Here is a 142,502-nt window from a genome sequence, read left to right as displayed (position 1 = left end):
CAGAAACATGAACGGTAAAAGCAGAAATATCCAGGTCTGTGGTTGAATCATGGTTTAAAAAGCACAAAACTTCTGATAAAGAGGAGAAAATAAACTGTTGAGACTGAAGTCACAGAGTGCGCGAGGACTGTTGATGTGTCGGTCACGAACGAGTCGGTTCATTGAGCCGGCTCTTTTAAGTGAACGACAAGAGCCGGCTCCCGTCCGAGAGCCGTTTTTTTTTTTTTTTTCTTTACTTAATTCAAGGCAGAATGATAGGACGATCTTCTCCGCGCCACGGGCACTCCATGCACTGACTGTGACTGAATGTTGTGTCCACAGGCTCCGTCCTTTCCACGCTTCCCATTCATTGTCTATGTAAGCAGCCGTGCAGTAATGCATTCTGGTAGCGTGGCGGCGCGATTCGAGAAACGGAGCGTCACAACGCCCGCTCCTCATTTGCATTAAGTTAAGGGCTAGTCTACTTTATGCAGATCAAGGGGCGTCCGACGCGACTCGCCGCCTCTCGAAACTCCCGAGAATCTTTTAAAATAAACGTTGTCGATCCAAAATAAAGACAGATTCAGCAACTGCACGGCTTATTTCTTGCCAGAAAATGTTTTCAGAAACATATTTCGGTGAACTATTTTCGTGAAATAAAAGAAGAAAGTTTCCAAACGAGCCTTCATACTATTTCCGGTTTGAAAGCTGGGAGCAGCTTTCAAACCGAATTATAAAAGGTAGAAGTGGTAAAACAAAGAGCCGTTTGGGAGCCGAAAAAAGACGGCTTTTCTTGATGAGCTGAGCCAAATGATCTGGATCACTAAAAAGAGATGAAATTCCCATCACTAGCGAGGACTACTGCTCTGCCAGAATCATCCAATCAGATAATTCAGACCGGGTTGACTCATTTGTTACTGGGCAGACTACATCACAACAGGTTGTCAGACAGCTCACTGTCATGTTAAGAAGGGAACCACAAGTTGGGGGGAAATTCTCGCGAGATGATTCAAGTTGGGCGTTGATCTCGATTAGGATACAGGGCGTCGGGGAGCAAGTCTCGCGAGAGTTTTGGCAAGTTTTTGCAGATCTCAGATTATTTATTTATTTATTTCTTCAAGGTGTAAAAGTACTAATAATACTTAAGTAAATGTATTTATTTAAATTGCACCATTGTTTATTGTCAATACTGTATATACTGCTCCTATTTTTATACTTCTATTTAAATGGTTCATATTTTGTTACACTTTGTTTAGCTCTGTTTTTTACTGTGTTAGCTGATGCATCTTGTTTTTTTGCACTATCCCCTTTGCTGCTCTACACTGCAAATTCCCCACTGCGGGACTAATAAAGGAATATCTTATCTTAGTCTGATGACACTGAACAGTGAATGAACAACTCTTTATTCATTGGCAACAAATTAACACACAACTCATACTTCCATCATAGCCTATCTATCTATGTATATATCTATATCTATGTACATATATTATTATTATTACACTATTAGACTTTGGATTTGACAGAAATACTTTTACATTTACATTCACTTTTTGCAGAGCAGCTGTAACATTTATGTCCTCTCTCTCTGTCTTTCTGTACATCCGGTCACTAAAGAAGAAGTGGGAGACATGCATTCACTTTTTGCAGTGTTGAATCCACATTCTACCATTTACATTTGTGTTTTATTCTTTTTGATGGAAATAAAATCTGTTTATTTTCTTCCTCCTTTTCTGTTGAATATTTCCTCAAACTAAAGTGCAACCTGCCTTAAAGGTCCCATATTATGCTCATTTTCAGGTTCCTACTTGTATTTTGTGTTTCTACTAGAACATGTTTACATGCTTTAATGTTAAAAAAAAAAAATTATTTTCCTCATACTGTCTGCCTGAATATGCCTGTGTTTGCCCTCTGTCTGAAACGCTCCGTTTTAGCGCATTTTGACGGAATTGCGACAGAATTGCATTGCTAGGCAACAGCTTGGGTCCATGTTTACTTCCTGTCAGCTGATGTTATTTACATACTCTGCAACAGGAAATAAACTGGGACACATTTAGAATGTTTACATTTAAAATTATGTCAAGGGTCTAAATATGGTATATTTGTGACATCACGAATGGGCAGAAATCCTGACGGCTTGTTTCAAATGCAGAGTTTCTGAATATGGGCTGTGTAGTATTTCCCTGTGGATTCAGTGTTTCGATACTTTCACAGTATTTATATAGGACTTAAACCTGCTTTATAATAAAAAACATGAAAATCTCACTTTTTTATAATATGGGACCTTTAAACCTTCTTATTTTTCAAGGCAGTGATGCACTGGGCAACGTCTCCGGTAACATTTAGTTGCCATGAATCATTTAAAGACATTTTTTGACTCTGCTGGAGGCCGTCTTCGTTGCCTAGAAAATTGCTGAGTGTATCACCACCTCATATGGAAAGAAGCCTGAATCATCTCGTCTTTCCTTCCCATTAAAAACCCTCATCAGTTCTCCTCTGTGCCCCCCCACCCCTTAATCCAACCATCCCCTCTCAGTCCATCTTTTCCTCCCAAAGCGGAAACCGAATCCTCCTTTCTCCCGGCTGACGGCTTGGAGGCCTCCGGCGATGGATTTCAGAGCTTCGTTCCTCTTTCCCCCGTCCTCGCCTTCTCCTCCATCCTGATAGTTCCTGCTCTCTAGAGCGTGACCTCTGGGGAAAGGTGACAGCGCCCGGGCTACCACGCCTCCTCTCTGGGCTCTCAGCAGCGCCTCTTCCTCCCAGGACCCGCCCTCCTCCTCCTCCTCCTCCTCCTCCTCTTCCCGGGGGTCTCGAAGCCACTTGGCCCAGGCGTCAGGCCGAACCAACCAGTCGCCCCTGGAGTCGCCCAGAGCAGCCTGGAGGTGCAGCAGGGTGGACTCCAGCTCAGCTCCGTCCGCCGTGGGCAGGATGGCGGTGGGGTACGATGTGACGGTCCGTGGGACGGGGAAGAGGAGGGCGAGGGAGAGGAGGGTGAGCTTTGAGGCGCCGAGATGGAAAGAAGGTCTCATCTGGAAATAAGAAAGAGTCACAACTAAATTAATAGCAGCTCATAAACATGATGACATGATTACAGTAAGAAAATCAAATACACATAAATTACTTTCATCACAGAATTAATGAAAGTAAAATTTCGTTTAGGTAAATGTTTGTTTCTAAAAATTTCAGTAGGCCATATTGCAATAAGCAGCAAATTTCTGATCTATAAGTCTTATAACTTTTCAGTTACACTAGAGGCCTGTGTGTATATATTTCATAGGTTTATTTTAGGGCTGTCAAAGTTAACGCAATAATAACGCAAATTTGTTTTAACGCCACAAATTATTTTAACGCGTTAACGCAACTTGTGATTTTTAGGTTGTAGCGGGCTCAGTTTTAAAGCTAGTATGAAGATACTGGCATCATATGAAACTACAAAGAACCTTAAGAATCCATCGGTACCAACCATGTCATACTATCTTGTCATGAAGGAGGTTAAATAACGCCCCAAACTTACGCTAAATTTTGGCAAGGAAAAACTGTCATTGCCATTTTCAAAGGGGTCCTTTGACCTCTGACCTCCAGATATATGAATGTAAATGGGTTCTATGGGTACCCACGAGTCTCCCCTTTACAGACATGCCCACTTTATGATAATCACATGCAGTTTGGGGCAAGTCATAGTCAAGTCAGCACACTGACACACTGACAGCTGTTGTTGCCTGTTGGGCTGCAGTTTGCCATGTTATGATTGGAGCATATTGTTTTATGCTAAATGCAGTACCTGTGAGGGTTTCTGGATCAATATCTGTCATTGTTTTTCGTTGTTAATTGATTTACAATAATAAATATATACATACATTTTGCATAAAGCAGCATATTTGTCCACTCCCATGTTGATGAGAGTATTAAAAACTTGACAAATCTGTTAAAACACAAACGCGTTGTTGAAGTAAAATTCTCATAAATATAGTTAAACATGTTAATCAGTAATAAAGAATATTGGTCATATAATCATTTTGAATAAAGAAGGTAATGATAAGTAATCACTGTTGATGTTCACTGCATGTTCATGTTACCTTTAAGACTAACAGATACTCCTGCTGGTTTACAAAGCACTAAATGGTTTAGGGCCAAAATACATGTCTGATCTTCTGCTGTGTTCTGAACCATCCAGACCTCTCAGGTCATCTGGATCAGGTCTGCTTAGTGTCCCCAGAGTCACAACTAAACATGCAGAAGCAGCGTTCAGTTTTTATGCTCCAAATATCTGGAACAAGCTCCCAGAAACCTGCAGGACCAGCTCCAACTCTGAGTTCTTTTAAATCAAAACTTAAAACGTTCCTGTTTGCTGCTGCCTTTTATTATTTTATTTTAGCTTCTATCCTAGCTTTTATTTTTAGTTTGTTTTTATTTTCTAATCTTTAACGTTTTTATTTTTTTATAACTGTTTTAATTATGTCTTAATGTTCTTTTGCACTTTGTTCTTGAACGTTTATGTAAAGCACTTTGAATTGCCCTGTTGCTGAAATGTGCTCCACAAATAAAGCTGCCTTGCCTAACAGATATGTAGTTATTTTAGGGTAGTATGTAAATCCTTTAGCCATCTCACCCACTATGAGTTGTTTCGAAATGAGCTCAGTATGTGGGGGAGTTGGGACTTATCTTCCCTCACAGATGGTGATATGTCTCAGCCCCATGTAGCGGAGTGGAAAGTCCATAAGATACCGGACGCAGACAGGAAGAAGCCTGAATCACGTGACTGTCTAGCATCCTTTCACCTCAGCTACAATCACTGAATTAAAGACCAGGACTAAATACCAAAATAGCAATTTGATATTTTTCTTTCTTTCTCTAACCTTCCTTAAGAAAAAATATTATTCTCAAACACTCAAAACTTAGAATCAAGTGAGAAATATCACCAAACCTTTCTCAGAAATAACAGACATCTGAGAGCCAGGCCGCGCAAATTCTCGAATTATTGGTTAAAACACATCAAATATGCAAAAAAGAAGACGTCCAATGCAACTAAATTCTTCTGCTACTAGACCTTTATCAGGTTAAATACGTCTGTTGAATAAGAATAATAAATAAGTCTTGCAGCAGCATTTTGACAAATTAAACCCGGTGCAGCTCCTCGCGTCGACGCCGGCAAAATTGCATAGCTGAGAAACATTCTGGCTGTTTCAGACATAAATATGTTGCAAGAAACATTTTGTCAAAAGTGTGAAATATCCGTAAAAAACCTGGAGAAATAAATCATTCATACGTGTCGGCATCAACGAAGAAGAAGAAGACAAACAAGAAAATTCCCATTTCTTACCTTGTGTCGCGCTCTAACTTGTTGTATCTGATCTAACGTTCGTCGCCTCGGACCTTTTTAAAAACTGCCCGCCCTCCCTCCGCCCCCTCTGCCCTCGGGTCACAGGCCGCCGTCACCCCATTGGCCCCTCGCCCCTCTGACGCACACAAAGCCAGCGTCCACAGTCGTAACCTTCATTCTTTCAGCTGAGAAACCTCGGTCCACTTCAGCGACAAGGCCCAGAGCGTCGCCGCAATTATCGGCGCCTGATTGAGGAGCCAATTCACAAAGAAGGAAGCAGCCAATTCATTAAGATGCTTGTGAGGAGAGAAAGTCTCCGGGAGAGGGGGGATGGAGGACACGTTGGTGGCTTCTTCTGTCGCCATGGTCGCCATGAAGGTCGTCTCGCTGGGAAAACAACAAACACACCTGAAAGAATGTCATTCAAGCAGTTTGGCTCCGAGGAATCACTTCATTGACAAAACATCAGTCATAACCTCAAACCGAACGACGCTGAATTAATTTACCACCAATTATACGACAAATGATCTGCAGAGTGTTGATTCTGTGACGATTTCTGTTTTTAGATTGATGCTTTTTGTTCAAAGTTCAGTGGAGGAGGAAGTATTTATTCATTTACTTTAACACTACAGTATAAAATACTTTATTACGAGTAAAAGTCCTGCATTCAAAATTTCACTGAAGTAAAAGTACAGACGTATTAGCAACAAAAAGTACTTATTATCAAAAGTATTATATTTATTTTACATTATTGGATCATTATTATTGATGTATTAATATGTACTTTAATGTTGTTGTTGGTGGAGCTGACCAGGGCTGTGGATAATGATTATTTTTATTGTTGATTAATCGGTCGATTATTTTCTTGTTTAATTGTTTGGTCTGTAAAATGGTGAAAAATGTGGATTATTGTTTTCCCAAAGCTCAAGATGACGTCCTCAAATGTCTTGTTTTGTCCACAACTCAAAGATAATCAGTTTACATTCATAGTGGAGTAAATAAACTAAAAAATATTCACATTTAAGAAACTGAAATTAGAGAATATAGACTTCTTTTTACTTAAAAAATTACTCAAACTGACTGAAACTGCAGCTCCAGAGCTTTTAATCTGTAACAATTAGGGCTGTCAATCAATTCAAATATTTAATTGCAATTAATCACACGATTGTCCATAGTTAATCACTATTAATCTCAAATTAATCATGTTGGCACCTGTGAGGGTTTCTGGACAATATCTGTCATTGTTAACTGATTTCCGATAATAAATATATAAATACATTTTGCATAAAGCAGCATATTTGTCCACTCTCATGTTGATAAGAGTATTAAATACTTGACAAATCTGTTAAAAGACAAACGCGTTGTGGAAGTAAAATTCTCAGAAATATAGTTAAACATGTTAATCGGTGATAAAGAATATTGATCATATAATCATTTTGAATAAAGAAGTAATGTAATGTAATGTTGATTGCAGTTAATCACACGATTGTCCACAGTTAATCACTATTAATCTCAAATTAATCATGCATTTTTTTAATCTGCTCAAAATGTACCATAAAAGGGAGATTTATGAAGTATTTAATACTCTTATCAACATGGGAAGTGGACAAGTATGCTGCTTCATGCAAATAAGGTTGAGACTTCTCGTCTGCACAAATCACGTGAATAACTGGGACTCTCGGGGGGTTTCCGACACGGATAGTAAACTCACACCTATGTAACCACAAAATATAACAAAAAGAGATCATATAAGAGTTGATTGTGCATGAATGATTATGTAAAGTGTAAACCATTGATTGTTTTACTGTAAGAGAGAAAGTACAAGAAGCAGCCAAAGTTAAACAAGAGATGAGGCCAGTGAAGGAAAGTATGAGGAAGTGAGCCTTTCTGCAGAGAGCTGCAGAAGAACAATCCCGCCTAAACTCTTACTAACGCGGAAAGAGAAGGGCGGGCGAAGTGGGTGAGAGTGAGACACAGAGAGAAGTATTAAAGAAGAGGTTTGGAGGGATTGTGTGTTCTTCTTCCCAGCGCTGGATCTCAGAGAGCAACTGGATTATTCTCTATTAGGAAGTTTACCGCTCTGAACTAACAGGAATTTAGTTTCTGCTCACTCTCGGAAGACAGCCGGCTGAGGAGAGGACTTTGACGGAGGAATTTGGAAAACAGGAGATCACAGCATTCAGGAGGATTAACCCCGCTCCCCAGTTGTAGATCATAATTTGGAGGATCATTAAAAGGACTTTGTGGAGTTTGGATAAGATCACACGGTTGGCAGTCAAGGAAGGATCGCACAGGCCAAGCAGCCATTTCCCGTTCTCTCCCCCGAACAAAATGGACTAATCGGACTTCAATCATTTAAATCAGGTTTTTAACATCTTACAAAATTATATTCTTAATCGATAATCAATTATATACAATATCTTATGATTGAGTTTTGTTTGAATTACATTTGAGCTGTATGCTTTGCCCTGCCTAATTATACAGTACATTTCTAAGCTGCATTTAAAGTTTAAATTGTGGCTTTGTATCACTTCTTAAGAGTTGTGTATAGTGTGCTTTAACGTCTTACCTGGTTCCTAAAGGTTACCCGTGTCAAAAATTAATATAAAACAGACCCTTGGAACTTGCTGTAGAAGTTTCTTAATTTTATCCTAGCACGATACCAAACACAGTACGGGCTGAAGCAGGGTAAGCGTACGGACGTCGGCGCTTAGAAGCTAGGCGTGTCTCCTCGCCACCAGCTTAGACAGCTTTCAGCTAAAATTACTGATCGAGTAATACCGACAGAGCTGACTACCGGACCCTTTAAACGGAGAACTGGATTAAAAACACTTCCTGAACAGGAGTAGGAAATAGCGGATCTAACAAGGGACACAACGAAAGGATTTGTCGTGCAAAGATTCAACGGACCTCAGCGAAGTGACCAGCCGCTGTACGTGTGCAACGAACCGAGAGAAGGACGTGCAGCAGAGAGGATTTCTGCCCGAGCGTCGGAGAGGCATCCTGCAAAGGAAGCAGTGTTGCCAGGCGGCCAGCCAAACGACGCAGACGCCTGAACCGCAGAGATAGCCAGTGGCAAGCGGTAAGAAGAGCTGCCTTAAGGGGGACAGAGCCGCTGTGCCCGAAGGACGGAGCTGAGTAACCCGAACGAGCCTGAAACTCATCCTTACTCAACGCGCTACGAGAGGCTTTGAGGAGCAGACGACTAGAAACGATAAAGACAAAGACAAAGACAAAGTAAGGAATACAGCAGCGGTGATACCTCCTGAAGCACCGAGCAAATAATGGAACATACCTATTCTGTGGGGAACAAAATGTACACAGAAGTGGATGGAGTTCGTTACCTGGTAGACACGAGGGCAGAGGTGTCAATGACCTGCGAAAGCTTTCAAATACAGGGACACCTAAAAGTACAGTTCGGCAACGGGATAGTGGCCAGAATGCCATTTGGAATATGGGGAGGGATCGTATGGGTAAAAGGGCCATACAACCTGATCACTCCTAGAGATTTGAAAGAACTGCACATGCCCAGGAATCGCCAAAGCTCGCTGCGACGACGACTGGAAAAGCTTCAAGCAAGATTGGTGCGGATTAAAGGAGAACTGCCGGCAGAATATTGGTATGAGCCGGTAGACATCCCAGACACAATCGAACAAAAACTCCAGAAGAGCGACTTTTCCCTCTTCGGAAAGGAAGAGTTGAAGAGGATTATAGAAAATGCAAATGTGGCCCGATTCAAAAATGACTGCGGGGAACTGGAAGCCAAATACACCCACACCATTGAAGGGGGTGTACACCGGCCAGTTAGAGAAAGACGACTGAACCCCAGAGCGGTTGCTGAAATTGATATTACCGTGAAAGAACTCGAAGCGTTGGGAATTATAAGAGAAGAGCCAAACCCCTTTACCAACAGTCCGATTCTGGCGGTGGAAAATACGGAATCGTCCGGAGGGGGTTGGAAGCTTGTCATCGATTTCAGTGCTCTCAATGAACAGACTATAGCTACCAGAGCCAGCCTGATCAGCTCACAAGGAACTCTTAAAACTTTGCAAGTCGGGAAATACAAATCTTGTATTAACCTGGCGAATGGATTCTTTTCCTTGGGGCTGTCCGAAGATTCCCAATGGAAAACCGCCTTCAAACGCAAGGGAAAAGCCTACGTTTGGCAACGTTTACCACTCGGGTACAAAAATTCGCCTAAAGTCTTCCAGTCAGCGGTAATGGATATTCTGGGTGACTTGGAAGTGACCATCGACGCCGGCAATGTGTTCATAGCCGACGACACAGAGGAGAAACACCTGGACAAGCTACGAAAGGTAATAGAGAGGATTAGTGCAGCAGGGTTGAAGCTCAACCTGAAGAAGTGTCAGTTTGGACAGTTTAAAGTGAACTACGTGGGATTCCAGGTCTCTGCAGACCGGGGACTTTTGGAGGCTTGTCGAGAGGAGCTGAACCAGATCAGCCCACCAACTTCGAAGAAAGAGCTGCAGAAAATCCTTGGGCGATGTAACTTCGTGAGAGATCATGTCCTTAATTACCAGAAATATGCCAAGCCTCTATATGCCCATTTGAATAACAAACAGTATGACTACAGAAACTGGACTTGGAGGACGACAGACCAGCTCAACTTGGATAAGTTGAAAGAAGCCATCAAGGAAGCTGTTAGCCTGCAGCAAAGGAGCCGTACCACCAGACTGGTGGCTGAGGTAATCTGCGAGGACGATGACGCTGTGGTAAAAGTCAGCAATGAAGACGGGGGAATAGTTACTTTGTTGAGCTGCACGCTGTCTTCCGTGGAAAACAAATATCCACCCGAGGAGAAGGAACTAGCAGTCCTGGCCAAATATTGGGACCGCCTAAAGGAGCTCGCACAACGCCAGGGGATCAGAGTCATCACCCAGAGTCAAGTGCATCGTTCCCTGAAGAAAGGGATGATAGAAGGCACCAAAGCTACAAATGCAAGGTGGAGAAAGTGGGAGGACATCCTGCTAGACCCTAAGCTCGAAATTGGCCCGACACAGGATTTGTGGTTTTAAGACCAGCAAGAAGAGCCGAGGTGGAGACAGTGAGATGAAAAACATTCTCCCAGTCCTAAAGTCCCATTCCACGTCGGACAGAAGCTAGAGGAAACCAAGAACCAAACATGGCTGCCATTATGGACTGAGGATCATTAAAAGGACTTTGTGGATTTTGGATAGGCCAAACGACCATTTCCTTCTCTCTTCCCCAAACAAAATGGACTAATTCAATCATTTAAATCAGGTTTTTAACATCTTACAAAATTATATTCTTAATCGATAATCAATTATATACAATTTATTATGATTAATATATTTGTTTGAATTACATTTCAGCTGTATGCTTTGTCCTGCCTAATTATACAATAAATTTCTAAGCTGCATTTAAAGCCTAAATTGTGGACATTGGCTTTGTATCACTTCTTAAGAGTTGTGTATTGTGTGCTTTAACGTCTTGCCTGGTTCCTAAAGGTTACCCTTGTCAAAAATTAATATATTAAGATGTGTTAATGCGTTACTAAGAAATTAGTGGCATTAAAACAATTTTGCATTAATGCGTTATCATTGCGTTAACTTTGACAGCCCTAGTAACAATTAATATATATATTTTTTAAAACTGATCACGTTTTGTTTATTAAATATTAATTTGAAAAGTAAATATAGCTCTTGAATAAATGTTTAAAGGATTACCTCAAAATTGTGCTTAAGTACAGTACATGAGTAAACATACTTAAATACACTCCACCGATGATAAAGTTTAGACTAGGCTTAATTCCACAAACTCATTTTTACTTTTAAAGGAAAATTCTGGTGCATTACTCTTATTCTGGTAGTTTTCTCCATCATTTCTACTTATTACTCTTATTTTGGTAGTTTTGTCCATCATTTCTTGTTATTACTCTTATTTTGGTAGTTTTGTCCATCACTTCTATTTATTAATCTTATTTTGGTAGTTTTGTCCGTCACTTCTCATTATTACTCTTAGTTTGGTCATTTCTACTTATTACTCTCATTTTGGTAGTTTTGTCCATCATTTCTACTTATTACTCTCATTTTGGTAGTTTTCTCCATCATTTCTACTTATTACTCTCATTTTGGTAGTTTTGTCCATCATTTCTACTTATTACTCTTATTTTGGTAGTTTTGTCCATCACTTCTATTTATTAATCTTATTTTGGTAGTTTTGTCCATCACTTCTCATTATTACTCTTAGTTTGGTCATTTCTACTTATTAATCTTATTTTGGTAGTTTTGTCCGTCACTTCTCATTATTACTCTTAGTTTGGTCATTTCTACTTATTACTCTTATTTTGGTAGTTTTGTCCATCATTTCTTGTTATTACTCTTATTTTGGTAGTTTTGTCCATCACTTCTATTTATTAATCTTATTTTGGTAGTTTTGTCCGTCACTTCTCATTATTACTCTTAGTTTGGTCATTTCTACTTATTAATCTTATTTTGGTAGTTTTGTCCGTCACTTCTATTTATTAATCTTATTTTGGTAGTTTTGTCCGTCACTTCTCATTATTACTCTTAGTTTGGTCACTTTTATTTATTAATCTTATTTTGGTAGTTTTTTCCGTCACTTCTATTTATTAATCTCATTTTGGTAGTTTTGTCCATCATTTCTTCTTATTACTCTTATTTTGGTAGTTTTGTCCATCATTTCTACTTATTAATCTCATTTTGGTAGTTTTGTCCATCATTTCTTCTTATTACTCTTATTTTGGTAGTTTTGTCCATCATTTCTTCTTATTACTCTTATTTTGGTAGTTTTGTCCGTCACTTCTCATTATTACTCTTAGTTTGGTCATTTCTACTTATTTACTCTTATTTTGGTAGTTTTGTTCTTCATTTCTACCAGTAATAGAAACATCGTACTCACCGAGTAAACAGCCGAGATCTGGGAACACGTTGAAACACGAGCAGTGAGACGATCACACAAACTCATTTACAAGTTTGTAGAGCAGAGAAATGTGATTACTGATACACATAAACTGTAGTTTTAGAGGAACTGAAGAAGAACAAGAATAGGAATAAGAAGAAGAAGAAGAAGAAGAAGAAGAAGAAGAAAACTGAATATAAACTTTGTCTGTTTACAAGAAAACTTTTACTCTCAGAATTGTTTGACCTATAAAATGTCATAAAAATTGTGAAAAATGTCCATCACAATATCTTAAAGCCCATCAACAAAAATATTGCAGAAAATTCTCACTCCTGAGAGGCTGGAAGTGCTTAAAAAATGATTTATATGATTGATTATCAAAATAGTTGCCATTACATTTTTTGCTGATCAACTAGCTAATCAATTAATCAGCTAATTGTTTTAACTCTACGTGTCATGGATGAGCCTCAACTTGATGTGCACAAAGAGGAAACTTGGAAGAAAAAGTAGTGAGAAAACCGTTGATGGTTTATTCAGTGAACACAGACAGAGAGCTTTATCAAACAGGAAGCAGAGACGAAGACACGATGCACGACTGGTTCAACACGGGTTTGTTGTTGATGGTGGAAAAAAAATATATAAATCTACAAAACCAGTTTGAAATATTCAGTTCATGGACCAGCTTCACACGGCGGTCAGACAGCTATATAGCTTTAGTGAAGTGGTCCAAACATTTGACTTGTGTACTCCTAAAAGTGTTGAAACAATCATTATGCAGAATGACCCCTTTCAAAGTGTCATATTATTATATATAGAAAATTATATTTTTATCACTGACAAATAAAAGTATTTTTAAGTTGTAGTTCATCAATGTGGAGCCAATCTTGAATACTTTGTATACTACTGGGTCATCATAATATATAATGTTTTATTTAAAAAGTAATTAGTAACTTTAAGTGTCAAATAAACACAGTGCAGTAGAAAGTAAAATATTTCCCTTTAAGTAGAAGTACTCAAGTAAAGTACAAGTACAAGACAAATTTGTACTAAAGAACAGCAATTGAGTAAATGCACTTAGTTAAATTCCACTACTGGCATTAGCTATTAAAGGATTTATGTACGTAACTACCTCTCTATACAGTAGTTTTCATTCTTAGTGGCGGAGTCCGCCACGTTGTCTTCTCACACAGGAAACGATGCAGCAAATAATCCAACTTTACTGTTTGTAATTTGATTGATTGATATATCTCTGTTATGAGAGCTGGATTAAGTGACAAAAAACATGTCTTTCTGTTTTCCTGTTGTTTCACATTAAAAGCGTTTAACTAAAATCTCAAGAATTATAACTTTCACTACTCTCTTATTTTGAAAATCTGTTTCTGGGAGTTACTCACAGTGTGGAGGTCGTTTAGGGACCCTGGACTAGCAGTAATGTGGTCTAAAAGAATCATCCGGATCAGCTTCTCCCTCTGCTCCTCCTCCTCCTCCTGCCTCCCCAAAGTCCTCGTAGGCCTCCAGAGAGGAGACGCACCCAGGTGCACTCTGGGAGTCGTAGTCCAGGAAGAAGGCGGGGTTTTGCAGCTGATGCGAGTGGCTGACGGCCGGACTCCCCGGCGGCTCGCTGAGCGGGGCGGTGAGCAGGGAGAGCTGCAGCTGGTCGATGGTGCTGGTGGAGGAGAAGGGCTGTGATTGGTCGGGCGGGGAGCAGGATGGCGGCGGAGGAGAGCCGGTCGCCATGGTTACGCCTCTCTGGGGAGTGGAGGGCGAGTTGACCTGAGAGTCGTCTGCGGTGAGGGAGCGTCTCAGTTTGGCCCGAGCGTTTTGAAACCACACCTGAGAGAGAGTGAGTTTTTACTTTAATTATTTTAGTTTTTGAATATATATTTATATATACAGTATATTTTGAATTGCACCTTTAACCTGTTTACACTTAGGGCATTATGTACATTTGGTTTTGCACCTTACTGATAATCTTTATATTTTGTTCTATTTGCACGCTTTCCCACTTTGTACTGGAACTGCTGCACAACAACGTCCCTCAGGATAAATAAAGTTTGATCTTATTGTATTCCTACCATGTAATCTCTAGAACAGGTATTCTCAACCACTGGGCCGCGGCCCAATAGTGGGTCCCAGAGCACCACCTAGTGGGCCGCGGAGGTACTGACAACTGGTTAAATTAACCTCTTCAAAATCCAACGGCCGCTGTTCTGTTTTTCAGTGGTTGTAGCAGGCGGGTTTTAAAGCTAGAGGAAGGATACTGGAATGATATGAAACTAAAACACCTAAGGAATCCATCGGTACCAACCATGTCACACTAGCTTTTCGGGAAGGAGGCTAAATAGCACTTCAAAGTTACACTAAATTTTGGCGAGGAAAAACTGTCATGGTCATTTTCAAAGGTTCCCCTTGACCTCTGACCTCAAGATATGTAAATGTAAATGGGTTCTATGGGTAACCACGAATTTCCCTTTTACAGACATACTGTATATGTCTGGGATGCAGTGACACAACATAGAGCATGTTTTGAAACGCAAAGTGATGTTGGAGACAACCCTGCACCAGTAAAAGCTCCAAAGCATGTCATGAGGAAATATGACCCTGAATAGTTTGGCATTTATTTGGGAAAGTGGTCCTTGGAATAATTTTACCAATCAGACGTGGGCCTCTAGTTACAAAAGGTTGAGAACCCCTGACCTAGAATGTCCGTACACTAGACTGGATTGGAAGGGAGAACACCAGTGTGAACGCATCAGTTTTATATCTGATCCAGTACATCACTATTTAATATCACTATTTGTTTACATAATCTTCAGAGCCGAAACAATAAAAAAAACACACGTCTTAATACTTTGACTTTACGTGTTTGGTACCTGCAGGACTCTCTTGGGCAGGCCGGTCTTGTGTGCGAGGCAGTTCCAGTCTTTACCGTCAGGGTTGTGCTTCTGGGCGAAGTACGACTCCAGCGCTCTGAGCTGCTCGCTGCGGAAACACGTCCTGATCCGCTTTGTCCGCCTGCGGGTCCGCCCACCCGACACCCTGTCGTCCAATCGTGGCTCAGGACTGCTGACGGACTCCTCCCCTTCACCTGAGACCTGATTTTGAGCTGTTTCTCACACACACACACACACACACACACACACACACACACACACACACACACACATACGGGAGTGTTTTGTTAGATTAAAATCTGAAAAAAACTTAATGCTTTTTAGCCTCTTTAAGCTCCTAGTTTTGGTTTTGCAGCACATTTCAGTCTCAGTGTTTCCAGCAGCAGACAGACACAGTTAGCTGTTTGCTAACATGTTAGCCAAAACAAATTTATAAGGTGATAAGATGTCAGACGTGTGTGATTCAGCATGTTGTAGAGTTCTTTCACCCTCTAACAGCCAAAAATAAACAATACATTTATTGTTTATTTATTTATTCTTTAAAGCATTTAAGTATGCATTCATTTATTTTGTATTTATTTCTGTATTTACTTATACATTTATTTATTTTGTATTTATTTCAGCATTTATTTCAGTATATATTTATACATTGATTCATTTCTGTATTCATTTATTTTATATATATTTCAGCATTTATTTATACATTTATTTTCGTATTTATATATGCATTTCTTTATGCTTTATTTATTTCAGTATTTATTTCTTCTGTATTTCTTCCAGCATTTATTTATTTATGTATTCATGTATTTTGTATTTTAGAATTTATTTATTTACATATTCATTTATTTATGCTTTTATTCATGCATTTATTTATTTTTGTATTTATTTCAGCATTTATTTATACATTTCTTTATGCTTTTTTTATTTATGCATTTAATTATTCTGTATTTATTTCAGCATTTATTTATGTATTCATTTATTTTGTATTTATTTTTTTATTTATTCATTTATTTATGCTTTTATTCATGCATTTATTTATTTTTGTATTTATTTAAGCATTTCTCTCTCTCTGTATTTATTTATACATTTATTTATGCTTGATTTATTTATGCATTTATTTATTTTTGTATTTATTTCAGCATCTCTTTCTCTTTGTATTTATTTATACATTTATTTATGCATTTAATTATGTACATGTATTATGTATGTTTATATACAGTTAAAATGTTTTAACTTTTGACTTTGTCACTTCAGCAGAGGAGGAGGAGGAGGAAGAGGAGGAAGAGGAGGTAGAGGAGAGGAGGGAATGGTGTATTTTACTAAAAAATGCAAAGGAATCAAACCCACGCAGCTCTCACCGTCTTTCAGATTGGGTTTGGGCTGGAGGTCGTGTGACAGCGGGACATTCCCGCCATCGTCATGGTAATGGGACTGACAGTAGAGGTTCTGGCCCTGCATGCAGTACAGGTTCCCTGGGATTAACGTCACATCACACTCCTGCAAAACATGTTCATCAATATAAAAATATCTGCATTTAATATAAGATAAAGATGGAACTTTATTTAACCCCGAGGGATATTAATAACAAAGTAGGAAAGAGTGCAAATACTAATAAACAGACAATCCAAAATATACCATATATATATGCCAAAAATATAAACGAGGTCAACAGTAAGTCATAAATTGCTCGTATTTTATCATTATGTCCCATAATTCAGAAAGTTTAAAGGATTGTGATGTCATCCAATCCAATCTATTTAAACTACCTGGCAGGAGAAGCAGTGAGGATGGAAGGTCAGCTCGCCAGACCTCATGACCAAAGCGGAGGCTGGGATTGGCTGGAAGCAGCGAGCGCACTGACCGCCTCCAAACATCCTGAGCAGAAGGAGAAGTCAAAAGAGGTGTCAGGAGATATTAACAGACGCTACGAAGGTTCAACTGAACTGAACCTGAAGAGCACAAAGTGTTTGTCTGTTAAAGGACCTGTTTGGGAAAAAAACTCCTTCATTTCTCTGACCTGCAGTAGTCTTGTTGGCAGTAGATGTTTCCGTCTCTCCAGTAAAGCGAGGGCTGTGTCTGCAGCTCGCAGTGACACTGGCTACAGCGGAGGCAGACGCCGTGCCACACGCTGCCCGCAGCCAACAGGAAGAAGCGGTCGCACACCTGCTCGCCGCAGCCGGCACACGTCATTGGCTCCTGGATTGACACGGTTGTCGGAGTCTGGGACAGATTTATTTTATATTAAATGATTTAATCACGATTAATCGCATGATTGTCCGTAGTTAATCGCAAATTAATCACAAATTAATCACTAATTAATCACTAATTTTTGTATCTGTTCAAAATGTACCTTAAAGGGAGATTTGTCAAGCATTATTAACATTAGAGTCGACAAATATGCTGCTTTATGCAAATGTATGCATATATTTATTATTAGAAATCAATTAACAACACAAAACAATGACAGATATTGATCCAGAAACCCTCACAGGTACTGCATTTAGCATAAAACAATATGCTCCAATCATAACATGGCAAACTGCAACCTAACAGGCAACAACAGCTGTCAGTGTGTCAGTGTGCTGACTTGACTATAACTTGCCCCCAAACTGCATGTGATTATCATAAAGTGGGCATGTCTGTAAAGGGGAGACTCGTGGGTACCCATAGAACCCATTTACATTCACTGATCTGCAGGTCAGAGGTCAAGGGACCCCTTTGGAAATGGTCATGACAGTTTTTCTTTGCCAAAATGTAGCGTAAGTTTGGAGAGTTATAGTGTGACATGGTTGGTACTGATGGTACCGATGAACGCGTTATTATCACGTTAACTTTGACAGCCCTAGTTTAAATAAATAACGTGATGTGATCAAACTGATGTGAGATTCATTTTCAGACACCAAAAAATCGAATTTGAATGGTCTGAAAAATGTTGCATCATTGTTCAAAATGATTGCAGCTTTAATAATCTCTTATTGTCTTCATACTCCAGCGGTGGAATGTAACTAAGTACATTTACTCAAGTACTATACTGTATAAATTCGACTTATACTTGTACTTTACTTAATGCAGTATAGATATTAATGCAGCCGTAATATTCATCCAGAAACATCACTGCTCTATCAGTACTGTTTTTCATGCTCACATTGTCAGCAGCAGTACTTTCCTCCGTCCCCGCTGGGCCTCCGCTCAGCTCCTCCCCGTCCGCCTCGTCACCAAGGTCACTGCCGTACAACAGGTCCTCCAGGGCTCGGTCGTCTGGCGACATCATGATTGTCCTGAGAAGGTAGAGGTGGTAATAATCAGTCCACTTGATAATCACAGCCCTCATTAGAGAACTAAAAACAGACTCGCTTAATATCTCTATTAATAAACAACACGAACATCCAGACTCAAACTGTATCACAACACACGCGACACACAGCTCTTCTCTTTCTGTGACATGTTATTAATTCTGTTATTTTTGTCATCTGTAGTTACATACAGCAATGCATGTATTTATGCATTTATTTATGTATTCTCTTAAAGCAGCAGTAGGCGAGATTGGAGCAGATATGATTAAAAAAAGTAATTTTTATAAAACGGTCGCTATATCGTGACAGTAGTGCATGAAACAGGTAACCTGAAAAAATCATGTTCCTCTGTGTCCTCCGGTGCTCCTAAATATGAATCAATATTCTGTTACGTTAATGTCTATTTCTCTCCTCAAATGTTTTCAGAATCATCTTGTAGTGCACGGTTTAGCTGTAAAATGAAACAGTTTGTGACGCTGCCGCCATTGTGAAATCCGGTGAAAGTTCTGATCACATGACTGGAGCACGGCCAATAGGAACGCTCTCTCAATGAAATGACCTGTGATTGGTCAAAGTCTCCCGTCAGGGACTAGATTTTCTAAAGCCTGAAAACAGAGCCATGAGGAGATGCAGAAGTCTAGTTTTCTCTCAGAACACTTGAATTACAATATGCTGAAAGGTTATTATGGAATTTCTGCCCAATGATGCCAAAACAATATACTGCCTACTGCCACTTTAATGCATTTATTTCAGCAGTTATTTATTCTTTTATATATTTCCGTATTTATTTCTGTATTTATTTATATATTTATTTATTTATGCATTTATTTAATCATATATATATATTTCCCTATTCATTTTTATATTTCTTTATGCATTTATTTCTTTATGTATTTATTTATATGTTTATTTATGCATTTATTTATTATTTCATTATTTAGGCATTCATTTATTTAGTATTTATTCATGCATTTATTTCTGTATGTATATATACATTTATGTATACATTTATTTATTTATTTCAGTATTTATTTATTCTTTTATATATTTCCGTATTTATTCATGCATTTATTTATTCTTTTATTTATTTATGTATTTACTTATATATTTATTTATGCATTTATTTATTTACGTGTTTAATCATGCATTTATTTATTCTTTTATTTATTCAGTTTTATTCAGTTCTTATCATGATTAGTTTTTCTAAAAATGTGTGAGAAAGTATTTTTTTTTAACTTATTTATTTTAATAGATTTTTAGTTTTGACAGAGAAACTAATATGTAAAACAAAAACAGGAGGTACAAGTACAGTTCATTACATAGGGGTTGTGTAGTGTTTTTACGTGTTATTAAAAAAGAGTGTTTAAAAAGAAAACCATTAGTTAGTGTCTGTTTCCTGTGAGAAACTTTAACTCTGAAATAAATCAATGACTTTCTATATTATTCATTAATTTTCAACAATGATGAAAGTATTATTTCTTATCCCTTTTTTATTATTAATTTTGAAAACTAGATTTTTATTTACAAAGTATTTTCAAGTCTGTTTTTAAAATGCTGTTATTAATGTGTTGAGATTGAACAAGATGTCAATCGCTCAAAAGATCTATGTTAGAAAAATAGAAATTAACATTTTTTAGCCACTGTCAAAAATAAAATAAAACCAAAGAGGACTTAAATAGTGAGAATAAGATTCAAAGGTTTTGATCCTGTACTAAAAAGACTAGTGTGCAATAAAGAATAATAATTAAGAATAAGAGTAAAAGTAAGAATATAAAGGGCACAAATTCAAAGATAACAAATCATAAATGTGTAATATAAGTATTAAAATGCAGTGTGTATACTGTGCAATTTTTCAGTACATAAAAATGTAAAATGTAAAACAAATGATATTACAGCCGCAATGATTTTTTCAACCGACAATTAGCAATAATTTTGATAATTGATTAATCGGTTTGAGTCTTTTTTGAAGAAGAAATGTCAAAATGTTCTGGTATCAGCTTCTATAATGTAAATTTGTTCTATTAAAAATGTTTTATTATTATAAACTGTTTATTGTTGGGTTTTGGACTGTTGGTCAAACAAAGTAAGACATTTGAAGATGGAAATTTTCCCATTTTTAAAGTCAATAAAGAGTCACCTTTTGTATCCAGGTAGACTGAGGAGGAGATGAATAAGATCTTACCTTGTCTCCTGCTGAGAGTCTCCTGGTTGGTGCTCCGTGTGAACGCTTCACCTGAACAACTCACCTGAACGTCTCCTGTATTGTCTTGACCTTTGGCAGATTTCACTCCTCCAGGCGTCTCCGCAGCCTCCTGTCTTGTGATTTCGGGATCAGTTTCCACTCTTTCCCCGAGAGAAGCTGACCTGAGATCTGCTTCCACCTCATCCTCCACCAATCACAGGTCACAGCATCTGAACTGACACCAGGAATCAGCAGCACCTGTCCCAGGTGACGTTCCGGCACACACCTGTAAACAAGCGAGGAGGTGAAGACTGATCTGATTGGCCTCCCGGTGAGCAGATGGGTGGGGTTGGGGGTGGAGGGGCTGCACTCTGGGGACCAATTAAAAAAACAACAAAGGGTGTTTAAAAGGACTTCTGGGATCTGCACTCCAGCATGAAAAGACAACGGCAAGAACTCGACTTTTCCCTCGATCCCTCGGCTGAACTGGGGACTTTTCCCTCCTGTTTAACATCACACAAAGAAACAAAATGAGATTCAAATCGTTGCTTGCATCCAGAATAAAACAAATAAAAATACAGAATAAAACAAATTTATATTTATTCACAAAGCAAATTGACTTGAAACCCGTTCAAATGAGACACACAGCGTTAATATAACTGAAATCAATAACAAAGAGCAGTGATTGAACCAACAGAAGATATATTCTGTGCAGTAAAACAATGTTTAACAATAAAATAATGTACAAAATTAAAAATAAACATATTTTTAATCATTTCCTCCAACCTGCCTACTCAAGCTTTAATATAAAATACAATCAACTAAGAAAAGATGATGTATTACCTGATAATTTCAGGTGGAATTTCATTCATTCATTCTCACTGTGCAATATCATTTTCCACTTGTGCAATTTTGTTAATAGTCTGTTTATTTTCAATACTGTATATACTGCTCCTATTTTTACTTCCTTTTATTTTAATGGTTCATATTTTATTTCACTTTGTTTAGCTCTTTTTTTTACTGTGTTAGCTGATGCATCTTGTTTTTTTGCACTATCCCCTTTGCTGCTGTACACTGCACATTTCCCCACTGTGGGACTAATAAAGGAATATCTTATCTGATCTTATCTTATCCTATTATACAGCACTGTAAACTATATCTAGTTTACCAGCTGCAATATTAAAGCAATGTTTCATACACTGCATAATAATTATAGACAAATAATATACTGTATTATACATTATTCTGAAATGGACCTTTTTACTTTTTAATTTTGGCAACGTTAACGTTACTTTAAGTTCATATCATGATGCTAATATTTGTGTACTTTTATTTTGTAACATTTTGAATGCTGTATTTTTATTTTGGATACTTTAAAGTACATTTTACTGATGCGTACTTTAGGATAGAAGTAGGATTTTGAATGCAGTACTTTTACTTGTAACACAATATTTTTACACTGTGGTATTAAAAGAGTATTTTCCTACACTTCATCTAAATAACAGTAAAAGATAAAAACAGTGTAGCTGTATGCTGGTACCTTTAGTCCCCTAGCCCTAGCTAACTAGGTTTAACATTAGAATGACTTTTCATTAGGTTTTATTAAATATCACCACAAACACAATATTTTACGTCATATTAACTCGCTCTTTTTAACTTTCCAAACACTATAAAGGGATTATAAACGTACCCGTGGAGTTGAACGACGTCTACAACTAAATTTGATTGAGAATATATAAAACTAAGTAGGTGCTATATAAATAAAGCTTTACTTACTCACTTTTAAATATATTTTGCTGAGTAAGACAGTTGATAAAGAAGCTGCATGCTTTCACTTTAATTTAGCTTTAACCCCCTGGCTAACTAGGTTTAAAGGTTACATTTAAATATATTTTGTTATCTACTTTTGATAATACTTCTGTACATCAGGAGAGAACTAGGATTTTAAATGTACCATTTTACTTGTGTAGGGACCTGCCATTTCGGGTGGCAGACACAGTGAACTGTCTCCCAGAATCCTGGAGGTATGCTCTCCTTGACCACAGGACTCAGCTCAGCTCCTCATTGGCTACAGTAACATTTCACCCAGAGGTGTGAAATTCACACAGAACAAAACCAGAGGAATGTCCTTTGTTCCCGCTCTTTCTACTCTGTGCTCTTCACCTCCTGACCCAAGCTGACCAGCTGCTGGAGGTGAGCCACAGCTCTCTTCCTGCTCTCCAGACCGGAAGCAGCTCTGCTCTTCTGATTCTATGGCCTGTTAGGAAACAGCCATTGCAACCAAGGAACCAAAAGGCAGACGACGCGAGTGCTCTGCCCTTTCCACCAGCTAACTTCAAGCTATCAAGCAAAGAAGTTAGCACCAAACTAACAGCAAAGACGACCTCTTTGACTTGGAACCACAACTTCAACACATGGAATCACAAAACCGGTTCTTCCATGGATTGGTAACGTACTGGGCCTTAGCATTAGCAATCGCACAGGGCTGAGCAAGACTGTCCAACTTTGATTTCTAGAAAGTACTTGTATTGATTTGGTTTAATGTTATTCATTGAGTTTGACTGTGTTGATTTATCTGTATTTGATTTTGGGTAACTGGCTTCGCCACATCTGATGTGTTTAGTTTATGCTTCACATAGACAAGGTCTTGCATGCAACTAACCATCTTTTCTAACCCATTGCATATCTAACACACATTAAGATCACATACAGAGACTGTGAATTAGTTAAACATGAACATACAGCTTCAGATAATCTTAACCCACACATCACCCCCCTCTCTGTCCGTCTTCTCAGAAGAACAAAGAGGTCATGTGGTGACATGCTGACGGCCATCTTTGATTCCGCCATCTTTGATTCAGCCATCTTTGTAGTTTTACAGTGCTCGCCATTTTGTTTGTAGGCCATACAGACATTTTGAGACAAGAACCCATCTTGTTCCCCCCTCCTCTCTCTCTCTCTCTCACACACACACACACACACACACACACACACACACACACACACACACACACACACACACACACACACTTTGTTTGGTTCGTTTAGTTTAGTTATTTAGTTAGATGAATATTGTGTTTTGAACCTTTATTAACTTGTAAATAAATGTTTGTGGAATATACATGCTGGTCTCTTTAATGTTGCACAAGAGTGAATAATGCCAACCTCTGCTATGTCAAGAACTCCGATATCCTTCAACCTTTACTATCTATTTTGGTTATAGTTATTCATTTAATTATTAATCAACGTTCCAAATTGATAGTTTAGCATATATAATGAGACTATATTAACGTTTTGGTCATTGGTCCCTGATTCCAGGGTGGTGCCCCGTTTATTATTAATGTTTATTGATAATCTTTATTAATATTAATAATTATATTATTAGTTATTAATTAATTTGCTAATAACCAAAACCTACTACAGTAGAACCCCTACACTTGTAACGGAGTATTTTTACACTGTAGTATTGCTACTACTATAAAATATCTGATCTGTGTAGATATGTGTGCATGTGTACAGTATATGTGTTTAAGAGTAGATATATGTCATATATTATGACCATCTGGCCTCATTCAATGCCAAACACACACCCATTATCCACATCACACACACACACACACACACACACACACACAATTATGATTAATATAGATTAAACTACCCAGCAGACTATAAAGTGATTAAAATGAGCACAACCTTTACCAGCTGCAACACATTAATGCATTAATAATTTTAATCCAATAATATAATATATATTAATCTAAAATGGGCAATTCTGAACGATTACTTTTACTTTTGGTACTTTAAGTATTCTTATAATATTAAGATAATACAGTCATAATTTTATGAAAATAAAGTCATAATATTTCAAGAAAAAACGTTGTAATATCACGATAATAAAGTTGGAATTTTATGAAAATATAGTCACAATATTTCAAGAAAGAAAGTTGTATTATTACGATAATAAAGTCCTAATTTACTGAAAATAAAGTCATAATATTTTAAGTGAGGAAGTCAAATTATTACGATAATAAAGTCATAATTTAATGGAAATAAAGTCATAATATTACAAGAAAGAAAGTCGTAATATTACGATAATAAAGTCATAATTTAATGGAAATAGTCATAATATTTTAAGAAAAAAAGTCAGAATATAACGATAATAAAGTCCTAATTTACTGAAAATAAAGTCATGATATTTCAAGTGAGGAAGTCAAATTATTACGATAATAAAGTCCTAATTTACTGAAAATAAAGTCATAATATTTCAAGTGAGGAAGTCAAATTATTACAATAATAAAGTCCTAATTTACTGAAAATAAAGTCATGATATTTCAAGTGAGGAAGTCAAATTATTACGATAATAAAGTCCTAATTTACTGAAAATAAAGTCATAATATCACAAGAAAGAAAGTCGTAATATTACGATAATAAAGTCATAATTTATTGAAAATAAAGTCATAATATTTTAAGTGAGGAAATCAAATTATTACGATAATAAAGTCATAATTTAATGAAAATAAAGTCATAATATTTTAAGTGAGGAAATCAAATTATTACGATAATAAAGTCATAATTTAATGGAAATAAAGCCATAATATTACAAGAAAGAAAGTCGTAATATTACGATAATAAAGTCATAATTTAATGGAAATAGTCATAATATTTTAAGAAAAAAAGTCAGAATATAACGATAATAAAGTCATAATTTACTGAAAATAAAGTCATGATATTTCAAGTGAGGAAGTCAAATTATTACGATAATAAAGTCATAATTTACTGAAAATAAAGTCATAATATTTCAAGTGAGGAAGTCAAATTATTCCGATGATAAGGTCATAACTTAATGGAAATAAAGTCATAATATTGCAAGAAAGAAAGTCGTAATATTACGATAATAAAGTCATAATTTAATGGAAATAAAGTCAATATTTTAAGAAAAAAAGTCAGAATATAACGATAATAAAGTCCTAATTTACTGAAAATAAAGTCATAATATTTCAAGTGAGGAAATCAAATTATTACGATAATAAAGTCATAATTTAATGAAAAAAAATCATAATATTTCAAGAAAGAAAGTCGTGATATTATAATAATAAATGCTTTTTAATGCTAATACTTTTGTACTTTTACTTTTTAATTTAATTTTGAATGCGGGACTTTTACTTCTAACAGAGTATTTTTACGCTGTACAAGCATGTACTGAGTATTTTATCTGCTGATATCAACAAATGCAAAGATGCCTCTTTCAATTTCAATCATTTCATTATCTTATTCTCATAAAAAAATGATAATAAAACATGGAGATATTCACAGAATGACAAACCGAACTCTCCATCACTCACCTGCTGGTTTCCAGTGTTGCACCCACAGACTGCAGACTGCAGATGTATCTGAGATATCTGACAGCAGACAGCAGGTGACACTGTGGAGCTTTGAAACAGGGTTGAATCATGAAGAGCTTCTTCTTCTACAGGCTGCAAACCACAAACCACAATCCTCCCGTTTGGTTTCATTTCAGGTGATCAGAAATAGAAAATACATTTGTTGTTTTGGGATGAAGTCAAACAAACATCAAGCTCAAAACAATTATTTATTTCCTGAATAGTAAACAAGTTTTTTTTTTGCTCGACCAGCAACAACAATGATTTAATAATGATTCTGCATGTATATCTCTTTGGCAACTGGCTGATATTTATTTACATCAAAAACAATGAGAAGTTGCAGTTTTGGTCCGTCAAACCTGGAAACAAAGAAAAGATTAAAGTGCTGCAAACATGGGCTACATTTACACCTGTAGAGGTGATCCTGCGTTACATGTCGACGTGGTGGCAGAAGACTCAGATTCATCTTCTTTCCTTCAATAATTGGCGAACACCGCCTCGTCTTTGTCTCGCAGGTCGACGCGTAGAGTCATCTTGGTCATCGCTGTCAGGTTGTAGAGGCTCTCGAGGCCTGAAGCAGCGTGACATGAATCAGTTCAGTCTCAGATAAACATCACTTCCTGTTTGGATTCATGATTATATGATCAATATTCTTTATCACTGATTAACATGTTTAACTATATTTCTGAGAATTTTACTTCCACAACGCGTTTGTCTTTTAACAGATTTGTCAAGTATTTAATACTCTAATCAACATGGGAGTGGACAAATATGCTGCTTTATGCAAATGTATGTTTATATTTATTATTGGAAATCAATTAACAACACAAAACAATGACACATATTGTCCAGAAACCCTCACAGGTACTACATTTAGCATAAAACAATATGGTCATAACATGGCAAACTGCAGCCCAACAGGCAACAACAGCTGTCAGTGTGTCAGTGTGCTGACTTGACTATGACTTGCCCCAAACTGCATGTGATTATCATAAAGTGGGCATGTCTGTAAAGGGGAGACTCGTGGGTACCCATAGAACCCATTTTCATTCACATATCTGGAGGTCAGAGGTCAACGGACCCATTGAAAATGGCCATGACAGTTTTTCCTCCAGGGGTCACGCTCTAGAGAGCAGGAACTATCAGGATGGAGGAGAAGGCGAGGACGGGGGAAAGAGGAACGAAGCTCTGAAATCCATCGCCGGAGGCCTCCAAGCCGTCAGCCGGGAGAAAGGAGGCTTCGGTTTCCGCTTTGGGAGGAAAAGATGGACTGAGAGGGGATGGTTGGATTAAGGGGTGGGGGGGCACAGAGGAGAACTGATGAGGGTTTTTAATGGGAAGGAAAGACGAGATGATTCAGGCTTCTTTCCATATGAGGTGGTGATACACTCAGCAAGTTTCTAGGCAACGGAGACGGCCTCCAGCAGAGTCAAAAAATGTAAAAGTATTTCTGTCAAATCCAAAGTCTAATAGTGTAATAATAATAATATATGTACATAGATATAGATATATACATAGATAGATAGGCTATGATGGAAGTATGAGTTGTGTGTTAATTTGTTGCCAATGAATAAAGAGTTGTTCATTCACTGTTCAGTGTCATCAGACTAAGATAAGATATTCCTTTATTAGTCCCGCAGTGGGGGAATTTGCAGTGTACAGCAGCAAAGGGGATAGTGCAAAAAAACAAGATGCATCAGCTAACACAGTAAAAAACAGAGCTAAACAAAGTGTAACAAAATATGAACCATTTAAATAGAAGTATAAAAATAGGAGCAGTATATACAGTATTGACAATAAACAGACTATTAACAATGGTGCAATTTAAATAAATACATTTACTTAAGTATTATTAGTACTTTTACACTCTGAAGAAATAAATAAATAAATCTGATCTGAGATCTGCAAAAACTTGCCAACACTCTCGCGAGACTTGCTGCCCGACTACCTGTATCCTAATCGAGATCAACGCCCAACTTTCATCATCTTGTGAGAGTAGCAGCCCAATTTGCGGTTCCCTTCTTAACATGACACTGAGCTGTCTGACAACCTCCTGTGATGTAGTCTGCCCAGTAACAAATGAGTCAACCCGTTCAGAATTATCTGATTGGATGATTCTCGCAGAGCAGCAGTGCTAGTTACTTCATGTCTCTAGCTTCATGTTGTTTCTTAATGATCAGTTGTGGAAGAAGAAATCAAATAATTTACTCAAGTTAAAGTAGCAACAGTATGAAAATACTTCACGTGCAAACTTTTGGTAGTTTAATCTGTAACAATGGATCCTAATTTATCAATCATACTGGTTATAACAGTATATTATCATATTATTATATTACATATGTAATCTTAATCCATACATATAACAGATTAGGCCAATATTAAAACGATATCATGGTTGGTAATATGTGTTATATGTGCTTTTTTCAGACACCTTTCCATTGCACTGAAAATGTATGAAAAAAATATAAGGCTATATATTATATAACATTAATTTTCTTATTTTATTTACAATACAATAAAAAATACGAAAAGAATGAAAAAGCTGATTTAAAAAAAAGAAAAGAAATATAAAGCATAGAGCTCAAATGATTAGTTGATTAATTGTTTAGTCAACTGTTGTGTAATCACATATTTTCTGTAATACAGAAAATTAATTTATTTTGTATAAATTTTGTATTTATATATTTTATGTCAACTTTTTAAATGTACTCCCTTTGCTTTGTTTGAGATAAATAGATAGATAGATAAATATATAGATAGATGTACTTTATTGATACCAAATTGGTAAATTATTGTGTTACTGCAGCAGGTTATCCAGTCAATGCACAGGAACAGTAAATAAAATGTACATACCAACACTATATATATATATATATATATATATATATATATATATATATATATGTAGAATACACAATATAATTAATATAAATACAGTACTAAGAGTTTGACAAAAATGCTTAGTTACACTTAATATCTGTTAGTTCAAGTCCATCCAAAATGAGTAAAGGTTGTGTTATGTTATTGTCACCATAACTTAAATAGTTTTTCATAAATGTACTCCATTTGCTTTGTTTGAGATAAATAGATAGATGGATAAATAAATAGATAGATGTACTTTATTGATTGGGTTATCCAGTCAATGCATATATATGGTTAATATAAATACAGTACTAAAAGTTTGACAAAAATGCTTATTGTTACACTTAAATTAATCCATTTGGAATAGCAGCACGAGTTGAAGTCGTTAAAAGTGTTGAGAAAGTTGGATGTAACTGGATTGCGACACGCATCTCTAATTTACGAGCCTCCCTTGAACGCACCGTGTAGAGCAGATACACGGACGGACGCGCTGAACACGGAGACAAAACCCGGAGACAAAACCCGGTCCAACTGTCCGATAAAAGTCGACTTTTATCGATGAGACATGACTGGTTTGAGGTGTAGATGATTTTGATCGCAGTCTTTGTCCTTTTGGGGACAGGACTGACGGTGAACGGGGGTAAGTTGAGACTTTTCTGACTTCATGTTGAAAACGAAAGTAAAAAAACACGATGTTGTGACTTCTTTGAAATTCGTCGTTTCTGGCTGTTGTTTTAGCTGAATGTGTTAAAATGGACGGTGGTTGTTTATATATTTGTAATGTACATTTATTCCACAGGTCCAGTACGTCGAAACAAACCATTATAAATGTGGATTTAATACTTTAATAGTAAAGTTAGTAGTGTCCAACATGGCGTCAGTATGAAGCAAGTTCTTTTTTTTATTATTATAAAATGACAGTATCCATAGTAACAGCAGAAAACATTAACAACATTTACATACAAAAGAAGCATAGTGAAAACATAAACAAAGAAGGAAAACAGAAATGAAACAAAACCAACATAAAATAAAAATAAATAATAAAAAAAACAATAAAAATAAATAAATAGATAATAATAAAAAAGGTATGAAGCAAGTTAGTTCTGCTTTACCTCTTTGTGTTTCAAATAACGTCACTTTAAAGCAAAAACAATAATATGTTAGAACTGAAAGTTACAATTATTTTCACTATTAAACTGGTGAAAAATATCTTTACTTCCTAAAGCCCAAGAAAACGTCTAAAAATGTTTAAATTGTTTTGTCAAACTAGCTAAAACATATTTAATTTATTTACCATAAGACAAAGAAAAGCAAAAGAACACCACAATGAGTGTTTGATATTTGTGCTATTGACTGTCAGAATAGTTGATAATTAATCATTTCAGCTGTAAACAACATCAATATACAAATAAAGTGGAGAAAATTCAGGAGAGTTGACAGATCTGTTTTACAGAACTGCTCTTCATGACCTGCTTTTACTTCACAAGCATACTTTGTGATGTGCTATTGTGTGTAGCTGTGTATTGTGCGTTTTGTATTTTGTTTCTTGTATGACTGTAGTATGTTTCTTTGTTTTGACCTGCCAAGGGACTTCAGATGTGAATTATCTTAAAGCTATAATCTGGTATACGGTGCATCAAATGGTGACATTTATGTTTTAAACTGTACATGGTCCCTTTTAAATAAAATAATAAATAAATAAAGATAAGGTAAAACAAAACAGTTAGCTGGTGTTATCGCAGGTCTATGATTGTTATCAGAAAGATAAGAAACATTATTTTTCTCTGTTTATTCTCTTTTCTTATTTTAAATCTGCTTTATGATGAGTGGATCAAAATTAAAATTATTGCTGCTTAGGGTATCAGATTGATCCACTAATGACCGGTGGACGTTATAGTCATATTCTGAGACTAAGATATACTTGATATTGGCAGACACGTTTGAGTGTTTATTACCCTTCAAAACTTTGACTCGATCCATAAACGCCACCCTTTGACTGACGTCACTGAGGTGAACAGAGGACATTGTTGAGATATCTCTGACATGATGAATTGGCTCATAAACAAAGCAGGACTGTAAACGTTAGATTTATTTCTTGAGTTTGACTTCCTCATTCTTAATGCCAGTTAAGATATATAAATAAGGAAGCGTTACAGGAAGTCACACAGGAAAAGACATGGCTGCCTGTCTAAACATAACGCATCAAACGAGAAGAAGACTGACTTAAGACAGACAGCTTGGACTGAGTTTTATGATCACCTTACACTAAATGATCAAAATCACGGGAGCGCGCCACAACTCTATCAAAACTCATGATTTTATTCATTGGAAATATGTCTGCTACAGTGAAATAAACAAAATGTAATAAATAATTCCTGACAATGACTGATATATTTGACTTCAGGACAGCTCTGACTACATACATGCTGAAAATCAAAAATGTTTACTGTATTAATTCCCTTTATTAAGTCTCTAGAAGTGTATAATTCAACTTTTTCCCATGGTCTAGTGTTAAAAAAGTTAACAAAAATCACAATGAATTGTAATATCGAATCGTAATACTTAAAAATAGCAATACGTATGGAATCAGCATCCAAGTATTGTGATGGTATCGAATCAGGAGATAGGTGAATCGTCCCAGCCCCCAATATTAGGATCATTAAAAACATAAGAGTCAAATCTACTGCCTTGTCTAATAAATATGTCTCTTTCTATTTGTCTGACTCTCAGAGATACATTCCCTCATTTACATCTACACGGCCCTCTCCAAAGAGCCTGTTGGACTCCCGGGCATCCATGAGTTCACAGCCATGGGTCAGCTGGACAGCAGGATCATCGACTACTTTGACAGCGATCACCAGAAGAAAGTTCCCAAACAGGACTGGATGAAAGACCGACTGCCTGAAGATTACTGGGAAAAAGGCACACAGTCCCGCCAGAGCAAGCAGCAGTGGTTCAAAGTCAACATCGACATCCTGAAGAAACGCATGAGACAGAACGACTCCGGTAAGATCACTTTTTAATGACCATAAAATCTATAATAACTCTCCATGAGATAAATGTTATTGAGGCAGGTATTATTGCTAGTCTGCGTGAATAAAACTGTTTTAATTGTATTTTTTGATGCACTTAAAGGAACAGTGTGTAACAATTAGGAGGCTCTATTGGCAGAAAGTGAATATAATATTAAGTATGTTTTCTTTAGTGTATAATCAATCTGATAATAAGAATTGTTGTGTTTTTGTTAGCTTAGAATGAGCCGTTTATATCTACTGTTCATGGAGTCCGCCATGTTGCACCGCCATGTTTCTGCAGTAGCCCATAGCTCACCTTGCTGCAGTGATGTCCAGGTGTACTCCAGGACCCTGTGACATCACTGCTGGATGTGGTTCCAGGTTAAACAGAGCTCATTTCTAACCACACACATATCAGTGATGCTGGGTGGGGTCAGAAGGGAAACAGTCTGAAACTTTTAACCACAGAGGGCAGTTAAAGAGATTTTCAGTCACAGTTACTCTTAAATGTTAAACCAGAAAGCCACAAATATCAAAATGTGACCCACCTCTTCATCGTGTCTGCGTGTTGTTGTTGACGTCAACGTCCTGCTCCTCTCTCCGGTTTCAGACGTCCATGTTCTCCAGCGGATGCACGGCTGTGAGGGCGACACGCAGTCCGACGGCACGATGAAGTTCCACCGCGGCATTGACAGGTACGGCTACGACGGAAACGACTTCCTGTCCTTCGACCACGCCAACTCGGTCTGGAACGCCTCGATTGACGCGGCACTCCAGACCAAGAGGGAGTGGGATGATGACAAGAGGCTAAAAGAATACACCAAAGGCTACCTGGAGAACGAGTGCATAGATTGGTTGGACAAGTTCATGACATATGAGAAGCAGCAAGCAGAAAGTGCCTGTAAGTATGACTGAAAATCATTTCTTTATTTTTATTGTCATTATTAGAGATAATAGAAGTAGCTTTGGTGATGGAAGGACTATTATGCAGGTTGTTGAAATATAGAACTAAATGGTCTTGAAACATTTGGGATTCACACAAAATCTAAAAATGGTGGTGTTCAGACGACTGACAAAATGAATTACTTGCATATTCTAAAAGGGGGTGTCAGCATGTGACCATTTCTTTATTTTTTAGCTCCAGATGTGGCAACATTTCCATCATCATTTTATATAGAAAAACATAAAAAACTATGATTCATGGTTCAATAGTATTTTATTAAATTTAAATTCTCTAGATTTCCTTATCAAATGCACTCAGGTTCAACTCTCAGCATTTCTAAGTAAAGTTAAAAATAACATCACTAAAACTCAAAGATTAATTTGAGATCTGAAATCCCCTTTTGTTTTGGCTGTGAAGGCAGAAACACCACAGTTTTAATGGCAGCCTAATTAATGTAATTTGCCAACCTACTAATAAAACGGGATATCGTACCGTTTGTAAAGGCAGGGTGTCGTGATACCTTTCTAGTATCGGTATACCGGGCAACAACACCAGCTATCGGATCCCAACCCTCGCAAACGCCACATTCAGTAACGAGCATGATCTAGAAAAGAAAGACCTGAAATTATAAAATGAAGGATGAGTCTCAGCAGTGGTGTTTGATGTTGCTAGTTTTAGAATCACTAGTATGTGTTTTTGTATCATACTGGTGTTATTATTAAACATTAAAAACTTACAAATATGATCTTACTTTACGGTTTCTCCTCCCAGCTCCCCCAAAGGTGTTCGTGTATACAAAGAAAGCCAAAGTCGAGAAAAACGTCATTTTGATGTGCCTGGCTACCGGTTTCTACCCAAAAGACATCATCCTGCAGATCAAAAGGGACGACCGTAATTTAACTCGAGAGGACGGCGTGGTTACATCGGGTACTCGACCAAACGGCGACGACACCTTCCAGAGAAGAGACCACCTGGAGATTTTAAAGTCTGACGTGTCCAATTACACCTGTGAAGTGATACATGCTGCAACCGGGGTACATGTTGAGAAGGTTTGGGGTAAGAAACGCTTTCTTACTGATTTTAATAAATTGCATTCATATTTCGGCAAATTCTGCGTTTTACAGCTGATTACATTTTTATCATCAGATTCCGTCTGTGTTTTCCGCATCGCGGGAAATCAAAGGGCCCTACTAATGAAACACACTGTTAACCTCGATTAAAATTACAGATTTCTCTGTGTTTGAAAATTGTTGGAAACATTTGGGATGATGTAAGAACTACGGCTGTCAAAGTTAACGGGATAATACCCAACCATGTCATACTAGCTTGTCATGAAGGAAGTTAGAAAACACTCAAAACTAAATTTTGGCGAGGAAAAAATGTTATGGCCATTTTCAAAGAGGTCCCTTGACCTCTGACCTCCAGATGTGTGAATGAAAATGTTATGACTTGAGCATATTGTTTTATGCTAAATGCAGTACCTGTGAGGGTTTCTTGACAGTATCTGTCATTGTTTTGTGTTGTTAATTGATTTCTAATAATAAATATATACATACATTTTGCATAAAGCAGCATATTTGTCCACTCCCATGTTGATAAGAGGATTAAATACTTGACAAATCTCCCTTTAAGGTACATTTTGAACAGATGAAAAATGATTGATTGACAGCCTTAGTAAGAACACAACTCAACAACATACACAACATAGGTCTCGTTGTTTTTAAACATTTCAATGTGTAAAGTTACATCTTGTACCTTTAAGCCACAAGAACGATTATTAAATTGAACCTAACAAATAGAAATTATGTTGAAGGTGAACTGAATAAATGACTAGTGTGAATGTTTTCTGTGTTTTAGATCATTCACTTCCTGACGACTCTAACGTAGGTATCATCGGCGGCGTGGTTGGGGGCGTGGTTGGGGGCGTGGTTGGGGGCCTGGTCGTGGCCGTGATCGGTATCGGTGTGGTGCTGGTCGTCTTGTGGAAAAAATTTGGTAGGTGCAATATTTAACTATTATATATATTATATATACAGTATATATATATAATATATATATATCTGTTGTCCTCTTTCAACAGCAAGATACCATAAACAATATTCATTTCAACAATATAGATTTCATAAACAATTTAAGTCATATTGCTCAAACACAAAGATATTAAATTGTCCTCAAATTTAATCAGTATTCGAGTGACTGAATTTTACCACTGTGTATTTAAAGGTCAGCAGGCTCAGCCAATGGAAAGACTATGCAGGTTTAAACCATATCATCCATGATCAGTTACACAGTTTGTGTTAATATTGTCTTTATTTACAGGAAATCCATGCCAAAACGACAAAGGTAACTATTTTATTTCACATTAAAGGGATAGTTTGGGGGTTTTGAAGTGGGGTTGTCTGAGGTACTTATCCATAGTCGGTGTATTACCTACAGTAGATGGAGTTTACCAGCCCAGGAGCAAAGCAACAGCAGCAAAATGTATTGCAGACACCTAAAATATCGATATGTATTGAGATTTTGAAGTATTGCGATTCGATATAACGAATTTTTGTGATATTTGTTAACTTTTTTAACACTAGACCATGGGGGAAAGTTGAATCATACACTTCTAGGGACTTTTACTTTGAAAAATATCTAAATTAATCCAGTAAAAATGTTTGATTTTCAGCATGTATGTAGTCAGAGATGTCCTGAAGTCAAATATATCAGTCATTGTCAGGAATTATTTATTCCATTTTTTTATTTCACTGTAGCAGACATATTTCCAATGAATAAAATCATGAGTTTTGCTAGAGTTGTGGCGCGCTCCTGTGATTTTGATCATTTAGTGTAAGGTGGTCATAAAACTCAGTCCACGCTGTCTTAAGTCAGTCTTTTTTGCAGCAACCCAAAAGTCAAAGAATAAAGACATTTCCCTCACAGATTAGTGGTATTTTCTTTTTAATTTATAAGGGACATGTAATGTTTTATACTTCTGGTGAATATAATCCAATAAATTTTATTTACATAGATGTATTTTGTATATACAGTTCCCTTTGTTAACGGACGTAAACCGGACGTAGTCACACGTGTCTACTTCCTCTAACTTCTCCAAGTCTGTCTCTAGCTCTCCCGTTAGCTCCAATCTCTTTATCCATCCATGGTCAGCTCCATCGGGGCCGTTTCAATGCATCTAACATAAATGTCAGTATATGGGTGCTGTATCGCGTTACCGCGATACGATAACGTTTCCTGTCCGTGACAGAGTTAGCATGCAGCTTCAGGTTGACGGATACGGAACGGCGCGCAAAAAGTTTGCTTCACGCTTGGCGTGAAGTCCGCATTAGACATCCAACAGAACAAGTAGAACAATTACAGTGTTAATCTTAATGTGCTGTATGTTTATGTTAGTGCTTTGTGAGATCTAATTTAAGTTATATAAGTTGTCTTTTATCATTTTGGTAAAATAAAATAAGTGATGCTGCATTTTGTAAATGACCTAAATTGATTTTCTTTCCTTCGCAGGGTCAAGTCCGTCTCTCGACAGCGATCGCACTGGTTACGGTGGTAAGTATCTTTGTCCACAGTTTGGGACGTCATGTGCTGTAACCATTTTTACAAAGGTGGTTAACAAAAACACTGAATAATGCCAACCTACAGAGATTATCCCAAAAATATCAAAATGGATAAAAATAGTTTGTTGTGTATATGTGTGTGTTTTAACTTTTGTGTGTTTTTATTAACAGGTGTACCCCTTACTGGTGTAACGACTTCCCCAAGTAAGTGTTTTATTTCTCTGCTATAGATTCTATTAAAGCTTTATTTATAGTTATATAAACTTCATTCCTGAAGTTTTGAGTATTTTTGTGCTAATGACATTTATATTTTTACAACCTGAAGGAGGAAACCCAAAAGTCTGGTCAAACCAAATTTAAATTGATCAAATAAATTAGATTTTAAAAAAAGGGCAAACAAAGACTGGATGAAAAGAGTATGGCTTGATCACTTGGCAAACAAAGTGATTGGCTTCTGTTGGTAGTGGCTGTTTTTAAATGATCTCTCATGTGTGGGGTTGATAGGCCTGAAAACAATCATGTAATTATGTACAAAAAAAAACTATGTAAAAAATATATATGTATAAAAACAGGTTGTTGCAGATGGGCCTAATATATCCTGTGTTTGTGTTTGTGTAGACGTGAATGGTAACAACAGCAACGGCAACACTGACGAGGCGAACAAAGCTCTCACTGGTAAGTCTATTCTTCCGAAAATAATTTGCAAAGACGCAATTTTGCATTAATCTTCATTACATTAAAATACATGAATGAAATCATATAATCGTTGATCGTCTCCCCATATTATGAATATTAATGTGGTAGTTCATATACCGTATGTGTCAAATGGTAAAACATTTCTGAAAGCCTACACCACCCCTTTTATTTTATTTATATTTATATTTATTTATGTTAAAAACTAATATTGAGAAAACGGCCTTTAAAGATATGGATTGTTAAATTTCATACATTTTGAAGACACTACAGGTGAATAGGGTAAACATTTTAACTAATAGATATCACTATGAAACTTCCCCAGCTGATCACTGATATTTTTTGTATTACAAGTTTTCTGAAAATGTATGTTTAAATATGCAAAGATATCTCTTTTTGTCACTCCATAAAACATAATAAAAATCAATTTTCTCTGTTTTTAGTAATAAAATGTTGTATAAATCAGGCTATGAATGATATTGTCAATACTGTATATACTGCTCTTATTTTTATACTTCCATCTATTTTAATACTTCATATTTTGTTACACTTTGTTTAGCTCTTTTTTTACTGTGTTAGCTGATGCATCTTGTTTTTTGCAGTATATCCCCTTTGCTGCTGTACACTGCATATTTCCCCACTGCAGGACTTATAAAGGAATATCTTATCTTATCTTATCTTATATAGGAACAAACTCCTCTGTAAAAACCTTGAGAATATAGATAGGAATGAAACTGGGAAGTTTGGTGGATGTAAGTGCTACTAAAGTGGAGATTTCTGGCTCAAAGTCTGAAAAAAACGAATTTTTCGAAAACGGCCTTTAAATATGTGGATTGTTAAATTTCATACATTTTGAAGACGTTGTGAATATGGTTAAAAAAAAAAAGAAAGAAGAACTAATAGATATCACCATGAAACTTCCCCGGTTGATTACTTACATTAAGACAATTATTTTTTGTATTGCAAGTTTTTTGAAATTGTATTTTTAAATATGCAAATGAGGTATTATCTAACGCTAACTTTTGGTGAATTTAGTAGAAATCTACAGACGTAAACAGACAAAGTAGTAAAATAAACACCTAAATGTGTATTTTGGATGTTTTCTTTCCACTAGTCTAAAGAAAGACATGTTATGGAAAATAATGATCTTTTCTTCACAGGCTCAGGTTGGTCTCTCAACTCTGGCATCTCTGGTAAGTATCTTTGACTGAAAGCTGAATCGAGCGTCTATGTTTTTAGTGTCTTATTGTATATATAAAATATCACTTCTGTTCACTTTTTGCAGGCGATGGCAACAAAACCCCCACCCCTGAAGCCGCCAGCCTCCTGGAGGGGAATGCAGAGGAAGTCTGAGAATAACATCATTTCCATCAGAGTACATCAAGCCTCACTGTGCTCTCTGGATCCAAATTAACCAATAATACAACTAATAGTAGAATCTGATAGTAGAGTCTGGAAATCAACAAGAACAACAACAAAAAGTCTCTTAAATGGGTTTAGGGTAAATCTGTCGGGCAGTACAGGGACTGAGTTTGAACTTCAGTAAATATTCAAACAGCATCAACACGGTCTTGTGTTGTGGCACTTCTATGAAAACAGATTGATCAGGACTAAAGTAGAGTTCTATTGCTCGTCTGAAACGGGTTAAACTTAGGTTGGGCTTGTTTTGATCAGGAGGTTGTAGGTCAGGTGGAGATTCAGGAAAGTGATGAGAAAAGTTTGCTCTGGGTGGTGGACCCTACTTCTCACTTGATTTATTAGTTTAGTTTATGGTCTCAATCTCTAGTTTCAAGTCTTCTTCAATACAGCATGATGTTCATTTAGTAAATGATGGTCCCATTCAGAGACAGATAGACCATAAAGCAGGGGATGCTTTAGGGCGGGGCTACCTTGTGGTCGCTACCACGGCGTAAAGTTAATTAAACATTAATTATAACATTTTGGTCACCTTAAAATGATTTTTCAGTGTTCGGGTGTACTTCGCTCCACCCTCTCGAGTCACTTCTGGTTGCAAAAAACCAAGATGGCGACGGCCAAAATGCCGAACTCGAGGCTTCAAAACGGCAGTCCACAAACCAATGGGTGAGGTCACGCTGACTACGTCCACTTCTTATAGAGAGCTACAGGAATGAGTCCAAAAACCCAGAAATGAGATCGCATATTTATCATTTCTTGTTCCTTTGTCTGGAAGTCAGTGTTTTGTTTTAATGGATTTTTAGTTCGATGCCTGAAATAAGGTCTGTGATTAACACAAGCTGAAGAGATTTTGTTCTACGACATAAAACACGCGAGTAAATATCACACTCGGCAATTTTGAAGGATTTAAATGTCTTAAAACAGGCGTGGCTAAATGAGTTTACTAAACGTCATCACGCCGACTTGTCTGCCTTAACTATGGAGGACGTAACCTGCCAAAATCAAAAATAAATAAATAAATGACAGGATAAATATGTCATTAAATGTAGCAAAAATAATGAATACAAAATAAATACATAAATAAATAAAAGGGAAAATTAAACAGAGGAGTAAATAATAAGGGAATTAATACTTAGAGTAATACATAAATAAGCAAATTTAAACAGAAATATCAATTTATGTCACATTTATCAATTAATTAATGACTACATTTATTTTTAATATTTTTGCTACATATGACATTTATTTATTTATTCTTTTATTTTCATATCTACAGCCTCGTTGTGTATACTCGCCCTCATCCGACCGTGGTGTAGTTTGTTTATAACCTAACATTAACTTTTTGCTTCTGGCGATTGCATTTATGCTTAAAAAAATCATAAAGTGGTGTTCATTTGTTGTTTTGCTGAACAAAATGTGTAAGTATCATAAACGTTTGTTTGCCACAGAGTTTATTTTCTGCAATAATCCAAAACCCAGTGGAACAATCCCGTTGGCTTTTTGTCGAGGGAACCAAGGCGATGCTAACTTCCTGGTTGGCCTACAAAAATACATCATCCCTGCAGCACTCTACTGAGACGTGTTGTAATTTATATACACTGGTTTTATACTAGTAGGCTGAAATTTAGGTTTAAGCTTGGACTTAAAACAAAAACACCATGTGTTGTTGCTTTTAATCATTTATCGCGCGTGTAGAATGAGAATTTTAGAAGTTTTGAATGTGCAAAAATACGATAAAATCTGCTCCAGTCACTGAAATATATCTTGTTAGTGTGCTGGATTTATTGTGAGGAAATTAAACGTTTTTAAATGAGGGGTTTGATCACTTTTTATCCAAAATGAATACAGTCTGCAAAAGAAAGAAATTACATTTACAGATTATTTTGGTAATTTACTGTCTTTTATCTATGAATGATATTGTCAATACTGTATATACTGCTCTTATTTTTATACTTCCTTCTATTCAAATGGTTCATATTTTGTTACACTTTGTTTAGCTCTGTTTTACTGTTAGCTGGTGCATCTTGTTTTTGTTTCCCCTTTGCTGCTGTACACTGCACATTTCCCCACTGTGGGACTAATAAAGGAATATCTGATCTTATCTTATTATACAGCACTGTAAACTATATCTAATTTACCAGCTGCAATATTAAAGCAATGCTTCATACATTGCGTATTATAGACAAATAATATACTGTATTATACATTATTCTGAAATGGACCATTCTACATGAGTACTTTTTAATTTTGGCAACGTTAACGTTACTTTAAGTTCATATCATGATGCTAATGTTTGTGTACTTTTATTTTGTAACATTTTGAATGCTGTATTATTATTTTGGATACTTTATAATAATAATTATACATTTTATTTGGTGGCGCCTTTCTGGACACCTTACAAGAATGAATTAAAACATAGACAGATAAAACAATATAAAAACAACAGGACATGACAGAGACATATTTGTACAGACACATAGGATGGGTGATGATGAGTGCTAGAGAGAGTAGGCCAGTTTAAACAGGTGGGTTTTCAGGAGGGATTTGAATGATGTGATATTGTCAGACTGCCGGATGTGTGGGGGGAGTGAGTTCCATAACCTGGGAGCAGAGCAGCTGAATGCCCTGGCTCCCATGGTGCTGAGGCGTGAGGTGGGGGTAGTCAGAAGTCCGGCTGATGATGAGCGGAGGGAACGGGAGGGGGCGTACTCCTGAAGGAGGTCTGTGAGGTAGGTGGGGGCGAGGTTATGGAGAGCTTTGTAGGTGAGCAGGAGGTTTTTGTAGTCGATCCGGGATTTAACAGGGAGCCAGTGCAGCTGGATGAGGATGGGGGTGATGTGGTCGGAGGATTTGGTGCGGGTGATGATCCGGGCGGCAGAGTTCTGAATGATTTGGAGTCTGTTGAGTAGTTTGATGGGAATGCCAGAGAGGACTTTAAAGTACATTTTACTGATGCGTACGTTAGGATGGAAGTAGGATTTTGAATGCAGTACTTTTACTTGTAACACAGTATTTTTACACTGTGGTATTAAAAGAGTATCTTCCTACACTTCATCTAAATAACAGTAAAAGATAAAAACAGTGTAGCTGTATGCTGGTACCTTTAGTCCCCTAGCCCTAGCTAACTAGGTTTAACATTAGAATGACTTTTCATTAGGTTTTATTAAATAACACCAGAAACACAATATTTTACATCATATTAAATCACTCTTTTTAACTTTCCAAACACTATAAAGGGATTATAAACGTACCCGTGGAGTTGAACGACATCTACAACTAAATTTGATTGAGAATATATAAAACTAAGTAGGTGCTATATAAATAAAACTTTACTTACTCACTTTTAAATATATTTAAAAATATCTGATCTTTTACCATCGAGTTTAATTCATTTAATAACATCTAACACAACCTGAGTAAGTCACTTAATGGAAAGTTATGCTAATGCAGCTACTTTATCATGTTACAATAAATAACACCAGAAACATAATATTTTACGTTATATTAAATCACTCTTTTTAACTTCTTTTTAACTTCACAAACACAATAAAAGGATTATAAATGTGTCTGTGGAGTTGAACGTCTACAACTTAATTTTATAGAGAATATATAAAACTAGTTTAGCTAAAGCTACCAGACCAAATTATGTTTATAGATTAAACTACCCAGTAGACTATAAAGTAATTAAAATGAGCTCAACCTTTACCAGCTGCTACACATTAATGCATTCATAATTATAATCCAATAATATCATATATATTAATCTAAAATGGGCCATTCTGAACGATTACTTTTATTTTTGGTACTTTAAGTATTCTAATAATATTACGATAATAAAGTCCTAATTTAATAAAAATAAAGTCATATTTCAAGAAAAAAAGTCGTAATATTACGATAATAAATGCTTTTTAATGCTAATACTTTTGTACTTCTACTTCAAATTTTGAATGCAGTACTTTTACTTCTAACAGAGTATTTTTACACTGTGGTGCTTCTATTTTTACTTAAGATCTGAGTAGGCTTATTTCTTCCACCACTGCTGAAGTAACTGAATAAATGAATAAATAAATAAATAAATAAATGTCCTCAGTATTTCTTCCAAGCATGTACTGAGTATTTCGTCTGCTGATATCAACTAATGCAAAGATGCCTCTTTCAATTTCAATCATTTGATTATCTTATTCTCATAAAAAATGAAAATAAAACATGGAGATATTCACAGAATGACAAACCGAACTCTCCATCACTCACCTGCTGGTTTCCAATGTTGCACCCACAGACTGCAGACAGCAGCTGTATCTGAGATATCTGACAGCAGACAGCAGGTGACGCTGTGGAGCTTTGAAACAGGATTGAATCATGAAGAGCTTCTTCTTCTACAGGCTGCAAACCACAAACCACAATCCTCCCGTTTGGTTTCATTTCAGGTGATCAGAAATAGAAAATACATTTGTTGTTTTGGGATGAAGTCAAACAAACATCAAGCTCAAAACAATTATTTATTTCCTGAATAGTAAACAAGTTTTTTTTTGCTTGACCAGCAACAACAATGATTTAATAATGATTCTGCATGTATATCTCTTTGGCAACTGGCTGATATTTATTTACATCAAAAACAATGAAAAGTTGCAGTTTTGGTCCGTCAAACCTGGAGACAAAGAAAAGATTAAAGTGCTGCAAACATGGGCTACATTTACACCTGTAGAGGTGATCCTGCGTTACATGTCGACGTGGTGGCAGAAGACTCAGATTCATCTTCTTTCCTTCAATAATAACTATTCTAACAGAGATAAAAAACAGTATAATTCACCAAATGTATTATTTGCATTTACATTTAATACTATCTTTTGATCGGTGGTGTGTGTGTGTTTTTGTAATTTGGGTGAACTGACCCTTTAAATATAAAGAAAGTGGTGCTTTAAAAAGAAGAATAAAACTGTACAATCTACAGTAACATACTGATAACTGACCTCTATACAAATGAAAAAATACGTCTTCATCTCTCCTCTGTTGTGAGAGCGAGGCTCCCTGTTAAAATGAGAGTGTGTGTGTTCACACATGTATGTACACACTGCTGTACATCATGTGTTCATCAGTTCATCATCCTCGTCTTCGTCCTCATCCTGCGGTTGGAGGACTGAAGGCTGCTGGTCTCATCTTCATCTCAGTGAACGGGATGGAGAACTGTTTTCCTTTCCAGGCGGTCCAGATCACACCCTGACGAAACATCATTTATATTTATTAATTCAATAATTCTTCTTAACGGTGCGGTGTGTAGGATCTGGCGGTGTCTGGCGGTGAGGTGAGGAGATTGCAACCAGCTGAAGCCTCTCCCGTGTGCCAAGCGTGTTGGAGAGCTACGGAGTCCGACACGAAAACACGCTAGAGCGTAGAGTGTGTGTGTACGTGGAAAGTGAGTGGTGAAGCGAGAGAGACAGAGTGGCGGCGCAGCAGCGAGTAACGTTATCGACTCCGGCCCAAGCAGGAAAAGTTATCCGTTCTGGGCTTCTGTAGAAACATGTCGGTGCAACATGGCAGACTCCGTGAAGAGGACCCGCTCCCTATGTAGGTATAAACAGCTCATTCTAATTAACACCAAGCCGACGGTCGGCCGTCGGACAGTTTTAGGTCGTCTGTGAGCGTCTGTCGGTCTAGTCTTTGCGGTGTGTCCCGCACCGTCGGCTCTAGTCTGCCCGTGTTGGAGTTTTTTTGGCCGATTCAGCATTTTGAATCGGCGGCGGCGCTCGTTGGTGAGAGAAATCACTCTGATTGGTTGTTCAGCTTAAACTAATCAGTGCACGAGAAGAGATACGGAAGTGAGGAAAGCAAGACAACGAGTAAAGTCAAGACGACAAACACAGTTACCTTGATTAAGAAATTACAGATTTCTCTGGTTTGAAAATTGTGTGGGAATGATGTGAGTACACAACTCAACAACATATATAACGTAGGTCTAGTTGTTTTTAGACATTTTAATGTGGAAACGTTACACATTAAACCTTTAAAAGTTCACCATCTGCAGGTGGACGTATTTGCAGTTTAGCTTTTTAAATTCATGCTGAAATCACAAATCTACTTCTATCATAAACTCCTGCGGTCGGTCCGCTTTGCTTCAACGCCACCAAACAAATCGCACCAGAGTTCGACTGACAACATTCACACCAGATAAAACGAACCAAAGTAAACTGGCAAACACGCCAGAGTTTGATTTAACCGAACCAGAAAGGTGTGAAGAGACCGCGTCCACACTAACATAAATACAGTAAGAAGAATAATGTCCTGTCACGTCACCTGCAGTTCACCCGACTACGTCTGACCCAAACATCCCTGAACCGGTGTAAGTGACGAGGTTACCTGGTGGTTGACGTTGGTGCCGTAGAGGCCGTTGAGGTTCGCCTCGTGGCAGTTCTTGTACCACCAGCCTCCTCGGTACGACATGGCGCAGCGGGTGATGAAGGGCGACAGGTCGCGGTCTTTGGTGGAGAAGATCCGCTGGCTGTGGTAACTGAGAGAGTCGCCTGAGAGCGTGAACGGGAGAGGAGACACGAGGGACAAAAGAACAAAATGAAAGAAAAGTCTGGTTTCCTTCAGGAGATGTTACAGGAAAGACTTCAGCACATTTTAATAAAAACGCCAGTCGACCCCTCCGACCTCCTCTCACCTGCAGTGCCGCTGTATCCGCCCACATTCAGTTTGTAGTTTCTCTTCAGCAGCTCGAACGTTGAGTATTTGGCGTACACCGCCTCGTCTTTGTCTCGCAGGTCGACGCGTAGAGTCATCTTGGTCATCGCTGTCAGGTTGTAGAGGCTCTCGAGGCCTGAAGCAGCGTGACATAAATCAGTTCAGTCTCAGATAAACATCACTTCCTGTTTGGATTCATCTTTAAATAAAAAAACGAGTCTCACCGAGCCAAAACTCTCCACTCGGACTCCCGAATCCTTTAGTGTAGTCCTTCCAGCCTCTGAAGAAATTCACCGAGCCGTCCTTCCTCCTCTGGAAGACCTGCAGACAGGAAACACACAGACCAGGTTCCTCACAGGAAAACCTCAGTATAACCTGAGACTGAGACTACAGGCTGGACGAAGTATTCAATAATAATACCAAACTATAAAAATATACTCCGTTACTAGCAAACGTCTTTGAAAATCTTAAGACAGAAAAAGACTCCAGTTAAGTACAAACATTAAAAATAGAAAATTTCAAGAAAGAAAGTCGTAACATTTGGATAATAAAGTTGTAATTTAATGAAAATAAAGTCATAATATATCAATAAATAAATAAATAAATAAAATGATGATAATAAAGTCGTAATTTAATGAAAATAAGGTGAAAATATTTCAAGAAAGAAAGTCGTAATATTACAATAATAAAGTCATAATTTAATGAAAATAAAGTCATAATAGTTTCAAGAAAAAATTGTAATATCACAATAATAAAGTCGTAATTTAATAAAAGTAAAGTCATAATATATCAAGAAAGAAAGAAATAATATTATGATAATAAAGTCTTAATTGAATAAATAAAGTCATATTATATCACGAAAGAAAGAAATAATGTTATGATAAAGTCGTAATTTAATGAGAATAAAGTCATAATATTTCAAGAAATAAAGTCGTAATATTACGATAATAAAGTCGTAATGTAATTAAAGTAAAGTCATATAACAGTGATGTCAGCGTACCGTCCAGCCTCCGCCGTCTGTCTCCATGTCACAGGAAACCATTATCGGCGTCCCCAGTTTCCCCTGAGGGAAGATCTCCACCTCGCCGGACGTCCTGATGCCGTTCAGCAGCTCCTGAGAGCAGTCTGTGGGGAAGGGGAACCTCAGGGTGCCTGAGGAAGAGGAAGGAGGAGGAAGAGGAACACAGGAAGAGGGACTTTAGCTCTCCATCGGTTAATCACAGTGACAGTGATGTAAGACGGAGGAAGCTGTTACCGGTGGTGAAGTCAGTGGAGATGGCGTCAGTGTACCGGCCTCCTCCCTCCGCCTGCAGCTGCACCGTGTACTCTGATCCGGGGTGAAGTCTGGTCAGGTTGTACTCCGTCAACGAGGCGTCCACAATCACTTCCTGTGAAGAAGAAGAAGCACAAAGACAAGAGACGATGATGGATGTTTACTAAGTTAAACACATTTAAGACATATTTTAAAACTAGAATTACAGTTACACTCCTCCACCAACCAGTCAAGTTGCAGTATACTTTTAAAGATACTGATTTTAAAACATATTTGACTATTATTGAAAACTCAAAATTCTAAATTGGCAAAAAATATTAGATTGTTTAGACATTTCAAATTTATTCCAATTTTTAACCAGACCCTGACTGTTTTTTCTTTTATTTTGTTTTTATAAATATTTTCCTTTTCTTACATTTTATTTGTTGTATAATTTATATTATTTTGATATAATTTTATATTGTAAAATATATTTGCAGAATGTTTTTGTAATGAAAAATCTGAACATGTTTATATCGCTACCGTATTGATCTTTTGAAATAAAGTATGAAAAGGAAAAAACAAGACGGAGACGGCCGAAAACCAAGATGGTATATACAGTATATATATATATATATATACAATATGTACTTCTTATATAGCGTCTTTGACGGTAACCACAAGGATAACATCTGTGTTTTTAAAAACATCCTGAGTGACAAACTTCAAATAGAACAAATAAATCTTCTCACCTTCATTTCTTGACCTTCGGTCTGATAGGTCAGCCTGTAGCTGCTCGCGGGATTTGCGGGTGGTTTCCATGACAACAGGGCGGTGCGAGGGCTCACATTGTTGGCCTGGAGATCGCTTGGACCGTCGCCGCCGCTCCCAGAGCCTGGAGAGGAAGAGTAGAGTTATTTCAACTGCCTTGAGGCCTGTGTGTGTGTGTGTGTGTGTGTGTGTGTGTGTGTGTGTGTGTGTGTGTGTGTTAGTGTGTGTGTGTGTGTGTGTGTGTGTGTGTGTGTGTGTGAGTGTGTGAGTGTGTGAGTGTGTTAGTGTGTGTGTGTGTGTGTGTGTGTGTTTGTGTGTGTGTGTGGGTCGTGTGTGTGTGTGTGTGTGTGTGTGTGTTTGTGTGTGTGTGTGTGTGTGTGTGTTTGTGTGTTTGTGTGTGTGTGTGTGTGTTTGTGTGCGTGTGTGGGTCGTGTGCTGACCTCCGGCGGTGGTGAAGCTGGTGGACGCCGCTGAGCTCTCCACGCCGCCCAGCTGGCTGGTGATGGTGACGGTGTAGGTGGTGGATCCTTCCAGATCGCTCAGCTGCTGCTCTGCTGCGTTTCCAGACACCGTGACCCTCAACTCTGAATCTGAACACCCAGAAACCATCAATCCAATCTTTATTATCTAGTTTAACATCATATATTATTATTATTATTATGATGGAGCTGTGCTTTCTGAACATCAGCGAGAAGGACTCACCTGTCCCAGAGCCATAAACGATGGCGTATTTATCAACAGCGGCCAACGCTGGACGCCACAACAACAAAGCCTTGGTGTCGGTGACGTTTAAGGTCCGGAGGTGTGTCGGCGGGTCGGGGACTGAGAGAGACAGAAAGATATCATCATGTATATTTATTGTGTGGGTGACGTCATGTAATATTAGTAATAAGTGATATTTCACTTAAAAAACACAAGATACCTCATATTTGTACATTTATATCATATTCTCATTGGGGTCAACAACACCAGCTCAGCTCAGCTACGACACAATAAAACAAAAGGGAAACTTACGCGTCATGACAAAGTCTTTGATCGGATCGCTCTCGTCCAGCCCGAGGACGGAGAGGACGCTGACCTCGTAGGAAGAACCAGGCGAGAGCTGCGATAGGTCGACGGTGGAGTCGTCCGAGTCCACGGACACGGACACCGGCTCACCTGCAGAGACACAGAAAATATTAATGATGTGTTCACTTTACAAGCTGAAAAGCTGCAGGATATTCACAATAATCTGACTTCTGTCACTGATACTCATGAATTGTGGCTGAACGTCGATGCGCTCCACTGTGTTCTGATCCCAGAGGAACCAATGAGAGCTGCCTCTAGTCCGTATGAGGCTTCTCCAGTTAGCAGCAACTACGGGCCAGAAGTGGGCCGCTGTACTTGGAAAGGATCTTGTCAAGAGTCTGGCAACCAGTTGTAGTGTATTTAAGCCGTTGACATTTTGGCCTCCTATTAACCCTTTAATCCTCTGAGACCCGCAGACATCTTCAACACATTCTCACTCCCAACTCGTCAACTACCCCCGCTTGGTCTGTGCCCCTCGACATCGGACACCGACTCACAGGATACCCCTCTTGCGTTACTTTTGGACGGACCAGGGACAGCGCGTCAATATACGCTTGTTACATGCATAGTGTCCTTTCAAAATAAACTTTTGTTTTCACAGGAAGTTAGGTTTAGGCAACACAACCACTTAGTTAGGGTTAGGAATCGGTCGTGGTTGATGTTAACATCACTGACTAGTGACTCAGTCACGGGACTAAAGACCGGTCACCTCCCCTCCCTCCAACCCTGAACGGACTCTCAAGATATTAATACTACGTCACTGCTCCGACCATCGAATAACGCCGCGGGTGGGTTTACATTGGAGTTAGTTGAAAGCCCAGTTTGTCACATACTGTCGCTAAGGGCTGCCTCTGTGCATTGGTTTCCGATGCCGAAGGGCTCTGACCAAACGGCGGTATTTGACAAGTTGGGAGTGAGAACGGGTTGACATATTCAACGCTTTGGTGTGTAGCCAAAAAAGGTAAAGCTATAATAAACTCAGAGGCGTCCTGGTAAAGAAAATAAGAGACTCTGCAGAGGGAACAACATATCAAGACACTTCATGTTATTCACTTAAGTGCCCTTCAATAAAACAGTGATGTCAGCTCTCACCTTCCTCCGCGTGGGTGTAGGTGACCTTGAAACCACTGATTGAAGTCTTGGGTTTGGTCCATGACACCGTCAGAGAGTTTTCTGTCAATTCACTGAAGACGATGTCGGTCGGAGGCTCCGGGCCTGAACGGTATACGAAGAATACCATAAGAGAGGTGGATGAAAGCACGGGAAGGAAAGAAAGAAAAAACTGACGAAATAGGAATAAGAAACAGCAGGTGAAATAAAAGTTAAGAGAAGTATAGTAAAGAAGGTAAAAAGAATAATTTTGGACAGACAGTGTAGCAGGTTTCATTAAAAGTGGCCACTAAAAGAGTGAAAACATCGTGTACATTATTATTTATTCATCCACACATTTGCTATTAGTGCTCCGGTGAGTTTGTGTGTATATATGTACAGTGCAAACATATATACAGTATACAAATATATATACAGACATGATCATAACAATGAAATGCAGACGATGGATCCTGGACAGCAGCGAAGGAAAGAAGGATGATATTTAATAGCTGGTCGCTCAAACCTGAAAATAAAAGCGTGGCAGGAGTGAAGGAAGAAAAAGGTTTACAGGGTGAATGAAAACAAACACATTCAGATATTAATTCAACAGAAGATTTAAAGCGTTTTTGTAATTAATTTCACTATAGTGTGAATGATTTTCCAGGTAAAAACGATTTAATTAGTCTCTTAAAAAAATAGGACAAAACTGTAAGAAGGGCTGGGTATCACGTGTCCTGGAATGCATTTAATATCTTAATATATTGTGCAACATTTCAGCCGATTAGACTGTTATCACGTTATAAAATAGGCGTTATCAGCGGTTATCAGCCTCATAGACATGGGTAAGTAGGGGCCTGCTACACCCACTAGGAGGTTTTATCATCTATTCACATGGTTTATCCCTGAAGAAGGTATAAAAGAAGACGACAGCGACTGTAGTAATTGTGACAGGAGCAGAAGTGGAAGTCAGACGCTGTAGTCAAAGAACGTTTATTGGTAAAAAGTGAAAGTTGAGAGCGCACCTTTTGGTTGTTGACAATGTTCGCGTCATTGAACTTAACGATAATATTAAACTCTTATCGTAACGTCAAGACGAGAAAAAGACTGATTTAAGACAGCTTGGACTGAGTTTTATGAACATTACACTAAACAATCAAGATCACGGGAACGCGCTGCAACTCTAACAAAACTCTGATGATTTTATTCCGACATTGGAAATATGTCTGGGACAATGAAATCACTAGAAAAATGATTTGGTGTAAGGTCGGCGTAAACCTAAAGAAGCTGTTTTGTGTTCAAAACGTAACGTTTCATTTTAAGTTTCGCGTTCACTTTTACAACATAGTAGGCGCAGTAAGCCCCTACTGACTCACATCTATTGATGCTTATAGCGAGCGATAACGCCCATTTAATGGCCTGATAACGGTCGAATCTGGTGAACATTTACACATTTGTATTACAAAGAAGTACTAGACTCTTCTTCGTAACACAATCTGGATCAGTGATGTTCTTTTTGACACCCAGACCTGTTAAATGATAAAATATCTACTTTTAACTTAATTGAAATGTTCTTTCATTTATTATCCTTGTTAACTTATGGGATTAAAACTTGGATGTAAGAGGTGAAGACAGACCAAACGTACAGAGACCAGACGTGGTCTTACCCTGGTTTGGGTGAGAGGTGAAGGGGTGTCAGTGAAGCTGGCTGTTAGCTTACCCTGAATGAGAGAAAACCAGAGCAGCAGTGAATGAATTGTGTTGTTATGTTGTTACTGTTGAACTCTCATTTGATGTCAACTCAGTCAAAAAAATTCTCTTTGCTGCCACTCTGCAGTCCTGGAAGTCATTTATCAATGTGGCTTGTAGCTGTTTGTGTGTTTGCTGCCAACATTTTAAAAAATATATTTTTTTTTCACATAATATGTGTGTGTTACATTCCACCACTTAGTATAGTTAAGGTTTGATGAAGTAGGCAACTAAAAAAACACGGTAAAGTTTGCTTCTTGTTTTTATTTCTGGTAACGTAGATGTAGAATTGGTGAATTGCTGCATATTTACATTTAATCTGCTCAATATTTGGATGGAATCTTACTGGAGGCTTAATTTCCTTGAAGCAGTAAACAAATACTAAAGATCCAGCAAGTATAGAACTTTGCAAGCTCACAAAGTTAGCCAACGTGCTAAAGGCAACGGATGCCAATGCTATCCTACAAGCCACAACAAGCCAGCTAGTGCACAACTTAGCCAGCTAACAGTAGCCGTGTTTCCATTCAATTGTGAAGCGAATTTTAAGCTAACTTTTGAAATGTCGCAAAAAAAAAGAAGTGAATTAGGTTTCCATCAACTAGTTTGGAACGAACAAACTCGGCTAGAGCGTAGTTTGGTCAGAAGTTGGCGCTATCGGCTAAGCAAGGCTGTAATCCGCCAGTAAACAGAGCAGAAGAAGAGTAGAGGTTGCGAACCGAAAACAAAACAAGTTGCCTTGGCCATCTTACCATCTATCTACGAGAGAATCAGGAATTTGTTTCAATTGGGCAAGTTTTAAAAGTTCGTTAATGTCAGCTAGTATTGGCCATGTTTCATGTTGTCCGGAGACGAAGACAAGCAAATGTTAACGACGAACATTATGGGAATATCTGAGAAGACGCCGACAGCAGAAACAGCTGATCAGTCATGTGAGTTAAATGTTCACTACGCCCCAAATTTATTCGGCAAGGGCGTTTGCATAATCCATTTAGCACATCAACTCTTTTTCGACAAAGACAAAAAACACCTCAAGCGAGCGTAATTTTGCACGATCGAAGTTTACCGTTTCCATACATAACGTACATAAAAATATGTGAATAGAAACACGGCTATTGTGACAAAATTGTCAATGCACATCTGAGGTTTGACATCAAATAACGGAAAGTGTGTGTTTATGGTTGAGAGAGTGTCGATTATTATAATGTGTGATTGCCGACGAAAGCTGAGGAATGAGTGCTCAAACACAGCATTAACACAAAACACAACCACTTGATAGACATTTTGAACATCAAGATCCACTGAAAACAAACAAAACAGGTTACGTCATCACCGAACCAGTGATTAAAGAAGAAATACATGGAGGGAAACTGTAAATCATGAGCTTACAGTATTCAAGAGCATCACAGCTCTTGAAATGAACATAGAGGAAGCATTTAGTGGGTGAGCAAACATTGACAATCATACTTAACACGAGTTAACATGACACGACAATTAGTTAACAGATGGATTTTGGTTTAAATCACCACGAGACATGTGGCGCTTTAAAGATGTGTGCGTGAACAGTTTTATTTTCTAAGCTGATAGTGAAAGGAACAAGTTTTCTGTAGAGGAATTCAACATTGACGGTAATGTTGTTTCATTGTGCAGTAACTGTTGTTCTACTGTCACAATGGCTTGTACCTGTACTGATGACAAGCTTGTGCAGTCTGGACAGAAGGCCAGGACCCTTTCCAAGCAAGGTCACGGTGTACTCGGTCTGAGGAGGCAGATTCTCAAACTGGAAGGAGCGAGCTGAACCAGGAAGAACTTTTTTGAAGGTTTTGTCACTTCCTGTTACAGGTTTGGTTTTTGTGCTTCTTTGGATCAGCGGACTTTGTGTAGAGACACTTTCAGGTACTCTATTTTCATCTTCACTGCCTCCATTTTCTGTTCCTTTGGATGGTTGATGCTTCACTTCCTCCTCCTCATCGCCAGAGTCTTCTTGTTTTTCTACCTGATCTTTCTTGCTTTCCTTCCGCTTTGGCCCTTCATCTTTCCCAACGTCTTTGCTTGTCACAACAAAGTTTTTGTACTTCTCTTCCGGTGAGTCCCATATGAGCGTAAATCCATCTGAGGTCTGGTTCGTCACTCCCACATGGTCCAGAGGTTCCCTTGTGACTCCTGAAGAGGGAACATCTGATCCCGTCCGAGGTTTGAAATCAGCACTTTTGATTGACTGTTTGGGTTTACTGTCAAACAACCTTTTTGCGGTACTATTTGTTTTGTCCTCTCTCATTTTGCCCCCACTGTTGTAGCGTCTTGTCTGGGTGGGATGCGGTGCTGTCATAGTTCTTGTTGGTGGTTTCCTCTTTGGAGGTGTGACTGGTCTCGGGGCTCCGGGTCTTAAATCAGAGGAAGCTTGTTTTATAGTCGGTCTACCTCGACTTGTAGCTTTGCCAGCATTGTCTCTCTCTTTATGGGAGTTTGAATCTGGGGTGCTAGTTTCTTCTTCTTCCCCAGTTTTAGTAGTTTGGACTGGAGCACTGTCTCCCCCTTCTACTTCGTTAATCTGTGGTCTGACGGTAGCATCATGGCCATCCATTTGAGAACTTGAAATTACCTTTGCAGTGTCTTGTTCTCCTGATTGTCTATTTTGGACTCCTTGGGTTGGCATGGGGACATCCTGTCCTCCTGATGGGTTATCTGGGATTTCAGGGGTACTATCCTTTTCTGATTGTCTAACTTGACCTCCAAAAGTAATGCCTTTATTTAGCTTTCTGGCTGGGAAAGGCTTGCGCATGGGATGTTGAGGTGGTCTCAGGTTTGTACGAGTTTTGTTTGGGAAACGTCCATCATACAGTTGCGGCCGACGATAGTAACCAAATCTGGTGGGTGGGCGATGAGAGGAAGGCACTTCACTTTCTCTGAAGGTCTGATTGAACTCAGTGGACATGCTCGTCAAGGACATTTTTGTCCCAACTTTGTCTTCATCTTCCTCTCCTTTTGGCCCTGTACCTTCATCCAGATAGGATTCTTTAGAAGAAGAAGTGGCTGGCAATTCAGTGGAAGATGCCTGCTCTTTTCTTGTGTCTGATGCAGGATTTAAAGGTCGAGAGGGGGGAGGAAGCAGCCTCAAATTTGGACGAGTCCGGTTCTGAAGAGGTCTAAAGTTTGGACGACGCAGGTATCCCCCCTTTGGAGGAAGACGGCGAACTGGGATTCGTCCTCTTTCTGTTGGGACTTTTTTCTGGTTTTGTTCAACTCCAGTGGACGCAGGTGTAGTTGCCCCTTCTTGGTCTCCACTCGAATCCTTGAGGGGTGCAGTTACCTCAACTGAGGAAGGTTCCTCTGAAACGGAGGGCGGTGGTATAAACGATAATTCACTTGTGGATGTATGTCTGGTCTCTGGCTTTCTTCGAGGAATGAGGTTCAAACGAGGAGTTGAACCGTGAGGAACTCTCAAATTTAGCCGGGTTTTGTTCTGAAACTGTCCAGAGTTTGGGCGTAGGTGACGTACGTATCCATGTTTTGCAGGTGTGCGGTGGAAAAGAGGTACGCCACCTTTTCCTGGGGGTGGCAGTTTTTGGTCTTGAGGTGAGGTAACGTCGGTCGCACTTTTACTGTTATCAACATCTAGTTCATTGCTTCCAACTGAACCTGATTTATCTGAACTGGAAAGGGATGCTGATGAAGGTGACGGTGATAATAATGGTAGTGATGATGGCAATGATGGTGAGGATGAGGGTGATGATACTAATGATGTTAGTGATGATGATGGATCTGCTATTGATGAAGATGGAGCAAGTGAAGGTGATGCTAAAGAGGATGGGGACGATGGCAATGATGATGACGATGGTTCAGCTGATGAATGTGATGGTGATGGAGCTGCTGATGATGAAGATGAAGCTAGTGAAGGTGATGCTAAAGAGGATGATGACTGTGATGATGATTGTGAGGTTGAGGAGGACGACGACCAGGATGAGGATGGCAACAATGGCTTGAGTCCACTCGAATCCCTCACCGGTGCATTTATCTCAACTGAGGAAGGTTCCTCTGAAGCAGATGTAGATGGTGAAAATGATAATTCACTTGTGGATGTATGTTTGGTCTCTGGCTCTCTCCTAGGGATGAGGCTGAAACGAGGAGTTGAACCGTGAGGAACTCTCAAATTTAGACGGGTTTTGTTCTGAGACAATCCCAAATTTGGGCGTAGGCGACTTACGTATCCACGTTTTGCAGGTCTACGTTGGAAAAGAGGTATGCCACCTTTTCCTGAGGGTGGTAATTTTTGGTCTTGAGGTGAGGTAACGTCGGTCCCACTTTCGCTGGTATCAACATCTAGTTCATTGCGTCCAACTGAACCTGATTTATCTGAACTGGAAAGGGATACTGATGGAGGTGACGGTGAAATTGATGGTAGTGATGATGGTGGTGAAGGTAAGGATGAGGGTGATGATCCTAACAATGTTAGTGATGATGAAGGCGCTGCTGTTGAAGAAGATGGAGCAAGTGAAGGTGATGCTAAAGAGGATGATGTTCGTGATGATGATTGTGAGGTTGACGAGGACAAAGACCAGGACGAAGATGGCGACAATGGCTTCAGTCCACTTAAAATCTGCTTCCTCGTCGTTTCTGCATTAACAGAGAGGGTTGACGGTTCCGACAGGTGGACAGAAAATGTTGTGATATTCAAACTGTCAAAAGTGTCCGTCAGGAGTTTACGTAAAGGATCTGGTGAATAGTCGAGGTCCGTCGCTGCAGACGAGGGTTTCAAATCATCTGTTTCGGAGGAACCTCGATCTGAACCCGGTGTCTTTCCTACCAGCACTGTTCCATCCCCCCTACACCCGCCGCCTCTGCCCCGATGGGGTAATCTAATGTGTGTCACTTTAACTTTGTTCATACATTTCTTCTCTTGGCTTTGAGCAGTCCCAGTTGGCTCTGCAGACACTGGAGCAGTGTCGTTTCCTTGGCCTGCCGTGCCAACATCTGGTTGCTCTTTGGAGCCGACAGCAACAGTTGGTTCCTCGGAGCTACTTAGTCTGTTTGCATCTGAATCAGTCCCAGACATTATAGCTGGGTTCTTGTTGTCCCTCCTCTTGGTGCTTGATGCCTCCACACTCGGGTCTCTCACAGTCAAAGTCCCGTCTCCGATATCGGGGACACCTGGTTTAGTTTTTTTGGGTACTATTGGTGCCTTCTTCTTCTGCCCCACCGGGGGCTTTTTCAAAGGGCCTGGGCCAAACTTTCTCCGTCCAGGCACAACTCTGGTTGTGTTGAAACGGAAAGGGCCTGAGGCATTTGGCTTCCTGTACAATGTGGGCCTTTCAGAGTCTTTGGGTTTGGTGCCATTTATTGCCATCTTTCTGCTGACCAGAGGTTTAGTTCTTGCAGTCACGGAGGTTGTTGAGACTTTGTTAGGTCCATCGATGACTCCGACTTTTACAGCCTCGCTCCCATCCTGATTGTCAAAGACTTGCACCTCAGCCGAGGGGTTAAAGTCTGGGTGTCTGTCGCCAACATCTCGTCCAGGTGCTAGTGTCAAAGCTGCCGTGGTAACCCTCGGTAATGTCGTTCCTAAAGATGTGAGGGGAGTGAGCATTTGGATTCAGAGTTAAGGTCATCATATGCTGCTGTTGTTAATAATCCAGAAGAGCTCTAATAAAGGAAGAAAAGCAGTTTTAATATTCATTACGATACTATTCAAGAAAACCTGACAAACAGTAGTTTGTCAGTTATTATGCAAGAGCAAACAAACAACTCAGGACAGTTGGATCCATGGAGAACCTGAAAGAGGAAAATTGTTAATGTTGGACAAAAGAATTCAACATAGTGTCACTGTTGAAAGGTAAATATCATGACAGACTTCAGGAAAACGGAGCAGTTGAAGGAATATTTTCTTCTGAAGCTCACTATTTTTGCTGCTGGAGAGTTGAGGCTGCACCTCGCTTCATTAACTTTTACTCTCTCCACAGTGTAATGTGTTAAATGATGTGTTCTATTGAATAATGAGGTGTCTGGACACATGTTTCACTTAGCTGAAGCAAGTCTGTTCACACCTGAAGACAACCTGAAAGAGAAACATTTGATTTGCTCACACTGATCATATGCAGGGTTCAAGTAGTGTTTGTTTTGGAGATTTTTTTCTAATCTTAAAAATACATTGTAACAAGCTTAAAACTTAAAAGATAAGTCTGGTGTTATTCTATATTTTTCTTGTTTTCTGCAAATCACAAAAGGGGCTGTTGAATGTTGAAAACGCCTTTATCCAAGGTGCTTCGGAGGTTGCGCTCCTGTCGCGCCTGCCGTTACTAAGCAACCAAAACCTGCTCGCTGCGATGATGATGATGATGAAGTTGCGGTAATATAGCAGTGAGCCTCACCGACTAAAGTAAAAACAAAGATGGATGAAGAAATGGTTTTCCCAGCACCGTAAATCCCTCACAGTAACTTTACTGCTCGATTTGTCAGTCTGGACACGGTAGTTGTAGTACCGCCGTTTGGCAGCTACAAAAATTTGCTTCAAAGTTTATAAAGTTTATAAAGTTCCTGGGAGCTTGGTGAACGGCCCCTAAAAAGACCAAAACCAACAACGTCTTAGGCCGTCTCTCAATACTGTCTGACTTCCTGTCTGTGGCTCTAAACTCCAAGCCCATTGGTTCCTACTGAAGACGTGAATCTTGAAAAACACCTCACAAATATATAATTTCAGTAATTTTCTTTAACAGCTGGTTACTGTAGTTTTTATCAAACAAACAGGAGGAAATAGTGCATTTGTTGGGGACTATTTTCAGTGGTGGATTATTACATGTTCGTTGCTCGAGTGAGTAAAAGGTCTCCATGATCAGGACTCTTGTTTTATCCTTGGAGTAATAGTGGAAACGTTCCCAAAACAGCCGTCTCATCTTATAACCGGAGTTGTCTTAAATGTCATTTTGAACCCCATTGAGAAATCTGCTAAAAGAAGATTTCATTGACCTCAATCGTCCAGATAAACTTTGTTCCTACTCACCTGGAGTAACCTGAGTTGTTGCTGGTTTGCTCCGACTCGTGCCTTTCTCCGCCACCAGTGTGATGTCATACAAACGCCCCGCCTCCAGCTGCTGGAGTTCGGCGGAGTCTTGGCCAGCTGGGACGGTCATCTCTTGACTCCTCCCCGCTCCATCGCTGGGCGTGACGGTCAAACGGTACCTGTCGATCTCACCCTGCGACTGCTCCCATTGGACCACCGCAGACGTGGAGGTCGTCTTGACGACTCGGAGGTTGGCGGGACCGGAGATGACTGAAGAGGAAGATGAAGATACTTTACAGTTTTTACAACCTCTAATCTGCCAGTTAGCATATAACATGTGGGAATAGGTACACAAACATCCACTTTTTCAACCTTAAATTCACGCTGCAGCATCACAGTTACACTCCTGCAGCTGCCACAGATATTACATCTTTCACAGGAAGGGCAGCGAGACGGAAATGTTTAAACTCTCGCTGCCAGTTTGGCGATTTGAGCCGCTCATGTCTGCCAATGTGTCGGTCAGAAGCTCCGTTTTCTAACCAGAAATATACATGTGTAAGCATTACTGTCAACTGCAATATATTCATGATTTCAGCACCTGCCATATTTGATGAATGTGGCTTTTCACAAAGCAGGTTTTGATACCAATATTCTTATATTGAAGCTGAAGCATACTTATCGATGTCTTTCATTTAAAATATATTCAATGTCTTCAATTTTCCTGAAAATGTCATAAAAAACTAACATCAGCAAACTATTCTAACCCTTGTTATTGGGTCTACTTTTTTTACCTGAGAAGAAAAACACAGAATCACATTTGTGTGTTTTTATTTAAGGAAAGGAGAAATAGCTCACGGGTCATGAATTCAGCGGAGGTCTCGGCTCCCTTCCTGCCGTCGATCTCTCCGGTGATGCTGACGGTGTAATCCTGACCGGCTGCCAGCCCCGTCTGGGTGAAGGAGGTCAGGCTGCCCTCCACCTGCACACTGATCTGCTGGTCGCTCTCCTTCTGTTTGGACCAGACAACAAAACAAAAAGTTAAAAAACTGCATGAATCACTCTTTGAAGTCCACTGACTAAATGCTGGTAAGACGTAGACCGAGATGTGGAGGTCTGCAGCTTAGTGAGACCAACACTGCAAAAACATCCCCATTAATATTAATAAAACAAGGAGAGGTAAAACAAGCCAAATATAAAGATCAGAAAATATGTGAAATAATTCCACATATTAAGCAATAAACATTAGACACAATGGAAACAAAATATACAGCAACAAAAATAAATCATTAAAAATCAAAAAGGTTCCAAAACAACAATAATCAAAACAACAAAAAATAAAATGAAAATGTAGAAGTGTGAAGGACACAGTGAAGCTACTTTGCTTCTCCAAAAGAACAAATAAATAAATACATTTGTTTCTGTTAACTGTTAATAAAAAAACATTTGTTTATTACCTCTTTAATACTTTATTATAAAGACAAACACAACATTATCTGCTGCAAGACAATTTTTAAAATGATAATACATAATATAATTTTTATTATTACTATGTTATATATATATTTTAAATTTCTATTTATTTATGTTAATCTTTTTTATCTTATTTTTTATTATTACTTTTCTATTTATTCAATTTATTAGATATTTTTTGTATGTTCATGGATACACATATGTGTGTATGTATGTATATATGTATATTTTTAATTAAATTAATAATTTTATATGCATGTATGTATGTATGTGTATGTATGTATATAATTATAAAAAATATATAAAATACATAAACAATATATAAAATATAAAATTGTATTTAAGAAATTAACTATTTTATTTTTTTCTGATTCACTTAATTTGGATTATTAGCATTTAAGTCACCTATTCCCCCGCGTTAGCACAATAGTTATGTCTGTGTATAAGTGTGAAAGTATGTGACGGTATGTAAGATGTGGTACCAGTATGCTAGTAGTCCAGTGTTTGTCTTGTTTTGTGTATGAGTGTTTGCTTAAAAGTGGGAAAAAAATTCTTTAAAAACATTTGAATAAAATTATAATACACTATATCTAACAATAAAGTTATCTATATCTATTATATTAATGTATTTACTGAATATACAGTAGTAAAAATAATGTGGCTCTGGTCAGACACATTTATTAAATTATTAATGGAGGTTAAAACAAATACATGCATTGAATATATGGACCTCTCAGAAGATCTAAAGAGTTATAGAAAGGATATTAAATAGTAGAGTTTGAACACGGTGGCACATCTGAAAGTGGCACATCTAATAGTGAAACTATTAAAGTGCTGCACAGAAGAGGACCAGTAGAGGGAGCGTTGTCTCCTGTTTCCTCACTGACGGCTGATAATTAACTCTCAACAAACTGATGGAGGGAACAAACACATTCCCACATAATAATGATAATTATGATAATAATAACAATAATTAAAAAATCACAATGTTATCATTATCATTACGGAGCATGAAGAGTCTGATCAGACTGAGTGGAAACACGGTGCTGTCTGCAGGGCATCGTGTGTCTGTGTGTGTTCTGTTGGGTTTTTTTACTTTCTGGAGTTTCCAGAATCTAAATTAACTGAAGCAGAAACAGAAACAATCCTGAGGGGGAAAAATTAACTGCTCTTCTTGTTTAGTTGTTGTTTTGTATGTGATTGAATGTTGACATTATAATATTCAGTGATTGCTGCAGCCAGAAGCATGAATTTAAAATCTCCTTTTCTAAAAATAAAAGTTTGACATGCAGGATGATGCTCTGAGTTGTGGTTAACAGTAAAGATGCTCCTCAGACTAAATAAAATATATTATTATTATTATTATCATTATCATATGAATTCCTGACTTATGGCCAAAAGCATGTTTTGTGAGGTCACAGTGACCTTTGACCACCAAAATCTAATCAGTTCATCCTGAGTTCTAGTGGACGGTTGTGCCAAATTGAGATATAATTGTTTTTTTTGTGAGATATCGCATTCACAAAAATGTCGCTGGCGCCGAGGCATAATAAAAACCGAAGATAATGACTATTACTAATAGTCAGAGAGCGGTATCAATCTTCTCACCAATAAGTGTATTTCCCAAAATGCCGACATGATGCCTCTGTTGTTTGTATTTTATTTTATAATCATTTTTATTGTTGTTTTGGGATTTGCTGTTTTTTCTGTACAGCACTAAGTACAGTATACTCTTAAAGCAAGCTTATTAAAGGTCCCATATCATGTTCATTTTCAGGTTCATGTTTGTATTTGGGGTTTCTACTAGAACATGTTTACATGCTGTAATGTTCAAAAAACACATTATTTTTCTCATACTGTCTGCCTGAATAAACCTATTTTCACCCTCTGTCTGAAACGCTCCGTTTTAGTGCATTTCAACGGAATTACGTTGCTAGGCAACAGCTTGGGTCCATGTTTACTTCCTGTCAGCTGATGTCATTAACATACACTGCAACAGGAAATAAACTGGGACACATTTAAAACATTTATGTTTAAAACCATGGAATGGTTTAAATATTGTATATTTGTGACATCACAAATGGACAGAAATCCTGATGGCTTGTTTCAAACACACAATTTCTGAATACGGTCTGTGTGTATTTCTCTGTATATTGAGCGTTTTGATAGTTTAACAGTATTTATAAAGCACTTAACCTGCTTAATAATATAAAAGACATGAAAATCTCACTTTTTACAATATTGGACATTTAAGAAAAGTGCTGCATAAAGTTTATTAATATTAGTATTATTACATATATATTTTAAAAAAAGCAGGCCTGTTTCTGGGCTTGTCGTTTTCAGAATAAAAATCATTTTTGTTTTGTTCTACAGTCTAAATACTCAGAGATGTAAATACTTCTTGTTTATTGATTATTGCCGTGTCATTACAGACTCTGTTCTCGTGACTCTGTTGTTCAGTGAATGTAATAAATCCCATAATTCCAGTCAGGATCATTTCCCGCTGCACAAAGTGTCTTTTTATTAAAACTATCTGTTGGGAACTGCCCATGAATCAAAAGCTGAGTCACCAGTTACTCAACTGGGAGCACTGGGGTTGGTGTTTTCTAGTGAATAGATGCCGTGTTATATAAAGTAAATGCACCACAGCTGGTCGCCACGCTGGTTGCTATGGTGGCTGCCTGGCGATAGAGGTCAACGTCCTCGTGTCAAACAAACACTTTCATCCATTTCCATATGAATGAGGGTGACATCATTAAAACTGAGATGACTCGCTTTAAGACAAAGTCGAGGCTCTGTGGCGTCCCTGCGGGGCGTTCAGGGACTGTGGTTCTTTCTGGATTTGAGGAGGTCTAAGTAGGTTATTAAAGGGCGGGTCCATCTGTTCTTTTTTTTTTTCAAATGGAAACGTCCACTCAGCCTTTAGCAAAAAGCAGCAACGTAGGTTACCTTATTGATTGGTAGCTAATCAATAAGGTATGAATAATGTCAACGTTAGCTGTGCTAAGTTTGGAAATAATGGAAAGGGTTGCATGTATACTCCCGTGTTCTGTGAGGTAAAATCACTGTTTTTGTGAATGGAGTCTGGTGGCTTTGAAGAGAGCGATTAAACAGCTTCAGTTGCCCATCAGAAAGGGCTGTCTGACACCTAAATAAATCAATATTAGTTTAAGTGTATGATATATTTAGAATATTTTCACCACTTAGCCATCAGACAGCCCTTTCTGACGGGGAACTGAAGCCGCTATATTGCTCTCTTCAAAGCCACCAGACTCCATTCACAAAAACAGTAATTTTACCTCTCAGAACACAAGAGTTGCTGGTCTACCGCTGCATCGGTCGGTTAATTTCTCTGCACAGAAATCCACTGTAGTCCAGTAAAAGTTGAGATATTTCAGTCTGGATCACAGTGATAAATAAAAACATAAAAGATAAATCACGTTTGTCTAAAGAAACAGAACCACTCTGGGAAACACTGACATTGTGGGTCCAGTCTTTCATTTTTCAGCTCCTGAATGCATCATTGTGTGGTTCGTAAAGATTTCAATAAAAACTGAATGAATCAAACTGATTTATTCTGATTTATTCTGCTCAGATGATTCACGGACTCCAGAATAAAACTGCACTTTATTTCTGAATTAAATGCAACTTAATTCAAATAACCAATCACACAACGGCTGCTGGGCAGCACTGAGGGTTGATTCATCGTTTCCCTCTGACATAAAGGCTCCACTTCCTGCCACTGAACTGGTCATCTTGGACCGCCAGACTTTTTTTAATCTGCGACGACGACGTGAACGAGACGGACGTCATTAACTGGAGACACGAGGCTTAAAAACAAGAGTTCAGATTCAGTGCAGCTCATTAAAGCAGTTACACACTGAATACTGTATAGATTTAAGCAGGAAAACGTACTTATAGTATTTAAACTGTGACAGTTCTACTATTATATATATTCTATCATTAGATTATTATTACTCATGCATTTATGTAAAAGCAGGATTTTACTGCTATAGCCTGTTGAACTATTACCTAATGATTATTGTCATTATGGATTAATCTGCTGATTATTTTCTCCATTAATTGATTGATTGTTTGGTCACAACGACCCAGAGCCCAAAGTGACACCTTCACAATGTTTGTTTAGTTCCAAACCTCAACATTATTACTAATACATTAACATTATTAACATTATTAAAAGGAAAAGCAGCAAATATTCACATTTTGTGAAGCTGGAACCATTAAAGGTCCCATATCGTGCTCATTTTCAGGTTCATGTTTGTATTTTGGGTTTCGACTAGAACATGTTTACATGCTCTAATGTTCAAAAAACACATTATTAATCTCGTACTGTCCGTCTGAAATATGCCTGTATTCATGCTCTGTCTGAAACGCTCCGTTTTAGTGCATTTCAACGGAATTGCAACGGAATTGCGTTGCTAGGCAACAGTTTGGGTCCATGTTTACTTCCTGTCAGCTGATGTCATTCACATACACTGCAACAGGAAATGGGACACATTTAGTATGTTTACATTTAAAACCGTGTAATTGTCTAAATATTGTATATTTGTGACATCACAAATGGACAGAAATCCTAACGGCTTGTTTCAAACACACAGTTTCTGAATACGGTCTGTGTGTATTTCTCCGTATACTGAGCGTTTAACAGTATTTATATAGCACTTAAACCTGCTTAATAATGTAAAAGACATGAAAATCTCACTTTTTACAATGTGGGCCCTTTAAAAATGACTGAGAAAATTGAGTGGCAACTATTTTGATCGTTTCAATCGACTAATTGGTTAATTGACTAATAATTTCAGCTGCACTTGTATTTAATTTAACAAAACATATTTATAATATAAACGCTTATGAGATATTTATGGGTTAAATAAAGAATTTAACAGGGTTATTAGAAAAAAAATTAATTTGATGACAAAAAAATAATAAACATATTTTGATAATTGAATCAAATGTTCTCTGCTCCTCAGATGTTTCTGTTTTATATCATTATAAACTGAATATATATGTATATTTTTTTTAACACAAAACAGGTAATTTTAAGACGTCACCTTCGGCTTTGGGAACGTTTGATTGGCAGATTTCTCAACATTTATAGCACAAAAGAATTAATCATTCACAAAATAAACCATAAAATAATAATTACCAGCAGCCCTTAAAATGCTAATGTCCGTCTGTTATTGAGTAAATTGTTTAAAGGGAAGATCTATTTTAAGGAGTCGTCTGGAATCAATAAATATTTGTCGGATGTAAACGTGTTTCATCAAACCACTTGAATAAAACATTATTTCAGCCAGATGTTCTCTCTTTTCTCTTCGTTCCTCCGAGACGAATCTTCTTCTTCTTCTTGTTGTTGTTTATCTGTTGGTCTGGTAAACATCTCTCTCTCTCTCTCTCTCTCTCTCTCTCCCTCTTTCTATCTCTCTCTCTCTGTGTCACAGCTGTGGACCGGCGGTGATGTCATCTCTCTGGCAGCCGCCATGTTTTTGACAGTGTTTACACGTTTCCGTAGCAACAAGCATCCCACATCTGCATCCCTCTCCACCTCCCAACGTTCATTTCATTCACTGACTGCTCCTCTGTTTTCATTCTGAGTTTCATCTACTCTCTTCTATTTGTTCTATTGGCTTCTATTTCGTCCTTCTCTAACCAGCGGTGGGAGAAGCGCTCTGATCTTGACCAGACTTGCCAACCCCTCCCGATTTTCCCAGGAGACTCCCATTTTTCCATCGCCCTCTCCCGGTTTCCTCCCGGTGTCATAATTCTCCCGTATCTCTCCTGATTTATGGCAAATTTACACGCTTTTTTCTTTTTCCTTTTCCTTATCACAACCTGCCTCTAGCTCTGTACAGCGTCTAAACGCCCTACTGTTTCCACCCGGACGTCAATAGAGCAACACCAAACCACCAAACGTTGTTTACCGGCGGAGGAGATGCTCCCAACACAACACCGCTTGAGTTGCACTTGTCCCAAAGTTGACTGGAGCACAGCCAATAGGAACGCTCTCTCTCTCTGAAATGACCTGTGATTGGTCAAAGTCTCCCGTCACAGGCTAGATGTTCTAAAGCCTGAAAACAGAGCCATGAGGAGCAGAAGTCTAGTTTTCTCTCAGAACACTTGAATTACAATATGCTGAAAGGTTATTATGGAAGTTTTGCCCAATGATGCCAAAAATATACTGCCTACTGCCACTTTAATGGCAGTAAATGAATTATCCTAAACACAGACTTAAAGACTTTCCTGAGAATTAAAAGTCAAATTAAAAGCAGGCCTATTTAACATCAAAATGCTGTTGCAGTGTACTTAATATTTTCTTATTTCCATTCTTTAAAAGACACCAGAATAAAGGAAACCAGACCAAAGACAGTCCAGAGTCTGATATTCAGGACCGATTCCTCACACTGTGACTGCTGCAACAAGTCAAACTACAACAAAACTAAAGTCCTCCAAAATAAACGACAAAACAAAAAGTCTGGCATCGCTTCACAAAATGACACGTTTGAACGTTTTCTGATCCGTCGTCGCCTTCCAAAACTATTACCATTAAATTCTTCCTCTTTTATGGGTATTTTTATGTCTTTATTTCATAGCTCCGGCAGAGAAATGAGGGGAGAGAGAGAGAGAGAGAGAGAGAGAGAGAGAGAGAGAGACGGGGATAGACATGCAACAAAGGCTGAGAGTAAACCGGGATGTTGTGGTTCACGGGCGGTGCTTTAACCCCACCCGGGTGCACCACAAACATCATTCTTTGGACTGATTTTCTGATTTATGGTCGGGGGAAAGAAGGTCTGTCATGGATATAAGAAACCGATGTTTACTGTCGGTGGGAAACAGAAACCAAACAGCAGCGTCAAAGTCACCAAAGTCAATTAAATTTACTGCTTATTATTTAGTGTTGCAGCAAATGACAGTCTGAGGCCACTGAGTTACTCTGCTGGATATCGGTGGATTGCTCTCTGCATCACTGCCTCTTTCCCTCTTTGGAGAAGGAGTGGCTGTAATCCTGGGAATATATGTTTAAAATTACACTTTATTTTCAGAATTTGATCCATTTGGCCCAATAACATTCAGAAAGTCTAGAAGAGCCGTATGATTCAATTATTCTATCCCATTCATTTTGGCTTCCCACAATTAAATAAACAAGATCGACTGTGATATTGACGTTTAAAATGCTCCGCTCAGAGAAAACTCTGCTTTGACGTTTTTTCGAATGACGATTGGACGATTTTTTTGCCGCTCACGCACACACATGCAGCCGCCACATGAAAGTTTTTTACGTCGGCACATCACGCGGCAGTCAGTACTGTCACAACATGCCGGCAGTGTGGAAGTTCTTCAGTGTGAGTGAAGAAGACATAAAGCTGCAATTTGTCACAACAGCAAGTCCAGAATACGTCGTGGAGGAACAACCCTGGAGCAACTAACTTAATCAGACACTTCTTATATTGTGATTCGTTCCCACGATGCTGCTCAGAGTGATAACAGTGATCGGCTCGCCTGCCGACAGCACGGAGCTAAACGGCTCCGTTAAAGTGGCAGTAGGCAGTATATATTTGGCATCATTGGGCAAAAATCCCATAATAACCTTTCAGCATATTGTAATTCAAGTGTTCTGAGAGATAACTAGACTTCTGCTCCTCCTCATGGCTCTGTTTTCAGGCTTTACAACATCTAGCTCGTGACGGGAGACTTTGACCAATCACAGGTCATTTCATTGAGAGAGAGAGCGTTCCTATTGGCTGTTCTCTAGTCATGTGACCGGAACTTGGCGGCGTCACAAACTTTATAATTTTCCAGCTAAACCGTGCACTACAAGATGATTCTGAGAACATCTGAGGAGAGAAATAGACATTAACGTAACAGAATATTGATTCATAATTGATCAGCGCTGCCTAGTTTGAGCGTTTGGTCAGAGTTCAGAGTGATTGACAGCCGGCTCTCATAGACGGCAGCTGGACAGCAGACCTCAGATCAGCTCTTACTGCTTGTTTTCCTCCGGTCTGTGAAATCTTGCAGATGCCGTTAGGAGCACCGGAGGACACAGAGGAACGTGATTTATTTCAGGTTGCCTGTTTCATGCACTACTGTCACCATATAGCGACCGTTTTATAAAAATAACCAATCTGCCTACTTCAGCTTTAACAGAGGAGACACATTATGGTGTGTTAATGCGTTTGAGAAATTAGTGGCGTTAAGCCATGCATTAACATTTTTAACAGGATTTAAAGCTATAGAGTGAAGATACTGGCATCATATGAAACATGTCATACTAGCTTGTCATGAAGGAGGTTCAATAACGCTCCAAACTTGCGCTAAATTTTGGCGAGGAAAAACTCTCATGTCCATTTTCAAAGGGGTCCCTTGACCTCTGACCTCCAGATATGTGAATGAAAATGAGTTCTATGGTACCCACGAGTCTCCCCTTCTCCAATTATGATTTGAGCATATGTTGTATGCTTAATGCAGTACCTGTGAGGGTTTCTGGACAATATCTGTCATTGTTTTATGTTGTTAATAGATTGGCAACAATAAATATAAACATACTTTTGCATAAAGCAGCATGTTTGCCCACTCCCATGTTGATAAGAGGATTAAATACTTGATGATTCTCCCTTTAAGGTACATTTTGAGCAGATAAAAAAAATTGCGATTAATCCCGATTAATTATATTAATCGATTGACAGCCCTACAGTTTTCTTTTGTCTTTTCTTCCTCTGGTCTATTTCACTCCCTGATCCTCTCTCTCTGTTTCTCCAGTCTGGATCATTTCTGCTCTCTGTGGGTTCATAAAGTAAATAATATCATACATGATTCCTCTCATCACTTCCTGTCTTATTCCCTCGTCCAGGACTCTTCAGGCATCCTTCCATCACTTCTTCCATCCATCCCTCCATCCATCCATCCATCCATCACATCTCCTCTCCCCAGTTGTTGGCGGCTCTAGATAATTCCTGGTGTTGTCGGTCCGGTCCAAACTTCTCGGAGTCATTACTGAGGCTTAATCCCTCGATGATGTCACCGCGGGGAGGTCGCTGCTCTGTTGTGTGGAGGTGATCGCTGTAACTGTGTGTGTGTGTGTGTTACATGTTTGAGAGGAAGCCAGGACATGTGCAGTGAGGTGATTCCTCTGTGTGAGCTGTAATCTAAAGCAGTGAGCTGGTTTTCTTTTCATCATCACAGTTTTGATTTTGACTGAAGTAGAAAGTGAAGTTGAGTGTTTTTCTTTGTTGCTCTCTCTCTCTCTCTTTCTCTCTCTCTCTCTCTACTCAACACGACACTCACAAATACCAACGCAATTAGTAATTTTCCACTTCTTTAATGCCTTCTGCTGCTGATTGATCGCACATGTTAGAGGATGAACAAGTGAAGCAGAGGTTACTGGTTTATGTACTGAAAGGAGAAATGATGGTCAACACATTAAATGAAGTAATCAAGTACTTTACTGAGTGTTTCCATGTTATTTTACTTTATACTTCTACTCCACTACATTTATTTCCCATCTTTAGTTACTTTGCAGATTCAAATTATTAATGCAAAAATATAAATCAACTAATAAATGATTATGTATTATGTAAGGAATAATGTACAGCGAGCCGGTCATTGTTATGAAATAAACCCAGACAGGGCGATGCGGTTTATTTCACAACAATGACCCGCTACCTGTACATTATCCCGCTTATTACACGGCTACTTACTAAAGAAATCAATGATTTGACACAAAAACGGTCTGCCAGAGTCCGACATCAGAACTGCGCCCATAGCAACGGTCTGTTATACATAGCAACGGTCTGTTAAAAAGAAATAACAGACTGTAGAACGCTGTGATTGACCAATCAGAATCGAGTGTTCAACAAAGCTGTGGAACAATATAGATGAAACCACGCAACAGTACTGTATATAAAGTAATTAAAATCAGCTCCACTATAATTTATGTATTTATTTTAATTTAATTTAATTTTAATTATTTTAATTTGATTTAATTTGATTTAATTTTTTTTTTTTTGTATTTTTTATTATTATTATTTTAATTTTTGGGGGGTAATATGTATGTATATAAGTGGAATCAATACAAATGTTTGAATAATAATAATAATAATAATAATAATAATAATAATAATAATAATAATAATAATATCTGCTCCCCCTCTTCCAGCTGCAACATTAAAGTGATGAACACATGCAATATAACTATTAATATTTGCTCAAGGTGTTCCCGAGATAGCACGAGAATGGGACGGATGTGAGGTCACAGTGACCTTGACCTTTGACCTTGACCACCAAAATCTAATCATCCTTGAGCCCAAATTTGAAGACATTCCCTTCAGGCGTTCCTGAGATATCACGTTCACAAGAATGGACCGGACGGACGGACGGACGGACAACCCGAAAACACAACACCTCTGCGCCGCTTAGAGCAGATTAATCCATAATATAAATAATAAAGTGTTGGGCCTATAGTTAATAGCTCAAAACTATAACAGCAAAACCCTGTTTTAATATTAACTGAATATACCTGCATACTTTTACTGAAGTAAAGGAGTGTGGTTTTGTTCGTCCCAAACTCTGTTAAAGTTGTTAATCTGCCTCCTCTTTGACGGACCTCGTTGCTACGTTGCAGTTTGTGTTTAGACAGAAAAAGCGAGACAGATAATCTGTTGATGCTGTTTTTGTTGCTAACGCCGTCGCCAACGACACACCCTCTCACCCTGTTCAATGATGTGTTCAGGTTCCTGAAGGAGGGGCGGAAATAAATCTAAAGATCTGGCGAGAGAGGAGCGATGTAGGAAAAGAAAGAAGGAAGAGGAGGTGTCTGCGGGTATCGACCGCTGAGTTCATCCAACGGAGACGAGACAACTTCAGGTTACGGTCGAACGTACAGCTCGTTTATATGACGAGTCGGGATGAGAACACGTTGATTCAGCGGTTACTCCGGCTGTGGTTACACCATGTTACCGGCAAAGATTTGTTTTTACATTTTAATTTTTCTTACATTTCAATAACAACTCAAAACAGAGTAGAGCTGAAACGATTAGTTGATTCTTTGATTAGTCGACCGACGGGGAAATGATTTTCAACAATTTTGATAATCGTTAATCGTTTTAGTCATTTTTGAAGCAAAATCCCCAAAATTCACCGATGCAAACTTCTCAATTGTGAATATTTGCAGGTTTATTCGTATTATCTTTGGGCTTTGGACAGAATTTGCAGTATATGAAGTCGTCTCTTTGGGCTCTAGGAAATTGCACTGGGCATTTTTTACTATTTTATAGACTAGAAGTTATTAATCAGCAATAAATAATCATTAGTTTAATTGATAATGAATGAAAATAATGGTTAGTTTCAGCACTAAAACACAGATTTCTCTCTTGTCTATTAAATATAGTTTTAGAAAACAGCACTCTGTGTAAGTATTAAGATAAAACACAAGTTTTACAGACATTTATAGATGTCTGTAAATATAATATTTCTATTTATGATCTTTGGTGAAAACATTTTCCTTCGTCTAACAGTAATTTACAACTTTTTCAGGTCTTTGTGGCGAATCTTTCCTCACATCTTTATAATTCATTTCTAATACTATTTGTAATTGAACATTTGTGTGTTGAATTTTATATAATTTGGATTTCGTGAAATATTTCTCACTCAAGCTGTTGTTGTTGTTATCTGATGAATCTCTGCACCAGACACTCGCTGTCTGAAGAACAAATCAGGTCAGAAGTTGGCGTTGGTTCATTAAAAAGAGGATTCAGAGAGACAGCAGACTAGAGATCAGTTCATTAAGTGTTCAGGTGTGTTTTTATAGATCATAATGTGTTTCTAACTGCAGCTAAATGTGTCTCACATAAACCGTCTTGATCCAGTCGACACTGAGCTGTTTGCAGCGTAATCGTGTCTGTTGATCTGTTGAGCATAAACAGTTTCATGTTTGTCTAAACAATCATGAAATATGATCAACATCTGGAGACACATTGACGCTGTGGATTAGTTCAAACCCAGATCATTCGTTGGTTCGCCTCTAAATCAGATGGATAACAACTTTAAAAGTTTAAAGCCTTTTTTTGTAGTCCCTTTGAACTTTAACGTCGCGTTCTTACCCTCAATTTATCAAATTTCATCATTGTGTAAACAATAACAACTGACAACAACAGCTGTCTTGACTATGACTTGCCCCAAACTGCATGTGATTATCATAAAGTGGGCATGTCTGTAAAGGGGAGACTCGTGGGTACCCATAGAACCCATTTACATTCACACATCTGGAGGTCAGAGGTCAAGAGACCCCTTTGAAAATGGAAATGCCAATTTTTCCTCGCCAACATTTTGCGTAAGTTTGGAGCGTTATTTAACCTCCTTCAGGACAAGCTAGTATGACATGGTTGGTACCGATGGATTTTTTAGGTTTTTCTAGTTTCAAATAGCACCAGTATCGGACTTTTCTTCTGCCTTTCTTTTGGACATTTTTCAGACTTTTTTTTAACTTTTTTTCTGACATTTTCAGACTTTTTAGGATTTTTTTTGGACAAATTTTAGACATCTTTCAAAAAAAAATTCAGACATTTTTTAGACTTTTTTTCTGACATTTTATGCGTTAAAGTTTTTTTTTTTAATATATAAATTTTTTTTTTTTTTTTAAATGTATTTATTTAATTTCTAATGTTCAAAATAAATTGTATTCATTGATGCTTTGTGTGCTTTGAGCTGCAGCCTCTGAGCCGAGTATGAGTGTAATAGTTAGGTGAGTTGTTTTCACAAACAGCTGCTGAGTGATGACGTCCTGGTTTAGATAACGATGGAACAGTTTGTCAGAATATATAAACTTGGCACTTTTGATCCAAACATCATCACTAAAACAAGTCAATGTTTTTTTTCCAGAGAAGCCGTTTGTTGTTGTTGTTGGCATCTTGAGGCTCCCGAGGATTACTCTGAATTTACTCTGTGTTTGTTTTGGAAATTAAGTCTGTTGAGAATCTCTGCCCTTCTGACACGGATCAGGATCCATGGTTTGATTTATTAGAGGCCATCTAGAGCTGCAATGATTAGTGGACCGACAGAAAAATAATTAATGATTATTAAAGTAATCATTAAAGTAATTCTTTCATGCAGGAAACGCTGTTTTCAGCCTCAAATACGGAGCTTTTCTCTGTTTTATATGATAGTAAACTGAATATCTTACATTTAAAGGCATAACTTTTAAGACTTTATTCAATTAATCTAGAAAATAATCTGCAGATTAATTAAAAAATGAAAAATAATCCTAAATTGCAGATTTAAAGCCATCTATTAATTTTTGTTTACAATTTCTAATTAGATTTTGCAACACAGATATTACTTAATCCCTGAATAATTCATCCTACTTTGAGATAACTTTTATGACATGAAGATACAATCCCTGATTTTGTGACAGTTTTCCAAAATTTCTCCCAAAGGAATGATGAAACTTTTAAACTTTTAAATGTTTTAAAACAGTTTTGAGCTCAGATATGGGTGGATGACATAAAGTAGCTAAAAAATGATCCTAAAAAAGACATATTTACACTTTTATCTGAGTTTACTTCACATTTATTATTCAATATCAGTGTTTTGAACCCTTTATGAGCTTCAGTTTCAAGTCACTTTTCTCATAAACCAACATCCAGTTGTATTAATGGATCGTGGAGCTGCTGAAGTCTCTGTTAAATTTACTGTTTGTCGTTTCGTGGTTCTCCTCGTTGTCATGGAGAAGATACAAGATCTGACTTTAAACAACATCCTCATCCAAACCCACAAACAGAGTTTATTATATCTAACCTGGCATTCAATTTAACATTTTCTCTTTGAATAATTCCTCTTGGAGACTTCGTCCATCTGTGCAAATCCTCGGTTTTCATACCGTTTCTCTTCAGAGGAAGAGCTCAGGTCTTATTATCTGCAGGTCAAAGGTCAGATTGTTTTTGTTTTTAATCCTGTCAAGACAGTCGAGGTTATTTAAGGTGATGCTCAGCAGTTTTACGGTCCTGTCTGCAGACTTCATCGTCATGTTTTAAAGCTCCCCCGAGGATCCTGTTTAAACTTCGGCCACAGTATTTTTTCCTCTCCACGAGGAGCGGCCGTACGGAGATGTGGACCCCCTGAGCAGCTCTGAATGCCGGGACATCCGGGACTCTGTGAGAGCCTGTCGACTAACACATCTGCTGTCTGAATTATTCCTAGAAGTATGAGTGAGTGTTTATCTGTGTTTAGACTGTTTGCCTCTCGGTTTCTCTAAAGAAACATTATTTAGACGTCTTCCCATGAATCAAGATCATGAAGTAAAATCTCCGTCTGTTTTACTTTTATGAATCTTTTCTTCCTGAATTCTTTCCTTTAAAACTAAATTATTTGTTGCTTTTGTTGCTTTCTTTTGAAAAGTGAGCTATTAATGAAGAATATAACAACAACACAGTCACACAGTCTGTGTACACAAACTGTATAGTATTGAACTTGCATTTATAAATACTAGGGCTGTCAATCGATTAAAATATTGAATCGTGATTAATCGCAAATTAATCGAACTTTGGGCAAGTAGATTTCAAATAAATAAATAAAAAAGTCAATGACTCGATAAATAAATGGCTCTGTAAATAAATAAATATGTTATTAAATGTAGCAAAAGTATTAAAAATGAATGTAGCCATTAATTAATTTACTTTTAATTTAATTAAAAAATATTTAACTTTTTTTTTTAATATTATTTTTGCCACATTTAATGACTATTTATCTATCTATCTATTGAGTCCTTTATTTATTTACGCTTCTGTTTAATTTTCCCTTTTATTTGTTTATGTATTTATTTGTATTCATGTCTAAATGTGTTTATTTTTGCATGTATTTTTCATTAAATTATTAATTTTTGCATTTATTTATTATTTATTTTTCTTCTACGATCTAATAAAAGCATAAAAATGCACCCAAAAAACAGTAATTCCCCAGGTGGATTTGGTTTGTTCGAACTGAACATGAAGCAAAAACTACAGGTGATGTGGATGCAAACAGTCATTGTAGATGAACGTGACGCACTAACTGAGGCAATAACACATCGACTTGAACTAAAAATGTTTCATCTCGACTGATAGACCTGAAGTTATCGTGAGTCTGTGTGACTCTTTATCTAGTATAAAGTGATAACAATATGTCTTACCTGGCTGGTGAAGGTGATGTAGTAGGTGTCGTACTGGACGCGAGGTTGAGTCCAGAGCAGAGTGACGGATGTCTCTGTGATGTCTCTGGTGCTCAGCCGGGTAACCCCCGACATGACTGGAGAGAGAGATTTATATAGTTCATTTGTTGGTTTATTTAACAGAGACAGTGCACATTAATAAACATCGCTGTATTTTATATCTGTAGTCCCTGAACAGATGTTACACTCTAAAAACAGAAGATTAAAATGACAAAGTTATTGACATCATTTATTATAAGCATGCAGAACAATAATAAATATAATATTAATGTTAGTAAAACATCATACCGGACATCACTATACTAATCGGAACAGAGTATTCAACAAAGCCGTGTAATAAAAGCATCATAGATCAGGGTCAGTAGGGGCCTACTGCCATTTCAACGCAACCCTGTCAAGCTCGTTAGAGAAACTCCTCTTTCATTGGTTGTAGCTGCTCCCTCCTAACTCCCTCATAGCAAATAATTCAACATAAAATAAGATGAAATCAGATTGTATGTACAGATATATTGTGTACCACGGCCCCAGAACAAGACAAACAAGTCTTTTTTTCCTTCAGATTTTTTAATGTAAAAAGTTTTCCTTCGTCTCGTCTGTCTTTCTTTCTCATGTGATTGATGCGATGGAACAAATGAACCAGCAGGCCTCCACTGGTGCTGAAACTGATGTACGTATCAGCGTTTGGCATCAAACCGTCAGCCGTTTGCTAAACTGGCATCACGACAATGAAACAAACTCTTCGATCTGATCTGCTGCTTGTAAGTGATACGGAGGATGTTTTAGTCATTAAAGGGTTTGATCCAGACCGGGTTCATGATTCAGAGCCTCAGATCAGATCAGGGAGAGGAAGCTGGATGGCTCTGAGAGACAAGAATGAAACAGATCTGAAAGATGATTTTTCTCAGGAGCTGGTGGAGACCAAACCAGAGCTAAAAGAACAAACAACAACTTAAGAACAACTTTTAAAGTACTTGTACTTATTGAGTATTTCCATTTTCTGCTACTTTATACTTCTACTCCACTACATCTCTACTACATCTGTACTTTTTACTGCGCTACATTTGTCTGACAGCTTTAGTGACTTTGGCAAATTTAGATCATTTATACAAAATATAAGAAGATTAATTTGAGATGCAGCTCATTACTATGTCAAGTTGCTGTAGTGATAGAAGTATATGATGGTCATCCTCATGCTCTATTATGTCTCTTAAGTTGTTGCTGCATTTTTTGGGTTGATAACATTTGATACACAGATTTGGTACTAAATTTAACCATTTTTTACCACTGGAGAATTGATAAAAATGATCAATAATCCCTCCAAAATACCAAATTAAGACACCAAGACCTTGAGGAACGCCATAGAAAAAGCCATGCTGTGATTTAGGATCAAAAACCTTTGAAATTTGGAGATTTTCTGCAAGAATTGCATAATTCGTCGATTGGATGACGAGCACTTCTGTTGTGTAAACTGCTCAGAAACCCCCTTATTGTCAATCTATCTAGTAAAGCCATCCATCCTCTGAATGCTCTAGGTCTCTAGTTTGGTGCTTTTGTGAATGGAGTCTGGTGGCTTTGAAGAGAGCGATGTAACGGCTTCAGTTCCCCGTCAGAAAGGGCTGTCTGATGGCGAGGTGAAAATATTCTTAATATAGCATACACCAGATTTTTTTAGGTGGCTAAAATACGTTTTCTGCTGACGCTTTACCTCACCATCAGATGGGTAACTGAAGCCGTTATAGCGCTCTCTTCAAAGCCACCAGACTCCATTCACAAAAACAGTTATTTTATTCCAAACTAACCCTTTCAGTTATTTCCAACCTCAGCCCAGCTAACGTTGACTCAGCTAGTGATAGCGTTCACATTATTCATAACCTTATTGATTAGCTTACTGTGATGCAGATGGAGTCGACCTTTTAGTACAAGAGCTGAGTACTTCTTCTTCCACTGGGCAAAAGAAATGCTTCACTTTTGTGGAAAATAAAGTTGTATTCTTTTCTATTCTATCAATAAACAGTTTATCACGAAGTTTTATGACATTTTTATGACCACGACAATGTATTTTCTGTCACGTTGTATACATTTCACACGCATCGGTCTTCCACATAAAGTGCAGTTGATGAAACCACAGAGTGAAACATGTGGCTCTGTGTGTGAAGCTGCCAACACTCTCAGCTCTCAGCCTGGCGGAGCCACACAGCTGATGTATGACTGCACACAGCGGAGGCACACTCCGTAATAAATCACCAGTCTCTCGTAAAATAAGTGCTGAAAAATTCACAGCTCAGTGGTTCACCAAGAGCCTGACGTCATGCTTCCCGTAACCAATTACCAACAGGCACTTTACATCATACGAGCTGAGGCATTTACTACCACATGCGTTCAGAAACTGGTGCAGAAGCTCCATAAAAGAAGGTGCAAGAAACTGCAAAGTTTTTCCTTTAACTGCTTTTATATAAAGATTCAAGATGTTGAAACTACAATAAATGATCAGCAGCAGCGCCGATTCTAGGCTCTTTTTCTCTTCGTCTTAACGCTAGTGAATAAATGTTGGTATCACATGAAACTAGAAAACCTAAATAATGCTCCAAAGTTGGGCTAAATTTTGACGAAGAAAAACTGTCACAGACATTTTCAAAGGGGTCCCTTGACCTCTGACCTCCAGATGTGTGAATGTAAATGGGTTCTATGGGTACCCACGAGTCTCCCCTTTACAGACATGCCCACTTTATGATAATCACATGCAGTTTGGGGCAAGTCATAGTCAAGTCAGCACACTGACACACTGACAGCTGTTGTTGCCTGTTGGGCTGCAGTTTGCCATGTTATGATTTGAGCATATTGTTTTATGCTAAATGCAGTACCTGTGAGGGTTTCTGGACAATATCTGTCATTGTTTTGTGTTGATAATTGATTTCCAATAATAAATATATACATACATTTGCATAAAGCAGCATATTTGCCCGGTCCCATGTTGATAAGAGTATTAAATACTTGACACATCGGGAGATTGGGTACATTTTGAACAGATACAAAATTTGCAATTAATTTGCGATTAATTGTGATTAAATATTGTAAACGATTGACAGCCCTAGTTCAAACATGTGTTCATATTTAAACTACCAACCTTTTCACCTCACACTGCAAAAAGAAAAACATTGTGATTGAATTCAGGTATTTTTTGCACAAGTATAAAATGTGCATAAAAGCAGGTGGATGGAAACGTACTGCTGCTGCCCTCTTATCTCCCTCCGTCTCGCACGGGGCCTCAGACTGCAGGACTTCCCTCCCTTCGCTCCGATCAGCGGTCGGTTACATTTGGGAAAACACTTAACGCTCTCACACACACACACACACACACACACACACACACACACGTGTCGGCCATTACGCAGCAGCAGTCTGAGGGGATCCTGCTGTTAATGAAACACTTCCCTCTCTGGAACCACTGCAGCTGGAAGCAGCACAGACACACACAAGCTAACGCGCTAACGTAGCCTCGACAACAACAACAAGGACGACGGCAAAGAACAACAACGAAAACAGCAACTAGACGTCACTCAAACAAGGATGCAGCGAATCAACAAAGTGAACGGAAACGTCCTCAATGATGAAAATAAAAACTTTACGAGTGCTCTGAGCAGAAACGATGAGATCATTGATGGAAAATAAGTTGTTGAATGAATCAAGACCAGTTCAAAGCAGAGTTAGCATGCAGCTTTAGCCGTGATGTCTAGCTCTGCTTTTCCTGCAAAGTGTTTCCATCCTTTACTGGATGTGTAGTGTTTACCACGCTGGATTTATCATGTGAGGGTGCAGCTCGTATCCACGCTGACCCTCCGACGTTTTCTAGACGAAACCAGAAAGCGGTTTGTTTTGGTTGACGGATACGGAACGGATATGACGTCAAGTTACTCAGACTACAACAATAAAAGCGGTAACTTCCTTTTACTCAAATGAAGCAGATATATCGATTCTGGTATTAAAAAAATCGTAAAAAAAACCCCTAAAAAATACGGACTACGTACAAAGACCTTTAGCATTTCAACATCAGAATTTACTGGCTGTGGTGGAAGAAGTACTCAGATCTTTTGCTAAAGTAAAATATAGCAATACCACAGTGTAGCCTCAGGTCTCCAGGACTCACCGGTATCACAGTTGGCTCCGGTCCTCCCCTCCTCACACTGGCTGCAGTCTGGTCCGGTGAACCCCCGCCGGCAGACGCACTTCCCTTTGACGCACCGCCCCTTGTTGTTGCAGTTTCCGGGACAGCCTTTGGCGGAGCAGTCCGGCCCGGCAAAGCCCACCTCGCAAACGCACTTCCCGTTTGCGCACTTCCCGTGGTTGCTGCAGTTTTTGGGACAAGCTTTCTCAGAGCAGTCGTCTCCGGTGAATCCAGCGTTGCAGACGCACAGTCCGTTAACGCAGCGCCCCCTTTTGTTGCAGTTTCCTGGGCAGGACGCCTCAGAGCAGTCGTCTCCGGTGAATCCAGCATCACAGACGCACCGTCCCTTCAAGCAGCGACCCTTGTTGTTGCAGTTTCCTGGACAGGACGCCTCAGAGCAGTCGTCTCCGGTGAAGCCGCTGTCGCAGACGCACCGTCCGTTAACGCAGCGTCCCTTGTTGTTGCAGTTTCCTGGGCAGGACGCCTCAGAGCAGTCGTCTCCGGTGAATCCAGCATCGCAGACGCACTGTCCGTTAACGCAGCGCCCCCTACTGTTGCAGTTTCCTGGACAGGACGCCTCAGAGCAGTCGTCTCCGGTGAAGCCGCTGTCGCAAACACATTTACCGTTCACACACCTGCCGCGGTCGCTGCAGTCATCCGGGCATGTTCTTTCAGAGCAATCCGGGCCGCCGAATCCGTCATCGCAAACGCACTCTCCGTCAACGCAGCGCCCCTTGTTGTTGCAGTTTCCTGGACAGGAGTCCTCAGAGCAGTCTGCACCGGTGAAGCCGCTGTCGCACACACATTTACCGTTCACACACCTGCCGCGGTTGTTGCAGTTGTCAGGACAGGCCCTCTTTGAGCAATCCGGGCCGGTGAATCCAGGATTGCACGCACACTGTCCGTTAACGCAGCGGCCCTTGTTGTTGCAGTTACCTGGGCAGGATTTCTCAGAGCAGTCTGTGCCGGTAAAGCCAGGATTGCACACACACTGCCCGTTCACACAGCGCCCCCTGTTGTTGCAGTTACCAGGACAGGATTTGTCCGAGCAGCTGGGACCAGCGAAGCCACTGTCGCAGACGCACTTGCCGTTCACACACCTGCCGTGGTCGTTGCAGTTGTCGGGGCAGCCTCTCTGCGAGCAGTCGGCGCCGGCGAAACCAGGGTCGCAAACGCACTGTCCGTTGACGCACCGCCCGTTGTCGTTGCAGTTTCCGGGACAGTTGGACTCACTGCAGTCCGGACCGCTGAAACCGGGGAAGCAGACGCACTTTCCGTCCACGCAGCGCCCCTGATCGCTGCACTCGTTGGGACACTCGTCCGTCTTTGGTTTGATGGAGCAACCTGCACCTGAAGCAGAGAGACAGAGGACAGACGGGTTAAACAAGAGAGAGGACACAAAGACACTTCAACCATGTGGTCTTTCATGTAGGATGTTTCCATGCTAGCTATTCTTCGGCTAGCCTATAATCTTTTGTAATTGGACAACGCCCTGCTCTGTGGGTAAAGAAAGGCTTTAACCAAGCACGTATTGTGAAGTCAGATGTAGATGAAAGAGTTGCCAAAAATAAAAATGTGTCCTTATAGCCTCACTAGTAGCGGAGCTCGAACTGTACAGTTCATCCTGACAGAAGCTTTTGTTTGCTGCAGTTTAATAATGGAAGTTGATCTGAAACATGTCTTGAATTATTTAGAGCAGAGTCGTCGTCCCTCTCAGTATTTGGGGGGGTGGAGGTCTAATCCTCTCTAATTAGACTGTAACGCAGCGCTGCTTTGACTAATTACAGGAGGGTGGAGGAGGGAAGCTGCTCCGGACTGGGAGGAGATGGAGCCGGACTGAGATCACACTGGGCAGCGAGCGGAGGACACACACACACACACACACACACACACACACACACACACACACACACACACAGTTAGCTCATGCTTCGAGCTCTGCCAGTTTCTAATGGATCAGTCCTGAGGTCAGCTCCACTCCGACGGAGGAAGTGACTGATGGACTGAATCTAACATAAATCTGTCAAAGATGATTTAACTGACAGTCACAAGTACAAATACTCTAGTAAGTACAAAACGGAGGTAACGGTACTCCGACTTTGTACCTCAAACCCACTACGATTATTTAACGACTGTACTGAGTTGTTTTACAAATGAATAGTTTACACTTTGTTATATTTAGGTAGGGTTCAAGACTCCAATATGACCCCAATCGGCCACTTGGTGGCGCTGTCTTTAACGTCCAAAACCCCTTACATCGTAAGTCAGATTGACTTTAAATTTGACCCACATGTCCAGCTCAATGTGCTCTATAAAAAAGCCCCAAGAACCTCTAAAGTCCACTTGACTAGATTTTCCACCATTTTTATATATATATATATATTTTAATCGCCTCCTTAATCTTTATGGACATTTATTCTCGATGGACATCAGAGATAATGATATCATCGGAAAGGGTACGTCACACTGAATCTAAAGATATCACAATAGAATCATGGAGTGAATGAATACAGAACTTCTACTTATAATAGAGTATTTTTACTACTTTTCTTTCTACTAAATGTATGCTGAATTATCTGTTAGCAGTTCCTGTTTGCAGTGAACCCATTAATGAACAGACATCTATCACTGGATTACTTTGATACTGAAGAAAACTTAAAAATGTGATTATTCTCAGGCAAGTTCTGCAGTTATACGAATACTCTTTTTTCTATGATTTCTATGCAGATTTATAGACGTTTATTCGTTAGTTTCATGGCAAACTATCCAATAATTGTCAACATTTATTTCACTCAAAACCTCCCGGTGACGCCAGAGGAAAAGTCAGAAGAAATCTTTAACATTAATCCTCTGGGGAACATGAATGTCTGTACAAAATGTAATTTACAAATCCAACAACAGTTAAAATATATCAGTCTGGACCACAGGGGTGGACCGACCGAGCGTGGCTGTTTTTGTTCGCAGCTTTTGACCAACAACAATCCAGCTGTGACTACAGAGAAACAGGGATTTTTCAACAAACAAAGAACATTCAGTGCCGTGTTTATACAAGACATGTTGCTATAAACACATGCTGCGCAGCAAAGCAAGAACACAAAACCCAGATGTGTCATTTCAGACTGTAATCGGGCTAAAAATTCATAACAGTGAGAGTCTAGACTGGTCTGTTACGTTATCAGTACCAAAAGAATCATATTAGATCATGTGTTTGTATTTGTTGTCATGGTGAAGCACATGGTGAATAGTGATAGCATGACTGTGGTCAGATTCAAAAGCTGTGTGAGTATGATCATCATTTTTCATAGTTAGGATAACATTTAGGAATCAAATCTAGGTTCAACACCTCCGTTATTTATCTGGAGATAAGCACCTTGAGATGAACCATCTTGTTCTCTAAAGGGACCGTCTTATATTTATGATTTATTATGTCCTAATAACTTAATTTTACTGTGTGTCAAAACAAATCACAGACAACAACATGTTGATTAAAGACAAGTTTTAAGTGGTTTTAGGGTGGATCTTTGGCGTTTTGTCCCGTTAAAGACGTTACTGTAAATCACGTGACCCCCTGAGGGTTTGACTTCCTCTGGTCCAGACGATCATAACGGAGCTAAACATGTCCTCAAAACATCCAAACATATTTTCTCAATCAGCTTAAAAGGAACACACAATGTTCTGCTGTTTTGTTTATTTCACATCAGAGATTTTCATGTATTTGTGGTTTTGGAGATGGGCGGGGTTCAGTTACAAAAACATGACATCATCACCTAAATATGATGTTTTTGAGGTTTAAGGCCTTTACACACCGGAGGGGCAGGCGGCGTGACAAATATAAACAACACGAAAACGAAAATACTCGCCTGCGAATATTCAGCTCAGTTGCATGAAAGGGCGTATGAATGACACGATGATGTGCGAGGCAAAAGCGTGCAATAAGAACGGCGTTCTTGCTTTTGGCGTGTCATTTGTCGCCATGTAGTCTGCACTGACTGCAATGTAAACGCATCCGTGTGAATATGCTACGCTCAGAGGTAGTGACGTAGAATCAGAAGAGAGGGAGACTGCTGATGCTGGGTGGATGGGTCCAACAAAAACAGGACTTTAGACCAGGAGGCCGCTGTTCGAGACCAGTGTTTTGTTTTGTAAGTGACGTTAGTGACTATTTTCCGTACTTATGTTACGCTGTTTCCATACGTATTTTGAGGCTAAAATGCCTTACTGTGAGATCGGGTTGGAATATTTTATGTCTAGGGCTTTTATTGTGTAAGGTAAGAATGGAAAGAGTGGATCTGGTCCGCGCTGCCTTTGTCAAGGTTTAAAGGAGTAATATACTGTATGTGTCCACTATGTCCGTTCTGCACAACTTCATTGGTTGATGCCTTTATTCGCGGTGCAAAAGCTCAGAAAAATCCACCTTGTTCTGAATTTTTTTTTTTGATTTTTCGCCTTAATTCGCACATCACATTCTGTGATGTGCGAATTAATCGCACAACATAAAACCTGGTGTGTAAAAAGGCCTTTAAACTAGGGCTGTCAAAGTTAACGTGACAATAACGCGTTAACACAAATTTGTTTTAACGCCACTACTTTCTTTAGCACATTAACGCATCTTGCATTTCAACTGTCATGGCCATTTTCAAAGGGGTCTTGACCTCCGAAAAAAAAGTCTGAAATAAAAGTTTGAGAAATTTCCGAAATAAAAGTCAGAATTTTTTTTTTTTTTAAAGTCCGAAAGAAAAGTCGGAAAAATGTTCTGAAGAAAAATCAGAAAAATGTCCGAAAGAAAGACAGAAGAAAAGTCTGATACTGGTGTCATATGAAATTAGAAAACCTAAAGAATCCATTGGTACCAACCATGTCATACTAGCTTGTGCGAAGGAGGTTAAATAACGCTCCAAAGTAAATTTTGGCGAGGAAACCTGTCACAGGCATTTTCAAAGGGGTCCCTTGACCTCTGACCTCCAGATATGTGAATCTTTACAGACATGCCCACTTTATGATAATCACATGCAGTTTGGGGCAAGTCATAGTCAAGTCAGCACACTGACACACTGACAGCTGTTGTTGCCTGTTGGGCTGCAGTTTGCCATGTTATGATTGGAGCATATTGTTTTATGCTAAATGCAGTACCTGTGAGGGTTTCTGGACAATATCTGTCATTGTTTTGTTTTGTTTATTGATTTCTCTGCTCTGCAAAGCCGAGTGAAGCATTGTCACATTGTTCTCACGCTGCTTACAGACACTTTAACTGTTGTTGCTTATGTAAAGTTAGAGAGAAATATTAACAACGAGCTGGTTTTACCTTTGCTCTCCTTGGAGGTGCAGCAGCCTCCCTCAGCTCCTCCACATTTCTCCCTGAGGGACGACACCTCCCTCTCCAGCCTCTCCAGACGCTCCCGCAGGGCAGCAAAGTCCGCCTCACAACCGCAAGACCCAGAACCTGAGCCCGACGGAACCAGTTTGATCTTGTGGGTCAGGACCAGAGGAGAACCGGGGATCAGGTTGATTTCTCTACCTGAGAGATGAACAGGTTGGATTAAAAAACTGGGAGATGGAAACTGAACTTTAGATGCTTAAATGAGTATGATTAATAAAATAAACAGGTTTTTACCTCCCTGGCTGACATCAGATGAATCCCCCTGAGTGAGGAAGCTCTCTGAGATCACCACCTGTAACAATGTCAAAGCTCAACTTTAGTATCTCTTTGTGTTATGTTTGCAGTATTGCTGCGACCTAAAAGAGCAATTATTAAACGATGCATTGAGTTAGGAACAAGCGATGACCTCCGGTGCTGAGAAATGACGCCAATACTGAGGTGCCAAAAACTGCAGTTCCTCAAAGCCAAACTTTACTTGTTTTTCTTCAGTAACGCTGGTAACTTACCGGGGATCAGGCCTCCAGGTCGTCCCGGTAATGCTACATGAGTACTTTTACTTCTGGTACTTTAAATATATTTTGATTTTGACTTAAGCAATATTTTGAACGCAGGACTTTTACTTGTAACAGAGTATTTCTACACTGTGGTATTGCTAGTTTTACTTAAGTAAAAGAGTTCTTCTTCCACCGCTGCCAGTAAAGTCTGATGTTGAATTACTAATTCTGACAGTTTTTCAATCCAACTTCTAAACCAAACGTTTCTGCAGAGTTTTCACATCTCACAAGTAAACGGTCAACGTTTGAATGCATTTCTATCAAGAATGCAGTCTTTACTAAACTACAGCAAAGACAGTTTGTCTTTTCTGGGAGGATGTAGCTGATAAACAGAGGTGGAAGAAGTACTCTGAGCATCAAAATCTACTTAAAATGAGAGGATTTCTAAAGGGAGTCTGGCGCTCAGAAACACTACCACTTTTGTCCAGAGGGGCCGCTAAAATCAACACAAGATTTAAGTTCCTCGTAGTAGCTTTCAGTAAAAGTACATAAATACTAGTACCAGAATATACTTAAAGTACCAAAAGTAAAAGAAACATTATGCAGATATTATTGTATTATAATTATTGATGCATTAATGAATTCATCACTTTAATGTTGCAGCTGTTAAAGGTGGAGTAAAAGATCTGAATACTTCTTTTACTACTGCTCATTTGGGCGTAACTTCCAGATGATCAAAAATCGTACATTTTTGGCATTAAGTACACGAAACTTGTCTGAATGCATCATTATTTTTCTGTCTTTATTTGGGAGGATTTGAGGAGAATCAGGTTGAGATTAGTCTTCACTTCTTGAAGGAAATATTATCTCTTCAATTGGAGGATGTTTCTGTCAATGCAGCCAATAACCTGTCAGTCATTTCTACTCGTTCTGCCGACGGTCCAACTGTTCCTCACTAAATCACCAACCAACCATCGACTCACCCTGACGGAGTCCTGCTTGGCGTCCCTTGGCGTCCTCTGACCTCTGACCTGTAACTCGTGGGAGGTTGATGGAGTCAGGAGGGCCGGAGCTGCCAGGAGGAGGACGAGGAGGAGGGAGGAGGGGATGAAGGGAAACATCGCTGGGGTCAGACCAGGAAAAATCTTCCTCAGGTTGTTTAGGAAAATAAAAAAAGGAGAGGGAAAGAAGGGAAACTGCTCAGGAAATCTGAGCTGATTGAAGCTGTTTAGTTTGGTTGAGTTGAAGCTGATTGTTTCCAAAGATGAACAGATTAGCAGCACTCGAGCTGCAGGTGAAAGAGATCTCTGTCGGCTGCTGTCACTTCAATCACATCCCACAGAGGTGATGACATTCACCGCTCCTTTTGCCTCCCGTCTCTCCGCTGTTCTCCAGGTGATTTTCCTCCTCTGGAACGAAGACAGAAACACATTTAAAGATACCTTAAAGTTTCACGTGAGCTCAGCAGACTCCACTTTGGTCACAATTAGCAGATATGGGGCCATTAGCTGTTTACGGGCCTGTCGGTGCAGCGTGTCGGCCAATAAACCACAACGGAAAAACTAACTTGGTCTGAAAGGGTAATTTGTTATAATGCAGTCTTGGCGATGGATCAGACTAAAGGCTGATTATTTAGACTACTTAATATATTTAGTATATGAAGAGTATTTAATGAAATGGAATCTCATGTCTTATTGGTTTAGCTGTGTTAGGCCTAACTGATCCTGAATGATTTGGAAATATAAGCTCAATATAAACGTGTTTATCTGTTCAAAATGTACCTTAAAGGGAGATTTCTCAAGTATTTTTTATATTCTAATCAACATGGGAGTGGACAAATATGCTGCTTTATGCAAATGTATGTATATATTTATTATTGGAAATCAATTAACAACACAAAACAATGACAAATATTTATCTTCTTTTCTTTCTTTTTTTCTTTTAACTTTCTTTTTTGTTGTTTATCCTTTTTTATCGGCAGTGGGTGAAGGTTGGGTGGGAGGGGGCTTTGGGGGGAAAATACCAAAATATGGAGGGACAATCATTTGCACTTGTGCTTTATTTGTATGTTTCTGTACACCTGATGTTACTACAAATAAATTATTATGGAAAAATGAATGAATGAATGAATGAATAAATAAATAAATAAATAAATAAATAACCAACAAGCGTTGATCAGAGTTTCCAACACTGGTCAAAAAAAATCTGTTACTGTTTGACATTTTTTAAATTGAATCTCTATTTTATGGTCAGACAGTATTTATGGAAATCCCCACAAAAGACCACGATATTATTAAATTACAGGAAAAAGATAAACATCTCCACACTTAGAGTTTCCCCCTGACATTTCCTCCTGCACACATTCAGTAGCTGAGCGAATCCACAAATATGAGTCAAACCCTAAATGATCCAACCACCGTGTTTCCCCAGAGAGGTTTAGAACCGAAGCTGGTTAATACTTCTGCTATTTGAGCTCAAATCCACTTTCTGCAGCAGCAAAACCAGCTGCTCAGACTTCCCAGTGCTGGACCCGAGTCCACAGCAACAGCATAACGTCATCCCGTCTGCAATTTGACTGCACAAATTAATAAATATCTGGGGCCAGTTATTATTATAAGGGAGCCAGCCTGTCAACATATTGCATTTTGTTAACTGAGTTTCGTTTCCTGCTGTCTTCTCAGAAGTTCTGCCATTATTACGTCCTCCAAGGAGGTTTTCGGTTTGGTTTGTTGGTTTGTTGGTCTGTTTGTCAGCAGGATTACAGAAAAAACTACTTGACCGATTTTCATGAAACTTGGTGGAAGGGTGAAGCATGGACCAAAAAAGAATTTACCCAATAAAGTTGAACAAATCTATGAATATACCACATAAAGTTGAACAAATCTATGAATATACCACATAAAGTTGGACACAGTATGTCTCCTAGTACTTCAGTTTGTGTACTGAAGGCCTATGCCTCCTTCAAACTGCTGCGTCTCATATGTGAACCTGACTCTGTTGCTAATTTAACTTGACTCGACACAAACAGGGTTCAGCATCTGCAGTTTAACGTCCATCTTTGTCTAGAACTCTCGTGAGCCGTCTCTATTGACTTCAATGGGAACAATTAGCTTGTAAATACCTGCCCGTTAAAGCTGCTGCAGCTGCTCCTGTCGGACGGACCCTCTGAGAAAACACAGGAGGGCAATAGAAAGTCCCTGAACGCACCGTAAAGACTCTCCAGCTTTACTTTCTCTCACTGCTGCTGGTTTTCATTCCTCCTGTTCACACCGAGCTTCAGAAGCCAAAATAAACTCCTTCAGAGCGGCTCGTTCAAAACACAAACTTCTGGTTGATGCTGAGATACGACTGAACAGGTGATACCTGGAGGCTTTCAGATGTGTCTGTAAAGGGGAGACTCGTGGGTACCCATTCACATATCTAGAGGTCAGAGGTCAAGGGACGGACATGACCGTTTTTCCTTGCCAGTTTAACTTTAAGTTTATTTAGCGACAAACTAGCATGACATTGTTCTGCGTTTACGCGTTAACTTTGACAGCCCTAATTTAAACATTTTCGTGAGTTTCCAGAGGCAGCGAGTCGCGCTGGACGCCCCTGATTTGCATAAAGTCGCCTACTTTATGCAAATGAGGAGCTGCCAACATGACACCCCGTCTCTAGAAACGCAATGCAGTGCTACCAGAATGCATCGCAAGGGCTGCTTACGTAGATAACTAGAATGGCACCCGGAGAGCGCAGACCTCCGCCAACGGAGATAGTCGGCTTATTATTAACACGTGTAACGTATCGGCGGATGCTTCTCTCATTTAGCAGCCTTGTTATGTCTGTATAACGTTATACTATGTTGTCTCTCGTCCCGTCATCTTCTTCCATCATCTTTTTTCTTTCTCACGGACAGCAGCTCCACACATGTATGTAATACTTCCGCTATTTGAGCTCAAATCCACTTTCTGCAGCAGTAAAACCAGCTGTTCAGCCTTCCCAGTGCTGGACCCGAGTCCACAACAACAGCATAACGCCATCCCGTCTGCACAAATTAATAAATATCTGGGGCCGGTTATTATCATAAGGGAGCCAGCCTGTCAACATGTTGCATATTGAGTTTTGTTTCCTGCTGTTTTCTCAGAAGCTCTGCCATTATTACGTCCTCCAAGGAGGTTTTCGGTTCGGTTTGTTAGTTTTTTTGTCTGTTTGACAGCAGAATTACAGAAAAACTGCTTGGCCCATTTTCATGACACTTGGTGGAAGGGTGAAGCATGGACCAATTGCACCCATTACATTTTGGAGCAGATCCGAATAACAGGGCGGATAAACCAAACCAACTCGTCAAATACCACCGTTTGGTAAGTGCCCCTCTGCATCGGAAACCGACGCACAGAGGCACCCTCTAGCAACAGTATGTGACGAACCGGACAAATCTATGAATATCCCAAATAAAGTTGGACAAATTTTTGTGTTCTAGCTGATCGGAATCCGTAAAAAAATTCCTGAACCCGGATCATGATCCGGATCGCCACCAAAATCTAATGGATTGTTCATTGTGCCACACCCCACCCCTCCAAAGAATTTCCTTCAAATCCATCACGCACTTTTGGAGTAATCCTGCTAACAGACAAACAAACAAACCAACACCGGTGAAAACATAACCTCCTTCTGAGGCCTTTGGGAATGGGAAGTGTGGAAATGACAGATCTCGTGGACATGTACCGTAAGAGTGAACTCAATGGCCTGAGGAAGACAAGTGAATAAAAGCCTCTGGTTAGTGGCTTTTTGGTCAGAATATTTTAGTTTTTATTGCAGGTTAATGGCATGTTGTAATGCTTTGCCTGGCCATTGGTGATGTAATGATTGACAGCCACCACATCGCCTTCGTTAACGAGCATCAGTGACGTACTCAGTCTGGACAGCCAGACGGGGGCTTTCACAGGACGAGGTCACACGGACAACATATGACAACATGAAATCATTTGGAAAAGAAACTCACAGAGTTTGTGGTTCTCACATAAATTTGCATCGATTTTCATCTGGTCTGCAGCCAGTCTTAGTTATAAACAGTTAAACATAATGCATGCATTCATGCAGGAGCCTTAAGGTGAAGATGCAGTCTAAACATCCTCTTCTTAACATTTTATTCTGTTTTTTATTCCTAAAACATCTGGAGAAAACAAGTCAGAATACGCCGACAGATTGATTTCACCTGTTTCTAATACAAAGTCTCATGTTTTAGGACTTTACAGGCATCGTTCTGTTGATATTCCTGCAACAATCTGTCTCGTTTCTGTTTTAATTGATATTGATCTGGCTGAAATAAACTCATCCTACTTGCAGACTGGGGAATATACAAGATATATATATATATATATATATATTGTTATTTATTTATTGTTTTGTTTTTCAAGGTACTTGTCATTTGTCAATTCCAGCAAAGCAGGCAATAAAAATGTTGTCCCAGGTCCCTTCAACTATGCTCATAAAATATGTAAAAGTAAAAGCAAAATGATAATTAAGGCATAAAATAGTGCTGTTAAAATATAGCTCTTAATATAAACACAACTAAATATAAAATAGTAATGTTAATTTGTAATTTTTTAATTAATTTTGTTATGCTTTGTTTTCTGTCCATTCCTATGGATTGCATACATATTGTATATTGTGTATACTGTTTTGTGTACTGCCCTTTGCACCAAAAACAAAAAACTATATTGCATGACACAACATCCTTTGTTGTTTCTATTTTCCATCAGCTGTGGAGCTGAAAGTTGTTCATACTTTCTGTACCGTGCAAATAAAATATTGCACATGGTTGAATTATTCAGAATATTAAATATATGGTTGTATATTATCAGTTATCTATGATTTCCTAAAGTCCAAGACGACGTCTTCAGATTCAAAGATATTCAGTAAGACAAAGTCGTCACAACTAAAAAGGATTAATCAGTAACAAAATAGCTGAGATTTAGATATTTGCCTCATTGTTTCATCTGTAGTTGATTCATTTTGCTAATTGAATTCATGTCTCCTCGTGCACATTGATGCAATATTCATAATATCAATGAACTCATTTCCAAATTGAATGAACTCAATCAAAGCAGCATCTTACCTGCTGTGAGCTGAGGTGACTTTCCGTCTCTGTGAAACTCTCATTGAATGACCAGCAGGAGGACGAGAGGACGGACAGAAAGAGAGGAGGAAAAAAAAGAGAAAGAGAGAGGGGAGGAGAGCTGTAAAATTTTCTCATACTTGAAGAATTTTTCCTCTTCTCTCTCCTCCTCCTCCTCCTCCTCCTCTCGCTCTCTGATGTAATTCTATGTGCTTTACAGGTCCCTGTTGGGCGGACGATTTGAGATGGAAAACATCTGAATTTTTAGATGTTTTTAGGGGAACGTGGGGGCCTAAAGGTCTTTAATGTGTCTCTGTCCTCTACTGGACTCTCCGTGATGTCAGAGACTCTTGTTGTTTGTTGCCTCGGTCACATTGTGATGCTGATAAACCTGCTCTCCATTCACTGTCATTGAAGCAGCTCCAGGATCTGACGTCACACAGACATTTGGCTGCCTTCTGTCTTGTTTTGTTCAGGGAGAGGATGTACAACCGTAACCCGGGACAGCGGTTCCCAACCTGGGGTCTGGGTCCCCCTTAGGGGGCGCCAGAGATCACAGGGGGTGCAGAAGGATTTGTCTGCACTGAGGTTTTCTGAATTAGATTCACACATGTATAAACTATAGGGCTGCCAATCGAATAAAATATCTAATCACAATTAATCACGTTTGTCCATAGTTTATTGCAATTAATCAAATTTTTTATCTGTTCAAAATGGACCTTAAAGGGAGATTTTTTCCACTTTTTCACTGCTCTCCCACTGGTTGAAAACAAAGAGATGAAAGGGACAAAAAGAGGTTGGGAACCACTGATCTAGGATGCTCGAAATGTTGCTGTCAGAGCAGGTTTGGATGGTTTTTGATGAGTTGAAGAGGTCTGAATTGTTTTGTTTCCTTTATTGCATTTGGGGCAAACTTACAATTTATCACTGTACTCTATTTCTGGTCCATTCTATTTGCCGTTGCCATCTTGGTTTTTGGGTTTTCCCTATCTTGGTCAAGGTCTATGGAAAGGAGGCTGGGTCACGGGCAGACATGGGTATGGGGTATAACGCATGCGCAGTGTAACTGAAGCTGCAGTCGTGCGTTGTGATTGGCTCAATTTCGGCGAGGGCAGACCAGATTTTACTGCGCATGTGTTATACTCCCGAAGATACGACGCGTTGATGACGCGTGACATATCCTCCTTTCTATAGGCCTTGATCTTGGTTTCTGGCAGTCGCCATCTTTGTTTTTGGCCGCCGCTGTCTTGGTTTCTGGCAGTCGCCATCTTTGTTTTTGGCCGCCGCTGTCTTGGTTTCTGGCAATCGCCATCTTGGTTTTTGGCCGTCACCATCTTGGTTTTCAGCCATCGCCATCTTGGTTTTTGACCATCAGCATCTTGGTTTCTCGTCGTCATCTTTTGCAACCAGAAGTGCCACGAGAGGGTTGAGCTGAGTACACCCGAACGCTATAAGATCAAAATGTAATAAATAAACTTTGATGACGTGAAAACACACTGTGAAAGGGTTAAAGCTGTAAGACGAAAACACGGACAACTCCCAGACCGGACAACGCCGTGGTAGCGACCTGTCAATCACAAGGTAGCCCCGCCCTAAAGCATCCCCTGCTTTATGGTCTATCTGACTCTAAATGGGACCATAATTATTTACTAAATGAACATGGACATCGAACGGCGACGTAGATATCCCTACAACCCAGGTTGATGTCTTCAAACAGCTCGTTTGATCCGACCAACAGTCCAAAGATTATCAATCACCATCACATAAGACCTCACTGATGCTGGGACTTTGGGAATGGTTGATATAACAATTTATTTATTTAATAAAAATAGTTGTTGATTAATTTTCTGTCAAAAGACTAATCGATAGTTTAGCATATACCACAATATCTGCAGGGAGTTTATCAGATGTTCATTAAGTTTGGAGGATGAAGATAAAATGTTTGACTTGTGTTGGTTTTGGGCTGAAGCCAATTAAGTTTATTAACCTTCAACTTTACAACCCGACTGAACTCAGACTGACCTGCTGACACCTGAAACTCTTCCTGTGAGTCATTGAAAAGAACTTATTTTTCTACTTTACATGAAGACATTTTGCTCAGAAATGTTCCTTCAAACTGCTCCGAAGAGCTAATTATTATTATTATTATATTGGTTAAACGGTTTCATCTCTGTAGACTTCAGTGTGAGATACAGACTTCGTGGTTTCAGGCTCACTAATCGGGGTCGGAGGTCAATCAACTTTACTATCAGGTTTTACTATCAGGTCCTAAATCCTGACGGTAGCTGGCACGCCACGCTGCATACTTCACTCACTGTTTCCTTTCACTCTCTGAGCACCATTATATCCTCCGTTTACACCTGGCTGCTTTAAAAAACATGCATAATGGAGTGGATTTAGTGAAATTCGTGAAATAGAAAAAAATGTGCACATACATATATTCCAAATATTCCCTTGTATTCATATTGTGTGAAGCATCTCAGCAAAAAAAATTAAATTAATAAATAATAAAATATTAATAAAATGTTTATCTGTTTCAGTGTCAGCACAGATGTGGAGAGGAGGTTTTTATTAATGTATATCTTGAATTTGGTATAATTATTATTATTAGTAGCAGAGCAGATAAAAATGAATATCCAACAAATGCTGACACAAAAAATTATAAATAAAATACAGATGTTGTCACAGATGCCAGGCATGCTGCATATTTTGTTTTCATACATTTAAGATACTTAAAATATTAAAAAAATGTTCATTAGCGAGTTCTTTAAAATCAAAAATCTCAGATAAAATCAGAATTAACAAGTTGTTATAGAGAAATTATATTCTATTAAAATCATTGTCCTTAAAAAAAAAATCAAAATGTCACCTCTTTCTGAGAAATATTCAGATTTTGCTCAACATGAAGGTTTTTAAAAAAATGTGCAAATAAACTCAAATAAAAAAACAAACGTTCAACAGATATTATTTTATGTAAAACACAAACATTTAATTTAAAATCAAAGTGTTTACTGAGAAAGTAATTGCAAAGATATATTTCAATCAGAATATTGACATAAGTGTGAAAATGTCATAGCACTATTATGAAATTGTAACACTGATGCACTTTATACATATTTAAAAAATATCTTTATATTTATTATTAATTAATCATTTACAACGCATAACTCTGCACTTTCTTTCATGCGTTGCATCGCTATTTGTGATTTGCGACTCCCTTTTCCCCTAATATGTATATATATATTATAGTTTATTTTATTAAAGTATCTTTTAATTCATTTTCTCATCCCACAAGGGATTACAAGACACCGCTATTTTACAACAAATACATCTTCTGGCAGTGGTGGAATATAACAAAGTACATTTTAAGGACAATTTTAACATCACTTTTTCCATTTTCTGCCACTTTATACTTCTACTCCACTACACCGCAGAGGGAAATATTATACTTTTTACTCCACTACATTTATTTGACACTTAAAGTTACATTTTTAGATATAAAAGCATGATGATTTTATACGATATGATGCAGTAATATACTACCAATCTACCCAGTTGCACACAAAGTATTTAAAATTGGTTCCACATTGACGAACTGCAACATTAAAATGCTCTTACATGTATTCATTAGTGATAAAAACAGAATAATATTCTGTAATAATAAAGCACTTTGAAAGGATCCATTATGCATGATGAGTACTTTTTGAGAATGAGAACCTTTCACCTCTCCGTGTGAAGTCTCTCAGCAGCTTTGACGTTGAGATATCTGTCTATCTTTGGGGAGGATATTCACAGCTAATCATCTTAACTACTAACTTTAACTGCGGAGCTCTGAAGCCTTTCAGTCCGACCCCGTAGACTCATCAACTGGGACCTTCATGGTCTCTCAGGGAGCCCTGAGATGCCTCAGAAACCAGGACCACATGCACGATGAAGCGAAGGCTAATTGCACCAGATGCCTTTAGAGCCGAGCCAAGTGGAGTCCGTGGGGAGCGTGAAGCAGAGACTAACGAGAGCATGGACACTGTAAAGATGGAAAATGATAATTGAAGTGGACACCTACGTCTTGATTGTTCTGTCAATGACTCGCTGACGGATGTAGACTGTGTGTGTTTGACCAGGAAACAGCCAATGTGGGTCATTTATTTATTTATTTCCTCTGTGGTTTCAGTCAGTTTATGACCCACAAATGACAGAAGTGTGAGACCACAAACCGCTCTGGTTTCACTCAGGCTTCCAGCTAAGTGTGGAATCCAGATAATAAATCAGTGGTTAATGGTACAGTGTATAATGTAATTTATGTCAATATGAAAAGTATATAATAACTGGGCAAAATACAGGGAATTACATGCAAAGATATAGATAAGTTGTGGCTGTATGAAAATGTGAAAATGATTGAATTAAATCAGGCTGTCAGCAACCTGCGTCTCTTCAGCTCCTCTCCAGTGGCTCCCTGTGGAGTTTTAAAAATGGAAATGAAGAAACTGTTCTTTTTGTTTGAATTTTCATTTTTATTTATCATTGTTTTAGGTCTATGGTACGACGGTACGACGGAGTATTAGGGCCACATTGAGGGAAAAAAAATAATTTGAGATTTCGAGAATAAAGTCATAATATTATAAAGTACTAATTTTACGTATTATTTTCTTTATTCCTCTTAAAGTTATGACTTTATTCTCGTAATATTACGACTTTTTTCTCGTAATGTTACGACTTTTTTCACGTAAAGTTATGACTTTATTCTCGTAATAATATGACTTTATTCTGGAAATCTCTGATTTTGGAGAGGAAAACGATGAGAGGCAATATCAACATTTTCCTCAGACATAATATAAAATTATGAATAAAAACAATATACGGATAAAATTACAAAATGTTAAGTTATTATGCACCGAAAAATTTACTTCCGTGGCCTCCGCCATTTCTGACAACGTCAACAAACACGCCACAATTCGTGAACTCTGAGTTTTCAGAAACTTTCCACTCACGAGGTGGTGAACACGACGTCATGCAGCTCATCACATCACCCCTACAGGAACACAAGTCAGCATCATGCAAACAAGTGCAAAGCAGAGATCACATGACGTTTCCATCCCATGTGAAACAAACTCAGAGCTAATTATCGGAACGTCATATTTCACATTTCTATCATGAAACTCTGTAGTTCACTTCCTCTGTCCGACACACAGATGTTAAACGAGCGATATCGTTATTTTTCCCCCTTTCTCCTCATCACCATTAAATGACTCTGTTCTTTCTATTTCTGTAGCTTGTTTCAGCTCCAGATCTGATCCCCCAGAGGCCCGTTAGAGTCAGAGTCAAACCCCTCGGATGTGTTGACTTAGTCAGAGAGCAACGAGATGAAGGGACGAAGACGGAGGAAAAAATCTGTTGGACTCGTTTCATTGTCGGCCAAAAGCTCAGAGCTCTCTGCTTTAGACAAATGCTGTGAGAGTGTTAGCAGTCGGCCAAATTTACCAATCAAGACTTTATGTGTGCACGAGTCTGTGTGCTGTTCAAAGACACTATAAAACAGCTCCTTCCTTTTTCCTGTGGGTCATAATACACACATAAAACTGACTATCACATTACTTCCTTTATGTCGCTCTATGTGCAGGTGGGAGGTGATAGTATTTGTGTCATCGTCATCATGTCATTTGAACTGCATGTAGTCTGTATTGACTGCAATGTAAATGCATCTGCGTGAATATGCTATGCTTAGAGCTAGTGACGTAGAATAAAGAGAGAAAGACTGCTGATGGAGGGAGGGAGGGCTCCAACAAACACAGGACTTTCAACCAGGAGACAGGTGTTCATGTCCCAAAGTGTTGTTGAGTTATTTTTAAGTTAGTGACGTGTTTTCCGTACTTCTGTTACGTTGCTTACGCACATAATTGACTTAGTTTACGTAGTTATTTTAAGCCCAACCATGAAGACTTTCCTAAACCTAACTAAGTGATTTTGTTGCCTAACACCTCGTTTCCCCATAGCTCTGTGTGTGAATCCACCGGAAGTTAATTCATTCCTATGGGAACCTCTGTGATCTCCGATGTGTTTGCGATGCGTTTTTTTTGCGGCAGATAACACACAGACTGTATGCACTGTGTGTCAGAGGAAGTTAATATGGAATTAGCGAATTAATTACTTATTGATGAATTATATTATACATTACATTATACATTATTCTCCAAGTGAAAAGTTCAACGTCATATTGAGCCAGTTTTGTAAAATATTAACTTTTCACTTAGAAAGAATGTAATATGATTCATCTAGACTGGACGGCGAAAACAGACAAAATTAACTTCTATTCCTATATCTGTGGTGGTGTTTCTATCCATCCGTAAAGAGATGCATTTCCTTGCGTTGAACACTAGGGGGCGTAATCCGAATACTATATGGATTTACGGACACAAAACAAAACGGAAACGAGGCCTATACCTAACTGCAGCCATTACTATATTTTTGTTGCTTAAACATAACCATGACTGTTTCGCGGTAACAACGTGGCGTCAAATGACGCACAAAAATCCTAAAATGCGTTATCATGACATGCAGAATGTCCACAAAATGTTGTGGTATTTATTTGCCTTTCCATGAGATCAGGTTAAGGACAGACATCGAGCTACGCCGCTAGCGTGGCTTAAAAATAGCTGGAGACAAGATATGCAAAAAATTATTACAAACTGGGAGAATATGGGGCAATTTAAAATGTAGAATTACAGCTTTGCGGTTGTCTGCCTCCACCAACGAGTGAAGTTCCAGTTTACATCCAGGTCTGTCCAAAATGTCATCACTGCTTCATTTTTATCTTGTTAGATATTAGTGTGAATTTGTCATAATTAGCATATTCATTATTGAGTTATGGCCGAAAACGTGTTTTGTGAGGTCACAGTGACCTTCGACCACCAAAATCTAATCAGATATGATGTTACTCAACTCTTTGTTTAATCACTACAACAGTCTGAACTGTGTTGGCTACACCAGAACCAGCTGATCTGAAACCGACCTGACTGGTTCCTGACTCTCCACGGACTCTGAATCCTGAACTGGTTTGAGGTCTGAAGTGGGATGTTAGTAGGTGGCCTGTGACTCCACACAGACCTGCAGTCACACCGATCCCGGCGGTGGTTTCTTCATATGAAACTGAGAAGCCGCTCTGTGGTTGGCGGTTGAGTGTGTGAGGTATCGGTTCTCCACTTCCTGTGTGGTGCACAGTCCTCGCTCTGTGTTTCTAACCACCGGCGGTTAAATGACTAACAGCCTCTTCTCACCTCAACCACAAAAACCCCACATCTGAGCAGCACATCAACAACCTGCAGGGTGAGAACTGACTTCCTACTATATACCCACAGCGTCCTCTGTTAGCAGTGAGGAGGTTAAACCACAATCAATCTATCATTCAGGGACAGGGACTTATTGTTTTAGACAATATGTAGAATGTCTTGTTAAATTAACTACTTTATGAGTGTATATGTACGGTTTACTGTATATATGTACGACTTCCTGTGAGGCACTGGAAGTAAATTGTGCAGAATTGTCCAACTTGAATGTTACTCCAGGTGAAACTGGGCTGATGCAGCCACATGTTGATGCCCTCATACATCAGTGTGTGTATACAAAGCTCCTTGTTGTTCCCTGAACTGCCAGCGGCTGTGAAATACGGCGGTCCAGACTGAGAATCTATTAGAGACGAGGGGATCCAGCTCGCTCCCCGTTCTGCGGACCACTTCAACACAAAGTGACTGTAGCATTACCTCAGGAGGGATCAGGTTTTCATTAGAGCGAGTAGCTCATGTACAACAGGCCCGTCCGGACTCGTCCGTCTGTCTGGCTGCTCGCCGCCTCGCTCCTCCGCCGAACGCAACGCACAGAAAGACACGCAAAGGGAAAAATCAGCCCACAGAAACACTTATAACTCATGAGTACTACCTGCCAAGCCTCTAATGGAGCGTTACGCTGCTGACTGACACGGCAAGGGTCCCGCTCTGTGGTTATAAAGGACACGAGACTACGTTTTTAAACCTCTACGGCGAGGAACCAGACCATGTTTGTAAACCTCTACGGCATAGGAACCAGATCATGTTTGTAAACCTCTATGGCGAGGAACCAGACCATGTTTGTAAACCTCTACGGCATAGGAACCAGATCATGTTTGTAAACCTCTACGGCGAGGAACCAGACCATGTTTGTAAACCTCTACGGCATAGGAACCAGATCATGTTTGTAAACCTCTATGGCGAGGAACCAGACCATGTTTGTAAACCTCTATGGCGAGGAACCAGACCATGTTTGTAAACCTCTATGGCGAGGAACCAGACCATGTTTGTAAACCTCTATGGCGAGGAACCAGACCGTGTTTGTAAACCTCTATGGCGAGGAACCAGACCATGTTTGTAAACCTCTATGGCGAGGAACCAGACCATGTTTGTAAACCTTTACGGCGAGGAACCAGACCGTGTTTATAAACCTTTACGGCGAGGAACCAGACCGTGTTTGTAAACCTCTACGGCGTAGGAACCAGACGCCTAATCTGAGCTGCCCATGCAGACTCACTCAGCTGGTGCTACAGAAAGACAAAGGAGATATAAATTATGTTAAAACTATGCTCAGCATGTGAACGTGGAGCTGACCTTGACGTCTTCCAGGTGGTGCTGGCGAGGAGTGTCAGCGCTCCAGTAACGGGTCAACTGTCGCCTGACTATAAAACTGTCGGTTTGACAACAACAGCGAGGAGTCATGTGTCGGCTTTATGAGACATGCACTGTAGCACCTTTAACATCTGTCCAAAATAAACAGGTCCGACAGGTCGCTGAAACTAACACAACAGACACACACATGTAGGAAGGCTGCAGCTGATACGACAAACACACTGAACACTTGAGTTCCTTCTCACTTTAATCATTCAGATCCTGCAGAAAACACATCTCACAAAGATACTTTACATGTTTTAAATAAATTATTGCTAAATCATTGTCTTTATTTGGTCTAAAATGTGACCTCATTAGTCATGTTGTCTTATAAATGGTTGCATTATGATAATTACAAGCTACAATACATTTGAAGCAGGTGACAATGATGTTTGGATATTCTGAAAGGAGCATTTTCAGATTAAGACATGTGGGATATGACGTTTGTGACTTCGATATTTGACGAGTTGGGAGTGAGAATGTGTTGGCTTGAAAGTCCATGGCTCTTAGACTATACAAGTGTACCTAATAAAGTGGTCAGTGAGTGAATATTAATTTCATAATGTCTTGCTTTATATTCGTTTCGGTTGGGGGACCAAATCAACACTTTGAAAGAATTAAAGATTTACACGTTTACGATCATTTTAGGTGAATTTGAATGTATTTTCACGGCTTGTTCACACAAAAAGGCAAATGTGTAACACAATAATGTGTAAGCTGTTTAGCGTGCATTAAGAACACCTTTCTTGATTTCTGTGTCCAACAAACACGACTTTTAACCAGGACACCCGTGTTCGAGACCGATGTTTTGCTTTGTAAATTACGTTAGTGACGTGTTTTCCGTAGCTGCTTTACGTTATTTCCGTACAAGTTTTACTTAGTTTACGTACTTATATTTAAGCCCAACCATGACGTTTTCCCTAAACCTAACTAAGTGGTTTTGTTGCGGACAAATGACACGCAAAAAGGCTAAAATGCGTACTGTATTCATGACACGCAGAATGTCAGTGTAATATCAGGCTGTTTATACGCCCTCCTGTGAGACCGGGTTGGTTGCAGAATTTACTGTATTTGAAAAGAAAGCATCAGGTACAGTATGTAGAGAGGGAACCATGAGCTCAAATACTTTACAATCTCTTACTGACTTTATATGCAGAGCAACATACAGTCGGTGTGAGACGGGCACATGTCGGCCACACAGAGAGCCGGTCTGACCGCCGACTCGCAGTTTCCACCGACACTCAACCAGCTTCCGCAGCGAGTGAACGGTCGAGGTGAACGATGTGTAGGTACAACACACGCACACGCACACGCACACGCACACGCACACACACAGTACAGATGGAGCCCTATAAAACCTCTCCACACTGGGCAGATGTGGAGACACAGGACTCTTTCACATTCATGCCAGCGTTAGATGTTATAAATCAGTTTGTGAGACCTGGAGTGTGTTCCAATCCACGTACTTCCAGAAGTACACTTCAATGTAGTGCACTTTGTGCACTCTGTACTCACTTGAGTAGTGCGGAAATTTCAACGGGGTAGGGTCGTCTCAAATCGAATACTCTGCGGCGCACTGACCGGAAATGACGATCGCAACATTTGACCACGGCTCGCTACCTGCCAAAATATCTTCTGAAAAAAAATGAAAACAGAGTGGAAATTCAAGCTGGAAACAAACACTTGAACCACACAAACATCACAGGGTGATTTATTTTCCTGATATTCTGAAATTCAACGACATCCTTTTCCTTTAAACTACATTGTGCCAAAAACTTTTTAAACGTATTATTTGATAATAAAAGTTTTACGTGCGGACATATTATAAAGTATTTTTGTTGGAGCAGTTGTTGTGTTGTCTTTGTTTTGATCCGTTACCGCGTACGTTATCCATGGCGAGCGGTCTTGAAACTCTGGTTTGTCCATCTCACAGTGAGAGACTGAGACTGGAAGAACATCAAGAACCAGCTCAGCGATCGCTCCTCTGAGAGAGACGGAGCTAAAGAGAGGGAGGTGTAGGGCAGGTTTTACAAGAGGGACAGCCTACCTTTCCTTTTCTTCCTCCTCTTCATCATTCCTTCACCAGATGGAGCTCCTAACCCCTCATCTCATAAAAAAGAGCTGAGGGATAGAAAGTTGGAGGTGGAAGACATGATGACCTCTGAAAGACAAAGAGCAGAGAGCAGGAAAATGTACCTAAACAGACGAGAAGATGCAAAAAAGGCATTCATATATTCATGTATGTGGCAAGAAGAAAGGTCCAAACTTGCAAAACGGCTACACACTTGGACTCCGGTGAGTCTGTAGAAGCATCAGCAGAACTGAAGCTGTTGAATGCTAAAAGTTTAGGAATTGATTTTTATTTATTAGTGCAAAACAATTACAAGACAATCGCAACAAGTGCATTGTCAAATACGGTGCAACGGAACATATTTTCTACCCGATTACTTTTGTATTTGATGCATCACAAATACCTTTTATCGAAACCCGTGCAGGTCCGCGTAGTGACGATGTCAGAGTGGATGGATGGGTCAAACAAACACAGGACATTCACCCAGGAGACTGCTGTTTGTGTCCCGTGTGAAACCAAAAGTAATGTACTTATTTTAACTAGGGCTGTCAATCGATTAAAATAATCAATCGCAAATTAATCACACATTTTTTACCTGTTGAAAATGTACTTTAAAAGGGAGATTTGTTAAGTATTTAATACTCTTATCAACATGGGAGTGGACAAATATGCTGCTTTATGCAAATGTATGTATATATTTATTATTGGAAATCAATTAACAGCATAAAACAATATGCTCCAATCATAACATGGCAAACTGCAGCCCAACAGGCAACAACAGCTGTCAGTGTGTCAGTGTGCTGACTTGACTATGACTTGCTCCAAACTGCATGAGATTATCATAAAGTGGGCATGTCTGTAAAGGGGAGACTCGTGGGTACCCATAGAACCCATTTACATTCACATATCTGGAGGTCAGAGGTCAAGGCACCCCTTTGAAAATGGCCATGACAATTTTTCCTCGCCAAAATTTTGCATATTAAGCGTTATTTAACCTCCTTCACGACAAGCTAGTATGAGTGAGTATATTATTATTATAAAGGATGGATGGATGGAGTATATTATATCCTCTAACACAGAATTAGCACAGTAACAACAGCTGTCTGACAGTACAAATGAATTACTTCCTTGTTAGACAAAGGCAAAATGTTTCTCGGTGATGTGACGGCTGGACGGACGCCAGCGACGGGGGCCGCCTTTGTTTTGGCTGAGTAATGCTCTGGGAAAAGACTTCCTGTGGGCCGCCGCGGGGGATGCCAGCGGAGTTATTCATATGTCATTGAAACACAGACTTCTGTTGGGAGTCAGCAGTGTGAAGAAGGTTTTCAGCCCCCGTGTGAGTTTCAGCATTTCTGCACGTTTTGTAGTCGGCCTGCAGTCAAGTAGATATTACTGGTGTTCATATCTAGAAATAACTTATTCTGAATACAGATCTGAGACTAGTATCTGGAAAAAAAGCTACTTATCCATCACGTAAACTTATAAATACTTGAGCTTTTTTTCATTTTATGCAAGTTGCTCTAAAAACGTTCTAATTCCATTTTAGTGTTTTGTGTAATTAAGATTCTTTAATTCCCACCGCAGTTTCATAAAATCAGTCAATCACCTTCTTTAGTATCAGTTCAGTCACACAGCAGTTCATGAAATAGGCACAAAATGTAATGTATTGATTCGTGTTCATAGACACGAATTTCACATTCTTTTCGTGATGGTCAGCACAAAATCAATTCGTATGTAAAGAGTGGCGAAGGAGGTCGGGGTGGATGGTAAAAAAAAAACTCCCTTTTTCCCTGGAAACCGCTGTGAAACCAGAAGTCAATATTGATTTATCACCGATGTTATGTAAACCCAAAGCCGCGATCTTTTCATTAAGCTAACTTACTAGTTTTTGTCACGTAACTTCCATACTTAGGTTACGCCACTTCCGATGTTATTTAAACTGAAACCACGATCTTTTCCTAAAGCTAACCAACTAGTTTTTGTCACGTAACTTCCGTACTTAAGTTACACCACTTCCGATGTTATTTAAACTCAGACCACAACCTTTTTCCTATAGCTAACTAAGCAGTTTTTGTCACAAAGCTTCCGTTCTTAAGCTACACCACTTCCGATGTTATTTAAACTCTAACCACGATCTTTTCCTAAAGCTAATAGTTTTTGTCAGGTAACTTCTGTATTATGTCACCTACGATGTTATTTAAACCCAAACCACGATCTTTTCCTAAAGCTTTTTAACTAGTTTTTGTCATGTAACTTCCGTACTTAAGTTACGCCACTTCCGATGTCATTCAAACCCAAAGCCACGATCTTTTCCTAAAGCTAACTAAGTAGTTTTTGTCAGGTAACTTCTGTATTACGTCACTTCCGATGTTTTTTAAACCCAAACCACAATCTTTTCCTAAACCTAACTAACTCGTTTTTGTCGGATAACTTCCGTTCTTAAGTTACGCCACTTCTAATGTTATTTAAACCCAAAGCCGCAATCTTTTCCTAAACCTAACTAAGTAGTTTTTGTCAAGTAACTTCCGTACTTAAGTTACGCCAATTCCGATGTTATTTAAACTCAAACCACGATCTTTTCCTAAAGCTAAGTAGTTTTATTTTTAAAAGACTGGAGCGGAAATTGACCCATGCGTCACTAGTTGCTGGACATTCGGAAAAGAAAAATACTTTGTTGAAAGTTGTGCTGATCGAGCGTCACAAAAAAAAAGGTAAATTCGTGTCTACGTACACAAATGAAATAGATTAAATTTCGTGACTATTTCAGGAACTTCCGTGAGACTGTGTTTTTAGTATATGAAAAAACAGACGCAGATACGTTAATATGACACATCAAAATTCAGATGCTGAAGTGGATCAGCGGCCCAGAGAAGCAGTTATTGGTCTGTTCCCAGGAGGCTGAAAGCGGCCATTGTGACGGCGGATTCCTCTGCAGGAATTCAAACTATTCAATTACAAATGAAAAGGAGAATGTGAAGTATGCAGAGACGCACACAGAGTGGGAACCAGCGGAGATGTTACACAAATATCAAGGAGATAAGTAAGCAATGCAATCATCACGGGCTGTTTTACTTTTCATCTGACAGAAACAGGATGACAACCGATATTTATTTTACGAATATGAGAACCAATTTGCAATGTCACCACAGTCTGATTTAGTAACTGTGGTGCAGTTAACTGTTAAGTCCAAACAAAGGGGAATGGTTCCTGTCTGAAATCCTAAATGGTTCTTGTCTGAGATCCTAAATGGTTCCAGTCTGAGATCCTAAATGGTTCCAGTCTGAGATCCTAAATGGTTCCTGTCAGAGATCAATAAATGGTTCCAGTCTGAGATCCAGAAGTGAAACACAGTCCGTCATCAGAGACCGGACCCGTTAAAGACCCAACAGAAGTCGTGTTTGTCGGGGCCAACAGGAGCCGATCCAGATCAACGGCTCCTGAAGTCACATCTGTAATGTGAGTTTATTTTATCGTCGGGGGATTCGGTAACTAAATATCTGAACTTTAAGTGCTGCTGGAAGGACGAACAGCAACTGTGATGTCATGCAGGTCCGGCAGGCGGCTTTCCAGAGGCTTCATCATCATCATCACCACCTTCATCATCACTGCTGCTGTTAGGGAGATAAAATCGCCTCCACACTCGGTCCTCAGAGTCACATCTTTCTTCGCTGCAGAGAAACTTTCTCTTCTCAGTGTCGGTGCATACACTTTGAGGTTAAAGGTTAAAGATCGGGGATGCATCCACTGCTCACATCTGCACCAATACAGGAAGAAGAAAATTCACTGAAAAGAAAACGACTTCAGGGTCTCCGGTAGCCGAACCCCAAGGCCACATGCACTTTTATGCACAGTTTAGTTTCAAACTGAGCAGGGGAGAAATAACCTGACCCGCCAGATGGTTTGTTACACAGAACCATCTGAGAAGCCGTCATTGGAAACTGTTTGGAAAAAGGGCAGGCACTTTAAAAAAAAAAAACTTGGCAGGTGATTGGAGGAACCATCTGTCAATCAAACCCTTGCAGTTGCCAGTCAGGAGAAGAGTGAAAACACGTTTTCCAAATAGAAAAGCCTTCAGTGTCGTTTTTTTCTCTTCTTTCAATGAAGAAATACTCTCCAGTTCTGATAGAACCGATGCTATTGCAGCTACGCTAACCTCTTCAGGAGCGAACGAACAGTCGCCTACACCACGCCACGTAGCCGCCAGTAGCTCCTATCAGGATGCTGATTGGTCCGTGCTCTGGCTTGCTGGACACAAACACATTCCTTGAAGCCTGGCAGGATGGCGTAATATGTGATACAGCGATTTTCGCATGATCTCGTGACATCGCGAGAATCCAGCTGCCGTGCGAGGTAAAGTGGAGAAAGGCCTTTTAATAAAATCAGGGACTGTCTCCTTAAGGCCCCGACACACCACGCTGAAGGTCGGCCGTCAGACATCTTGGGGCTGCCGTGAGCGTCTGTCAGCCTAGTGTCTGTCGGCTCTAGCAAAGAACATATATTGTCAAGAAGTGAAAGTCAATTGTTCGATCCATTGCAATATCAGCGCCCAACAGCAGAGCTACGTTTCCGCCATTTTGGACTGAAAGCGACTACAAGACGTCAGTAAAATGTGCACCTAAAAAGTGCCGTAAAAAAGTAGAACAAATTCTATTGTCATATTCTACTGAAATGGTCTGTGTTGAACAATAAAATATTATACATATAATAAGCGATCAGTCCAAAATGGCGGCAGCGGCTGTTTTTAAAAAAAAAAACACCGGAGTTTCGTCTCTTTGCTTCTGCACTCTCTCTGGCTCTAGTCTGCCCGTGTCTGAGTTTTTTCGTCCGATTCAGCATGTTGAATCGGCAGCGGAGCTCTTCGGTGAGAGAAATCACTCTGATTGGCTGTGGTGGAGACCAAAAACAGAGCTAAAAGACAGAGAATATTGGACTTACATTAATCACGTGGACACAAACACCACTCCTAGTGAACGATCATGTTGCTCTGTTACATGATGACAGCGTATAACAGGATTTAAGAGGAAGAGAGTCACAGTCATTCTCCAACACCTTCACTATACAGCACACAGCGCCCAGAACAAACTGTAGCCACAAAGTAAGAAAACATAATTAACCCCGACACAGCTCATAGTTTTATAGAGTTACATTCACACTTTCTAAAGGTTTTTATTCCTGTTATGTGATACTCAATATAAGTGACTTATTCTTTACTTTTTAATTTTGGCGTTTAATATGAAAAGCACATGTGTAAATAGAGAAACCAACGTTACATTGAAGGTGTGTTTGTCTGAGGTTACAGTCTCTCTCTCTCAGATCACAGAACTACCTTTATATCCAAAGTAAGAAAGCTGATTTACATTTTAAATATTTGTCTTTCATTTACGCACACGTCTAGAACTTCCTGCTTGAATAAGTGAATTAAAGCACAGTGCAGGTGCTTGTTTGAATCAAGACAGGATGAACAGAATTAAAGGCTGCTGTGATGACGATACTCCTGCAGTGTGTCGGGTTAAAAGCAGCTCTTACGGTTACACAGGGTTGTTGGTTTGAGTCCTCAGGTCACAACAGAGAGTGGACATAATGTTCACACTTATTTTTCATGGTTCACACTAACAGAAACGGTCGCTGAAACAAAGAAAGTTTCTCAATTTCAACTGTAACAACTGCTATCAATATGTATCTCTGTTATTAATCTGGTGGTAAACTGATAACCATCTGAGCAGCAGGAAAACTCTTCTTCTTCTTCCTTTGACTTTTTTCACTTCAATCAATTAGATTTTGACAAAATCTCCATCTTATTTAAGATGCTTTCACCTCCCAACAAACGTTTAATCACATTTAAAAGCTACTGTAAAGGCCTCACTGTAACGAGATGTTGTATGTTTAATGCTCAACCCAGTCGCCAGAATTTTTTTTGGCATTGTACGTTTCTGCAAACCACAGCCTCATATCACGCTTGTAGAAACACACAATGCCACGTGATTAACATTGAGAAATGATTGGTGAGGTTTAGGTAATTAAACTACTTAGTTAAAGTTAGAAAAAAAATATCAAGGTTTATGTTAAAATAATAACGTAACTAGCGTAAATAAATAACAACCACCCTTAGCGGACTTTCTTACGTAATGTTACACAGCAACATTTTTCTCTGGAGCTGTTTATGCATCACGTGACAAACACACAGAAAAACATTGGAAGATGTCACATTATGTGTCCACAACTCGGTCTTTTCTGAGTTACCTTCATGGACAACATGTGACTTTGCAGACCTCGTCCATTGTGTGTCTCAAAGCTAAAGTCAAACCCACAAACACAACAAGTGTCTCTGTGTTCAGACCTGCAGCTGATTCAAAGGTCTCAGACAGACGGACACTAAACCACTGAACTGAGGTTAAACGGGAGTGAATTTTAAGTTGTGTGTGTTTAAACCTGGAAAAAGGAAATAGTCCTATAACTAATATTTACTTCCTCTGCTGGACAGCTTGATGAATAACAAACTCTCTGTTGAATACAAACTGGAGGAAAAACTAAATATTTGGTACAGAAACAGTGTTTTAACACCAACGCTGCTAACGACCTTCACGACCCCTAAATTGTTCATGTTTTTGATTTAATTTTAATGTAATTAAGAGTAAAACCGATAAAAAAAAAAAAGCTGTCCACGCAGTAATTTATGGACAATTTTATTTACTTTCATTTAATGTAAAAAATGTTGCAGAATTTGGAAAACAGGCAGTTGATCATAATTCAACCTCCAGGTCTGTTTTCAAAATACCAAAAATAAAATATATATATATATATATATATATATATATATATATGTATGTGTTGTAATGGTGGATTTCTACTCCAAATGCACTCATAAAAAAAATACAACTTATAATACAGTTAAAGGAACAATTTAAGATGTAAAAGGTCAAAGTTCAGTTGATTGGGCTCAATTAAACCAAACAATTGTATTTATTTACTTTATTATATGTTAAATGCATCACAACTCCGTGTTGACAAAGAGCTGCACAGATATGATCGAACTGCAGCCGTCTGCAGGTTCCTGTGTTACATTAGAGATGCATATTTCACTCACAGCTGTTAAAACCATCTGGGCAAACCTCAACATCTGGCTGAGGTGGGGGAACACATTTATTGGCGACACATGACTGCATCGCACCCCCCCTGAAAGTCCTCCCCCCCCCGTGGAAACACAGCTGTCAGGTTAATGGTTCCCAGGTGAAAAGGTTTCCCCTCCTCTCACTGTTTACCTTTTGTTTCTCTATCAATCTACCTTTTAGTAGCCAGTCTTAGTTTTAAGTGTAAAAGACAAAAGATCACGATACTTAATCATAAATACTGGAACTGTAGTTCCACCGTGTCGACCACCAGAGAGCGGAGATGAGCAGATGTCGGGTGGATTGTGATGAGTATAAGAAGAAGAAGAAGCACTAGAACAGCAGCAGTGAATTCATATTATACTTTTGAAAAATTACTAATTTATTTATTTAAATAATTTTAACTAATTTATTACATGATTTTTAAAATTTAGATTTTTTTAAATTTTTTGCTTTAATTATAACGTTTCCATAAAAACTGTAAAAAAAAAATACAAATTTAAAGATATAAAGAAATTAAATAAAAATTAATTGTCAGAAGTTTCCATGGCTCATCTCTGAAGTCAACCCTGCAAGAAACCCAACAATGACAGTAACATACAAAATATAATATTATTATTAATAAACAACAATTATTATCATCATTATCAGAATTTAAAATAAAATAATAAATAAATAAAAAATAGAAAATATATGTTTACATTACAGACCAAACAAACAAAATAAAAATAGACAAATTCTGCATTTGTATTTGTTTGTTTTTAATTTCTTTTTTATAATAAATTTGGAATCACGTCAGCCACCAAACAAATATCAACACAAAGAAGTCCATATTTTCCATTTTTGACAGTAACAATGTTACCACGTATTGGTAACCGTTGCTATGTATAGCAGACCGTTGCTATGTATAACAGTCCGTTGCTATGTATAGCAGACCGTTGCTATGTATAACAGACCGTTGCTATGTATAGCAGACCGTTGCTATGTATAACAGTCCGTTGCTATGTATAGCAGACCGTTGCTATGTATAACAGTCCGTTGCTATGTATAACAGTCTGTTGCTACGTATAGCAGACTGTATATGAATATATGTATATATATATATAATATAATTACTTGAACCTGGACAGGTGTGTCTGCATGGTGGGACAAATGTAAACACACAATTTATTGAAATTCCAAACACTTACTTTGTCATTTTGAGTGTCTAATATGAGTTCAGCCACAAAGATCACAAATCTGATAATCAATCTTTGCTTTGCCGACCTACATGCAACCCTACATTATATTCTCCTCTCTTTCCATAGACTTTAATAGTGAAACCAACCTCCTCTGGTACATCTTCATGGGTCAGTCAGTTCTTTGATATGTGAAACACTTTGCAGTATTTGGGTCTTTCCGTTTAATCACTGTTGAGGTAACTTGAAGTAATTTTCACATATAATGAAAATAATGTGGTTTCCAGATAATGATGAAGCGTGATGGAGCTGCTCTGAGACGAGATGAAACAGGTTTTTTTTCGGGGGGAACATTGAAGTGGTCACGGTGGTTGGAGCTGCAGTGGAAAATAAAAGGACGTGGATACGAGCGAGGTGGCTGCGGTGCGGTGATCTTTATTTGATGGACAGTAATGGGCAGAGCCGTACGCTGGCCGTTTGGAAACGTCCGGCTCGTTTCTGGTAATGATGCGTGAGACGCTGGTGATTACAGTGAATAATAAAAGCAGTTGAAGGAGATTCGAATGGGTTCGTAATGGGATGGATCCAATTTAATCGGGAACCGGTGCCATGAAATGAAGAGGATTGTTCCATCATGAAGGAATAGAATAAATGGCATCTGGTTGTACACAATGGCTGGTCGCACAAAGACAAAACTAGTTATATATATATCATTTTCATGTTTTTAATACCGCGATTACTGCAAAACCGGTATACCGCGACACCCCTAGTGTCAATTTCTAAGTTTTTCTCTCCAAATTAAACATTCAACCAACAGCAAAGGTTTAAAGGGACTATTTATAACTTTCAGAATTGCTTGTTAACAGCGACACCTGTGGCCGTTAAGTCAACGAAAGTCAGCGTCCTGTTGATCGCGCTTGTGCTCGCTCTAAATAGACATGAACGAGCATCGCTCAAAACAGTGAGGTGACACACGTCAGCTAAAACCACAATATCACTCTATATTTCAGCTGCTTGGCAGTAATGTTAGCTGACCAGACGAAAGGTCTCTCCATGAATCAATGCTGATCCTAGTGTTGGCTTTTCCTGCTTCAGCGCAGGCTGAGGCAGCGGGGCTCCGCAGCGAGTAACGATATCGTCTCTGCCCGCAGCCGGAGAGAACAGGGAGACACCGGCACCCGGTCGGTAAGGAGACAACAACGTTTCTCTCTGCGGATCCCCGTCACTTCACAAGACACGGGAAACCTCTGTTGGTCTGGAGGAGCTGCAGCATTTATTTCTGCACAAACATCCACTGAACATTCACTAGATATTCTCAGAGCTAAACTAACTCTTCTGCAGTGTGGAGTGAGCACGCGTTCAAGTGTAGAGGTGGAGCGAGTACGCGAGAACGCGCGCTCTGTCTGAGTGAAGGCAAGCAGGCAGCAGAGCAGAGACAGCGGCCACACTCGAGCACGCATGTGTCCCGACCCGGTACATTTATACGCTTAAAAAGTTACAAACAGTCCCTTTAACTTTAATGCCTCCTCTTGTCAAACTAAACCCAAACCATGAAATGCAACAAAAATGTATAAAGATGCTGGAGTTACACTTCTGTTTTGTGGCCTGATTGAACATTTGTAGCCTCCAATCCCAGATAACCCCGATGACATCACTATGACGTCATCAGGGTTATTTGCTCAGACTTAACCTCCTCCAGACCACATTATAGACATTACACAAACAAATATCAAGTATGAATATATGACACACTAACACAACACACTTTCATGCATGAACACAAACACTTGCAATGCTCGCAAATCATATTATCTGTGTTTTTACCTTCACTGTCTTCTGCAGTCTGTTCTAAATCATTGGAGATAGTTTTGCTCAAGGGCACTTCACGCTATTCAACGCTGTTTTCTCATCACATCATCACAGTGGGATCACTGGTCTGCTGCAGGGAAGCTCCCATTATAGCAAATGGTTTGAAATGGAAAATGATGGAGCAGTTTAACAGTTGTTATAAAGTTTGTCTCTTCCTGAATAAAAAGTCTTTTATAGACACACAGAGGCCTGTGAGCTGGACTCACAGTCTCAGCGTGTTTGTGTTTAACGTCTTCATCCATCTCTCTGCTCTCAGATGAGAAACTCATCAACGGACTTGAACTTGAACGACAATTCAGGGTCCTGAGTTTCCGAGTCGCTCCTCTGTATTTCCAACAAGTCGTTAGGTGAAGACTGGAACGAAGCGAAGGCCAGAGAGGACGATGGAACGATGAAACAGAAGTAAACAACATAACATCTTCTGCTCTTTACATCCAACACAGTCCGTCAGTACAAGACTCTATCAACATAAAACACAGTCAATTAAAGTAGCAGTAGAAGAGATCGGAGCAAATATGATTAAAACATTTTATTTTTATGAAACGGTCGCTATATGGTGACAGTAGTACATGAGACAGGTAACCTGAAATAAACCATGTGCCTCTGTGTCCTCCGGTGCTCCTAACGGCATCTGCAAGATTTCCCAGACCGGAGGAAAACAAGCAGTAAGAGCTGATCTGAGGTCTGCTGTCCAGCTGCCGTCTATGAGAGACGGCTGTCAATCACTTGCGAACTCCGACCAAACGGTCAAACTAGGCAGCGCTGATCAAATATGAATCAATATTCTGTTACGTTAATGCCTATTTCTCTCCTCAGATGTTCTCAGAATCATCTTGTAGTGCACGGTTTAGCTGTAAAATTTGAAAGTTTGTGACGCCGCCGCCATTGTGAAATCTGGTGAAGGAACGCCAAGTTCTGGTCACATGACCGGAGCACAGCCAATAGGATCGCTCTCTCTGAAATGACCTGTGATTGGTCAAAGTCTCCCGTCATGGACTAGATGTTCTAAAGCCTGTAAACAGAGCCATGAGGAGGAGCAGAAGTCTAGTTATCTCTCAGAACACTTGAATTACAATATGCTCAAAGGTTATTATGGGATTTTTGCCTAATGATGCCAAAAATATATACTGCCTACTGCAGCTTTAAAGGTCCTATATAAAGGATTCAGAGCATTAATATATCAACTAATGTGTTGGAGAACGGCTTGGAGTATCTGTAGCATCTGTAACTCAGTGTATTTCCTTTGTCTTTGTGATAAATTAGATAAAATGTTGATTATTTTGTTCGTATCCAACGACTACTGGTCCCGTGACTTTGAGCCACTGGCACGCTGTCAACGCCTGGACGTTTATGTGCTCGTTTAGATAAACTGCAGCATGTTTACAACGGAAAATATCTTCATTCTGTACACTAGTTCCCACACATACTGTTTATATATACATTACATATACAGACAGACAGCTTGTTACGAGCTATAGCTGCCTGTTAAAACCTCGGAGCCAGAGTTATGTTCTTGGCTGTTCATGAATAGATAATTCTCCTAATTACCAGCGTGTTAAAATAATAAGCAGTAATTAAAGGAGAGTTTGTGGCCTCTTTAACATACAGGCTCGGTGGTGACGATGCAGCAGCGTTTCTGTGGGAGAATTCAACGTAACAGAGTTTCATTTTATCCACAAACTGAACGTAAAAGTAGCTTCTGTGAAAATCATGTTCAGGTTTTGTTGAGGCCAAGTTAACAAGTGCAGCTTTAAATCTCCTAAACCAGAGTCCGTCTGCATTTCCTGTGTTTTTCTCTCATGTTTGAGCTTTTTGGCCGTCGAACAGGAGCTCTAAATCTGAGACACGCTGGTGTAAATCTGGACTCGTGTTGCTCCTGAGGGAGGAAGACTGTGGACTTACAGGCTTAGAGGAGGTCGAGAGAAAACATTAAAGCTGCCATCCTGAGTTAGAAATATCACCAAAACCGTTTATTAAATGATGTAAGGAGTTCAAGGCAGACCTGCCGTACTGTAGATACCTGTGGTGCAGGTTTTGATTTATAGTTCAGCGTCAAATTTCATCAGATATCACCATAGCAACATTAGACAGATAGATGATCAGGCCGTACTTTAATCTCAGAAGATATCAGTTTTTTCTTATTATGAGGTTTCTCTCTGAATACGATCCCCCTGAGAATCACATCCATATCGCACGATTCATTCTCTAATTTGGTGTGAACAGAAATCAAACACATACACGTTATATCTGTCTGGGAAAAATGTGTGTCTGGATCTTTTCTTTGTGTGTTTTCACATAAATGTCCTTCAGGTCATTTCACAGGCTCATGATGTGAATATGTGCAGTTTGAGATGAAACGCGTCTGAGATTCACGCCGCAGCAGGAAGATAATGACTGGAAAGAGTTGTAAAGAGACAGACAGACAGACAGGTGATAAAGAGCTGTCTGTCTTTTATTAAAATCTCGTCTCCATCTTTAACCCTCGCCGCTCTTTACTGTGGTTTGTCTGGACTTCACTTCCCAGAATGGGACACTTTGATCCAGACTGAAATATCTCAACAACTATTGAATCATTTGCCATGAAATGTTGTACAAACATTCATAGTCCCTAGAAGATAAATCCGATTTTTTCCTCTAGCGCCACCGTGAGGTTGACATTTGTTTTTCTAAGTGAAATGTTGGCAATTATTGGATAGTTTGCCATAAAATTAGCAAATAAACGTCCATAAATCTGCTTAGAAACCATAGGAAAAAGACTCTTTTTACACCTGCAGAACTTGAAAATCTTAGTAATCAAAGTAATCCAGTGATAGTTGTCTGTACATTAATGAGTTCACTGCTAACAGGAGCTGCTAACAGCTTATTCGGCATACTTTTAATGGTGCTAATTTGCCAAAATGTAAACAAATCTGGGGTAACAACAGTCGTAAAACCTCACAGGTGCCTCACTTTCTTGTTTTACTTTTCAGTTTGTTTACAACTTGTCTTTCTGCTTGTGATTCTTGATCCCAGATCTCAGGAAACAACTCCAGAACTACAACAATAAGATTGCAAATATAGTTTCATAGAATTTCCCTTCATTTCCAGGTTCCTCACTTCTGACATCTGGATTTGCAGATACTTTTTACTCAATTTTCTTACTTGCATTGACACTGAAAGTTCACAACCATTTCCCTAAATCACCTGTACAAAAAATACGTTGCCACAAGAGTTTTGTCTTTAAAGCAGAAAAACGAGTGTTTCCTCTCTCAGCAGCAGCGTCTGTCATCAGCTGCAGATTTACAGGCTGCTGAGGAAAACAATCATTAATAGAGAGCTATAAAACCCAACAGTGATGTACCACCATGAGCTCATCCATCACTCACTCACGCACGCACGCACGCACGCACGCACGCACGCACGCACGCACGCACGCACGCACTCACACACACACACACACACACACACACACACACACACACACACACACACACACACACACACACAGTTAGGATATGATATCATGCTGAGGATTAGTAATCAACTCATTGATGAGTTTCCCTGGCAGACGGTTAACTGTGTGTGTGTTTCTTCCATCTGTAGTTTATTCATAAGGCCTGAAGTAAATTATTCAGACATTTAAATGGTTACAGTGAAGCACTGTGATGTGTGTTGTACCATATATTTTATAACATATATATATGTCTGTGTCACTTTACTGTCTTACAGTCAGTTCAGTGTTTTCCATCAGTTTCCAGAAGCAGCAGAGTGATGACTGCAGCGCTACGTCGCCCTCTAGCTGATAGAGATAGAAAGAGTTGACCCTATAAGCCTCCAAGCATTCATGTCTCTGGAGCTCAGAGTGACCATAACATCACCAGAGTGCTCAGTTTAGTCGGGCGGTCAGCTCTAAGAAGAGTCCTGGTGGTTTCAATCTTCTTCCATTGAAGAATCATGAAGGTCACTAAGCTCCGGGGATCCTTCGGTGCAGCAGAAATGTTTCAGATCTGTGCCTCGAGTGTTTTTTAAACTTTTTTTCAAACTTGTTTTTCAGACTTATTTCCAAAAATGTATTTTTCAAACTTTTTTTCAGATTTTTTTTTAAACTTTTCTTTCAGACTTTTTTTCTGGCATTTCTCACCTTTTTTAGACTTTTGTTTTGGACATTTTTCAGACTTTATTCAGACGTTTTAAAAAAAAAAAAAATTCAAACTTTTTTTCAAATTTATTTTTAAGACTTTTTTTTCAAACTTTTTTTCAAACTTTTTTTTCAGACTTTGTTTTCGGACATTTCTCAGACTTTTATTTCGGATATTTTTCAAACATTTTTTTTCAAACTTTTTTTAGCCCTTTTTCAGACTTTTTTTCAAACATTTTTTCAGACTTTTTTTTCCAATTTTTTTTCCAATTTTTTTCGGACATTTCTCAGACTTTTATTTTGAACATTTTTCAGACGTTTTTTTTCAAAGTTTTTTTTAAGACTTTTTTTTCAAAACATTTTTTCAGACTTTTTTACAAACATTTTTCCAGATTTTTTTTCAGACTTTTTTTCAAACTTTTTTTTTTTTAAAAAAATTTCAGACTTTTTTACAAACATTTTTTCCAGACTTCTTTTCAAACTTTTGTTTTCAAACATTTTTTCAGACTTTTTTTTCCTATTTTTTTTTCACTTTTTTTCGGACATTTCTCACTTTTATTTTGAACATTTTTCAGACGTTTTTTTTCAAACTTTTTTTCAAACGTTTTTTTTCAGACTTTTTTTTCAAAACATTTTTTCAGACTTTTTTACAAACATTTTTTCCAGACTTTTTTTTTCAAAAAAAAATGTCAGACTTTTTTACAAACTTTTTTTTCAAACTTCTTTTTCAGACTTATCAAACTTTTTTTTGGACATTCCTCAGACTTTTTTTTTTTTTTTAAATAAATGAATAAATAATCCTGTATTCACTTTCAGACTTTTTTTCAAACTTTTTTTTTCAGACTTTTTTTTACTCTAAACTCTAAACTTAAAACTTTAAACATTTACAGCTCAACAATTAGACGTTAAACTGAGAGCCTCGGGAGGTCTGCAGCTGCTGGGTCACGGTGTTTCTGTCACTGGAAGAGTTTCATTCTCAAGAGGTTGATATTTGTGGACAAAACGTAAACACATTTTTTCAAACTTTTTCTTCAGACTTTTTCAGACTATTTATTCAAATTTTTTTTCCAAACCTTTTTCAGACTTTCTTTTCAGACTTTATTTTTTAAACTTTTTTTAAGATTTTTTTTTCAAACATTACTTTCAATGGGGACATTTTTCCAAAACGTAAACAAATCGAGCCTAATAACAGCTGTAACCGATTTACTGTAGTTGTGTGCGCAAAATTTTCCTGTACGATGAATGTTTAGGCAACAAAACTGCTTAGTTAGGAAAAACATCACGGTTGGGCTTAAAATAAGTATGTAAACTTAACAAACAAGACTTTCAACCGCGAAAACTGAAGTTTATTTTGAAAGGACACTATGCATGTAACGAGCGCATGTTGACACGCCGTACCCGGACCGTCCAAAAGTTAACGCTAGAGGAGACCCCGCATGTCGGACGAGTTGGGAGTGAGAATATGTTGGCTTAAAATAAGTACGTAAGCTAAATAAAACACGTACGGAAACAACCTAACATAAGTAAGTTATGGAAAACACGTCACAAACATCACTTACGTAACTTAAACAAAAACACCTGTCTTCAACAGCGGTCTCCTGTTTGAAAGTCCTGTGTTTGTTGGACCCATCCAACTCCCCTCCTCTCCCACCATCAGCAGTCTCTCTCTCTTCTTATTCTACGTCACTAGCTCCGAGCGTAGCATATTCACATGGATGCGTTTACATTGCAGTCAGTACAGACTACATGATGTGCAAATGACACAACAAAAGCAAGAAAGGCGTTCTTATTGCACGTTAAATGCCTTGTGCATTATCTGCTTGATAACAAGCTAACATTTCCAGGTAAAGTTTAGCATGTCAGTATGTTTTCATAGTTAACTTTCAGCAGCTGCTGTGTGAACATGAAGCAGCATCAACGTCCCAAACTAACTCATTAAAACAAGCTTGTGTTATTCATATAAACGGACTGATAATCAATCCAATGAAACAAATAATTAAAACAGATTAAATTTAACAAACAACAGGAGAACTGTTAGTTTATTATATCTTTATCAAATTCAACGTTTCGTTTCCTACAAACACAAAAAGGCAGAAGTTCAAATGTGTCATCAGACAGGATGGAATTAGAAAGATGTATTTACATATTTAAATAAAAAAAAAAACAAAGACGTACTCTACATATCGTATTTACATTGTTACCGTTATCACCACAGACAGCATGCTGTCACACTCTGCTGGGTGTGTTGGGAAATCCTTTTTAAAATAAAACAAAGTGAAAGTCTGATATCTGGACTCTGATCAGGTCGGTGGTTCTTAACCGGATCTGAAACTCTAAATCAAACAATTACAATCACATTTATATTTTTTATTGATTTAGTGTGAAATGTCTTTTATGTTTTTAACACAAAAAACAGAATTAAACACCAGTTTATAATTCAAACAATTATGATTTGTGATCCAAGGAATCTCTGCCAACTTTGAGTCATTTTATTTTATCTTATTTATTTTTTTACAGGGACAATACAAACATGACTGGTCGCCTAATTGATTAGTCTATCAAAAGAAAATTAATACGCATTTTACCTTAATACCCTATTTTGATATTCGGTCACCGTTCAAATTATTTTCTGAAGCAAAAAGGACCCAAAATATCCACTGGTTTCAGCTCAAAAAGTGATTATTTGCCGATTTCCTGCTTCGTCTTCGCAATATCCGGACGTCAATTTGAGCTTTGAAGCATTTCAATCGCAATTTAAAAAAATATTTTATGGCATTTTATAACCCAAATAATCCATCAATTTATCGAGAAAATACCAGACAAATTAACTGATAATGAAAATATCCATTAATTGTTAACAGTGACTCAAACGTCACAAAAACACATTTTTCTTGTTTCAGACAAGGCCTGTGGAAAGAAGGCTGGGTCACGCGTCATATTTTGACAACTTTGGGGGTGAAACACATGCGCAGTAAAATCTGGCCTGCAGTCGCCGAAATTGAGCCAATCGCAACGCACGACCGCAGCTTCAGTTACACTACGCATGTGTTATACCCCGAACCCCAAGACACATGTCCGCCCGTGACCCAGACTCATTTCCACAAGCCTTGGTTTCAGACAGGAAGTAAAATCTATCAGTTAAAACCAGGTGGCAACCTCCAGGTCTGAAAAGTGAAGCCAATGAAGTGTCCTGAGCCTGCATTCTCTCTAACAGCCAGCAGGAGGCGACTCAACTGGTTACAATGTTCTCACTGTTTAACTTCTGGTTGCAAAAAAAAAGATAGAAAGGGCCAAAAACAGAAATAGAGAGGGCCAGAAACCAAGATTGCGACAACCAAAAACAAAGATGTTGACGGCCATTGTTTCGCCAAACTCTAGGCTTCTAAAGCCAGTCCACAAACCAATGGGTGACGTCATGATGACTACGTCCACTTGTTATATAGAGTCTGTGGTTAAGAACCACCAACCAGATGAGAAATATTGCCAAAACATTTGCATACAATAACAATATTTTTAGACCAGGTGTTTCACATGAACAGAACGGTGTCCCAGCCACACATTTAACTTTATATCCATTTTTTTTCCATCTTTGCATTTCTTTACACAAAAAGTAACAAAATTCAATCAGTATAAAAAATGACAAAAAAAAACAAGCATATTTTTTTAACTTTCTTTTCCAGACGTGGAGGAGGAGCGTGGAGGAGGAACATGGAGGAGGAGCGTGGAGGAGGAACATGGAGGAGGAGCGTGGAGGAGGAACATGGAGGAGGAGCGTGGAGGAGGAACATGGAGGAGGAGCGTGGAGGAGGAACGTGGAGGAGTGTGGAGGAGGAACATGGAGGAGGAACATGGAGGAGGAGCGTGGAGGAGGAACATGGAGGAGGAGCATGCAGTGCAGCGGGCCGGAGACGACAGACGACAAAGAGCTTCACAAACAAAATAAAAAAAGGAAAGCAGAGCCAAAAATAAAGACGGTTTACATTAGTAAAGGAATAGTTTGACATTTTGGGAATGTCGCCTTTTCGCTTTTTGAGAGTTAGACGTTCAGATCGATGCCAAACTCCAAACTGTACAAACTGCTAAATATGCTGCTTAGCTTGGCTTAGCTTAGCATAAAGACTGGAAACGGAGGGAAACAGCTAGCCTGGCTCTGGTCAAAGGTAACAAACATCCACCAACCAGCACCTCTAAAGCTCACTGATTAACATGTTACATCTCGTCTGTTTACTCTGTACAAAAATCCAAATGTAAAAACAACAATTTTATGTGCCGTATTATTTCTTAACCGTCTGTAAAAACGGTGAACAAATAAGCGAATTAAAAAAATATCCACTCTTCTTTTCTCTTGTTGATTCGTGATTTTCACACATTTTATCAGCAAATACAAAATATTCAGGTAGTTCTTTTGCTAAATGGAAAATATGTGAATGGTTAACATCTAGTTTTTTATTTCTTTGATTGTCAAACTTGATGTTTTGTAGTTTTACGTTTTGCTGTGTTGAGTTGGTGAACACTTAAAGGGCCACTCCACCAATTAAACTCTTCCATCAAGTTGAGGAAATTAAAGCAACTCATAAAATAAGAGCAGAAGAAATACGAGCCGCAGAGATATTCAGTTTAAAGTAAAAACACTGGATCCTACATTTCCCATGATGCAACTCAATAGCCTCTTTTGTTTGTTTACTTCTTGACAAAGCTCACTCCAGAGAAGCCGCAGAAGATCCTACATTTCCCATGATGCCGAGTAAACTGAGGAAATAGTTGGAGTGACTCTTTAAAGTTTTTAGATTCGATGATACACGAGATAAAACACAAAGACGAATACAAAAACACAAGTTTTTGTATGAAAACAAGAAAAACAGGAAGTGTTAAAGGTTTGAGACGTTTTTTTAAAAACTCCATTTTACGTGTAAAAATAAAAGTATTGTGTCTTGTTTCTGCAGTTATGATCTTTTCTGGGATAATTTTATTTTTATTTATTTTTTTAAACAAGACTGATCACATACTGTAATTACAGGAGGAGCTGAAACTTCTTAATTCTGTACAATAAAAACAAAAATCTGTGTATATATTTCCATAAATATATTGTTTTATGAGGACAGAATATCCTGAGTTCACAGAGTGAGAGAAGGTGGTTGGTCCACTGAACTGAACACAAGAATAAAAAATATTGGCGTCTGTTTTTTTTCCCCTCCGAGCCTCATTATTCCACAAACTTTATTATTTTTTAAATTTTACTTTTTGTGTCAAAAGATCAAAAGACAAAGAAATAAAAAATATAAAAAGGTGACAAAAAACAAACAATATCTACAGAGGGAGCACTGATATTTACAACTATTAAATAATCCCCATTCAAAACAAGAACATGATTTTTTCTATAAAAACAAAATAATAAACATGAATAATAAATCTGACAGATGCCACATGAAGCAAGATCTTAGTCTGTCTTTTTTATTTTAACCTCTATATTATATTATATATTATATTATATTGATAATATATCGACTCTATTATATCCCTCTCGTCCTCCAGACGCAGTAGATTATATATTTTCTTCAGGCTAACGTTAAGATCCAGCTTCATGCAGCAGCCGTCGGCGCTGATATCGAGCATCCAGACGACACGTTTCCATTTCTACGTGAACATCTGACAACAACACAAATATATAAATGCAGACAACACAGACAAACACAGAGCCGGACCATCAGTAGTGCGTCGAGGAAAACAGGAAGTTGTCCTGCTGGAGCTGCACAGTTCTACAACTTTAATAAACTGGTTTATTGCTGATCAAAAGATTAATTACAACAGATGAGGTGCTGAAATGCAGAAAAATCCTGAATTAGTTTTCCTTTTTTAAGGTCTAAAGGTCGTTACACACCGGGGGCGTGACGAATAAACGACACGAAAATGCGAAATACTCGCCTGCGAATATTATATGTCTAGGGCAGGGCTGCCCAAAGTGACCTGCCAGATGTTTCTAGCAGAAACAAATTAATTAAAAACAATAATGATAATATAAATCGCTGTTTTTTTATTTTTTTGTGAGGTAAAAATGCTACTGAATTTAAATATGTAGGATCCCTAATTATTAATTATTTTTCATAATATGAGCACGGCGGGCAGAGTTAGCGTCAGTTTAGCGAAGTGAGGTAAAAAAAAAAAAAGGAGAGGCAGCGACAAACAAAAAGTATTTGAATTAAGGGAACTTGGGATCCTGGTACCATCTTAAAAATATAATAAAATTAGGGCTGTCAAAGTCTGAAGGTTATAGCGGGTTCAGTTTTAAAGCTAGAGTGAAGATACTAGTATCATATGAAACTAGAAAACCTGATGAATCCATCGGTACCAGCCATGTCATGTTAGCTTGTCCTGAAGGAGGTTAAATAACGCTCCAAACTTACGCTCAATTTTGGAAGACGCAAATCAACCCGTTCCGCGCAACTTGATTGGTAGATGCCTTTATTCACGGTGGGTAGCTCAGAAAAATCAATCTTGTTACGAAAAAAAGTACACTACACTTTGCTGTGTAATATTCCCGTTCAGTGTTAAAGTATTTATGACAACAAATATATTGCCCTGCGGAAACAATGCCCCCGGTGTGTAACGGCCGTTACTGTGCAGCTCTGTGGCGCCACCTGTCAGCTGACTCAGTCACAACACGACCAGCGACGGTTTGTTAAAGCAGCTAAAACAGAAACAAACCGTCCTTTAAGAAGACGTAAAGTCTCTTCAGCACCAACATAAACCCCCCCGACAGCTTCCTGTCCTCCACGCTTCATTCAAACTGTACACTTCTCACATTAAATATTAAAACTCAGGATTATTTCTAAGTGCGGTGTGCTGCCGGGTCTGCCTCCGACTTCTAGAAATATCTTCTTATATATATTAGGACATTTTATTTAAGGTGTGAACGAGGAGTTTAGTGGCGAGTTCTAAACAGTATTATTTACCGATTAAAATCCTTCTGCAGGCATTTTCATGGAGGTTTCCTCGAATTCCTGCTCTCTAGAAAACGTTTCCAGGAAGCAGACACGTGTTTGTTACCTGTCGGAGGGATAATGATTTAAAAGATGTCCGTCTCAAACATCAAACCTCCTCAGACTCCTTCTGATTGGCTGATTAAATACTCCGCTGTCCGTTGGCGGGCGGGTAATGGTTGCCTCGGAGACGGTGAGGAAGGTGAAGAGGAGGACGAGGGGTGGTGGTGGTGGCGCCCTCGCAGCGAGGTGTGGTTGCCGTGGTGATGGTGGGAGGAGGAGGGGGGAGGCGGCGGCGGGTCGCGGAGAGACGGCGGGACGGCGGAGGACTTGATGGGGACGATGCGGGTGTCCATGACCTCACAGTCCACCTGCATCATCATCTCGTAGCCCTGAGAGGAGTTATAGAGGCTCTCTGAGGGGGGAGGAGGGAGGTGAGGAAAGGAGGAAAGAAGGAAAGGAGGGAGGAAAGGAGTTGAACATTTTTCAAATCTCAACGACCAGAAAAAACAAAACAAACGTGCAGCGCTCTAAATAGACGCTCAGCGCCTCAGGAAAAAACACTTTAACTCAACTCTACCCATGCTACTTTTAGGACGTGCCCTGTGGGCGACCAGGCGCTCACGGGCGCCGTGTTGGCTACCCTTGGATTAGACGATTAATCATTTCCGGAATTTTTCATGCCTACGAACCCTCCATCTAACAGTAACCTGCAGGGTTGTCCCATTTACCATCTAACGGTTCAGCATCACAGATCAGTTTGATATTGAGACGGACTCACCGTTCACAGACATGGCCGGCATCACCAGAGACATCTTAGGTCTGCTGGTTTTATTGTGGCTGATGGCCGGTAACAGCAGGTGATCCTGTAGAGACAGAGGAGACAGGCTGGTTTAATTATCAAAGTCAGTAACGGGTCACATACATTTTTTTTTTTAAATATAAAGACAAATAACAAAAAATATAAAATAAGAATTCTAAGTATTTTCACATTTCTTTGTTCATTTATTTCTGTATACATTTTTCTAAATATATTTATTTTTTTGTATATAAAATAAATATATATATATAAAATATATAAATATTTACAGACATAAATATGAAAATAAATATGAAAATAAATAAATAAATATTTAAAAATATATACATATAAATATTTACAGATGTAAATGAATAAATAAATGTGAAAATAAATAAATAAATATAAAAAATATATATACATATACATAAAGAAATGTAGACATATATGAACAATTACATGTAAAAATAAATAAATAAATACAAATATTTTCAAACAATATATCAGTAAATATTTACAGACATAAATGAACAAATTAATGTGAAAATAAATGAAAATGCTTATTATTGTTCTATTATATTTTATTATTTGTCTTTATATTTCCACATTTATTTTCTTATTCTTTTACAGATTTATTATCTTATTTATGGCACTCCTATGTCTCCATAGACTGAGCTGTGGAGTAACTCCTCATGTGTGTCGTACCCGTCTGAAAGAGACGACGTAGAAAGTGTCCTCTCTGCGGTCGATGGCGTCCAGGAAGTCGCTGTAGGTGACCTCAGGACCAGGAAGCACCTGCAGCTGACTAAAGTCAGGAAGAAGAACAAGCTCAAGGTCGTTATTGAGTTTTACTACAAAATAAAAGACTCAAATAAATCGTTTCACCGACTGAAATATTAACGGAAATGTTTTCTTTTTTCAATCAATTAAATATGTAATGAAACAACATTTGATTTGTGGACATCAGCACCTCACAAACAGTTGAAAATGTCTCTGGACATTTAAGGATATTTTATGTAACTATCACCTGTTGTTCTTCTTTAATTTTTTAATGAAACAATGAAGTAATTATCAGATATTCAATACATTTATGCATTTTCTTCTGATCCGTTTAGTATTTTTTTTTTATTACATTAATTAAAGACAGTTTCTCTTCTGTCCACCCAGCTGACAGAAACACAGCAGTTTACTTTCAGTATGTATATAAAGATATGTTCAGTTTCACAAAGTTTTGCATTTCTCTAGACACTTGGACTGAAACTTATCTAACGACTGAATATCTTTTACCAGAAACGTGTAAATGTGTAATGAAGTGTACCTTTCTATGGAGCGGTGAGCCTGGATCGGCAGATATCTGGAGAAGTTTGTCTTCCTCAGCTGAGCTTTCTGCAAAAACAAAATGAGATGGAAAAACGATTAATATGAACTTTAATGATCCAGGTTTATTTCTAAGGGATGCAAAATACATTTTGTAGGTATTATACAAAAACGTCCTATATTGAGGTTCCTAAAATGCTTTACTGTTAAACTACAGATATCAATGAATTACTTTTTACTTTATGTTAAAAAACAGGAAACTGAAGAAAAAAAAACTGTCTTTGATAAATCAAAAACATAAAAACAGAATCTAGATAGAAGAGAAGAAGAAGAAGAAAAAGCAGCGTCAGCATCAAAAGGAAGCAGTCGCTGTCTACTGCACCTGGGCGATCTTGGCCTTCTTGGCGATTTTTGGTTTTCCTCCAGACTTCTTCCTGTCGATCTGGTGTCGCTGGACCCAACCTCTCAGCTCGTCTGCCAGCCTGAAACACACGAGGAGAGAGAAAAGAACATTAAACTGAGAGAAAAACAATGACATGACTTCTGGTGTCCTGAGTGACAAAAATAATACAACTTCAAATACTGAGGATGGAGGACAGGAAGAGATACCAGAGGTTTACTCAGCTAGTTATAAAAGTGGTATTTTATCAGCTGACCTGAGGGACTCTGAGCGGTTGAACTGTCTGCAGTCGGAGGAGCTGAAGTACCGATCGATGTCCTGAAGAACCAGATCCTTCATGTCACTGAACACATCACTCAGGTTCCTGATGACACACGAACACATCAGGATGAGTTAAAGATTCATTATATAAGACGTAAGGGATAATGTACAGCGAGCCGGTGAATGCTGTGAAAGAAACCCTGACAGGGCGATGCCGCAGGTCTCTCATCACCCTGAAGCGGATTCTTTCACAACAATGACCCGCTAGCTGTACATTATCCCACTTATTACACTCCTACTTAACATCAGAGCTGCACCCATAGCAACGGTCTGTTATACAGAAATTACAGACCGCAGAACGCTGTGATTGACCAATCAGAATCGAGATTCAACACAGCAGTGTAATCAATTTCGTTAATGTACACATCAGCTTGTGAAGCAAACAATTCTTTCAGTTAAAGAACCAGTTCTTCTGTTAGATGCTGAAAACATGTTTTTCTGCATTTCTTTCTAACGGTTAAAGAGAGACAAGATGATTATCAGAGTGTGAAGTGAATCTGTCTGCTGTCATTAGTCGGAGCAGTAAAACATGTTTTTATCTACCAACACACAGAGAACATCTGAGAGGTTTTCCACCTGATTTCATCTGATGTTCATAGATCATTCACTGAGTTCTGAGCTGAGCTGACAGCATCTTCTGGTTCCTTCAGTTCATATTAAAGTGATGAGAGCACATTTAAGAGTGACCACTTTGTTCTGAACTCCAAACCTTTATAGACAAGACATGTCATATTTTAAAGGGCTGGAATCGGATAAAATAAAGCTGATCAAAATCAGATCCCGTCTTTATTCTATTGTGCTTTGTCAGCCTAATACTGTACCTGCATCATTTCACTGCACATGAGACTGAAAGTTAAAGTGCGTGAATGAGAAAACGTGGGTGCAGAGTGACTCTGAGTAAATACACAGATTTAATGATCCAAGAAATCTGTTATTTCTCTTCTCTTTCTTATTAGCAAACAGCAGCAGCAAACCAGCACTTTTTGTCGTCCCCACAACACCAACAGAGTGAGACATCTTCTCTCTAGGGGATCACGTTGCATCACGTTGCATCACTTTCAGGAGTCATATTCTCCAGTTAAACTTTCATTCATATATCAGATCAGTGATTTAAAAGTTATAAACTTCTGAACCAAGAGCCTTCAGTAGTTGATTTAAGCTACAGCTGACAAATATCTAACTGATAAACATGTTTATAGAAAGAGTTTCTGCGTGGGAAAGTGAATATTTTGAGGATTATATTATCAAACATGATGTGAAATTAATTAATGTGTCAAGTTTTTCTTGAATTAGACGCTGAGACAGGTTGAGTTGATGAACTGAACGTCATCACTCTTCTCACCTGAACTGATAGGACTCTGCAGCGTCGTCTACTCCATCCTCCTCCGTCTCCGTCTTGTCCTCCATTCTGCTCGGAGGCGGAGCAGCTGCTTCCTGCTGTTGTTGTTGTTGTTGTTGTTGTTCGATCTCCAGCAGCCGCCGTCCCGTATACGACATCACGCCGTCCTGTAGGCCCGACAGCTTCCTGTCTGTGATGCTGCAGGAAAGGAGAAGTCAAGCTAATATAAACCTTCTTTCTTGAATTTGTAGATTAAGAAAGTCAAATTGCGGGACTGATGATTCGATTTTGAATCATTGTGGCATCGTGCAGTTTTTTTTTGAAAATGAGAGTCTCATCATAGCCTAGAGATTTTCAGGAGATCCTAAATAACATTTTTGTCCCTAAATTTAGATTCTTCAGGAACATTTCACTTTATGGAAAACTTTATTTATAATGCATATTCAAAACAGTAGTCACAGAAAGACTTTAGAGAACAGAGAACATTTAAGAAACAAATAAGATAAATATATAAAAAAAAAAAAGTAAAAAGTAGATGTTTTAATCAAAAAAGTGTGCCGGATACCTGACGGGTCCGAAGCTGAAGGTCATGAACAGCAGGACGGCCATGACACACACGGCTCTCTTGTTGCTCGCCGAGTCGCTGCCCTGAAAAAACACACAAGGGAAATTGAAGCATTGCTTAACAACATATTGTCATCTTCATTTCACTGATTCCATCATCAGGTTCAACAGGTTTCTCTCTTCAGATGTTTTTGTGTTCTGCAGTTCAGTATGTCTTTCTCCTCGCTCTGTTCCTCAACGGTTATTTCCTCCGGTTCAACCTGTTGCTGTTGTTTACTGAGCAGCAGCTGAACTAAAACCGCAAGATAAAAATAGTTACACTTTTGGAACGTTGCAGCGCGCACCGCAGGTCATGTGATGAAGAACAACCACATTCATTTGAGTGCAGGACTACCCAGAGCTTTATGATCTGTCCCACGGACTATCCATTTATCTGTGTTTTGACTTTGTTTAGTTTAGTCTGTGAGGCTTATGGCTAAATTACCGCAACTTCATCCTTGTCATCACTGCATGCAGGTTTTGGTTGCTTAGTAACGGCAGGCGCGACGGGAGCGCAACCTCCCAAGCACCTTGGATAAAACGATAAAAGCAGCATTTTCCAGTTGTTTTTAGACGCAACATGTGAACGGCTCCTAAAGAAGGAGACGCAGGTGATGGAGTAGATGAAGAGTCCCATCCTCCCTCCTCTCCCTCACCTCTTTCCCTGCAAGTCTCTCCCTCAGTGCCTGGTTCTCCCGGCGGAGGCGTTCGTTCTCCTGCTGGGCCTCCCTGAGCTGACCCTCCAGGTTCTGCAGGTACTCCTTCTTCTTCTTCCTCGACTGGCAGGCCGACTCCCGGTTCTTTATCATCCTCTGCTGCCGCTTCAGCACCTTCATCTGGAGGAGGAGGAGGAAGAAGATGGAGTAGAGAAAAGGGGAGAAGGAAAAAGGGATGGAATTAGCCCAGAGGAGGGAAGAGGGGGACATTGGATGAGGAGGAGGTTGGGTGGAGTGAACATGCAATGATGAAGAGAAAGAAAGGAGGAGGAGGAGGAGGTTGAAACAGAAGATAAGAAGACAGGAGGAGGAGAGAAAAAGCATCAACACAAATGGAGAAAACAAAAGGTTCAACAGGTGAGTGATATAATCCAGCTCCCTGAGGGAGGCTGAGTGTTCATATATCACATCTTATATAAGGAGGTGAAACACAGAGCTTCAGTCTCACGTTACCAAACCTGCTAAACTGAACACACTGCTGTGTTTCTGACTAAATAACACAACTCTCATATATTCAACTAGAAAAATCAAACACATCAGTGATCTGATAGGGCCGGGACGATACACCTATCTCCTGATTCTATACTATCACCATACTTGGGTGCAGATTTAATATGTATTAAGATTTATAAGTATTGCGATTCGATATTACGATTTATTCAGATTTTTGTTAACTTTTTTAACACTAGACCATCATGGGGAAAAGTTGAGTCATAGACTTCTAGGGACTTTTACTTTGGAAAATCTCTAAATTAATACAGACATTTTTTTTGATTTTCAGCATGTATGTAGTCAGAGAAGTCAAATATATCAGTCAACCCAAAAGTCAAAGAATAAAGACATTTCCCTCACAGATTAGTGGTATTTTCTTTTTAATTCATAAGGGACATGTAATGTTTTATACTTCTGGTGAATATAATCCATCAATCTTATTTCCATAGATGTATTTTGTTTATACAGTTCCCTTTGTTAACACCTTATTTTGAAAACCGGACGTATTCACACGTGTCTACTTCCTCTAACTTCTCCAAGGTGGTCTCTAGCTCTCCCGTCAGCTCCGTTCTCTTTATCCCTCTATGGTCAGCTCCATCGGGGCCGTTTCAATGCAGAGAACACAAATGTCAGTGTATGGGTGCTCTACAGTTGTAGCGTCGGCCCATTTGACCACGGAGATGAGAGTGACGGCCGGCTACGTTACCGTGATACGATAAAGTTTCCTGTCCCTGACAGAGTTAGCATGCAGCTTTAGCTGTGATGTCTAGCTCTGCTTTTCCTGTCAATGTGTGAAACCCAAAGTGTTTCCATCCTTTACTGGATGTGTAGTGTTTACCACGCTGGATTTAACATGTGAGGGTGCAGGTCGTATCCACGCTGACCCTCCAACGTTTTATACTTTCAATGGTTTGTTTTGGTTGACAGATACGGAATGGATATGACGTCACGTTACTACATCACTACAACAATAAAAGCGGTAACTTCCTTCTACCTCCACATAGACTCAAATTAATCAAGTATATTGATTCTGGCATACATATATAGATTTTTTCCCCCACCTCTATTATCTGATGGTACATACTCTTCAATAAAACAAATGTTTATGTTGTCTGACCTGATAACCATCAACTTGCAGATTTCTGGTTGTGATTTGAGGATCGGTGCGAGTTGGAACATCCGGCCTACTCACATCGATGTCGTTGGAGTTGTTGCCGGGTAACGCCGTCGTCGCCGGGACGATGGGTTTGCTGGTGGGCAGAGCCGTGGGGCTGGAGCAGTGCTGGGGGATGCTGGGAGAGACGGGCTCCATTTTGACGATGGCCGGAGCCGAACCGAGACAGACGGACTGAGACAAGACGACTGGAGGTGGAAAGCGAGAGAGAGAGAGAGAGACGGATCATCAGAACCAATCTAAAATCAGTGTTTTCCTATTGGGTGATGAAACACAAGCAGGTCTTTACCGGGTCTGTTCTGGTCCATGGAGGGGAGGCCCTGCAGGATGAGGGTCTTGGGCGGTGCGGGGGTCTGGGTGACGGGGAGGGTGGTGACACACACTGGTCTGGGCTGGATGGGAGGTTTGGTGCTCAGGATGGTGTTGGCCTTTAATGTGGCCGAACCCGGCAGAACTTCAGGTGACAGGAAACAAATGTCAGTTTACAGTTCAAACATTTTATTTTAGACGGAGTCACTTTAACTGTAGAAACACCGCAGCTCTTTCAAATACTCCAGCTGTCAACAACACACACGACTCAAACCTCAGTATGCAAATACAAGTTCCCACTCAAATTATTTGCGGGTCTGCCCTGAGGGCTCGACACAGAATACCTCCACAGGTGAAGACTAGACTAACTGGTAAATCGAGAGCTTTCCCTTCAGCCCAGACGGCTTGACTCCGGTACAATCAAACAGCCTGAACAAGAAACCAACAACAGCCTGAGGCCCCGTTTTATTACCTATCCTATTAAATGATCTCTCCATTTGTTCTCTCTCAGTTCCACAAACAAACACGCTACATAAATATACCATCAGTCTAAAAACGGGGGCTGTGAATCGATTAAAACATTTAATCACAATTAATTGCAAATTAATCGCACATTTTTTAACTGTTCAAAATGTATCTTAAAGGGAGATTTGTCAAGTATTTATACTCTTATCAACATGGGAGTGAAAACAACAGAGGCCTCATGTAAACAGACTGGTATTTAAAGGGTTAAAATGAATGAATATTTGGTAGTTGTGATCGGGACTGATGTTGGTTAAAAGATTTAACTCAGTGAAAGTAGAAAATAATATCAATATTTCATTTTATAGCAGTTTTTTGATGCAGATATTTTTGTTCTCGAGGGAACAGTGGTTCTCAACCTGTGGGTCAGGACCCCAAAGGGGGGTCGCAAGATCGTTTATGGAGGTCGCCAGATTATTGTGGAGAAACAAATAAACATATTTTAGACTGGGGAATGGTTTAACATTATATCGCCTGTACCAGTGATATCATTTGACTCGGAATAGATTTTATTGAGAATGTTTGTGAGAGTCAAAGTGTGCTCTGACGGGGGATTTCCGGCGGGTCAGGGGGAGAGAAAAAGTCGTCGAACGCATCAAAAATCCAGTGCCTGGAGCACATTAGACAACACCTAGGTGCCTAGCTGTTCAAACTAAATAAAATTAAACAAAACTGGGGGGGGTCAGTTGAGAACCACTGATCTAAAACATCAGAGCAACTCATTTAGTGAGACACGAAGGTTAAAGTGTTGCTGTTCTCTCTGCTGATGAACTGAAGCAACATTCAGACAGATAACACAACACGTTGATGTCTCTACCTGCAGCCTGCGTCTGTATTCCACCGATGACCGCTGGGATCTGTGTCGTTAACGGCGTCTGTAGTTGCGTCTGTGGTCGGGGTATGGCTGATGTTGCCACGGTGACCTCCATGGCGCCCAGCGGAGGAGACAGCACGTCTCCGTACATGTACGGAGGAGTCGGAGGGTTTTCCCCTTTAACGGTGATCTGGACGGGGAGAGAAGACGCAGTCAGATATCATGAACCACAAGAGAGAAATAAACCTCCATTCACCTGTAAAACTGTTTAAAAGTCATTCTTGAACACACACCTGAGGCTCAGGTGAGAATGAAGAGCAGTCGGACCCGAGTGAGGATGCAGGAGAAGGAGGCTCTGCTTTCACCTGGAACACTGGACACACAAACAGACAATTAAACCAGTGAAACACACAGAGGATGTAAGCATGTTTGTTTTTGTTCAACAGATGAGTTTGATTTGGAAGAGAAACTGGAGAACTTACACATTTCTACTGGTAGCGGCTTAGTGATGGTCATTTCACTTTTTATCACAGGAGCTTCCCCTTCAGAGACAAAACACAGAGAGAAACATCAAGACAAAGACCGCTGAGGTTCAGACTAGTGTTGTCATAGTTAACGCGACAATTACGGATTACCTAAACTTGTGATTTTTAGGTTGTAGCGGCTCAGTTTTTAAAGCTAGAGTGAAGATACTGGTATTATATGAAACTAGAAAACCTAATGAATCCATTGGATTCTAACTAATGCACCATTTACTCCTGTTTAATTTTTTTAGAATAAGTAAATAAAAGTAAAAGAAAGAAAGAAAGAAAACAAATAAGTTAACTTCCTGTTTGTTTGATAAAAACTACAGTGAGCAGCCGTTTTAGGAAATTACAGAGACTCTTTAAACATAAAACTATATCTGTGTTTTTAAGATTTAAATCTTCAGTAGGAACCAATGAGCTTGGAGCTGAGAGCCACAGACAGGAAGTCAGACAGTATTGAGAGACGGACTACTAACACATTAATGGTTTCGGTCTTTTCATGGGATTTGTTGACAATAAGAAAACTGTATTAAACCTGATCTATCTAGGAACACAAATATATTTATAATATACATTACTGGAGTATTTCTCATTAAAGCGGGATTGACCGGCCGCCGTAGCAGCAGCGAGGACGAAGTGTCTCGTGTTTCAGAGACGTTTGAAGCGTGGAAAGCAAAACGCTGACCGCAGCTGGTTTAAGGTTTCCTGTGAGCGGCCACGGTTGGCTGATCTGTACCTGTGAGAAGGTTGTCGTCAAGGTGTCGCCATGGCGACGTGGGGTTGTCAGGATCGAGGGTGAGCACGAGGTCATTGTCAAACTGCGAGAGGTTGGCAGAGGAAGAGGAGGAGGGAGAGAATGGAGGGAGGAAAAACAGAGAGAGAAAGTCAGGTGGAAAATTAGACCAAACAAGTGTTGGATTAGTGTGTGTGTGTGTGTGTGTGTGTGTGTGTGTGTGTTCTGAGCTGAGACTCCGTGCGGAGCAGAAACTTTCACTTTCAGTGGATAATTGTAGCGTCCATTGTCCAAACGCAGCTGCTGATACGAGAAAATGAACTAAAGCCTAAACTAGTGCAAAGGCCTTTAAAGGAATAAAACATATTATTAAAACCAGAAGATGAACAGAGAGGAAGATAATGTTATGAGGATAATGTGAATTCTGCCTTTCTTTTTGTAAAGAAACAAACAGTCGTTGTAGCTGTAGCTCATCAAAAGTGTGAACAGTGTGAATGTGAAGGAGCATTGGTATGCGAGGCTGGGCATCAGTTTCACTCTTTCACCAGAGCTTTTGTTTTTTGTCTCCGTACCGATGGTTCGTATTTCAACCCCACGCTGAAGTCTGCGTCCTCTCCCTCCTCCATGCTCTCACACTGGTACAGGCAGGCATCTGAGGAGAGACACAGGATTTAAAAACTGAAATCAGAGAGTCACGACAGCACAAAAGATATCAGAGAGAGGTCGTATTATCCAACATATTATTATGTAACCACTAGAAGTGAAAAGACCCCAAAAATGCTGTCAGATTTAAGCGCCATCAGTGGCAGATTTGGAGGTCATGTTATGTTCACACCAAGAGCAAAGCGAATTTACGCCTCGCTTTACTCGGACGAGTTGGACCGCCGTTTTCATTTGTGTTTATTCGCACTAGACACACCAGAGAGGAGAAGGAGCTTGTCTCCATAGATACCAACAACTTTTCTCTCCAACCATGGAAGAAATAACCACTGTTGCTGCTTTGTACATGTTGTACAAAAACAAGCCACACATCACTACTGCGGTATGAACCCAAAATAAACAGATTGTGCTGTGATTTAATTGCAATAAACAGATCGAAATGATGCCAAAAGAATTACATAATGATGTGGATTTGTTAAAAGTCTGAATTCATGCTTTGTCAGGTCTGTCTGCAAGACGACAAGCAAACAACTTTTAAAATGCTTGTTTTCTGAATGGAGTTTGGATCGATCATTGCCAGGCTCTGCAGCTGTTCCATCAACACTCATAAAGTCATCTACAAATATGCGAATGACTCACATTTTCTATTCTTGATTAATTGTACCAACACATTTTAGTAGGTACTCAAAAACCCTTGAAGTTCAACAGATAAACCTGATCTAAACTTCTTAAGGTGACTTTACGACTCTTAACAGGCATTTGTGCACATTATATTTTTATAAAGTGAATAATTAATTGACTATTTTAACAAAAACAGTAGTATCAGCTCTATTGTTCCCATCAACTTAAAACTAAGGCGATCAGTTCGATCAACAGAAAAATCACTTGCAACTTTTTGGATAATCAATTAATGGTTTCAGCTCATTTATGCAGCAAAACCAGCTTCTCAAATTTCATGGATTTGTTGTTTTTCTTTATCATATTTTATTGTAAACTGAATATTTTATGGTTTTGACCATAGACTGTAAATAAAGATGGACAACATGACAGCTCCCCCAAAAGTGAAGCCCAAACATCTGGATGGCCCCCCGGTGCAGTATAGCTCATAAATCCTGTCCCCTCCACGTTAGTGGATGTGGCCAAACTAAAGTACGTCAAATACATTTCTACCAAAGATGGTTTCTGTCGTTTTAGGTAGTTCTTATCACGCTGTAAATAGTGGTGGGCATTTTTTTAATCTTTTCTGACATTTTATAGACTAAACGATCAGTCGATAAAGAATATAATCTTTAGTTGCAGCCCTACTATCAACAACAATAACGCTAAGGCTCTGGCAATCAACTTCACAGGGACAGCTAGTGATTTTAGAGTAAAAAAAATAAATAACATAAAATCTGACATGGTTCCATTTAACAACAAACGGCCTATAAGATCGGACATGACAAACAAAACCACAGTTTGCCTCCAGCCAGAACAAAAATACAAAGAGACAGACAGACAGACAGAGAGACAGACAGAGAGACAGACAGACAGAGAGACAGACAGACAGAGAGACAGACAGAGAGACAGACAGAGAGACAGACAGACAGAGAGACAGACAGAGAGACAGACAGAGAGACAGACAGACAGAGAGACAGACAGACAGAGAGGCTCAACCCTGGTTGAACTCAAAAGTTGAACTCAAAAGTTCAACCAGGGTAAATTGATAAGTATAATACTTTAAATCATATTACATGTCATCATAACGTCACATCAATAAATAGAAGTATTTAAAGCTGTTTATAAACACTCAGGTAGTTGTTGATGATGTGAACTTCTTTATACGCTTCATATCCAGGAAACCAACAGACCGTTTTTTTACTATGACCCCGTCTGCCATCATTTCTCCCATGATGCTTTGCCTGATTTCACGATGCCAGAGGTGACAGCACAACTCTGGACTTTGAAACTGAAACAAACAGCGAGGCCGTTTATTGAGCCCACATCCTGTCAAACAGAGCAGGTGTGAATCGCAGGTGTATCACATATCAATATTTGCTCTGAACGAGAGAATATCTTCACATTTCAGAACACTGGAAGGTTAAATGTGCTGTCTGTCGGCTCCCACACAATATCAGGGAAATATTTCATGGATTTAATTATCTATGATTGTTGTTTTTCTGTCCTCAAAACATCTATCTATAAATATAAAAAAATAATCAGATTTTTAGTTTTACCAAACAAAGATGAATAATCACAGTATTCAATTTGTAATGATGTAAAACAGATGATAGCAAGAACAATCTCAGAGGTTGCAGGCATTAAATCCAATATTAATTGTAAAAAAGGTAATGTATCCGTTAAAAGCTCTTTGAGTTTGTTTATAAAATATTGAAAATAGTGGAGTTTTATGGCATGACAGAACAAGCTGCTGCTACTCTGATAATATTTGTTAAAATAAATTTATACCATCATAGAATCTGTTGATAATAATGAAAATATAAACCAGTGTTTCTCTTTAAAGGATCTGTTTGAAATAAACAGTGCAACTTTGTTTTTTTTTAAATTGACTTTTCTAATTATCCTCAGTGTTTTCCTTCGTTGTAAATAGAGCTGCAACAATTAATCGATTAGATGTCAGCAATTAAAAAACGTGCAGAAGCCCAACTAAGGACAAGAGTTGTAAGTTAGCTATATGCTCTCTGTGCATCACGTCAGTTTCATGCTCTGTATTGGAATTAAGTTAAATTGCATCGTCCCTATCAATTAAAAATAAAATAAAATAAAATGTGATCAGTCAAATTCATATTTAACCTTGTTTATTGTGCCTTTTGTCTCTTTTTTTGGGGCAAATTAATTACACTCAAAACACAAGTGTAGGGAGGCAGAGAGAGTCTGTAACCATAACAGTACGTATATAACTATTGAAGAGGCTCTGGATTATTTACACAATATTATAATATGTGTATTATTAACATGATATCACTATTTCATTTTAAAATATCACAGTTATCGCCAGTACTGGTATATTGCGAAACCCCTGTAAATATCCATATTTATATTATTTATATATATATATATATATATATATATATATATATAAATAAAATAAAGTATGAAAGTATGTAGTAGTAAGTATGAAATAAATATATATATATATATATAACTAATATTTATTTAATACCTCCAGCTGTTTATTCTGTATATAATATCTCTATATATGTTATACTATACCTGCACTGCCCACTATGTTCATACTGTATAATAGTGTTTTCATACACTGTTAATACTGCTCATACAGTTCATAAGGTGTATTCATACTGTGCATTATATATTATATTATATATATTGCTCTGCACTTTACTGCTTTGTGCACTTCTGGTTAGATAATAAAGTGCATTTCATTGTCTCTATACCTGTAACGTTACTCTGTACAATGCAAGTGCCTTTAATAAATAGAACACCTGGTAGGTTCCTATTAAAACAGATAGTAACTGCATTCAAATGCATTTAATCCTACTATTCATCCCATAATAACACCACTTGGACGTCATATTCCACTGCTTGTGTTATAACAGAGTTTCAACAAGAAACATGTCATCAAAAGACAATACAATGTAGGTTTTATAAAGTAGAAGGAGGAGGAGAAGCTGATAATGTGTAATAATCACACGTCCACCCACCCACCATGTTATTACTGATAAATAACCTGACATATCCGGGTCTGCTGACTGAGGAAGTACAACACACATGCTTACACACTGCAACCACGTGTAACCTGCATCATTAACACCTTATATTAACACATAAAACAGCAAAAAGGAGATTTAACAGCAGCAGTTGGAGGTTAAACGGTTTTAACGGTTTTAACGGCTGCTGGGCGGAGGAGCATCCACACAGCCGTTAGTAGCCGTTAGCAGCCGTTAGCAGCTTAAAGACGTGTTTATTTAACATTATAAACATTATAAAGGCTTTAAATGTGAACTCACCCCAGTCTTCGCTCGTCAGGAGGTTATCAGCGAAGAAACGACTGTCCAGATCCGACAGTAAGTCCGTACTCATCGCCACTAAAGGCGGAGTGTGTTGTGGAGAGAGATAGCAACGGCTAACGGCTACTAACGGCTAACGGCTAACTAAACAAACGACCACAAGATGGCGGCTGATTTAGCATTAAGCTACCCGGGTTATGGTGATATTAGAGCATTTACAGCTCAGATTAAAGCGGTATTTCCTCCGTTTCAATAGTGATATATGTAGTCAGATTGCATCTCCATAAACGATCTTTCGCTTCTCCCCTTTTAGCTTCACATATGACAGACAAGGAAACGCGTTTACTACTGATGTGTTGGTCGCGAACGAGCCGGTTCAAAGAGCCGACTCTTTTAAGTGACCGATAATGGTACGTGTCCACAGGGGCGTTTTTTATCGCAACATTGGACGCTTGGTGGGCTGTTAGTGATCTTACATGCTGTGTAAGCACGTGTCGAGTAATCCAGGAAGTTTTCCGCGATGCGCGTATCGAGGCTTGTATCGTTTTAGACCAATCACGTCATTGATGACGTCCGAAGCCTCGCTGCCCGGCCATACCGCTGACTGGTTCAGGAAGTGGTTCAGATCTTCACTGGTTGAACCAACGCCACTTTCCAGAAGTGACACAGAACACTAATATTACCCCTCCTGCCATTATTATATTATTTTACACTACAATACAATTATTGACCAAAGGATTGGTTTACACACATAAGATGCATTACTCATAAAACAATTACAGTTTATTATACATGTATGTTATATACTCATAATATACTTATTACAAAATAAACATTATTTTAAATATTATATAGATATAAATAGATTACATGGTAATATATGTTTGTTCATTGTTTATAGTCATTCCCCAACAGCCTTTACTGGCTCTAAATACAGTATATCACAGATCACATGGTTAAGATCATATCTGCCTGTTTTACACTCTTTGACCACCAGGTGGTTCCGTGCACATGAAGCCTCGAGAAATGAACCCTTTTCCAAACCAATTTGCTGGAAAGCTTCAATGCTTCATGAAGCTTCAGCTCGCCATCACTATGGGCTGTCACTAGACACAAAGCTGTCCCCACCTGATTGGACGAATGCTTTCCCTCCGTGGGCTGCTGCTCCCAGCTTTCAAACCGGAAACAACATGGAGGCTCGTTTGGAAACTTTCTTCTCTTATTTCACGAAAGTAGTTCACCGAAATGTGTTTCTGAAAACATTTGAGGCGAGAAATAAGCCGTGCAGTTGATGAATCTGTCTTTATATTGGATCGATTACGTTTAGTTTAAAAGATTCTGTTGAGTTTCGACGAGAGGCGGCGGGGTCGCGTCGGACGCCCGTGATCTGCATAAATTAGACTTGCCCTCAACTTTATGCAAATAAGGAGCGGGCGTTGTGACGCTCCGTTTCTCGAATCGCAACGCCACGCTACCAGAATGCAATGCGCGGCTGCTTACATAGACAATGAATGGGGAGCGTGGAAAGCACGGAGCCTGTGGACACGCACCATAAGAGCCGGCTCCCGTCCGAGAGCCGTTTTTTTTTTCTTTCTCTAATTAATTCAAGGCAGAATGATAGGATGATCTTCTCCGCACCACGTGCACTCCATGCACTGACTGTGACTAAATGTTGTGTTAATGACGTCCGTGCGACCAATCAGGTGATGACAGACAAGGATCATATCATCAAGCAGAGAGGGGCGAGGGTGCGCGGCGCACTAACGGTCTACAGGTACAGAGCAGGAGGGAGAGGAGGAGAGAAAGAGAGAGGAGTGCGTTGCCAATGTGCCAATAGCAGAAAAGACAAGTGACAGTCGGAAACGAATCAGCTTGTCAAATTATGGTATTCTGGAAATGATGAGGTTTAGTATAATTATATTGAATAATTTAAGTGATATATGTGCACACATACTAATCATAGGTCAAAACAGCTAAAGCTAAATTTGGCTGAATTATAAAAAGGCAGAAGTGAAGTAAAATGAAGAGCCGTTTGGGAGCCGAAAGAGCCGGCTCTTCTTGGTGAGCTGAGCCAAATGATCTGGATCACTAAAAAGAGACGGAATTCCCATCACTAGCATTTTCCGGAAAAGTTGCCGCCCACTTGTGACAGAGCAGCCAATCACAGCAGAGAATGTTGTGATTGACAAGACAAAGAGCCAATGGGGAGGATTCATTCAGAGAGTGCGATTGGAGTGTCTGTCAGCCTATCGTTGAGGGGTGATGTAAAGGGGGCGGGGTTTTAAAAGGTGATTTGGACCAATCACAACAGCGCATTTTGATGGACAGGCACAATCAGCCAATAGAATCGCGGGGATTCCGGGTCCGCGTTTTATTGACGTGCGTGCTAGCCAATCACGGTTTATCTGAGCAAAAAAAAGATTATACTCGAAATAACAGAAGCTGGTTTACACAAATAAAGCTTTGCTTAAAGTAAACTCCTGCTGCTGAGACTATTATTTTGAATCTTAATGTGTAGAGATGTAGAGGGGGAGTTGTTGCATAACTCCAATGAGGACATGCTGAAACTGGACTTCTTCTTTCTGCACTGCAGCTTGTTTTTAAATCAATTAAACTCCACTTCTCAAGATGTCTTTATACTAAGTTAGGCTAAAAAACATGCATTGCACTTTCTCATTTTATTGTTAAAAAGAAAGCACATGAGTGTGTTTTCCAAACTAGTCCATTAAAGATGCAGTGCGTAGGATTTTTGTGGCAACAAAGTGCAGATTGCAACCAACTGAATACCTATGGCAAGCCGTTTTAGAGGGACTGTTTGTAACTTCTTATACGTATAAATCATTGCGGGTCGGTGTCCCATGCGCGCTCGCGTGTTGCTACGCTGTTCAGACTCAGACTCCAACACAAACTACACAGAAGCACCAAAACCTCAAAGTTCTATCTCGTGAAGCCCGTCTGTTAAACAGTGTTGGCCGCAGTCGGAGGACGCGGGGGAGACCGTATCTTTGGTCTCCAGGGCCGGAGTCTCTGCTCCTCTGCTCCTCTGCCTGCCTTCACTCAGCTCGTTCCACTTTCACGTTCATGCGCGCACACTCCACACTGCAGAAGAGTTAGTAGCTCTGAGAATATCTAGTGAATTTACAGTGAACGTTTGTGCAGAAAGAACTGCTGCAGCTCCTCCAGACCAACAGAGGTTTCCCGTGTTTTGTGAAGTGACGGAGCTCCGCAGCGAGAAATGTTATCGTCTCTGACCAAAACTCCGGTGTCTCCCTCTGACCGGGAGGCTAAGGCAGGAAAAGCCAACACTAGGATCAGCACTGATTCATGGAGAGACCTTCGTCTGGTCAGCTAACATTACTGCCAAGCAGGTGAAATATAGAGTGATATTGTGGTTTTAGCTGACGTGTGTCGCCTCACTGTTTTGAGTGATGCTCGTTAATGTCTATCTAGAGCGAGCAAGCGCGAGCCCGACGCTGACTGTCATTGACTTAACGGCCACAGGTGTCGCTGTTAACAAGCAATTGTGATTCTTACAAACAGTCCCTTTAACATCTATCATTTCGATTAACATCGAACTGACCAGTTAAACTTTTACTGTGGGTGGAAACACACAATACTTTCCAGTACCAACACAGTATTTGTTGATGATGAAAGATGCATGAAATCACACACTAAAGAGACACATCAGTGCTCATCGACCACAAAGAGAGGTGTTTCGTTTGAGAGGCACTCATCTAACCACACAGTTCCTGTTCTCATCTTAAATATAAGTTGAAGTCAGATGTTATTCTGAGTACTGAATCATTTCAGTCTGTATGAAGATGAGGGTGAATATCTTCAGCTGCCTGTTGGCCTTTATTCTGGGCTGTAACGTCGCCGCAGGTAAGAACTTTTCATATTAATCAGTTACTCTTCACCTGTTTCTTATTGGTTACATCATCTTCTCAATATAACTGGCTCACATCCTGAAACTCAACAGCACTGAACTGAACTCTATTCACAGTTTTTCCTCGATCGCTTTGGCTCATTTCTCTAAACAGTCTTAATTTTCTCTAAACAATTGCCACAACTGTTTCATGGGACATCACGACTCTATAGAATGCTACAGGAATGAGTCTTAAAACCTAGAAATGAGTTAACGTTTTAACACTCGGGGAAACAGGACGTCGCTAACTTCCTGGTTGGCCTACAAAAATACGTCATCCCTGCAGCACTCTGTTAACAAGATCATATATATTTAATGTGCGATCACTGCATTTGACAGTCACATGTGAACTTTATTATTTATTGAAAATTGTGTGTCTTTTGTAGAAATAATCCATGAAATCGTGAAGGAAAAGACCTCAGTCTCTCTGCGTTGTCCTCCCTCTGTGGAGGGTGTAGTGACGTGGAGCAGAGAGATTGATGGACGTATAGTTGACATTCTGACAGCGGAGTTTTGGTCGGAGACGATAACGTTTCTCTCTGCGGAGCTCCGTCACTTCACAAGACACGGGAAACCTCTGTTGGTCTGGAGGAGCTGCAGCAGTTATTTCTGCACAAACGTCCACTGAACATTCACTAGATATTCTCAGAGCTACTAACTCTTCTGCAGTGTGGAGTGTGCGTTCATGCACGTGAGGTGGAGCGAGCTGAGTGAAGGCAGGCAGAGGAGCAGAGACTCCGGTCCTGGAGACCAAAGCTACGGTCTCCCCCGCGTCCTCCGACCGCGGCCAACACTGTTTAACAGACGGGCTTCACTAGATATAACTTTGAGGTTTTGGTGCTTCCGTGTAGTTTGTGTTGGAGTCTGATGGTACGTGTCCACAGGAATCTGAACAGCATAGCCTAACGCGAGCGCGCATGGGAAACCGACCCCGTAGATTTATACGTGTAAAAAGTTACAAACAGTCCCTTTAAGTGAACGATAAGAGCCGGCTCCCGTCCGAGAGACGTTTTTTTT

General features: G+C 39.1%; 6 protein-coding genes and 1 long non-coding RNA gene across 11 annotated transcripts in view; 2 read left to right on the top strand and 5 right to left on the bottom strand.

The window, feature by feature from the left end:
• LOC141753861 (major histocompatibility complex class I-related gene protein-like) overlaps positions 1-150 on the bottom strand; it is a 13,922-nt gene extending 13,772 nt beyond the window's left edge. For both annotated transcript variants that reach the window (XR_012590523.1, XM_074612483.1), the window contains exon 1: positions 1-150. This exon is cut by the window's left edge and continues 22 nt beyond it. Coding sequence is in view for 1 of the 2 variants with exons in the window: in XM_074612483.1 (XP_074468584.1) it covers positions 1-51 (51 nt within the window). In the remaining variant the exon portion in view is untranslated.
• A 1,058-nt stretch (positions 151-1,208) lies between these two features.
• qrfp (pyroglutamylated RFamide peptide) lies at positions 1,209-5,086 on the bottom strand. The gene has a single exon (XM_074612511.1). It carries the CDS (start codon positions 3,006-3,008, stop codon positions 2,493-2,495), a length of 516 nt encoding a protein of 171 aa, XP_074468612.1. The 5' UTR covers positions 3,009-5,086; the 3' UTR covers positions 1,209-2,492.
• On the bottom strand, positions 2,876-20,755 carry LOC141753865 (LIM/homeobox protein Awh-like). Of its 2 annotated transcripts, XM_074612494.1 has the most exons (8): positions 20,572-20,755; positions 18,242-18,374; positions 17,114-17,316; positions 16,863-16,971; positions 16,455-16,593; positions 15,076-15,308; positions 13,597-14,035; positions 2,876-3,008 (listed from the first exon to the last, which is right to left on the bottom strand). In XM_074612494.1, exons 2-7 carry the CDS (start codon positions 18,365-18,367, stop codon positions 13,625-13,627), a joined length of 1,221 nt encoding a protein of 406 aa, XP_074468595.1. In that variant the 5' UTR covers positions 18,368-18,374; positions 20,572-20,755; the 3' UTR covers positions 2,876-3,008; positions 13,597-13,624. The 2 variants fall into 2 exon arrangements, with proteins under 2 accessions (XP_074468595.1, XP_074468594.1); XM_074612493.1 differs by lacking the exon at positions 2,876-3,008 and having other exon boundaries at positions 12,710-14,035; positions 20,572-20,754.
• LOC141753880 (uncharacterized) lies at positions 11,752-12,096 on the top strand. The gene is made up of 2 exons (XR_012590537.1): positions 11,752-11,853; positions 11,931-12,096. It is a non-coding gene; the product is annotated as an uncharacterized LOC141753880 (long non-coding RNA).
• Positions 20,756-29,267: 8,512 nt separating the features above from the next.
• On the top strand, positions 29,268-40,551 carry LOC141754927 (H-2 class I histocompatibility antigen, Q10 alpha chain-like). The gene is made up of 11 exons (XM_074614357.1): positions 29,268-29,457; positions 31,548-31,823; positions 32,442-32,732; positions 33,546-33,830; positions 34,632-34,769; positions 35,094-35,117; positions 36,282-36,323; positions 36,503-36,535; positions 36,950-37,006; positions 38,185-38,217; positions 38,310-40,551. The coding sequence occupies exons 1-11, from the start codon at positions 29,403-29,405 to the stop codon at positions 38,375-38,377; spliced, it is 1,302 nt and encodes a 433-aa protein (XP_074470458.1). The 5' UTR covers positions 29,268-29,402; the 3' UTR covers positions 38,378-40,551.
• Positions 40,552-42,907: 2,356 nt separating this feature from the next.
• Positions 42,908-90,926, bottom strand: tnxbb (tenascin XBb). 2 transcript variants are annotated; one of them, XM_074612437.1, is made up of 20 exons: positions 90,862-90,926; positions 85,745-86,170; positions 84,502-84,559; positions 84,193-84,405; positions 78,873-80,240; positions 74,690-74,805; positions 58,897-59,050; positions 58,042-58,311; positions 52,731-56,606; positions 49,305-49,427; positions 48,159-48,302; positions 47,847-47,966; positions 47,585-47,734; positions 47,126-47,268; positions 46,377-46,509; positions 46,122-46,273; positions 45,346-45,442; positions 45,102-45,257; positions 44,795-44,958; positions 42,908-43,657 (listed from the first exon to the last, which is right to left on the bottom strand). In XM_074612437.1, the coding sequence occupies exons 2-20, from the start codon at positions 85,880-85,882 to the stop codon at positions 43,559-43,561; spliced, it is 7,674 nt and encodes a 2,557-aa protein (XP_074468538.1). In that variant the 5' UTR covers positions 85,883-86,170; positions 90,862-90,926; the 3' UTR covers positions 42,908-43,558. The 2 variants fall into 2 exon arrangements, with proteins under 2 accessions (XP_074468538.1, XP_074468539.1); XM_074612438.1 differs by lacking the exon at positions 52,731-56,606 and having other exon boundaries at positions 42,910-43,657.
• Positions 90,927-121,271: 30,345 nt separating this feature from the next.
• atf6b (activating transcription factor 6 beta) lies at positions 121,272-137,915 on the bottom strand. Of its 2 annotated transcripts, none has more exons than XM_074612435.1 (17): positions 137,561-137,886; positions 133,505-133,584; positions 132,936-133,017; positions 132,155-132,214; positions 131,966-132,045; positions 131,676-131,862; positions 130,317-130,481; positions 129,971-130,215; positions 128,302-128,481; positions 127,608-127,690; positions 127,046-127,240; positions 125,639-125,746; positions 125,365-125,464; positions 124,984-125,051; positions 124,371-124,470; positions 123,648-123,732; positions 121,272-123,281 (listed from the first exon to the last, which is right to left on the bottom strand). In XM_074612435.1, the coding sequence occupies exons 1-17, from the start codon at positions 137,631-137,633 to the stop codon at positions 122,986-122,988; spliced, it is 2,187 nt and encodes a 728-aa protein (XP_074468536.1). In that variant the 5' UTR covers positions 137,634-137,886; the 3' UTR covers positions 121,272-122,985. The 2 variants fall into 2 exon arrangements, with proteins under 2 accessions (XP_074468536.1, XP_074468537.1); XM_074612436.1 differs by having other exon boundaries at positions 122,019-123,281; positions 130,046-130,215; positions 137,561-137,915.
• Positions 137,916-142,502: the final 4,587 nt, after the last annotated feature.

This window comes from Sebastes fasciatus, chromosome 17 (genome assembly GCF_043250625.1).
Source record: "Sebastes fasciatus isolate fSebFas1 chromosome 17, fSebFas1.pri, whole genome shotgun sequence".
In the NCBI taxonomy this organism is placed as follows: domain Eukaryota; kingdom Metazoa; phylum Chordata; class Actinopteri; order Perciformes; family Sebastidae; genus Sebastes; species Sebastes fasciatus.
This window is presented reverse-complemented; position numbering and strand designations above follow the sequence as displayed.

What these genes read in the sequence shown, in the direction of transcription:
- qrfp (XM_074612511.1), bottom strand. Translation starts at nt 3,008, where the DNA reads ATGAGACCTTCTTTCCATCTCGGCGCCTCAAAGCTCACCCTCCTCTCC.
- LOC141753865 (XM_074612494.1), bottom strand. Translation starts at nt 18,367, where the DNA reads ATGATGTCGCCAGACGACCGAGCCCTGGAGGACCTGTTGTACGGCAGT. An exon ending in AAAGTACTGCTGCTGACAAT is followed by an intron (nt 17,317 to 18,241) that starts GTGAGCATGAAA and finishes AATCTGTCCCAG; the next exon opens with ACTCCGACAACCGTGTCAAT. An exon ending in TGCCCAAGAGAGTCCTGCAG is followed by an intron (nt 14,036 to 15,075) that starts GTACCAAACACG and finishes ACTCTCTCTCAG; the next exon opens with GTGTGGTTTCAAAACGCTCG.
- LOC141754927 (XM_074614357.1), top strand. Translation starts at nt 29,403, where the DNA reads ATGATTTTGATCGCAGTCTTTGTCCTTTTGGGGACAGGACTGACGGTG. An exon ending in CGATCGCACTGGTTACGGTG is followed by an intron (nt 36,324 to 36,502) that starts GTAAGTATCTTT and finishes TTTTATTAACAG; the next exon opens with GTGTACCCCTTACTGGTGTA. An exon ending in TCTCAACTCTGGCATCTCTG is followed by an intron (nt 38,218 to 38,309) that starts GTAAGTATCTTT and finishes CACTTTTTGCAG; the next exon opens with GCGATGGCAACAAAACCCCC.
- tnxbb (XM_074612437.1), bottom strand. Translation starts at nt 85,882, where the DNA reads ATGTTTCCCTTCATCCCCTCCTCCCTCCTCCTCGTCCTCCTCCTGGCA. An exon ending in CACCTCCAAGGAGAGCAAAG is followed by an intron (nt 80,241 to 84,192) that starts GTAAAACCAGCT and finishes TCTCTGCTTCAG; the next exon opens with GTGCAGGTTGCTCCATCAAA. An exon ending in CGGAGCCAACTGTGATACCG is followed by an intron (nt 74,806 to 78,872) that starts GTGAGTCCTGGA and finishes CTCTCTCTCCAG; the next exon opens with TCATGTCGGGGGTTACCCGG.
- atf6b (XM_074612435.1), bottom strand. Translation starts at nt 137,633, where the DNA reads ATGAGTACGGACTTACTGTCGGATCTGGACAGTCGTTTCTTCGCTGAT. An exon ending in AATACAGACGCAGGCTGCAG is followed by an intron (nt 130,482 to 131,675) that starts GTAGAGACATCA and finishes TGTCACCTGAAG; the next exon opens with TTCTGCCGGGTTCGGCCACA. An exon ending in AGAGACTTGCAGGGAAAGAG is followed by an intron (nt 127,691 to 128,301) that starts GTGAGGGAGAGG and finishes GTGTTTTTTCAG; the next exon opens with GGCAGCGACTCGGCGAGCAA.